The sequence below is a fragment of the Piliocolobus tephrosceles genome, chromosome 3 (assembly GCF_002776525.5).
Source record: "Piliocolobus tephrosceles isolate RC106 chromosome 3, ASM277652v3, whole genome shotgun sequence".
NCBI classification, from domain to species: Eukaryota; Metazoa; Chordata; class Mammalia; order Primates; family Cercopithecidae; genus Piliocolobus; species Piliocolobus tephrosceles.
In genome coordinates, this window is record NC_045436.1 from 132,291,220 (window position 1) to 132,419,943 (window position 128,724).

The 128,724-nt window shown below is 39.4% G+C and overlaps 1 protein-coding gene and 2 long non-coding RNA genes across 5 annotated transcripts in view; 1 reads left to right on the top strand and 2 right to left on the bottom strand.

The window, feature by feature from the left end:
* LOC111526499 overlaps nucleotides 1-10,864 on the bottom strand; it is a 149,885-nt gene extending 139,021 nt beyond the window's left edge. The window contains exon 1 of one of the 2 annotated variants that reach the window (XR_002726378.1): nucleotides 10,688-10,864. This is a non-coding gene — a long non-coding RNA (uncharacterized LOC111526499). Of the gene's footprint in view, nucleotides 1-8,237; nucleotides 8,444-10,687 lie in introns of those variants that run through there. The other variant, XR_002726379.1, reaches the window with a different exon arrangement.
* A 16,747-nt stretch (nucleotides 10,865-27,611) lies between these two features.
* Nucleotides 27,612-109,588, bottom strand: CEP135 (centrosomal protein 135). Of its 2 annotated transcripts, none has more exons than XM_023192188.2 (26): nucleotides 109,358-109,588; nucleotides 106,160-106,318; nucleotides 105,119-105,309; nucleotides 104,033-104,200; nucleotides 101,063-101,204; nucleotides 98,613-98,697; nucleotides 94,825-94,953; nucleotides 93,355-93,570; nucleotides 90,085-90,150; nucleotides 87,804-87,942; nucleotides 84,150-84,373; nucleotides 79,982-80,134; nucleotides 78,835-78,987; nucleotides 74,871-74,948; nucleotides 68,305-68,456; nucleotides 60,983-61,098; nucleotides 60,755-60,909; nucleotides 52,189-52,244; nucleotides 50,989-51,157; nucleotides 49,436-49,546; nucleotides 48,962-49,147; nucleotides 43,111-43,320; nucleotides 41,429-41,631; nucleotides 40,161-40,265; nucleotides 36,471-36,584; nucleotides 27,612-29,622 (listed from the first exon to the last, which is right to left on the bottom strand). In XM_023192188.2, the coding sequence occupies exons 2-25, from the start codon at nucleotides 106,270-106,272 to the stop codon at nucleotides 36,482-36,484; spliced, it is 3,423 nt and encodes a 1,140-aa protein (XP_023047956.1). In that variant the 5' UTR covers nucleotides 106,273-106,318; nucleotides 109,358-109,588; the 3' UTR covers nucleotides 27,612-29,622; nucleotides 36,471-36,481. The 2 variants fall into 2 exon arrangements, with proteins under 2 accessions (XP_023047956.1, XP_023047955.1); XM_023192187.2 differs by having other exon boundaries at nucleotides 101,063-101,222.
* A 653-nt stretch (nucleotides 109,589-110,241) lies between these two features.
* Nucleotides 110,242-120,900, top strand: LOC111526469. The gene is made up of 3 exons (XR_002726373.2): nucleotides 110,242-110,531; nucleotides 111,174-111,241; nucleotides 118,526-120,900. It is a non-coding gene; the product is annotated as an uncharacterized LOC111526469 (long non-coding RNA).
* The last annotated feature ends 7,824 nt before the right edge of the window (nucleotides 120,901-128,724 follow it).

The window sequence follows — 128,724 nt, forward strand, 5'->3', positions numbered from 1 at the left end:
CTCTAGCAACTCCACAGTACCTGGCATCAACAGCTGGAGTAGGGAGGCGAGAAGGAAACAGGACACGCACCACTCCTCCACATTCAGTACGACTCCCAACATCCTAACTGACTGCCCCGGTAACCCAAAGGAACAAAATCTGATACTGCTAGAAAGGGGATATGTCATTAAACACGGCAGCCCATGAAATCAGCCAGCAAATTCTGAAAAAGCACACTTCATAATGTATTTGTTCGGCAACTATGCAAGAATGCCGTATTTTCTTTTTTTCAAGTTAGAAGTTACAGGCCAGGTGCAGTGTGGCTCACGCCTGTAATCCCAGCACTTTGGGAGGCCGAGGCAGATGGATCACTTGAGGCCAAGAGTTCGAGACCAGCCTGGCCAACATGGCAAAATTCCTTCTCTACTAAAAATACAAAAATTAGCCAGGTGTGGTGGCGCATGCCTGTAATCCCAGCTACTCAAGAAGCTGAGGCATGAGAATCGCTTGAACCTGGGAGGCGGAGGTTGCAGTAAGCTGAGATCATGCCACTGTACTCAAGCCTGGGCGACAGAGTGAGACCCTGTCTCAAAAAAGAAAAAAAAGAAAGCACAACAAAATACTTTGGGCTGAGACCTACCACTGTCACATTCAAGCAATCTGTACTTCTCCAACTCCTGTTCTTGTCATACTATGCCCATGGCACCCAATACATGGTATATGTTCAGTACAGGTTTGTTGACATGAGAGAAAATGGGTTTATCATGCATGGCTGAGTGGGATGTGGATGGACATGGAAATTTTCTTTTCTTTTTTTGAGACAAGGTATCATTCTGTCACCCAGGCTGGAGTTCAGTGGCACAATCTCGGCTCACTGTAGCCTCAGCCTTCCAGAGTAGCTGGGACCACACATGCACACCACCATGCCCAGCCAATTTGTGTGGGGGGGGGGGGGGGGGGGGGGGGGAGTGTTTGTTTTTTGTTTGTTGGTTTGTTTGTTTGTCTGTTTTATAGAGGCGGGGTTTGGTCTTGTTGCCCAGGCTGGTCTCAAACTCCCAGGCTCCAGTGATCTACCCACCTCAGCCTCCTGAGTAGCTGGGACTACAGACAGGCACCCCCAAGCCTCACTGGAAATCTTCATTAAACTTCAAAACAAAGGACACAGTTACTTATTTTGCCTGCTTGAAGGTAACCATTCAGAGATTGCTGTCTTGCTTTATTTGTCTATATCCAAGATCAACCGGGGTTGTTTGTAACAGACAAAAAAAAAAAAGAAAAATGATAATCTGTAAATATTTTTATAAACCAACATTCCTCCAACCTTCACAATGCACAGTGGCCCTTCTAAATAGACAAATTAATAAAGGTTAATATCTAGTATGGATTATGAAATTAATTGAAGTGTCAGAGGTTCCCTGACAAAATTGTTGTTCACTAGTTGTCACTTGGCCACTGATAACAAATTAAGTGACTTGGGACTCTGCATGGGCCAAAAAGAAAGTCTAGAGCAGAAGCTGCATAAAGTAAACATCTTTAAGATGCTAATCACTACAGTCACATCTGAGCTGCCTATGTTGATTAGGAAATAAAAATCTCAACTAAAAATAGCAGACAAAAAATTTTGATCATGAAGTTCTCCTCCTTTTTATCTTGCTAGTTAAAGACCATTATGCTCACAAAACTGACAGGAAGCCTACATTCTGAGGTCATGGCTTTTGCACCAGCCAACCCTGGCTATTCTTTCCAGATTGGAATGTCAGGAGCATCTGTGGTTAAGAAACAAGTCACTCACGGTTCATACACTTTCTTCAGAACACAGACAAACAACCTCCCTTCATCTCAGCTCTCCTCCTTTCAGAAATGATTCAGCCTGAAAGCATTGCTGCTTTGTCCATCAAGGCTATCTCAAAACTATCTGAGGCCAGGTGCGGTGGCTCACACCTGTAATCCCAGCACTCTGGGAGGCCAAGGAGGGGGATGGCTTGAGCCCAAGAGTTCGAGATCAGCCTGGCCAACATAATGAAACCCCATCTCTACTGAAAATACAAAAATTAGCCAGGCGTGTAATCCCAGGTACTCAGGAGGGTGAGGCAGAAGAACTGCTTGAACCCGAGAGGTGGAGGCTGCAGTGAGCCGAGATGGTGCCACTGCACCCCGGCACTGTGGCTCATGCCTGTAATCCTAGCACTTTGGGAGGCTCAGGTGGGTGGATCACTTGATGTCAGGAGTTCAAGACCAGCTTGGCAAACATGGTGAAACCCCATCTCTATTAAAAATACAAAAAATGAGCCGGGTGTGGTGGCGCACACCTGTAATCCCACCTACTTGGGAGGCTGAGGCAGGAGAATCACTTGAACCTAGGGGACAGAGGTTGCAGTGAGCTGAGACTGTGCGACTGCATTCTAGCCAGAGTGACAGAGTGAGACTCCATCTCAAAAAAAAAAAAAAAAAAAAAAACCCTATCTGAAATGCTCTTGGTAATAAGGAGTACATATGAAAGTGCTGACTTAAATAAGCACCATATCTTATTTACCCCTGTCACAACTGTTAATGTCTAATATTTTAATGCAGGACCTCTGACCAACAGAGGAAGGTAAAACTAAGCCTAAACATCAACATTATAAATAAACAAAGCTCTCCATGCTGTGTATGTGTATACACACACAACTGGCACAGTGAATATACACATACACACACACAACTAGTAAACACCTAACAGGCAATGGCTTAGGCACGTATCTTGCAACATACAATTGCCATGCACTAAATGGTCCTCTTGTGGTTGAGAGTTCCATTCTTCCTGAGCCCCCAACCTATTAGCAGGGAGAGACTACAGGCAATGAAAAGAATTCAGCTCAGTTACTTCACTTCTGAGCCTTAGCCTTCTCATCAGTAAAATGAGGGTGGGACTAGACCAGCACTGCCCAACAGAAACAGAATGCAAGCCACAAATGTCAGCCAAATATGTGATTTTAAATTTCTCAGTAGATAATATTTTAAAAGTAAAAAATGGTAAAATTAATTTTAACAATATTTTATTCAATCCAACATAGTCAAAACTATTACTTCAACATGGGATCAACATTAAAAAACTATTAATGCCATAGTTTGCATTCTCTTTTCACACCAAATGTTTCAAATCCAGTACATTTTTTTTTAAAAAAAAGAAAATAGAGACGAGGCTTTACGTTGTTGCCCAGGCTGGTCTCCAATTCCTGGGCTCAAGGGATCCACCTGCCTCAGCCTCCTAAAGTGCTGGGATTACAGGCATGAGCTACCGGGCCCAGCACTATTTTTTATTTTATTTATTTTATTTTATTTTATTTATTTTATTTTATTATTTTATTTTATTTTGGAGACAGGCTCACTGTAGCCTCAACCTTCTAATCTCAAGCAATCCTCCCACCTCAGCCCCAGGTAACTGGGACCACAGACATGCATCGCCATACCCAGTTAACTTCAGTTTTTCAGGGGGAGGGTTTTTTGTTTCTCTTTTTTTTTTGATAGAGACAGGGTTTTGCCATGTTGCCCAGCTGGTCTGGAATTCCTGGCCTTGGCCTCCCAAAGGCTGGGATTACAGGTGTGAGCCATAGCGCTGGCCCTAGCATGTATTTAAATTGACAGCACATCTCCATTCAGACTAGCCACATGGGACCAGCAGGACTGCATAGGGCAGCACAGGCCTAGGTGATCTCTGATATCTCTCTTAACACTAGAAGTCATTTTAATAAAAGGAATGGCAGATTTTCAGATCAAGGTCTACTTAGAAGAAGTATAAAGCATTTTCTTAAAATTTCTAGTCTGTTCATCCTCATTCAAAATGTGTTTTACTTTTTTAAAACTTTTTAAATTCAGTGGAATTGGATGTGTAAACAACTAAGTGGTCCGATCTACTGCTTTTAGCGTGACTGTTCTCACTGCCACAGTCACTGTACTACAAACCTCCAGGGAGATTAAGAATACTCAGAACATAAGTATGAGACAGCTCAAAAATCATAACTTGAAAAGACAACTGTTCAGATGAAAGTTCAACAGAAATGGCAAAGAAAAATATTTGATAACCGTGTTATCTTCTATCTATTAAGATAATGCTATAAAAATAATACAAATGTGCACATGCTTTTGGAATTGTTTCTCTAATTACTCAACATCTATGAGAAAGATTCAGGCTGCTGCTCCCACACTGTCTTGCTTATTAATGCCTTTGTGATCAATGATCTGCCTTCACCAGATGGCTGGCCTGGGTTAAGTAAGAGTACAATTTGCGCTCACAGAACAAAGCAAAGCTAACTGGCCTTCCCAAGAATTGAACCTGTGACCCTGACCTCATTAACTGTCTAGAAGACAGTTAACCCATCACAAACTTGCATGGCCAGCTGCATCATAAATAAAGCCAGGAAAGACCACTGCCTCTGTCACAATGACACTCTGGTGGAGAAAAAGTCATTCTAAATGTACTAAAAACTTTTCAAAATGAAGAAAAATCCTGACTGCAATCATTTAGGGCAGCCTGGAATTCAGCAGTGTCTTAATAGCCCTGCTGATCTGTCACAATCTTCCCTGAGAACATTAGCTGTGGCCCCCACCTGAGACCATAAATGGTATTGGAAATGGGGTTTGGCGTAATGATGCTTCCTCTTTCAAAAATGGTGATCTTGGCACTATGGTCTCTCCTTTTAATTTCTCCCAAGTGAGGAAACAGCCCTTTGTTAACAAAGGGTTAACAATTATATACTAGAATTTTCACAGATTATTCCTTGAATCCGGCTTATCCTAGATTTAAATAATAATCAAGTTTTCAGGTAACCTGTTTCCCCCTCCCTGTCTCCTTATCTTCCTTCTCCCCAGGTGAGTGGGGTGAGGCCAGTGGGCCTCCAGATAAGGTCGTTCTTACCTTCTCTGGTAATAACTTTTTAGCAAGTTGTCCTTCCTTTTTTGAATTCCTCTTAGCAGTTGCTACCTGCTCTTGAACACCATTCTAACAACCGTTTCTAGTGGACTAAGTATTTACTTCTGATTGAAATATTTTTTAAAGTGTTTCAGGGATGCAGTTTCTGTCTTTTCCTCACTTCATATTGAATACAGTACCAGTTTCAAAAGCAAGTTTTTTGACATTTCTTCTTAATCCCCAAAGTACGCCACTTGAAAAACACTAAAAACACCTGAAAGACCTGGTGAAGACGTTAAAATCTGACTGAAATATTTATGTTTCCATTTTTGACATTTTAAATGGTATCACTTTTTCACATATAAAAGCTTTTACATATGGTTGTTCTATTTGGCTTCTTAAATATGTCTGATAACATGTGACTATAAGGCTGATAACATGTGACTATAAAAACATCTCTTCAGGGTTGTTACTCAGTTTTTCTTTTCCACAAAGTTACTTAAAATGTATTTTTTTACTTTAGAGAAGAGTTTATAATCTGGTACTTCTCATATATATGTGAAAATCATACATCTAGGTAAACCTAAAATATGCATATGCACCTGCCTTAAAGCCACCAGAACAAATTAATATCTTCACATCAGGATAAAAAGGAGTCCCTGAGTGGCAGCTCATGCTTGCAATCCCAGCACTTTGGGAGGCTGAGGCAAGGCAGGTGGATCACTTGAACCCAAGAGTTCATGACCAGCCTAGGAAACAGAGAGAGAACACATCTCTATAAAAAATAATAACCAGATGTGGTGGCATGTGACTGTGGTCCCAGCTATTCATGAGGCTGAGCTAGGAGGATCACTTGAGCCCAGGAGGTAGAGGCTGCAGTGAGCCATGGTTACGTTACTGCACTCCAGTCTGGGTGACAGAGCAAGACCCTAATAAATAAATAAATAAAAACACAAATGAATAAAAGAATAAACAGGACACAAAATGTAAAGGTAGCCAAGTTTTGTATCTGCCTGAACATACAAATGACAATGACCATTCAATCGGTGGGCCATGTCCTGATGCTCACAAAAACTGTGACAATCCACTAAGGGTCAAGTGGTAGACAGAATTAATAAAATAAGCATAAAACACAGGCTTGCTGCAACTGTACACAATATCATTAGCTGCAAAGTAATATTTTGAGGGCCAGCCTAAGGATGAAATCTGATGTTCAAAAATAAATGCAACTATGTCTATATTTGTTTACATCACATCTTAATAAAAAATGACTGATGAACAGAAATATATGGCTATTCAAACCACATAAACCATGAAACTGCTGTTCTTTGTCTAACATATCATCATGATCTACACAAATTCAGATTTTTAAATTGTCAGCTTTGAAAACACTAACCTTAATTCAACAAATAAACTGTCTAAATAAATGGTTAAAAGTTTAAAGCCCCATGCACATAGGAGTATCCCAAGCTATAATGCAAGAGCAGTGACATATTTATACATTTTTAGGCACCTGGTAATCATGTCATTTATGAGTTACACTCCTACATATAATAGCAATAATGCAAACCAGACACCATAAGAGTTTTGATCTAGAATATATAAATACAAAAAAAAAGTGAAATTTGCCTTTATTATATAAAAGCATCTATTTGTACATTCTAAGTATTATTTATAAAATATATTTCCTTAAAAACACCTTAATTCTTCTTGACAATATGTTTCAAAGAGGGAAGTCCTAGAAATATCAAAATATTAAAATTAAAATACTGCTAGAAATATACATAGGAAACGTTTAAAGAACTGAAAAACCAAAAAAAAAAAAAAATGGTAATAGGATAGTTGGTGGTGGTTTCTTAAAGTACTTTACAAAGGAAATACTTTTACTGCCTTGTGATTTTAAGACCAATCAATACACTATAAAGTACTCTTTTGTAGCTCGTAAGGCTTCATTTTGTGCCTTAACAAAAGCTGACATTCATTCGTAATGAAGTCTTTTTATAGTTACACAGCTATTTCATGTCTCTAAGGAAGATATATTAAACCTTTGAGTGCTCAATAAAAATGACCAATTAATTGACTCTATCACAAAAACCTGAGAAGCTATTACAAAATATTTACATCAAAGACCAGCTAAAGCCAGAAAGAATTACATTATACTTCCTTAACTTCCCCAAGTTGAAAACTGACTTGAAATGAGTCATTTCACAGGAAACTATAAAAGATGTACCACAATGTAAATTCTCAATATCGACATTCAAATTTATGTTAAGGAAGGAATGAAACATCTTCAGAAATCACTATGAGGGAACATCAGAAAGCTGTGGGGGTTAAGAGGGCAGACAGGCTTTAGGATCATAGAGCACTCAGTTTGAATCTTTGCTTCATCCCTCTCTAAATTTAGGACCTTGGGCAAGTTAATAAAAAGCTCTCTGAGTCTTAATTTCAATTATCAAATGTAAACACAAGGCCTACTTACAGGGCTGTTGTGAGAACTAAATTAGATAACATATATAAATAGACTGCTTAGCACACAGTAACGTGACCATGATAAATACTCAATACATGATCGTAATTCCCAAGAAATTTTAAGAACCTATTTTTAAGTGTAATTTAGTATTCAAATTCCAACTGATATTGTAAACCATTCGAAGAAAAAAATATAAAGATTCAACAACAGAGTTTTCTTAAATGCACTTAACCTGATTATCCTTCATAAGTGCTTTTCAAAGTGTAGTTCCTGACCCATTAATGGGATGTGAAATCATTTAGCGATCTCCATCAGCACTTTTTACGTAAAATAGAATAAAAAATACAAGAATGCACTGCACATTCAAAGTCTAAGCATTACTTCATGAATTTTTAAATTACAGATATTTACAACGTATCGTATACTGGGTGGCAAAGTAAAATGCATCTCTTACTGTGCAAAAATAAAAGTTTAGGCTGGGCACAGTGGTTCACACCTATAATCTTAGTATTTTGGGAGACCAAGGCAGGAGGATCGCTTGAGACCAGCCTGGGCAATACAGTGAGAACTCATCTCTTAAAAAAGAAAAACAAAAACAAAAAAAGTTTAAAAGCCATTGCTTTACATTAAAATAATGAAAATAAAAATTAGCTGACACTGAGTGCTTAGTTTGTACTAAACATTGTGCTATGCCCACATTATTTTATTTGATCCTCACAAAAATGTTCCAAGTAGGATTACTTCTCCCATTTTACAGAGGAGGAAACTGAGGCTTAGATTAAATCACTTGTCAAGGATGCAGAGCTAGTAGCTAGTAAAGTCAATGCTCAAATTCAATCACCTATCTCGAGAACTTGTGTATTTAACCACTCCCGTAAGTACTAGGTTGTAAAATATACCTTTTCTTTAGGTAAAAGTTATCCAAAAGGTAGACTTTCTCATGAGGTCTAATTCCAGTGTGATTTTCTGGGGGTACGGTGTATCCTGGAGAAGGTTGTATGATTCATGGGAGAAAGCTCTGGGCGTGAGATCCAGCTTCTGTCCCTGGCATTGTTGCTTTAGTGGCAAGGAGCTGGCAAGTCATTTAATCTCGCCATGTCTGGATTTCCTCACCTACAAAACGGGAATGATAATATCTGCCCTGCCTCCCCACAGGCCATTGTGAGAAACTATATGCACATACAACAAGTGAAATGTTCTATTGTGCTACTCAGTTACCGGAGATGATTAAAAACGATGAAGAAAACCACCCAAGAGGCCCCATTCTTGGAAGAAACACACATCAACTATGACTGAAAAAGGAAGGTCACCAAGCTTTCATAAACTATATGTGGAAAACCTCTGCACAGTTCTCGGCACACAGTAGGCCTTCAGTAAATGTTCATTGAATAAAAAGAAATAAACAAATTCCATCTGTACACGTTTTATCCACTTGTATTTTTTTCACCTATTCATTCTTTCTTTCCACGACTACACGCTGAACACCTACTGTGTGCCATATCAGAAATATGGACCACAAAAAAAGACTAAAAGATTGTCTCTTGCCCTGGAGAATTTCAAATTAATGTCAACTAATTGGTCTGAAATTAGGTAAGAGAAAAACTGTAAAACACAGCTTCCTCATCTAGCGATAATAATAACTTCCATTTATTATAGTGCTTTGTAGTTTCTGAAGAACTATGAACTATTATGAAGAGCTAGCTTTTGTTTCTCACACCAATTGCCTATTGTCAAGTTGGTGTTAGCTTCCTCCTCCAAATTCAGTGGTCAGTAAGTACTGCTCAGTCTTTAGAGTGAAAGTTTCTCAATGTGTTAGAGATGACTGTAAAATTAAGCTTTTGAATAAAATGCATTTTAAATAATCAACAGTGGAAAGGGCGATCCAGTAGCACGATTTTTTCCCTGCCCACTTCTGAGTTGAAGTGATCTGTAATGCAACCATATTATATTTTTCAAAATGTTTCTTTTTCAAAGCTGCCTTTGAAATTTTTTTCATATAGGCAATTTTCTCTTGAATATACTGAACAAGGATTCCCTTTTCCCAAAGGATAAACGAGATAGTAGTGAAGGACTCTTTTCTTTGTTGACTTTTTAAAAATTACTCAAAATTGACTGTTTTATTCAGATTCCTGAGTCACAAACAATGCCAAAGAACTGTAAACCATTTTTTATATAATTCCACTATTACTATAGGTGATTTTAAAAGGAAACATTGATTTAACTCACCACTTAATGAATCAAAAATTTGCCACAGGATATTTACTAAGAATTTTTTTCTAAAACTGCCTTATCCTTTGTATTCTAACCACTCCCTGGCAGCCGCCACCACTTACCACCCCCAATACACACACATACACACACACACACACACACACACACACACACTCCCTCCCTCACCTACACCAGATCAGTTTCCCAGCCATTATTCCTAAAACCGTATTAAAATTTCACAACACATGGTCGTACTTACTAGGTTTTCTTCCCCATCCCCCTCCACTGAATCTATGTCTTGAAATATATTTCCTCTCTTAAAATTCAGAATTCAGAAAATGATTACGATGTCTCTAACTCAAGAACACATATTATAAAATTCAAAATCGGCTTCTGTTACTGACAATCATGGAAAAAAAAAAGCCATACCCCACCCACCGTATCCGTAGGGTTAGGAGGTCCAATCTCGCCACTACAGAGCTCTGCAAGAAAGGACGGTTATAGTGCCAGGAAAACCATCGCAACAAGCCCTGGGCGAAGATAAGGAAAACACATTTTACACCACGGGCAGCGCGCAGTCTCCTGGCCCCGGCTCTTGGTAAACAGGGGAAACCTTTGTCTTGCCTCAGCCATCAAACTGGCGGCTCATCAGAATTGGGGCAACAAGAGTTTGTGCGAAACGGTCTGGCAGAGGTTAAACAAAGCAATGCAGCTCTGGGGGCGGTGGGGAGAGGGCTAAGCCCGGACAGCGTCCGCGATCCCGGACGGCGAGGTCTGGCTCTGGCCCCCGCCGCGGTCGGGACCGAGCCAGGGACCCGGGGACAGGATGCCGAGGCGCGGTAAGGGGAGAAGGCAGGCGAGGTCCCATGTTCTCCGCAAGTTCCCGGGGCGCAGCCTGGCGGCAGGTTCCAAAGCGCGCAAGCCGCGCGCAGGTTCCTCGGGGAGGGTCTGCACCTCCCACGCTGGGACGCCGCCCTGAAGTCCACCGCCCGCCGCGCCGAGCCCACGCCCCCGGGGCCAGGTCCCCTGGAGTCCCGGGGCGCCGCGGGGGCCCGGCCCAGAGGGGCGCGAGTGGAGGGGAAAAGCCCGCCCCTGTCCCCATTGTCTGGCTCCGGCCGCGGGCCGAGCAGGCGCTCACCTGAGGTCCCTGCCTGGCGCTCCGGCTGGCAGAGCGGCTGGCCAGCGACCGGCGGTCCCGGGCGGGCGGCGGACTCGGCGGCACTGCGCGCGGCAGCCTCCGCATCAGCAGCCGCCGCGGCAGCAGCACCAGCAGCGCACCCGCCTCTCAGTCGGCCGTGGCCTCCATTGCTCTCCCCACTGCCGCCACCGCGCGGCACTGCGCGCCCGGCCCCGCGCGGCGTGGTCACATGCTCCGCCGGCGCCTCGGGCGCTCGGACCCGCGCCGCCGCCCCGCCCGGCTTATCCCAAGGACCGCTGAGCGGGAGGCGCCGGCTTCCTTCTCGCGCCCTCCGGGAGTGGCGCGCACCGGATGGCTCCCCTCCCTAGGGGTGCCCAGAAACTCGGAGCGGGCCCGAAGGAGGGGCGTGGGGTTGACCAGTGCCCCCCGGCTTCTGCAAAGCCTGACTCGAGGGAGGGCTGAACGCGTGGGGTCTGAGGTTACAGTGGTGGGTTCACAGCGAGGCTCATCCTGCGTGGGGCAAGAACATTGGACCATCAGTCACCACCCCGCGGGATGCGAATTCGGCCCCTGTTACCCGTAGTAGCCACACTAATAGGAGATACCAGGAGCCCAGGGGAAGTTTCACCCTGCAGAGTCCCAACCATAATAAATGGCACTGGGACTCCTGAGAGTTGAGTAAGTTGGAAAATGCCACCTAGAAATAGAAAGGCTAGAAATTGCATTGCCGAGTCGCTGTACATCTGAACGGCGTGACATTGACATTGGGCATTATTGTCCCCAGCCATAATGAAATTAAATATTGATTATTTATGCTTTAAGCAAAATAATTACTTATCTTCTCCTTTTGTGGGCTAACGAAGAAAACACCAATACTTTTCCTTCATACTTTTTGCTATCACTATGCCAATGTAACTACTGGAAATCAGTTTCTGGAGATCTCTTTAGTTTACTATGTATGCAAGGATGCTAAAAATAATTGAGTATCATTATTAAACAGGAAATTTTAAAGCAAAACGACTAAAGATGCAAAATACGAAATATAGCCCTAAAATATACCCAGTATTGAGCCAGATGTCCCAAATGCCAAAAACAGCACTAGTTATTTCTTTTTTCTTTTCTTTTTTGAAATGGAGTTTCTCTCTTATTGCGCAGGCTGGAGTGCAATGGCACGATCTCCGCTCACTGCAACTTCCGACTCTCGGGTTCAAGCGATTTTCTTGCCACAGCCTCCTGAGTAGCTGGGATTACAGGCGCCCGCCACCACACCCAGCTAATTTTTGTATTTTTAGTAGAGACGGGGTTTCACCTTGTTGGCCAAGCACTAGTAATTTTACTGCATGACTTAAAGGAGCAACGTTCAGACTGGGAGAATCTAGGGCATGTTACCTTATCCCACTGGCTTATTCTAGATAAACATTTAAATTAAATATCAGTATAATATATGAAGTTGTATTTTGGTGAATATAGCTATTTAGTTCAGTGCATACATATCCTAAACTATGTCTGCTTTATTCCCAATTAGAATAATGTAGAGTTTTAGAAAGGGTTGAACAGATTTCTTTTGATTTGATTCTAGTAGCGATAGAAGTTCCCAGAAGCTGGCCGGGCGCGGTGGCTCATACCTGTAATCCCAGCACTTTGGGAGGCCAAGGCGGGCGGATCACCTGAGGTCGGGAGTTCAAGACCAGCCTGGCCAACCTGGCGAAACCCTGTCTCTACTGAAAATACAAAACTTAGCTGGGTATAGTGGCGCATCCCTGTAATGCCAGTTACTCAGGAATCTGAGGCAGGAGAATCGCTTGAACCCAGGCCACAGAGGTTGTAGTGAACTGAGATCGTGCCACTGCACACCAGCCTGGACAAGAGAGAAACTCCATCTCACAATAAAAAGAAGAAGAAAAAAAAGAAGTTCCCAGAAGCCAAAAATCAAATCTACGCAGAACATATAGCTGGGATCATGTTCTTGATATATATTATGGTCTTGCTATCTACATGGAAACACACACAAATGTCCATATAAAAATTCAAATGTTCATAAGTCAAATGTAGGTCTACTATCTTTTCATTTTGTAGGACAAGACACCCCAATTCATATACACCCAAAAAATATTGCCGGAGTTCTGGAGAAATGATGCTCATATTAGAGCATTCTAACAACTAGACTTAGTGTCTCATGGGCCTCAGAAATTGGAATCAATCAGGCACCACTTTTGACAGGTGCTCTTTTCCCTCACTTTTCAAATACATTGGTTCATAGCAACTATATCCAGGGCTATAACAAGATTAGGTGGCACCCTAACTGCAAGTATCAGTCCACTTTTTTGATAGTTAACTGCCCACCAGTGGAAACATTTTTCAGAGGCCATAACACACACACAAACACACACACACACACACACAAAGATGCAAAACATCTAGAATTTTTTTTTAACACTTAACCATTTAACTGCTGTGTGACGCGTTATAGAAAATACGTCGGAAATAAATTTCATAGTTAGACCAGTAGTTTCAGCTCTAGGGATCCTTGCACTGTAGGAGACATTTGGCAGTGTCTTGGACACATTTTTGGTGGTCTACACTGGGGATGGCAGGTGCTACTACTGGGCTTCTACTGGGTAGAAGCCAGAGATGCTGCTAAGAATCTTACAATGCCCAGAACAGCCCCCACAACCAAGAATTATCCAGCCCCAGTTGACAATAGTGCTAAGGTTAAGAAACGCTGAGCTAGACCAAGGACTTCAAAAGCCTCTCCTTTCTGTAATCCACCATGTCTGTGTATCATCCCTTTCCATGACTTTCTGTCCCTCAGCATGAGTCCACTGGATAATTCAATTAACTTCAGATATTTCCTCAAATTAGTAAAATGGAAATAACAGTTCAATTTCACATATATTTTAAATTATCATTATTATTGTGTCTGAAAATTAAGTAATGGAAAAATATAATATGCAAATACTAACAGAAGAAAACATGGAGACAACTGCAAATCTTTATGCAAAATAATCAATTTGGACCCCAATCTCACTATATAAAAAATTAACTCAAATGGATCATAGATCTAAAGGTAAGAGCTAAAACTATAAAACTCCTAGAAGAAAACAAAGGCATAAATCATGTCCTTAAGTTAGACAATGGTTTCTAAGATGTGACATCAAAAACACAAGCAATGCAAGAGAAAAATAAACAATATCAAAATTTATAACTTTTTTTTTTTTTTTTTTTTTGAGACGGAGTCTTGCTTTGCCACCCAGGCTGGAGTGCAGTGGCCGGTTCTCAGCTCACTGCAAGCTCCGCCTCCCGGGTTCACGCCATTCTCCTGTCTCAGCCTCCCGAGTAGCTGGGACTACAGGCGCCCTCCTCGTCGCCCGGCTAGTTTTTTGTATTTTCTATTAGAGACGGGGTTTCACCGTATTAGCCAGGATGGTCTCGATCTCCTGACCTCGTGATCCGCCCGTCTCCGCCTCCCAAAGTGCTGGGATTACAGGCTTGAGCCACCGCGCCTGGCCTCCAAAATTTATAACTTTTATGTTGCACATGGTATCATCGAGTGAAACTATGATGCTTAGAAATGGGCAATACATTTACAAATCATATATTGTATCTAACAAGGGACTTGTATACAGAATACATAAAGAACTCATAACACTCAATAATAAGAACGCAAATAACCCAATATTATGATGGTCAAAGGATTTCAATGGACATTGCTCCAGTGAAAATACATAAATGACCAATAAACAAATGAAAAGATGCTTAACATCATTAACCGTCGGGGAACTGCAAATCCAAATCACGATGAAACACCACTTCACACCTAGGGTGGTCATAATAAAAAAGACAAATAACCACAAGTGTCCGTGAGGACATAGAGCAACAGGAAACTTCATATATTCTGATGGTAGAATAACCAATGACCCAGCAATTCTACTCCTAGATACATACCCAAGAGAAATGAAAACATATCCACACAAAAATGTATACGTGAGTGTTTATAACAGCATTATTTAGAATGGCCAAAAAGTGGAAACAACTCAAATGTCCATGAACTGATGACTGTATTAAACAAAATGTGGATATCCATGCAGTGGAATATTATTTGGCAATAGAAAGGAAAGAAGTACTGACTGATAGATACACACTACATGCATGAACCTTGCATGCAACATGGGTGAACCTTGAAAACATTATGCTAAGTGAAAGAAACCAGACTCTAAAGACCACATGTGATATGACTTCATTTGCATCAGTGTCCAGACAGTCGAATTTATAGAGATAGTAGTAGATTATGGTTGTGGGGAGGAGGAGTTGGGGTAAATGGAGAGTGACTGTTAATGGGTATGGTGGGTATGGGATTTCTTTTCTTTTCTTTTCTTTTTTTTTTTTTTTTTTTTTTTTTTTTTTTGAGACACAGTCTTGCTCTGTCATCCAGGCTGGAGTGAAGTGGTGTGATCTTGGCTCATTAAAACCTCTGCCTCCTGGGCTCAAGTGATGCTCCCGCCTCCGCCTCCAAGTAGCTGGGACTATAGGCACATGCCATCACACCCAGCTAATTTTTTTATTTTTCTGTAGACATGGGGTTTCTCTGTGTTGTCCAAGCTTGTCTTGAAATCCTGGGCTCAAGTGATCCACCTGCCTCAGCCTCCCAAAGTGCTGGGACTACAGGCATGAGCCACTGTGCCCTGCCAGTGTGGGATTTCTTTTGGTGATGATGAAAATGTTCTAAAATTGCAATAACAGCTGCACAATTCTGTAAATATACTAAAAGTCATCAAATCATGTAATTTAAGTGGGTGAATTTTATGGCATGTAACTTATATCTCAATAAAGTTGTTACAAAATAGAAGACAGCATAAGTTGCAATATTAGTGTCTGATAAAAGAGATTTCAGGGTAAAAAGTGTAAGTGCTAAAAGTTGCAAGCCAATAAAAAATATATAGCAGTCCTAAAATGTATGTATCTAACAACAGAGCTTTTAAATTACTGGCAGAGTGAAAAATGAGTGAATAAAAATAAAATTCTTGCTTTAATTAAAATTCCTTAAACAGTGAACAGTAAAATTAAATTCTTGTTTTAATTAAAATTCCTTAAATAGTAAAAAAAGTTAATAAAATTATTGCTTTAATAAACTACAGATAGTTCCCAACTTAGGATGATTGACTTATGTTGTTTCAACTTTATGATGCTATGAAACCATTCTGTTTTTCACTTTCACTACAGTATTCAATAAACTTCATGAGATAGCCAACACTTTATTATAAAATGGATTTGTGTTAGATGATCTTGTCCAACTAATGTGAGTGTTCTGAGGACATTTAAGGTAGGCTACACTAAGTTATAATGTTTAGTAGGCTAGAGGTATTAAATGCATTTTCAACTTAGGGATATTTTCTTTTTTTTTTTTCTTTTTTTTATAGTTTTAATATTTTTTTTTATTATACTTTAAGTTCTAGGGTACATGTGCATAACGTGCAGGTTTGTTACATATGTATACATGTGCCATGTTGGTGTGCTGCACCCATCAACTCGTCAGCACCCATCAATTCATCATTTATATCAGGTATAACTCCCCAATGCAATCCCTCCCCCCTCCCCCCTCCCCATGATAGGCCCCAGTGTGTGATGTTCCCCTTCCCGAGTCCAAGTGAGCTCATTGTTCAGTTCCCACCTATGAGTGAGAACATGCGGTGTTTGGTTTTCTCTTCTTGTGATAGTTTGCTAAGAATGATGGTTTCCAGCTGCATCCATGTCCCTACAAAGGATGCAAACTCATCCTTTTTTATGGCTGCATAGTATTCCATGGTGTATATGTGCCACATTTTCTTAATCCAGTCTGTCACTGATGGACATTTGGGTTGATTCCAAGTCTTTGCTATTGTGAATAGTGCCGCAATAAACATACGTGTGCATGTGTCTTTGTAGTAGCATAATTTATAATCCTTTGGGTATATACCCAGTAGTGGGATGTCTGGGTCATATGGTACATCTAGTTCTAGATCCTTGAGGAATTGCCATACTGTTTTCCATAATGGTTGAACTAGTTTACAATCCCACCAACAGTGTAAAAGTGTTCCTATTTCTCCACATCCTCTCCAACACCTGTTGTTTCCTGATTTAAAAAAAAAAAAAAATCAGGGATATTTTCAACTTACAATGGGTGTATCAGGACATAATCCCATCATAAGTCAAAGAACATACTATATTTAAGGCAAAAGCTGAAATAAAAGGAAAAGGAAACAACTCTACTCTCACAGTGAGAGATATTTTTTCTTGGAATTAACTTATCAAGTAGACAAAGATAATTATACAGAGAATTCACAAACTTGATATCTTTTAGCTCTTTAGTCCCAGCTGCTCCAGACACTGAGCAGGGAGGATCCCATGAGCCCAGAAGTTTGAGGCTACAGTGAACTCTAATCACACTTCAGCCTGGGCAACCAAGCTGGACCCTGTCTCAAAAAACAACAACAACAACAACAAAAAGATAAGAAGTGCATACCCAACAAATGAAAAATATGCATTTTGCACAAAAATTTTTGGAATGATCACAAAAGTTAAGCAAGTGTTAAGCCAAAACATAACAAATTTCAAAAAGCAAAATCCATACAGGCCACATTCCTTAATCAAAATTCAGTAAGTTAGAAAGTTGCGACAAAATCCTATCTACTTAAAAACTTTAAAACTTCCTTTTAAATAGATAACTTTTTTTATTAAAAATAGGGTGAACATACTTTCCAATTCACCCAGGACAGCCTCAGTTAACACTTATTTTCCTTACATAACACATATACTGTCATGCACTGCAAAATGGTATTTTAGCGAATGAAGAACTGTATATACAACAGTGGTCCCATAAGATTACAATACTGTATTTTTACTGTGCCTTTTCTATGTTTAGATACACAAATACCATTATATTATAATTGCCTACAGTATTCTGTACAGTAATATGCTGTACAGGTTTGTAACTTAGGAGCAATAGGCTATAACGTACCTACCCTAGGTGTGTAGTAGGCACCACCTAGGTTTGTGTAAGTACACTCCATGATGTTCACACGTGATGAAATCTCCTAATGGCAAATTTCTCAGAACAACAAATTTCCTGTAGTTAAGTGATGCATAATTTTATTTTGCTCTCCAAAGTGTCCCAATTTGGATGATAAGTTACATGGTGACCCCAATAAAGAATAATCCAGAACTGAAGTTGGAATCTACTTAGAAAGTAATGCCCAAAGGTAATGACCAAAAAAATCCTGTGGGGGTACAGTCCAAGAGGTTCTCAGAGGAAATTTTGCAGCCTTTAATGCATTAATTAGAAAATAATGGAGATTAAAAACAAACTGAACATATAACTCAAGAATGTGAACAAAAGAAAAAGAAAGCAGAAGGAAGGAAGGAATGAAAGCAGGAGTTAATGAAATAGGAAACAAATCAAACAGTAGATTTTACAGCAAAATTAAAAGTTGATTCTTAGGAAAACAAAACAAAACAAAAAACATAGCCAGGTGCAGTGGCTCAGGCCTGTAATCCCAACACTTTGGGAGATTGAGGCAGGAGGATTGCTTGAGCCCAGGAGTTTGAGGCCTGGGCTCTATGGGCAACATAGAGAGACCCTGTCTCTACCAAAATTTTTTTTTAAAAAAACAGGTGTGGTGGCACATACCTGTAGTCCCAGCTACTCGGGAGGCTGAGGTGGGAGGATCACTTGAGTCCCGAAGTTCAAGGCTGCAGGAGCCATAACCACGCCACTGCACTCCGGTCTGGGCAACAGCAAGACCAAAAAAGGAAGAAGAGGGAAAGGGGGAGGAAGGGAGGGAGGGAAAGAGAAAGAAAAAGAGAAAGGAAGGAAGGAGGGAGGGAAGGAGGAAGGAAAAGAAAGAAAGAAAAGAAAGAAGATTGACTTATTTCTGATCTATCAGTCAAGAGATACAAGAAATAAACATCTCACAAGAAAAAGATAACTAAAGTATGGATGACCTTTTAAAATGTACATTAGAAAATTTTCCAGAAAAAATTTAATTACCAAGCTGACTTAAGGAGGGGGAGAAAATCTAATTTGTAGAAGAAATCGAAAAGGTGGTCAGATAGTTTCCTCTAAAAAAGACACCCACCCAGGTGATTTTATGAGTCAGTCCCATGTAATGCAAAGAATTCCAGAACATGGGAAGAGAGAGATTTTACCATTTGTTCTTGGAAGCTAGGCTACTATGACATCAAAGCCAGACCATGCTGCTTGCACTCAACAGGAAACTGTAGGTCAGCCCCACTTCTGAGCATAGATTTTTAAATCTCAGTAAAGTACTAGAAAATAAAAACCAGTGGTGCATTAAAAATAATATTATAGTTCAGGCAATGGATAGTGGTGATAGTTGTACAACATTGTGAATGTAGTCAATGCCACAGAATAGTACACTTAAAAATTGTTAAAATGGTAAATTTCATGTATATTTTACCAAAATAAAAAATGTAACATTTTTGGGGGAAATTTTTCTACTAATCCTTGTTTCTGCATATCTTTTGAGCAAAGGCTCTGGCAGTTTTTCCTAGACTGTCTTTTCCAGAATATTTGTATAGCAAACAGTTTTAGGAGAAAGAGATAATGTCATCCCCAAACAGGGAGATTTGTTTGCTGTTTCCTCCCAGGGTAAAGTTGGGGCAGGTTTGCCTGCAGCCCCTTGTAGAAAGAAGGCTGAGGTTTCCTGAGTTCCAGTTCTTTAGCCTGTGATGTATACTCACTACATGGGCAGCATCCATCTAGGCTGACTTGCATTGTCCCTGTGGGATTTGGTGACATGAGGAACTGGTGCAAAACTCATGCTACCCACTGTGCAGTAGCAAGGAACTTTGTCTCTGACCCAGAAATCTTGGGTCTTCTGCTAGCATTCAGAAAACTGTGGCAGGCTACCTTGCTAGTTTGCAAGCAGGGTAGAATCTCAGATAGTTCTTTACCATTTTGGCAACACGGATAGGCTGCTGACAGAGTACTTGCTACTGAGAAGAGAAAGGATAAGGTCAGAGGATGTGGGAAGATTGCACAGGATCTGGTGGTGAGTGCTATTACCCAAGTGTTGGGTGAGGGGGAAGAAATAGGAATTCCCGACTGTCCTACCTGTTAATGAATGTTTAGAGAATGAGCAATGAGAGGAAGCATTGAAACAAGCTGCCTCATGGTGCTCTCCTCCTCAGACAGGGTAAGGAGGGGATTTTATCATGACAATGGGCAGCAAGCCCTGTGGCTCCAGTCAAAAGACAATATGGCTGCGTCAAGGGGTTTCCAAAGTGGAAATAAATGGTGCCAACAGTAAGAATATGAAATTTTGGGTTTGTTTGGTTGAGTCTGCACCGTTAACCATTGCCAGCCACTTGAAATTAAAAGTAAACACAGGCTGGACATGGTGGCTCACAACTGTAATCCAAACACTTTGGCAAGCAGAGGTGAGTGGACCCCTTGAGCCCAGGAGTTCGAGACCATCCTGGGCAACATGGCAAAACCCTATCTCTACAAAACACACACACACACACACACACACACACACACACAAATTAGCCAGGCATTGTAGCACGTACCTGTAGTCCCAAGTACTTGGGAACCTGGGATGGGAAGATCACTTGAACCTGGGAGGTTGGGGTTGTAATGAGCCAAGATCGTACCACTCACTGCATTCCAGCCTGGGGGACAGTGTAAGACCTTGTCTCAAAAAAAAAAGTAAACAAAAAACTTTGCTTACCAGGGAGGAGCTACCTTCTCCCACTGCACCAGAAAATCTCTCCCTCCTCTTTCCTGAGGTTAGGAAAGTCCTGCTACTTTAAGGAACCAAATGATTGGGTCTAGGTCTCCCTCTCCCCAGAGAGGACATACACACTGTATGAATATACTGAGGTACTTCAAGGAGGGGAGAGACTCCCGTTTCTCTGGCTTTTCTGGATTCAGGCAACCAAATCGCCATCCTACCGGGTCCAGTGGTACTCAGATTTAACTCATGGGACGTGGGTAGGGTTTGAGGTGAGGTAAGGGAGCTAACGTGACCTTATGGGGAGGACCTCTCGAATTCATTCATTCTACTTTTGTTGCTTGTACATCTGAACATATAATAGGAATTGATGTGTTCTATATTTATACTTCACATCCCATAAGTGCCCAAGAGGGTTATCCCAAGCAGGGAAGAGATAAAGCAGAGATGTGCTGCTGAGACAAACTCCCTGACATTTGTCGCCAGCACGTGATCATGAGTGCCTCTACCCTCTGATTTAAAAGTTTTTACCGTATAGTTGATGTCCTGTTGGTTGGTAAGTCAGAAGCCTCAGTCTCAGGCCAGGCACAGCTCACACCTGTAATCCCAGCACTTTGGGAGCCTGAGGCGGGAGAATCACTTGAGGCCAGGAGCTTGAGACCAGCCTGGGTAACATAACGAGATCTCATCTCAATAAAAAAAATAAAAAAATGTGCCAGGCATGGTGGTATGAGCCTGTAGTCTTAGCTACTCAGGAGGCTGAGGCGGGAGGATTGCTTAAGCCCAGGAGTACGAGGCTGCACTGAGCTATGATTGGGCTCCAGAGTGGGCAACAGAGTGAGACCCTCTTTTGTTTTTTGACAGAGTCTTGCTCTTTTGCCCAGGCTGGAGTGCAATGGTACAATCTCAGCTCACTTGCAACCTCCACCTCCTAGGTTCAAGCAATTCTTGTGCCTCAGTCTCCCCAACAACTGGGACCACAGGCGCACACCACCATGCCTGGCTAATTTTTGCATTTTTAGTAGAGACAGGGTTTCATCATTTTGGTCAGGCTGGTCTTGAACTCTTGACCTCAAGTGATCTGCCCACCCTGGCCTCCCAAAGTGCTGGGATTACAGGTGTGAGCCACTGTGCCCAGCTAAGACCCTGTCTCTTAACAAATAAAATAAAATAAAATAAGCTGTCTCAGTGCCCCTGGCTGGGGTGTTGCCATACCTACACCAGTAGAGGTGGCTGGTAAACCCCAACAACATTCAGAAGGTTGCTTGCCTAGTCAAGTTTCCTGGGATAATGTAGGCAGATTCATGATGCTTCTGACACCCAGGGAACAGTATTGGGGAGACCCTTATCTCTGGACCCCCAACATCAAAAAGGAGGCTCATCTCTCTATTGGATGTTTTTGGAGACAGTATGCGTCTCACTTGGGCATTCTATTTGGTCCTTTATATCAGCTAACACACAAATCAGCATTTTTTGAGCAGGGCACAAACCAGTAGCAATGAATGCTCTCTTTGTCCCCTAGATCCTACATTGCAGTCTGGCGACAAATCATATGGTCTGCCTGAGGCGAGAAACTGCAGTGGCAGGCAATCTGACCTGCTGCCGTATCTGTCATCCCTGTCCACGTGCTATGAAAACAAACTCATGTGGGTGTGGCTGCTCTTGAACCATTTTGCAGTACCTATTGCTGTTAATGGCAGCCCCCAAACATGGACTCCACCTTGTGCACGTACAGACACACAGACTAGCACAGTGTTTTTTCAGTCTGATGGATACAAATTCATATGCATCTCCTCTCTGCGGAGCAGCTTTGGGTGGTGCCATGTGTGACTATCAAGGCTGCAACTACTCAGTGACATAGTCCATGTGTCTTTGTCTTTTTTTTTTTTTTTTTTTGAGATGGAGTTTCATTCTTGTCATCCAAGCTGGAGTGCAGTGGTATAATCTCGGCTCACTGCAACCTCTGCCTCCTGGTTCAAGCAATTCTCCTGCCTCAGACTCCGAGTAGCTGAAACGACAGGTGTGCACCATCATTCCTGGCTAATATTTGTATTTTTAGTAGAGTCGGGGTTTCACCACATTGGTCAGGCTGGTCTCGAATCCCTGACCTCAGGTGATCCACCCACCTTGGCTTCCCAAAGTGCTGGGATTACAGGTGTGAGCCACCGCGCCCAGAAAGTCCATGGGTCTTAACCGGTCCATGATCCACAAAACCCAAACTGGAGTGACTGGTGACCTTTTGGGTTATATGTTTGTACGTGGGGGATACAGAGCCATGGACTCTCTCAACTGTGGACGAGTGCTGCTTTCTAGTTCATCTATTGTCTGCTTGTCAATGGCATCCGAGATTGTCAGGTCAGCCTAAACTGCATGCGTTATGATGGGTAACATATTGGCTTTAGACTACATTCTGGATGAATAAAATAACAGTCTCTGCTCTCGCAATGGTGGGTGTTCACAGTTGGCTATGTCTAGGCTCCTGGGAGGCATGAATGAAGCTAGTCTTGCTAGCTGGCCTCTTCTTGCTGCTTGGAATCCTATTGATATTCACCTTGATTAAATGCTGTATGAGACTGATTGAACAGGTTGGGTTCTAGCCTGTTGTTTGGATTAAGCAGGTGTTGAAGTCTTATCCTTGATGCTGGAGGTGCAGCTGGGTGGGAGGTGATTGGTTCATGGGGGCAAAGTTCTCATGAATGGTCTAGCACTATTTACCCCTTGGTTCTGTATAGTGAGTGAGTTCTCATGAGGTCTGGCTGTTTAAAAGTGTGTATCCCCTCTCTGCTCTCTCTCAGTCCTGCTCCTGCCACGTAAGAGGCCTGCTCTCGCTTTGCCTTCCACCATGAGTACAAGCTCCCTGAAACCTCCTCAGAAGCAGATGCCAGTGCCATGCTTCCTGCATCTGGCAGAACTGTGGCCAACCAAACCTCTTTTGTTTATAAATTACCCCATCTCAGGTATTTCTTTATAGCAGTGCGAGAACAGACTAATACAATGGTGGTACAATTCACTTAGCTGTTTAGTGTGACTTTGGGTTGTTTAAGTGGAGATATTGAATAGGTAATGATATGGTTTTGCTGTGTCCCCCACCCAAATCTCATCTCGAATTGTAATCCCCATGTATGGAGGGAGGGACCTGGTGGAGGTGATTGGTTCATGGGGGCAGATTTCCCCCATGCTGTTCTCATGATAGTGAGTTCTCACAAGCTGATGGTTTCAGAGTGTGTGGTACTGCCCTCTTTGTGCTCATGCTCTCGCTCTCTGTCTCTGCTGCCACCATGTGAGATGTACCTTGCTTCCCCTTCACCTTCCGCCATGATTGTAAGTTTCCTGAGGCCTTCCCAGCCATGTGGAACTGTGAATCAATTAAATCTCCTTTCTTTATAAACTTTCCCGTCTCAGGTAGTATCTTTAGAGCAATGTGAGAAAGAACTAATGCAAATACTTAGATATATGTGTCTAGAATTCAGAAAAAAAGGCAGAAACCAAAGAGATAAATTCTGAAGTTAACAAGATAGTAAGTAGAGATGAACTAAGACCCTAGGATACTCCTACATTTAAAAGTTGAGAAGATATTTCACAACCATGTGAATAAACCTAACACTACTGAACTGTAGACTTAAAAATGGGTAAAATGATACTCTGTATGGTATTCACCACAAAAAAAAAAAAAAAAACCTCATCAAATGAAAAAAAAAAGTCAGGAAATGTTAGTGAATATAATAAAAGAAACTGAAAAACCAGTAAGAAGAATCAGGATGGTTTGGTATTGGGGAGGCAAAATGAAGAATATGGTTTGTTTTGTTTTGTTTTTTTGAGATGGAATCTTGCTCTGTCTTGCCCAGGCTGGAGTGCAGTGGCGGCATCTCGGCTCACTGCGGCCTCTGCCTCCCGGGTTCAAGCAATTCTTCTGTCTTAGCCTCCCGAATAGCTGGGACTACAAGCGTGTGCCACCGCACCCAGCTAATTTGTATTTTTAGTAGAGATGGGGTTTCACCATGTTGGCCAGGCTGGTCTCAAACTCCTGAACTCAAGTGATCCACCTGCCTCGGACTCCCAAAGTGCTGAGATTACAGGTGTGAGCCACCGCATCTGGTCATTATTTCTGTTTTTGTTTTTTTCAGACAGGGTTTTGCTCTTGGCGTGCAGGCTGGAGTGCAATGGTGCGATCTCGGCTCACTGCAACCTCCACCTCCCGGGTTCAAGCAATTCTCCTGCCTCAGCCTCCCGAGTAGCTGGGATTACAGACACCTGCCACCACACCTGCCTACTTTTTGTATTCTTAGTAGAGATGGGGTTTCACTACGTTGGCTAGGCTGGTCTAGAATGTCTGACTTCAGGTGATCCACCTGCCTTGGCCTCCCAAAGTGTTGGTATTACAGGTGTGAGCCACCATGCCTGGCTAAAGAAAATTTTTTTTAAAAAATGGAAAAATCAGTGTGTCAAATGCTGCTGAGAAATGGAGTAAATAGAAGACTGATGATGATCCATCGGATTTGACAACATGGGGTTGGTGTCTTGATAAGAACTGTTTCACTGGAGTAATGGGAATGTAAGCATGATTGTAGTAGTTCAAGAAAGAAAGGTGGGTGTTAAGGGGGAGACGACATGAGTTAGATTAACTCTTTTCTGGGAATTTTTGCTATAAAGGGTACAAAAATGGAATGGTAGGGCCTGGGAAGGTTTTAAAATGGGAGATTAAAAATGGGAGGTATATATGCAAGTGAGAACAAGCCAATAGAGCAAAAATGACTCAGGAATGTGTGTGGTTTTTTTTTTTTTTTTTTTTTTTTTTTTTTTTTTTTTTAAATTTGAGACAATATCTCACTCTGTGTTCAGGCTAAAGTGCAGTGGAACAATCGCGGCTCACTGCAGCCTCAACTTCCTAGGCTCAAGTGGTCCTCCCACGTCAGCCTCCCAAATAGCTGGGACTACAGGAACACGCCACCATGCCCAGCCAATTTTCAAAAAATTTTCTGGATTAGGTCTCCCTATATTGCCCTGGTCTCGAGCTCCTGAGCTCAAGTGATCCTCCTGCCTCAGCCTCCCAAAGTGCTGGAATTATAGGCTGAGCCACCATACCTGGCAGAAGTCTTTTTAGTAGAAGAGATGGCTACTGATCACAGCTAGACAGAATGGCTAAAGGGTAGAGATGGTTCATGTCTTAATAAGAAGAAAGAAAATTAGATGGATAGAGAACGCATTGATAGATTTGGAGAGTGAGAAAGTTGTTTTCTATTGTTTCCATTTTCTCATAGTAAAAAGAGAAACAAAGTGAGAGAAGAATAGAAGATCTGAATAAAGAGGAGAATACTTGTTGGGGAGAGGTTAAGTGTGAATTGACCAGGACAATGTATAAGGATTGCCACACAGTGCTGTGGGTCTTTGATTTTCTGGGCCATAAATTTAAAGTAAAAAGAGTCAGTGAGTATAGACGCAAGCAGCTGGAGTAACTGGAGATAAACAGTATTTTTCAGATCAGAAGGACAAGAATTTAGGGGATGTGCAAGGACAATGATGTCTATGCTAAAGTAGAAAGTGAGGGTGATGGGCCAGGAGTGGTGGTTCATGCTTGTAATCCCAGCACTTCGGGAGGCTGAGGCGGGTGGATCATGAGGTCAAGAAATTGAGACCATCCTGGCCAACATGGTGAAACCCCATCTCTACTAAAAATACAAAAATTAGCTGGTTGTGGTGGTGGGCACCCGTAGTCCCAGCTCCTCGGGAGGCTGAGGCAGGAGAATGGCTTGAACTCAGGAGGTGGAGGTTGCAGTGAGCCAAGATCATGCCACTGAACTCCAGCCTGGCAACAGAGCGAGACCCCATCTCTAAATAAATAAATAGACAAACATTAAAAAAGAAAGTGAGGGTGATGACATTATAGATAAGGGACAGATGATAGAATCAATTGTCTGAAGAACCTAGTGGAGTCAAAGAATTGTTGGTATAGGCATAATCAAAACAGTAACCTAGAAAGAGGGGTGAGTAAGATGCTAGAAACTGAGACTTTGGAGGTGATGACAAGATCTAAAGCAGTGTTCTTCAAAACCACATGTTAAGTACCATTAGTGGGTCATGAAATCAATTTGATGGATCAGTCTCTTAAATTATTAACCCTGCTGAACATTACAGTCTTCTAGAGGACCTTAAAAACACACACACAAACAAACAAAACCACCATCCTGTCATTCTCAGTCACATGGAAGGTGGAGGACATTGTTAATTAAGTGAAATAGTGAGAAACAGAAAGTTAGACACTGCATGTTCTCACTCATATGTATAAGCTAAAAAAAAAGTAAAAAGTAGAATAGAGGATAGTAGAGGCTAGGAAGTGTAGGGGGAAGGGAGCGATAGGGAGAGTTTGCTGAAGGATACAAAATTATAGCTAGATAGGAGGAAGAAGTTCTTAGTATTCTCTACCACTGCAGGGTGACTATAGTTAATGTATGGCTTCAAATGTCTAGGAAGAGGATATTGAATGTTCTCAACACAAAATGATGTTTTAAGGTGATGGATATGCTAATTACAATGATCAGATCACAATACATTTTATGTATTGAAACATCACTATGTACCTCATAAATATGTACTTTGTATGTCAATTTTTTAAGTTAAAAATTTTTTAAAAGACCGCACTTCAATTGCAGATTTTCTGATGTATTTGGTCTGATGTAGGGGTTCAGATATCAGTTTTTTGTTAAAATTCTCCAGATAACTACAATGTGCAGGTATGGTCAATAACCATTGGCCCAAGATGATAATGACATAAAAAGGCTGATGACAGAACTAATGGTAGAAAGATAGTAAGCCACTTGCTAAAATCTTCTAAGAATTAGGGAGAGAAGTATGAGATCACTTGTATGATGAATTACAATAAGGTAGGGTAACAGGTGTCATAGTCTAATGGGAGTCAATGTGCTCAACAAAGAGTATTTGCAAGTGAGAAGACAGTATATTCATACACACACACGTTGAACCATTTTGTGGACGGATAACGAAAATAAACTTTGACTTCATTTCTTATTATCTTGAACTAAATGGAAATAAAAGTCAGTTAAGAAAGGTGCCTGGCACCTACGTTCAGGGATTTGCCCATGATAAAGTTTGATTTGAATAAATTTTATTTAATTTTAGAATTAAGAATATCGCTAATATAAAATTATAAAAACCTTATTTGTAAGAAAGAGAAAATAAATTGACTAGAAAGTTTATTGGCAAATCTAGGTCAAGCTCCATAATTTAAAATTATTTAAAACAAAATTAAAAACATCTATAAAAAGTCAGAACATTCAGTATTTTAAGATAAAACTGTTTTTCAAAAAAATATCATGGTTATGAAAACAACAATTTGGCAGACTATACATTTTTAAATTATAGAAAACATTAAAAATAAAATATCTAACAAAAATGTCTTGCTGTTGTTTTTGGGGAAAAGGTGGGGACAAATATTTTTTATTTTATTTACATATATTTATTAAAAGATTTCCATATGGTATTGCAAACAGTCCCACGTCTCTTGTATTTTGCTATAATATATGAATTCACACAAAGGAGATGGGATACATAAAATTACAAAGGCGGTAGAAAAGCAAACCAGCCCACATCCTAATACACACTAAAAAGGTCATAATTCAGATATATACGGTATATTAGTTTTAGAAAAAGAGCACTGCCCACCCCCAGGTACACACACACACACACACACACACACACACACACACTCTTTATTAAACCACAAGAGGAAACAAAATATATCATAAGTAACAGATCTTTCACTTTCCTATGTTAGTTTTTATGTTTTTCAATCATAATGAAATATATTAAGAACATTTTCTTCACGATTCATTTTTGTATCTGACATTCTTTTTTGTACTTCTGTTGTTTCATTAACATAGGTATACACCCAAATTCTTTAAAATTACAACTTTGAAAATTAATTATAAAAAGCTATTTTCCACGTATATGCCACAGTTTGGCGTTAAAATGCCATTTTGGGGAACTGGTAAATTATAACACACAGGTTTAGAAGAAAAAGAGTGGTATCACTGAATGTATATTAGAATTTAACAAAATGTTTTACTGTATTCGCCCCATGTACTTTTTTTTTTTTTCTTTCTGAGACAGAATCTTACTCCGTCCCCTAGACTGGAGTGCAATGGTGCAATCTTGGCTCACTGCAACCTCCACCTCCCGGGTTCAAGCAATTCTCCTGCCTCAGTCTCCCAAGAAGCTGGGATCACAGGCGCCCGCCATAAAGCCTGGCTAATTTTTGTATTTTTAGTAGAGACGGGTTTCACCATGTTGCCCAGGCTGGTCTCAAACTCCTGACCTCAGGTAATCTACCCACCTTGGCCTCCCAAATTACAGGTGTGAGCCACCGCACCCGGCCTACCCATATACTTTTATACTTTGAAACCTTAGATTAATACACTGAGGAATTTTATTTCCTAGAAAAATGCCCCAAATTTCCGTTCTATTGTTTTACACAAAACTCTGTATATAGCTTTTAGTTTGCTCTTGATAGAATCTGTGTTACACAGAGAGTCCATGTGATGATAGTTAAAATAATATTTTACATAATGTATCAATGTTTCTTTCTCATCATAGTTCTTCTAGATGGCAATAACACATTATATATGGTAATCATTATTTTACCAAGACCTCTGCTATTATAAGAAGACCGGACCTGAATATATTCCCCTTGACAACAGACAGTAAATCTATGAAATAATTGTAAGAAAAAGTTAAGCATGACAGCATAGCATCAAAGTTGATCATTCTTTGTGAATACATTAAGATATGGGCTAAACATAGGCATGAAAACTAAAAACAAGTACTGTAAGAATATTTACATACATATATCATGGGTTATCAAGAAACAGATTATTAAAGAATAATGTGAATACATTATATTAATTCACAGTATAAACATACTTTTAGTAATTTAATTCATGAATAATAAAAACATAGATATAACATTAGGCACTATTAATATATATTCTTGTTCTGTCATATATATGAAAATATACATATAGATATAGTTCTTTTAAACCAAACTTTAACATATTCACTGATTTAAATAAAAGTTGACAGAGGTAGAATTTGTGTCCATGTTCATGATTTTCAGCAACAAATACTTCAAATATTTCATTACTGTTCTGTTCTTCTAAAAATCCACATAGGAACTCATTGAAAACCATTATTCTGAAAGGCAGGAAATTGAAAAGTGGGTTAAGAGAAAAATGATGAAGTTATTCAACATATTCATAAAAAACTGAAATTCAGTAATGTTTTAAATGAAATTATAGAATCTAATAAAACTCTGTGACCCAAATCCAGTTATATTTAAGAAGTACTGTTCTACTTCTTAAAATTCAAGTACTGTTTTATTCATTGTACTTTATTTAATTTATTTATTTAGAGACAGGGTCTTGCTGTGTTGCCCAGGCTGGAGTGCAGTGGCATGATCATAGCTCACTGCAGTCTTGATCTTCCATGCTCAAGTGATCCTTCTGCCTCAGCCTCCAGAGTAGCAGGAACAACAGGTGCACATCACCATACTTGGCTTCTTTTTTTGGTATTTAGTAGAGACAAGGTCTTACTATGTTGTTTAGGCTAGTCTCAAACTCCTGAGCTCAAGTGATCTGCTCACTTTGGCCTACCAAAATGCTGGGATTACAGGTGTGAGCTACCCTGCCTGGCTTATACTTTTGTTTAAAAAAGTGATTTCTGTTTCTTTATTTATATGTCTCTGTATTTTATGTTTCCTCCGTGAGTCTGTGTGATACTGCATTATAATAAGAAATACAAACTGGGTGCAGTGGCTCATGCCTGTAATCCCAGCACTTTGGGAGGCTGAGGCAGGAGGATCGCTTGAACCCAGGAGTTCAGGACAAGTCTGGACAACATAGTGAGACCCAATATCTATTAAAACAAATACAAAAATTAGCTGGGTGTGGTGGCACACACCTGTAGTCCCAGCTACTCAGGAGGCCAAGGTGGGAAACTGCTCGAGCCCAGGAGTTCAAGGCTACAGTGATCTCTGATGGCACACTGCACCACTTCAGTCTGGGCAACAGAGCGAGACCGTGAGACCTTGTCTCTTAAAACAAAACAAAAAAAAACACACAGAAATATGGTCATATGTTCCATAATGATATTTTGGTCAATGACAGACTTCATAAAAGACTGTGGTCCCAAAAGATTATAACAGAACTGAAAATTTCCTATTGCTTAGTATTTAGTATGTTATGCTTTTAATCATTATTTTAGAGTGTACTCTTACTCATTAAAAAATAAAAGTGAACTATAAAACAGCCTCAGGCAGGTCCTTCAGGTAGTATTCCAGGAGAAGGCACTGTTATCACAGGGGAGGGCAGCTCTGGAAACATTATTTTCCTTGAACACCTTTCAGTGGGGCGCCATGTACAGGAAGGAGACAGTGATACTGATGATCCTGACTCTATGCGGGCCCAAGATAATGTGTGTGTTTGTGTCATTGCTTTTAGCAAAAATCGTTAAAAAGTAAAACAAAAGATTAATTTCATAAATAGAAAAAAGCTTATATAATAAGAAAATAAAGAAAAAACATTTCTGTACAGCTATGAAATCTGTGTTTTAAGCTAAGTGTCACTATAAAAGGGTCAAAAAGTTAAAAAAAATTAAAAAGTTTATAAAGGAAAAAAGTTATAGTAAGCTAAGTTTAATTTATTATTGGAGAAAATTAAAACAATAAATTTAGTATAGCTAAGTATACAGTGTTTATAAAGTCTATAACAGTAAACAGGAATGTCCCAGGCCTTCACATTCACTCACCACTCACTCACTGACTGACCCAGAGCAACTTCCAGTCCTGCAAGCTCCATCTGTGGTAAGTCCCCTATATAGGTATACCATTGGTTATCTTTTAAACTGTATTTTTACTGTACGTTTTCTGTGTTTAGATGCACACATACCACCATGTTACAACTGCCTACAGTATTCAGTACAGTAACATGCTGTACAGATTTATCGCCTAGGAGCAAGAGGCTATACGATATAGCCTGGGTATGCAGTTGGCTATATACCGTCTAGGTTTGTGTAAGTACATACATTCTATGACATTTGCACAATGAAAACACCTAAAACAAATTTCTCAGAACATATCCCTTGTTGTTAAGCAATGCATGACTGTATATATTGGGTCTCTGCCCCTGGTTCTTGGTCCACAGTTCCTTGTAATCTCCACAGTGATAACTGTGTCTTTTGCAAGCAAATGAGATGACTGGTGGCTAGGGGCCCCTAGACAGCTTCAGGACAGGAGCTGATCACCACAAAGCCCAAAGCATGATTAGAGAATTGGGCCACTGACCCCACACCTCAACCTCCAAAAAGAGGAGAAGGGCTGAAGGTTGAGTTTATCACCAATGGCTAATGATTTAATCAATCATGCCTACTTAGTGATACTTGCATAAAACCTCCAAAAACTGGGTTCAGGAACCTTTCAGATAGCTAAACACTTGGTGATGCTTAGAGGGTGGTGCTCTATGAGAAGGCACAGAAGCTTTGCGCTGCTTTCCTAATAATTTGCCCTATGCATCCCTTCCATTTGCCTGTTAATCTGTATCCTTTGTAATAGCCTTTTCAATAAGCAGGTAAATGTAAAATGTTTCCCTGAGTTCTGTGAGCTGCTCTAGCAAATTAATAGAAGGTGATGAGGGGGTTGTGGAAACCTCATCAGTCAGAAGCACAGATCACAACCTGGGACTTGCGATTGGCATCTGAAGTCAAGGGGAAGGGATTTGTGGGACTGAGCTCTTAATCTGTGGGATCTGACACTATCTCCAGGCAGATAATGTCAGAATTGAGTTAAATGCTGAAACTGAGATCAGTTGGTGTCTGCTGGAGAATACGGTGTCTGAAGTGGTGTGCTGAGTGGTGTACGAGAATCGGAAAAACACTTTTGTTGGTTTTTCCTACTCAAATAGCATGCATTAGATATGATAGTCAAAAAAGAAAGAATAAAAGTTGGATTATATATTTTAACTATTAGAGAGACACTAATCTGAGATGGCATTTTATAGTTGAGCAATTCATTTTTTTTTTCCTTGAGCAATTCATTTCTGAGTGCTTGGGGAAATCTCTTAAAATTAGTTTTGGTGACAATATTTAGAAAATATGAGTGGAAATGGATTAGTAAATAACAATCTCAATATACCTCAAAAATTAATTGCAAATTATTACAAAGTTATAAATTATGAGTTTGTTAATGGTTATAAGTTTTCTAATCCGCATGTACTAGAATCATTGAAATTTTTAAAAATGGAAAATAACAAGTGTTGCTGATGATGTGGAGAACAGGAACCCTCATGCATTGTTGGTGGAAATATAAAAGGGTGCAGCATGTGGAAAACAGTTCGGCAGTCCCTCAAAAAGTTTTAACAGAATTGCCATCTGACCCAGCAATTCTAGTCTTAGGCATATACCAAAAGATTTGAAAACAAGGACTAAAACAGATACTTATACACCAATGCTCACAGCAGCATTATGCACAATAACCATATGGTAGAAACAACCCCAGGTGTCTTTAACTGATGGAAGGATTTTTAAAATGTGGTATATCTGACATACGGATGAACCTGGAAAATATTAATTCTAAGTGAAATAAGCCAGATACAAAAGAACAAATGTATGATTTCACTTATATGAAAATGTAAAATAGGCAAATTCATAGAGACCAGAAAAGTAGATTTGAAGTTACTAGGAGCTGGGAAGGTGAGGTCAGGGGATTGGAGAGTGATTGTTTAATGGGTACAGAATTTCTGTTTGGGGAGATAAAAAAAGTCTTAGAATTAGATAGTGGTGATGGGTGTGGTGCCTGTAGTCCCAGCTACTCCCGAGGCTGAGGCAGGAGGATTACTTGACCCCAGAAGTTTGAGGTTTCAGTGAGCTATGATCATGCCACATTCTTCCAGTGGCAGAGTGAGACCCTGGCTCAAAAAACAAAACAAAAATGCAATGTCTAATTCATCACGGTTATAGGGATTGCAGGAATCTACGTTCCACATCAGTAGTTCTTAAAGTGCAGTCTGGGGATCCCTGAGAGTCCCCAATACTCTTTCAGGGACTCTACAAAGTCAAGCTTATTTTCAAAAAACCAAGGAATTATTTGCCTTTCACTTTTATTTTCTTATAGGTCTACAGTTGAGTTTTTCCAGAGCTACATGATGTGAAGAGACAGAAGTACATATTTTAGATTTGTGGGCCATGGGGTCTGTCAAAACTACTCAACTCAGCCACTGCAGTAAAGCAGTCTTAGACAATCTGTTAACAAATGGGTGTGGTTGTGCTCCAATAAAGCTTAATTTACACAAATAGGCAGTGGTATGGATTTGGCTTGCAGATCCTAGTTTACCAACCAACCCCTGATCTAAACTGCAGCTGTGAATCAAACATGAGAAAATGTCTGTGTCACACTCTTACAAGGCTTTGTAACAAGAAGGTGAACCACCATCTGATCACATGAAAATAACACAGCAATTCAAGAAGGACACAGTGACTACAGTGAACACTGAGAAGTGGTCCTCAAAGTGAAAGAGAAAAATAAATGCCTTAATCAAACACAAAAGCAAAAGCAGAGCAATCAGGAATCATTTAAACGTAGGCTCTACAAACATGAGGGCATCAGTATGTTAAAGAACAGCACATAACTAATGTTCACAATGAGGATTCTGAGTCAGAGGAAATGTTTAATTATCTTCTATATATTTCTATTAAAAGAGGCAAAGAAATGTATCAGTTTAAACAAGACTGGCGTAACTATTTCTGTCAATGAGTATGCATTTTCACAGTCACTACCTGTCAAAGCCTAGGTCTGACTCACGTTTCTTTCCCATTCATTCCCATCTCTAGTGAATCAGCACATCCCTTTGATCCTTCCTCAGTCAAATGCATCCTAGCACTTTACAACTACTTTGGAAAACAGTTTTGCCATATCTACTAGAGCTTGAACATACATATATCCAGTGATCCATCCATTTCACTTCTAAGTATAATCATAGCACTATCTGTAATAGCCCAAACTGGAAACTACCAAATGATTATCAAGAGGAGGAGGAGTAATTGGATTGTAGTAAGTTTCCATAATGGCATTCCATACACAGCAACAAGACTGAACAATCTACAAGTACACACAACAATACGTACTGCTGAGAAAAAGAGGCCAGGAACATGATTTCATTTATAAAATGTCTAAAAGTAAGCAAAGAGAAATCTACACTTTTAATAGGACAGTTACTTTTAGACCAGGGCTTATGACTGACGCCCAAGAGAGGTTTGTTTTGTTTTATTTCGTTTTTTTTGAGATGGGGTTTTGCTTTGTTGTCCAGGCTGGATTGGAACTGGGCTCAGGCAGTCTTCCGACCTCAGTCTCCTGTGCCAGGCTTTATATTTTATTTTTTTGAATGGAGTCTCACTTTGTCACCCAAGCTGGAGTGCAGTGGCGCGATCTGGGCTCACTGCCACCTCTGCCTCCTAGGTTCAAGCAATTTTCCTGCCTCAGCATCCCGAGGAGCTGGGACTACAGGCGTGTGCCACCATGCCCAGCTAATTTTTCTATTTTTAGGAGAGACAGGGTTTCACCATGTTGGCCAGGCTGGTCTTGAACTCCTGACCTCAAGTGATCCACCCACCTCAGCCTCCCAAAGTGCTGGGATTACAGAGGTGTGAGCCACCGTGCCTGGCCTGTTGTTTTTTCGATTTTCATGCAGGTTACCTGGATGTGTTCAATTTGTTCACTGAAAAACTTCATTGAACTATGTATCTATGATATGGTACCTTTCTGTATATATATCATAGTTTACTTTAAAAATTCAGTCCTAGTTTTCAATATTATTATACTAATCCTGAACTATTATACTGCTTATTTCATACCACTTACTGGACTCTCTACCTCTAGTTCCTATCCTTTCCAATATGGTTGAAAGACAGGTGTGAAATTAATCTACCAGAAACAGTTCTTTCATCTTGACCCTTCCCTTGTACCCATCCTATACATAGAGGACGGACCTTCATGGTTTCCCTTGACTTACAGAATAAAGTCTACAATCTCTAATTTAGCTTCACATTCAATATAATACTCTATATATTCTACTCTAACTTCCAAACCTTTCTTCCTCATTATTCCCCCACAGCCTGCCCTTCCTGCCAGGTTGGGACTACTGTGCCATGTGTACTCCTGTTTCTATGCTTTGTCTACATTTTTACTACCTATTATTTGTAGCTTGAATTTAGCCCTTCATCAAAGAATACCCTGTGATAGCTCATATTGTCATTTAACGTTATGCTGTAGATGTCTTCTCTTTTTAAATTCGGGTATAATTTACATATGATAAAATGCATGGGCCAGCCTGTAGTCCCAGCTACTCAAGAGGCTGAGGTGCGAGGACTGCTTGAGCCTGGGAGTTTGAGGCCAGCCCAGGCAAGATACTGAGAACCCTGTCTTTTTTCTTTTTTCTTTTTCTTTTTTGGAGATAGCGGCTTGCTTTGTCATGCAGACTGGACTGTAATGGTGCAAGCATAGTTCACCGCAGCCTCAGCCTTCTGAGTTCAAGCCATCCTCCTGCCTCAGTATCCTCTCCCAGCCCCCCAGCAGCTGGTAGCTGGCGTGTGTCATGCCAGGCGTGTGTCACCATGCCTGGCTAAGTTTCATATTTTTAGTAGAGATGGGGATCTCACTAGGTTACCCAGGCTTGTCTCAAACTCCTAGCCTCAGGTGATCCTCCAGCCTCAGCCTCCCCAAAGTGCTGGGATAACAGGTGTGGACCACTGTGTCTGGCCGAGACCCTATCTCTTCAAAAAAAAAGCACACACTGTAAATGGTCAGTTTTATGAATTTTTACAATTGTATATACCCACATAACTACTATGACCTAGATACAGAACTTTTCCATTACTCCAGGAAGTTCCCCTGGATGCCTTCCCAGGAAATCTCCCCTCTCCCGATGAAGAAAACAACTTGCTGAATTTTCACAACCACAGATTAGTTTTGCCTGTCCTTGGTGTTACATACATACCTTTCTGATAATTACGCATTTATACGTTCAGGAGAATGTGAAGGAGACCTCAGAGTGGAACTAAGGGGTGGTGTAGGAAGACCATGTCGACGCATCTCTTGGATTGCTCGTTCTCTATTAGTAAAGATCAAACAAGAGAGAGATATATGCAAGCACCAGGAAAAATAAAAAAGTAGTATACAAATATAATAGTTATTAGCAAATTTGTAATAAATTATTTAATTAGTATTACTATTAAATTTAAATCCTATGTTTTTATACAATTTTTAAGTAGTGGATAAAAGATTTCAATTAAAAAATTAAGTATTATATGTATAGTGAGGAGCATTTTGCTTCTAAGGTATTATTTTAAAGACAGCCTGCTATTCTGACATGGTTACAACATAATGGCTTTGAACAATCTCTTATAGTACATATTCTTTAAATTGAAATCTTTTATCCACTACTTAAAAATCATACAAAGACATAGGATTTAAATTTAATAGTAATACTAATATACTAGTTACACTAATTATATATATACTAATATACTATATACTATACCATATACTATAACACTAATATACTAATTACATATAATATATAAGATAATATATAATACATATGTAAATACATTATAAAATATATAATACAATATAAAATATATAATATACTATATATTTTATAATATATTATATAATTGCTTTGCACAATCTCATAGTACATATTTTAATTGAAATCTTTTATCTACTTATATATTATATGAGATATATTTTATATATTTATGTATTATATAATATATATTAGTATATTATATATGTTATGTATTATATGTATCATATATTATATATAATATAGATTAGTATATTATATTATATATTAATTATAATACATATTATATATAGTGAAAATAAATAGGATACCAACTGAACACACAGACACACACAAACACCAGATGACGAGATGTTAAACTCAAAAAGGCTAATGGTGACTATGGAGGGCAGAACTTACAGATAAATTTTCTTCTTTATACTTAAAAAATTATAACAAACCTGTTTAATGTGTTCTTAAAAATTAAATGCTTACATGCTAGGCCCTTCTGTGGGATTTGGTTCTGGTAACCACCCTTGGCTTTCATGACACTACATTTCCTGGTTCTCTGTCTACCTAGATGATCTTTCCTCAGCTGTGTTACTGGATCCTTTTCTCCTGCCTATACTTTGATGTTCCCCATAACTAGGTTTACTCGTTCTTCTCTTGTTTTTTTTTTTTTGTGACAGGCATTTGCTCTGTTGCCCAGACTCAAGCACAGTGGCACAATTATACCTCAAACTCCTAGGCTCAAGTGATCCTCCCACCTCATCCTCCTGAGGAGTTGGGACTACAGGTGCACACCTTCATGCCCAGCTAATTTAAAAAATGTTTATAGAGATAGGGGTCACACTATGTTGCCCAGGCTGGGCTTGAACTCCTGGCCTCAAGCGATCCTCCTGCCTCAGCCTCCTGAGGAGCTGGGACTATAGGTGCGCACCTTCATGTCCAGCTAATTTTTAAAATGTTTTTAGAGATATGGGTCACACTATGTTGCTTAGGCTGGTCTTGAACTCCTGGCCTCAAGTGATCCTCCTGCCTCAGCCTCCCAAAGTGCTGGGATTACAGGCATGAACCACCATGCCAGGCCTACCATATCATCTTGCACATATAGCTAGCCCTCTCCCATCTTCCTGCCTCAAAATTCCCAAAAGTCAGATTGGAAAGAATCTATTTTCTCTATTATGCTTGCCTTCCCTGTGTCTGGGTCTGTCCCCACCAAGAATGGGGATTATGTTGCCATCTCCTTTGTGGGCTATTTATAGTCTCTGGACTAGACTCTTTCTGCCTTGAGCTCTTCAGTGTCTGAGATTTCTAATTAGTTCGGTGCTTCTCAAGATGTCTTCATTACTACTCTCCCAAAGGAACTTTTCTAGACTTTTTCCTCCCCAGATTATCCCTCCACCCCATGAAATTTTAATACACTGCTTATGTCCTGTGGCCCTTTGGAGGCACATAAACCATTCTACTAACTTATACTACCTAAAATTTTTTTTGCTACCTCTATCCCCTACCCCCAAGAAACAATTTCTTCACTTGGAGGACGGGAGGTAATATTGCACCCATGAGAATGTATGATATAGGTGGATAGTAAAGAGCACGAAAGACATGGTCATGAGGCTCAAGGTTTCATTGAGGCCTAGAGGCAAAGAAAAAGGGGAGGAACTGTGGGGAGGTCTATAATCCTGGGCGATAGTGAGCTTGGTTTAGGACTTCTGATTTGCAGAGAATTTAAGTTATCACTAAGAAATGGAAATCATTATATATGTACAGTTTAGTACATTCAGAAACTAGATCTTCTAAATTACAAGAAATTATCAATCCTGCTTTCATGTCTCTGCTGCTACCTAAGGCTTAATTTTTTGTTGGTTTGTTTGTTTTTTGAGACAGGGTCTCACTGTTACCCAAGCTGGAGGGCAGTGGCACGATGACAGCTCATTGCAGCCTCAACCTCCTGAGCTCAATCAATCCTCCCACTTCAGCTTCCTGAGTAGCTGGGACTACAGGCACCCATCATCATGCCCCAGCTAATTTTCAAAAATTTTTTTGTAGAGACGGTGTTTTGCCATGTTGCTCACGCTGATTTCAAATTCGTGGGCTCAAGTAAATCCACCTGCCTTGGCCTCCCGAAGTGCTGGGATTGCACAAGTCCTTTATGAAATCATAAATATTGATTTCATAGCACATTGTCTCCATACTTCAAATAGCAAATCACCATAAAGTTCTGATGTAAATAGGTAAGAATAACTCAAAAACTGATCTAACAAGCAATTTGGCCACTATTTGAGAATGAAATCTCAGGAATGCAGACGTCTATGGTGTTAACATAGTAGGAAAGAGTAATGGAAGAAAAGTAACTTGGCAATTGATTTGCAAGTTAGACTTTGATTTAAAGCAGGTCTCTTTCCAGGTTTGTAACACTTGGGAATTAAATTTTTCAACATAAAGCAAATGAACCAAAATATGAGTGAATATGAAAATTACTAAGCTGTAGGGAATACATTGGAGAGGTTAAGGGTACAGGTTTTAGAATTAAAACCTGTTTGGTTTTACTTTTGGTCCTACCATTTACTATTTATATGATCTCAGTTTCCTTTATGTAGGCATAATAATAGATTGTTGGTGGGATTAATCAGACACTTATATAGTGTCTGGCCCACATCTGTTAACTGCTGTTACTATCTTCAATATCATTATCTTTATTATGATTTGTATGTGGAACATCCTACTTGAACCATACATTTCGGAGCTCTTGTAGGGATTGTTGTTCCTTCTCTACTCTCTTTGAAATAACTGTGGGCTCTAATTTTGCCCTACAGAATGCTATAGGAAATATTTATACAACACTTGCTATTTTACCTTATTTTTCAGATTAAACAATTTTATTCAATAAATATTTATAAAGCATCCGCTATGTAATACTTGCTATTTTAGTTACCGTAGAGCTGTTATCATCCCCAGTACTTGTTGCCTTTTTTAAAAGGAAGAATTGCCAAAGAAATGTACTTTATGTATTAGCTTTTTAAAAAGTTTGCTATTTGTAAGCCATATTAAATACTTTCTGAAGTACAATAGAGAACACATAAAAACACTGTCAAATGTTTAAAAAATTTGTCTTACCGTTCATATCTTTCAGTTGAGATCTGCCTTTTCAGGGCATCATAATCTGTTTGTAACTGTGCCACTTTAGATCGAAGCATGGTGTTTTCCCGGCTTTGACTAGTTCTTAAAAACAAATTTAAAAATCCAGAAATAAATGTTCTGTTTTGTAAAGTCAAGTGCTGTGGTTTTTTAAATTAATAAAGAGAAGATCAAGACCTTTCAACAAGAATTCTCTAAACTTGTAGGGCTTTTATCACATTTTCTTTTTCATTCATTTATTTAGGAAACATTTACTGAACATCTATTACATACTAAGCACTAAAGCAATGATAGGAATGCAAATTTGAATGGGACATAAACTGTAATATCAAGATGTAAAGTGTCGTCATTGGCTCTTTCTTGACGCTTGCCTTGGAAAGAGAAATATTAGTATTTTTAATACCTTTCAAAAGCTCATTCTTCCATGCCTACTCTACTCTGGGTTTCCTTCCCTCTGCCTACAAATATGTCTAAATCCTTCTATTGTAAAAGTATGACATCATCAATCTCTCCCAAAGTAATCAATACACGTAATGTGGGTCAAATCTCATAGCCTTTTTAGAGTCCTTTTTCCTAATCTACAGCATAAAACACAGCCACCTCTTCTTCTCTTCTTCTCCTGAGAACGCTCTCTCTTCACCGACTCCTCTGTCCATTCCTCAAATGTAGGTACTTTCCTAACGTTTTCTCTTCTCATTACTCTGCCACAGTACCACTTCTGTAGTGAAGATATACAGGTCTGCACCTCCCAACACGATGTTTCTCCCGAGCAAGTCTCCTAAATTTCCAAAAGCAGCAGACATATAAGCCAAATATTTTGGTTTTGTACACCCTTCATATGCTTTTTGTTTGTTTGTTTGAGACAGAGTCTCGCTCTGTCGCCCAGGCTGGAGTGCAGTGGTGCAATCTCGGCTCACTGCAACCTCTACCTCCTGGGTTCAAGTGATTCTCGCACCTCAGCCTCCTGAGTAGCTGGGACTACAGGTGTGCACCACCACACCTGGCTAATTTTTTTTTTTTTGTATTTTTAGTAGAGATGGGGTTTCACCATGTTGCCTGGGCTGGTCTCAAACTCCTGAGTACAGGCAATCCACCCGCCTTGGCCTCCCAAAGTGCTGGGATTACAGGTGTGAGCCACTGCACTTGGCCTATCCTTCATACTCTCATCCTTTCCTCCACTTCAAAAAAATTAAAAAATTATCCTTCGCAAGCAATTGTCTTTGCATAAATTGACTTAAGACACTTACAATTTGCTTTCAGAAAGGGTTAACTTCTCCTTAAGTAGCTGGATTTCTGTATCCTTCTCATGGGAGGTTAAGTGAGAATGAAATTCTTTATCTCTGTTTGTAGCCAACAATGATTCGAGGTTTTTAACTGTATGTCTCTCATTTGACAGTTGTTTTTTCAATAGGTCTGATTCTGACTTTACATTTTCTAATTCCACTACAACCTACATGAAAAACAAAGTAAGATTACTTCAGTACAATTTAAACTTACTCTGAAAAAATTATGTATATGACAATATAGCTCTGTGGAACTAGTCATCCATCACTTGTTTCATTTTGGGTATTGGTTAAAGATTATGAACCATTTCTTTAAGTATAAGAAAGACACTTTATTTTCAAAATAATCTTTGTTATTTTTACTATGGGCTTATTTGGCTATAGGATCTACTCCAATCCTCAGTTTTCAGTCATGGTACCTTGTCAAGAGAGGGTCATTAAGATAAAATCATAAGGGCAATGAGATCCTTCTGGTTGAATATGCTTACTCTGACTACATAATCAAGTCAGTATTGTAGCTTCTCAGTACTTGAAAATAAGGATACTACTAGATGAGTGAAAATTGAAAACAACCATGTTTGAAAACAAACACTAGGTTATTTAAAGTAATGCCTCTGTTTGGGAATGGCAAATTCTAGCTAAATAGACTTGTTTAATTAAGATTTAAACACCTTGAGATTTTTATCGGGAAAAATATTCTATTTTGGAAGCACTGAACCGTTCAATCCTTCATTCAAGTCTTACTTTTTTTTTTTTTTTTTTTTGAGACAGGGTCTCACTCTGTTGCCCAAACTGGAGTGCAGTGGCACAATCTCTGCTTACGGCAGCCTCAACATCCTGGGCTCAGGTGAACCTTCCCTGCCTCAGCCTCCCAAGTAGCTGGGACTACAGGCACATGCCACATGCCTGACTAATTCTTTGTATTTTTTGTAGAGACGGGATTTTGCCATGCTACCCAGACTGGTTTCAAACTCCAGAGCTCAAGCAATCTGCCTGACTTGGCTTCCCAAAGTGTTGGGATTACAGGTATAAGCCATCGTACCTGGCCTCAAGTCTTACTTTTAAACAGAGAAAGAATGTAGTAGGATATGCTCCTAATTTATAATCAGAAAATTCATAATTTCCTAAATAGCCATCTATTCCAAAACAGCACCCACTTTCATCACTACGTTTGCCTGAGAAATCTTGCAAAGAATCAAGCAGTCAAATCTGGTTGTCAAAATCCTGTAGTCAAAAGTAACTACTGTAGGCCGGGCACAGTGGCTCACACCTATAATCCCAGAACTTTGGGAGGCCGAGGCCGGCAGATCACCCGAGGTTGGGAGTTTGAGACCAGCCTGGCCAACATAGTGAAACCCATCTCTACTAAAAATACAAAAATTAGCCAGGTGTGTCAATGCCTGTAATCCCTGCTACTCGGGATGCTGAGGCAGAAGGATTGGTTGAACCCAGGAGGCGGAGGTTGTGGTGAGTCGAGATCGTGCCACTGTACTCCACCCTGAACGACAGAGCAAAACTCCATCTCAAAAAAAAAAGTAACTACTCTAAAAGGAAACAAATATCTGCATGGTGTGGTGAATGCTAAAGTAAAACAATTAGAGTAGGGCTCAATAAAACAATTTGCCAAGACAATTTCTCTTTCTTACCCTCTCAAACTCAAGGTTTTTGGAATTCAATTGCTGGGTCATAATATCTTTGCCTGAATCAAGTTTAATGCAAAGTTCTCTAAGAGATGACAAGTCATTTAATACTGTTGCTTTCTCATCTTCTTGATGTCTCAGCTCTTCTTCTAATCGAGACATGGCTTTTGCCATTGATGAGATCTGAGATTCATAAGCATGATGGGCATTTATGTGCTGAAAAAATAAAAAGAAACAAGTAAAAAGTTAAAATAACCCAAACATTTTAAGAACCTGAATGTGTACAGCCAACAATCTCACTTTAGAAAAATATGACAGTCAATTTTTGCTTATTTTAAAATACTCTCAGGAAGCTGCCTACTATTTAAAGATGACCTATTTAATGCTTAACAAAAGGAATTGTGTATAATTATTAATCATGGTAACTGTGTACCTCATGTGTATATTTATATATTTGGAAGATGTAAAAAAGAAAGTTATTGAGTCACGGGGTTGTGGATATGAGGAATTTTTGAAATTGCATTAAATTTTTCCTTTATAAATTATTTTTGTTATAATAATGCCATTTCAAGAAAAAGTAACATATATACATATCACTCCTCAACTGTCTTCAGTTAAATTCTAAATTCCAAAAATGAGGTTTATTTCAAAACTAAATACCTGAAGAAATTTAAATTTAACTTAAATAATAGTAAATAACTTTTTAATATTTTAATAATTGAAATAATGAAAAAAGTTTCAAATACTGATACATTTTTTTAGGAAGAATCCACATTTGAAATTTCTCACAATTTGAATTATGAATAATAAATACAAACTGATATAAACTCTACTTCTGGGTTTTGGGAAGAATTCTGCATTTGAAAAATAAAATTATTGCAACAGGCTATTAAAATGGCTGGGTACAGTGGCTCACGTCTGCAACCCCAACACTCTGGGAGGTTGAGGTGGGAGGATCACTTGAACCCAGGAATCTGAAACCAGCCCAGGCAACATAGTGAGAACCTGTCTACAAAAAAATACAAAAATTAGCTGTGTGGTGGCACATGCCTACAGTCCTTGCTATGTGGGAGTCTGAGGCAGGAGATCACCTGAGCCCAGGAGTTCAAGGCTGCAGTGAGCTATGGTCAAGCCATTCCACTCCAGCCTGGCCGATGGTGCAAGACTCTGTCTCTTAAAAAAAAACTCCACGAATCTACATTGAAAATCTAATATTGTGCTGTGAAGATTCAATCAACTTCAACAATTGCAGAAAAGTATTTAGATTTTTTAGTGCATTACTAAAAGCTAACCTAAACAAATATAATACTTCAGTATTGTATTGTGAAATTGGCTTATACTTTAATAAAAGCTAATTTCATATACCACATAAGAACACGAACAATAATAAAGAACAAAATAATTGAAGATTATTTGAGAATAGTTGCTGAAAAACTCTTCTGAAGGTTGAAAGGCATTCCTTTAACTAGTTATTATACTCTTCTTAACAGAAAAACTTTTAGAGACAGTGTATTAGTTCCCTAGGGCTGCTGTAACAAACTACCACAAATGAGGTGTTTAAAAAAAAAAAACAGAAATTTATCCTTTCACAGTTCTGGAGGCTGGAAGTCCAAAATGTGGGTGTTGGCAGGGCTGGCTCCTTCCAGAGCTTCTGTGGGGGAATCTGTCCCATGCCTCTCTCCTAGCATCTGGTGGATGCTGCCAGTGCCTGGTGTTCACTGACTTGTAGACATACCACTCCAATCTCTGCCTCAATCTTCATACAGCCTTCTCTGTACATACTGTATCTAAATTTCCCTCACCTTTGAAGGACACCCATCATTCTCTGGGTTAAGACCTGCCTTAATCCAGCACAACCTCATCTTAATTTGTTCATATTTGCAAAAACCCAGTTTCCAAATAAGGTCATGTTGACAGATACTGGGGGTTAGGAGTTCAACGTATCTTTCTGGTGGACACAATTCTCCTACCCTCTGGTCCCCCAAAATTCATGTCCTTTCCATATACAAAATACATTCACTCCATCCCAACATTCTAGTATCAACTCTAAACCCAAAATCTCATCTAAGCACCATTTGAATCACATATGGGTGAGACTCTGAATATGGACCACATTGGGACAAAATTCTCCTCCATGTACAGACCTATGACGCTGGAAAACAAGTAAACTGCTTCCAAAATAAAATGGCAGGATAGGCACACAATAGACAGTCCCACTGTAAAAGGGAGAAAATAAAAGGAATAAAGGAGTTACTAGTCCAAAGTAAGTCTGCAACCAAGCAGGCCGAATCCATTAGATTTCAAAACCTAGTAATAATCATTTGTGCCTTGTTTATCTGGTGCTCTGTTCTCTGAGCCAGCCAGGGTGGCCCCACCCTGTGTCCCACAGGGGCAGTGGCCTTGCCCTCTGAAACCAAGGAGACAGACAGTAGCTCCATCATCTGGACCTGTGATGTCTGGGCTTGTGGTGGTAGCCACAGCCCCACCAGCCTCTGAGCTGCCCTTGGTGGCCTTGCTGGTCTCTGAGCTACCCTTAGAGTCATTCTGTCCTTTTTTTGAAGGTGAACTTGCAGCCAACTAGCTGTTGGTCTGTTTTCTGCTAGTAGGATCCCAGAAGACCAATAGCCTTCCTTCATTTCATCCCATTTCTGCTCCTTTCAGTCAAAGCTGGCAGTGATTCTGCTGAGATGACTGATTGGATTCATGAGTCACATATCTAATCTCTTCACCAAGAGGTTTTCTAGTCACACTCTACAACATGCTGTCTGGATAGGCTAAGAATTTTCCAAAATCATCAAGTTCTGGTTTCTTTCCTTTTTGTTTTTTTGAGACAGGGTCTCACTTTGTCACCCAGGCTGGAGTGCAGTGCCACGATCTCGGCTCACTGCAGCCTTGACCTCCTGGGCTCAGCCCCTCAAGTAGCTGGGACTACAGTCACGTGCCACCACGTTCAGTTAATTTTTTTGTATTTTTTGTAGAGACGGGGTTCTGCCATGTTGTCCAGGCTGGTCTCGAACTCCTGAGTGTAGTTTTTTGGTGAATACAGGTGAATTGCTTGAGCGATCTGCCTGCCCTGACCTTCTAAAGTACTAGGATTACAGGTGTCAGCTACCACGCCCGGCTTCATGTCTTGGTTTCTTTTTTGCTTTTTAGTTCCTTCCTCCATTTCTCTCTTTCCTCTCACATTTTACTACAAGTAACAAGGAGAAACCAGGCTGTCTCTTCCGCACTTTGCTTGGAAATCTTCTCAGCTAAATATCCGAGTTCATCCCTTACAAATTCTACTTTTCTCCCAACAGCAGACCATAACTTAGCCAAGTTCTCTGTCACTTTATAACGAGTAACATCTTAACTCTGTCTGAGACATCACCAGAGGAAACATTCATATTTCTGGCAAAATCCATCCATGACAACATATGTATTCTGTAAATAACAGAAGTTTTCTTTACAGCTCTCACTTCTTCTGAGTCTTCATCACAATTGCCTTTAATGTCCGTATTTCTACCAATGATCTCTTCAAGGCAATCTGGGCTTTTTCTGTCAAGCACTTCAAAACTCTTTCAGTCTCTACTCATTACCCAGTTCTAAAGCCACTTTAATATTTTCAGGTGTTTGTTGCAGCAGCAACCCACTTTCTGGTGCCATAATCTGTATTAGTTTCCTAGGGCAGCTGTAACAAACTGCCACAAATTGTGTGGCCTAAAAAAATAGAAATTATTCTCTCATAATTCTGGAAGCTAGAAGTCCAAAATTCAGGTGTTGGCAGGTATGGTTCCTTCTGGAGATTCTGAGGCAGAATCTGTTCTTTGCCTCTCTCCTAGTTTCTGATGGCTACTGGCAGTCCTTGACATTCCTTGACTTTTACACATATCACTCTAATCTTTGCCTCCATCTTCATGTGGTGTTCTCTCCTGTGTCCAAATATCCATTGTCCTATCCACTATGACCTCATTTTAACTTGATTCCATCTGCAAAGACACTTTTTCCAAATAAGAGACTAGGGGTTGGTACCTCAATATATCTTTTTAGAGACTATAATTCTATCTGCTACAGATAGTCAATACTTTCTCCTGAAAGATAAAAATTATAAGACTACACAAAACAAAAATGATAATAATGGCCAACTATTGTATATCAATCTAACCCTGGGTCCCTATATTTTAACTGAACTCACATTTTTTATTATGAGATTTTTATAGACTGTCTTTATGACAAAATCTTATTTAAATCTACATGCAAAAAAATAATGGTGGGCTCTTACCTTATATCATTTGTAAAAAATAACTCAAAATGGATCAAAGACCTGAGTATATGAGCTAAAAGTATAAAACTCTTATTAGAAAACATAGCGGAAAAGATTTATGACACTGGAGTTAGCAATGATTTCTTGGATATGACATCACAAGTATAGGCATCAAAAGAAAAAAAATAAATTGGACTTCATTTAAATTGAAAACTTCTGTACATCAAAAACTATTGAAAAGGCAACCCACACAATGGGAGAAAGTATTTGCAAACCACATATACACTAAGGTATTAATCTCCAGAATATATAAAGAACTTCTACAACAATTTAAAACAATCTGATTATAAAAAATGAACAAAGGATTTGAATAAGCATTTCTCCAAAGAAGATACACAAATCGTTAGTAAACAAATGAAAAGATGCTCAACATCACTAACCATTACGGAAATGCAAACCAGAAGCACAAGATACCGCTCCACTCCCATTACGATGGCTCTTATAAAACAAAAAATTAAAAAATTACAAGTATTGGTGAGGATGTGGAGCAACTGGAACTCTCATGCATTGCTGGTAGAAATGTAAAATGGTGTAGCACCTATGGAAAAACCACATGGCTATTCTTCAAAAAAATTAAATACAGAATTATCATATGATTCAGTAATTCCACTTCTGGGTATATACCCAAAAGAACTGAAAGCAAGCACCTGAACAGATATATTTGTATACCCATGCTCACAGCAGCATTATTCACAACAGCCAAAAGGTGGAACCAAATCAAATGTCTATTGGCAGATGAATGGCTAAACAAAAATGTGGTATATACATACAATGAAATGTTACTCAGCCTTAAAAAAGGATGAAATTCTGACACATGCTACACAATACGGATGAACCCTGAGGTAAAGTAAACCATAAGGCTAAGTGAAATCAGTCACAAAAGGACAAATATTGTGTGATTCCACTATATGAGGTACCTAGAGTAATCAAATTCACAGAGACAGAAAGCAGGGTGACAAATAATGGTGACAGTTACACAACATTGTGAATGTACTAATGCCATAGAACTGTCTACTTAAAAATGGTTAAAATGGGAAATTTGATGTATGTATCTTTTACTACAAAAAAAAGTAATGGGGCTTGTATGAAAATTAAGAGAATGACAGAAATTTACCACTGAACTTGATTTTATCAATGTTTACGACCTCAGGTCAATAAAGTATCTTTGAGGCCGGGGTGTGGTGGCTCATGCCTGTAATCCCAGCACTTTGGGAGGCTGAGGGGGGGGGGGGGTGGATCATTCAAGGTCAGGAGTTCGAGACCAGCCTGGCCAACATGGTGAAACCCTGTCTCTACTAAAAATACAAAAAATTGGCCAGGCGTGGTGGCGCGTGCCTGTAATCCCAGCTACTCAGGAGGCTGAGACAGAAGAATCGCTTGAACCCAGGAGGTGGAGGTTGCAGTGAGCCGAGATCGTGCCATTGCACTCCAGCCTGGGTGCGAGTGGGACTCTGTCTCAAAAAATAAATAAATAAATAAAAATAAAAATAAAGTATCTTTGAATGTTTTCTGTTTCACTAAATAACATCTTTACAAAACAAATAAATGTATTACCTCTTGAATTTCTTTTTCTAATAGCTCCACTCTTTCTCGAAGATGTCTCCTCTCAGTGTCAATAGAAAGAAGTTCCAGTCGAACTGAGCTGCTTTCTCCCTCCGCTTGGTGGGCTTTGACCTCCCAGTCTTCAGCACGGTTATGAAGCATCTGAAATCTATCTAACAAATCTTGATTTTCTTTTTCCTGGTTTAATCATAATAAAATTGTTTCTAAATTAGTAACTGTCACTTACTGGAACACCCATGTCATAAACACATACACACACAGAGCATTCTGTTCTAATTTAGGAAGCATTAGTTATCTGTGCAGGTACCACACTAAAATCTATGGGAAAAATAGAAAAAGGCAGTAGGCAGGATCTCTACTTTAAAATGTTCAATATCTAATTGTAGAGGCAGAATAAACCAACATGAAAAAGTTAAAAAAAGAAAAACCCTCAGTCTTAAATCCAACCTAAATAGCATTTTTCACCTTGGCAGCCATTAAGCTCTCCCATCGTGACACCTCTGTTATGTATTTATGAACTCTGCTCTTCATTTCTTCTTTTTCTTGCACTGCTGCTTCCAATTCCAATGAGATTTCCTACAAATAAAAAAATTAAAGACAATCTAAAATGAACACAACACCAAATAAATTTTATTTATATTCAAATAATTCCTTTGGAATTGGAGAATAAGATAGAGTAGGACAAAAGGAAAACTGTTCCTAAGTGTTATTTTCACATATTTTTCCTGGCAGATCTCATCTTTTTAAAATTTTTCAGACAGAGTCTCATTCTGTCACTCAGGCTGGAGTGCAATGGCGTGATTACAGCTCACTGCAGCCTTGACCTTCTGGGCTCAAGCAATCCTTCCACTTCAGCCCTCCGAGTAGCTGAGACCACAGGCAAATGTCACCATGCCAGATAATTTTTTAAAAATTTTCTGAGATGAGATCTCACTATGATGTCCAGCCTGGTCTCAAACTCCTGGGCTCAAACAATCCTCCTACTTTGGTCTCTGAAAGTGCTGGGATTATAGGCGTGAGCTACCACGCCTGGTCTGATCTTGAATTTTTAACCAAACTTTATCACACATTTCCCATAATAGTTCTGATCATGTATCTGGTATTTACACTAAGGGCTAGCTATGATCAGGGGCTGACATTAAAAAAAATCATATTTCATCAATATGCTTTATGCTGAATAATACTGAAAACAATTTTTTAAAAACATAGAATATTTAAAACAGGAAAATCACTGGTTTTCTCAGTATAATCTGTTAGGAAACAAGCACAAACAGAACCAATACCTTTCAGTATTTGCCATTCTAAAACACTCACTCATTTAACTACATTTCAGAGCAGACAGAAGTAAGCACAACTAATTAAAACCTATCCTGAGTCTTTAAAACACAGAAACTTTGCTCTGGGAGTGATGCTGATGTCCTCACCCAGTAGGGTGACAATGATTTCTGACATACAGAATTTCATACTCTCACCTTAGGTTTCCTTGCAACAAAGACCAAAATGGTGAGAAGATCAGTTGCACCCATTAGACACCCTGTGATATATAGCAGCATTCTAAGCAACTTTATTTTTTTAGACAGAGTCTCACTCTGTTGCTCAGGCTGGAGTGCAGTGGCGCGATCTCGGGTCACTGCAACCTCCACCTCCAGGTTCAGGTGATTCTCCTGCCTCAGCCTTCCGAGCAGCTGGGATTACAGGTGCATACCACCACGCCTGGCTAATTTTTGTATTTTTAGTAGAGATGGGGTTTCACCATGTTGGCCAGGCTGGTCTCAAACTCCTGATCTCAAGTGATCCACCCACCTCAGCCTCCAAAAGTGCTAAGATTACAGGTGTGAGCCACTGCGCCCAGCCTAAGCTACATTTTTTCATACCCTGATAAACACCATTGTCCTTAATGAATTATTTATGTCACTTATTTTTATGTCATTAAATTTTAGAAAAAAAAATTAGAGCTTTAATATTTAGCAAACAATGGATAGTATAAAACTATCAAAATTTATGCATTGTGTTCATACTTGGTTTTCTCTTGCCATCGTAGCCAGGTCATCTTGCAATCTTCTGTTTTCCTTAAAAGCAATTTCTCTAGATCTTCCTACTTCATCGAGTTCTTTGTGAGCTGCATCAACCTGGCGCCGGAGGCTGTTTATCTCACGATCTCGATTAACTAATGTTTCTTTTAGCTGGCTGTTAAATGAGTGATGTGAAAATAATAAAGAAAACTTTTAAAAACTGTAGTTCATTTAAAAGAAAACTTATAGTCTAAGTATACTTAGAATACATATATACTGTGATTGTAAGAAATTATAACTGCTGCATTAAGATACCTATTAATTAGGTAGAACAGACATTTTAGAGCTCTACCAATAATTACATGCACATGAAGTAAAAAAAATAAAGGTATTAATTTATTTTTACCAACAGTCAAGTAAACACAGAAAACTTTCAAGTGTTAAGAGTTGAATAGCTTGAGCCCAAGAGTTCGAGACCAGCCTGGGCAATATAGGGAGACCCCGTTTCTACAAAAAAAGTTTTTTAAATTAGCTGAGCATGGGGGCACATGCCTGTAGTCTCAACTACTCAGAAGGCTGAGGTGGGAGGATCACCTGAGCCTGGGGAGGCCGAGGTTGCCGTGAGTGGAGATCATGCCACTACACTCCAGTCTGGGCAACAGAGTGAGACCTTGTCTCAAAAACAAACAAAAAGTAAAGCACAGATTGAATTGGCAAATATTTATTAAATGTCTATATCCCCACTATTATATAAAATATTAAGGGTATGTAAAATAAATATAATAAGCAACTTTTTTCTTGAAGTGGCTTACAATCTGTCTGGAGAGACTAGACATTAAACGTAAAATTTTGTGACAGCGCTCAAGATAGGTTTAGATGGAGAATAAATTCAAGATTGGCTACTAAGTAATTTAAGTTTTAATGATTAGGCTCCAAGTGGCATAATTACAGCAAAAATAAGGAACAAGTAGGTATATAGAAGAACAGTTAATAAGACATAAGTGTTTATATGTGGATGACAGAAAAGGAGAGGTTAAAGAGGATAACACATTTTCAAGCTGGAGACTGAGAAAATGATGCTACAATTGACAAAAATGGGGAAACTGAAAGGGAAATTCTTCTATTGCTACATTGCTACTGAATAGATAAAGCTGTATTCACTTAAAATCTCCTAAAAAGCTGGATGTAATTTCATTAATGACTTACTTCACAGCTGATTCACACTCTGAGATCATTAGCTTCATTTGAGCAACAGTTTTCTCCTATAGAAATTACAAAAATGTGTAAGATTTTAAACCAAAATGTCTTTAGCTAAATTTATATAACTTGTCATATTCACATAGTTCAAATACGCAGCTCAATTATATAAAGTATGCCTGAAACAAAGCTCCAAGTGAACATATCTCCGTGTCCCAATCGTACTTCACATACTGGCGTGTTTTGACCTACCCTTGAATAGTTTTCTTGAGTTTGCTTTAATGAGATCTGATAAAATCACATTCTAGAAATAGATAAAATTACATTTTGAAGATTAACATTATTTGAAAAAAATGATATTTAAACATTAGAAAACATGGTCCTGGGTCTTAGAAACTTCTACCTGGCCAATAATAATTGCATATTTGGGAAACTTCTGGTTCTAAGATGGTGGTGTAGTCACAAGCTGACTTCATTCCTCACAAAGAAAACCAAAAATAAATATACAATGTTAACATTATCATCAGCACTATCCCAGGACTCAAATACAAGGACAAGTCAGTTCCTGGGCCACAGAGACATAAAAAACCTCTGAGCACACAGTGACAGAATCAAATTTGCACATCTGTGATGTCCCTTCCCTCAATCTGCCTGGCACCAAGTACATGGAAAATCTCCTCTAATTCATGGTTTCTACACTGGAAAAAGTGAGATTGAGGTGGACAACCAGCTTTTCTACTATCTTGCATAATTTGGCAGGAGACCTGTTCCATGCCTCAACACACAGGAAACATCATGGACACCTGAAGGGAGACCTGTCCCTGAAGACACCCAGAGACAAAGCGGGGAGGTAGGACTACCTCCTCATCCCTGGAAACTCTTCTCTGTTACTCGGCCAAAGACAGCAAATCAGAGTGGTAGTTCAGTAACACCATGCTATAGGAGGTACATTCCACAGGTCCCCTGGGCACAAACCCTCAGCCAGCCCTTCGACACTGCTGGGACATCCCCTTTGGCAGGATGTCTGAGCATTCACTAAAGCCATCCCAGATAGGCAGGAGTCTGAGCATTCACTAAAGCCAAGGCAAACTTGGGCTTTAGCCACCATCTAGTGACAAAAAGGAGGCAGCAACCTATGAAAGAAAGTATAAGAAATTCAATAAAGTTTGAAGAATCTCTAAGCAAACATAACCAATGAAAACCAAAACAAGCCAGGCTGGGTGTGGTGGTTCAGGCCTGTAATCCCAGTACTTTGGGAGGCGGAGGCAGGTGGATCACCTGAGATCAGGAGTTTGAGACCAGCCTGGCCAACATGGTGAAATGCCATCTCTACTGAAAATACAAAAATTAGCCGGGTGTGGTGTTGCATGCCTGTAATTCCAGCTACTTGGGAGGCTGAGGCAGGAGAATCGCTTGAACTTGAGAGACAGAGTTACAGTGAGTTGAGATCATGCCACTGCACTCCAGTCTAGCTGACAGAGCAAGACTCTGTCTCAAAAAACACAAACAAAAACAACAACAAAAAAACAAGCCAGACAGAGAAGACTGGAGTAAATAACTAATCCTTTGAAGACACAGACATACGTCCACAAGAAACAACAGCAAACAGGGAACCATGAACTCTTCAAATGGACAAAGCAAGGAACCAGTGATTGATACTGACAAAACAATGACACCTGAGCTCTCTGGCCAAAAATTAAAAATTGAGGTATCAAGGAAATTCATTTATCTCTAGGGTAACACAGAAAATTCAGAAATTTATCAGAAAAAAAATTTTAATATATATTTTTTTGAGACAGGTCTCATTCTGTTGACCAGGCTGGAGTGTTTGGAGTGCAGTGGTGTAATCACGGCTCACTGCAGACTCAACCACCTAGGCTCAAGGGATCCTCCTGCCTCAGCCTCCCATGTAGTTGGAACCACAGGTGCACACCACTATACTTGGCTCATATCAGAGAAATTTAACCAAGAGATTGAAATAATAAAAAATGGCAAACAAAACTTAGAATTGAGAAATACATTTCCTGAAGAGAAAAATTCACTGGAGGATCTCAACAGGAGAATGGATCAAGCAAAGGCAAGAATCAGTGAGCTTGAAGACAAGCTATTTGAAATTATGCAGTGAAAGGAGAACAACAACAACAAAAGAATAAAAAGGAACAAAAATTGCCTACAAGACATAGAAAAATACAAAACCAAAGGATTACTGGTGTTCAAGAGGGAGTTTAGCAAGATCAAGGGGTAGAAAGCTTACTCAAAGAAATAACAGAACACTTTCCAAAACTTGAGAAAGACAAATTTCCTGGTGTAGGAAGGTCAGAGAACACGAAAGAGATTCAACCCAAAAAAGACTGCCCCAAACATATAATAAACTCTCCAAGGTCAAGGACAAAGATAGGATCCTACAAGCAGGAAGAGAAAAGCAAATAATACATAAAGGAACTCCAATTCATCTAGAAACAGACTTCTCAAAAGAAACCATACAGGCCAAGAGGAAGTAAACTATCATTTTCAAAGTGCTAAAAGAAAAAAACTGCTATACAAGAATATGTTATCCAGCAAAAGTGCCCTTCAATAAAGTCCTTCCCAGATAAACACAGGCTAAGAGAATTCACCATGAACAGGCACATCTTAAAAGAAATGCTAAGGGAGTTCTTCAATTTGAAAGAAAAAAACTAATGTGCAAAAAGAAAACATTTAAAGGTATAAAACCCACTGGCAAAATTAAATACAGAGACAATCCCAGAATACTCTAATACTGTAGTTGTGGTATACAATCCACTTATAATTCTAGTCTGAAGCCTAAAAAACTAATCTATCAAAAAAATAGCTACAGCAAGCTGTTAAGAGACAGGCAATACACAAATCTGTAAATTAAGACAACCATAGGTCAAAATGCGAGGGAGATAAAGTGTAGAATTTTTTTTAGTTATTTCTTTGTGGGTTTTTTGTTTTGTGTTTTTGTTCGTTGTTTGTTTTTTAGAGACTGGGTCTTGTTCTGTCACCCAGACTTGAAGTGCAACGGTGTGATCATAGATCACTACAGTCTTAAACTCCTGGGCTCAAGTGATCCTCCTGCCTCAGGCTCCTGAATATCTGGGACTACAGGTACCACCATGCCCAGCTAATTTTTTTATTTTGGTAGAGATGGGGTCTCATTATGTTGCCCAGGTTAGTGTTAAACTTGTGGCCTCAAGCAATCTTCCCATCTTGGTCTCCCAAAGTGTCGGGATTAAGGTGTGAGCCAACATGCCTGGCCTTCTTTGTTTTAATTGTGTGTGTGTAATCTAAGATAAGTTGTCAGTTCTTTAAAATAACTTGTTATAAGATATGTTTTGTAAGCTTCATGGTAACCACAGTGTAAAAAGCTATAAAAAGCAATTAATTAAAACATACTACCAGAGAAAATCACTTAACCACAAAGGATGACAATAAGTGAAGAAAGAGAAGAGTTATAAAACTCTTGTTGATCATGTTGACATAAAATCAACAAAGAAACATTAGAGTTAATCTGTACACTAGACAAATATGCCCAACTGACATTTGCAGAACATTTCACCCAACTGCTACAGAATAAATTCTTTTTATCAGCACATGGAACGTTCTACAGAATAGACCATAGCTCATGTCACAAAACAAGTTTCAACAAATTCAAGAAAGTAGAAAGCATATCAAGTATCTTTTCTGAACAAAACGGAATAAAACTAGAAATCAATAAGAGAAACACTGGAAACTACACAAACACATCAAAATTAAACAACAGTTGCTCTCGAATGACCAATGGGTCAATGAAGAAATGAAAAAGGAAATTAAAAAATTATTGAAACAAATAAAAAGGGAAATATAATGTACCAAAATCTATGAAATACCGCAAAAACGAGCTAAGAGGGAAGTTTATAGCAATAAATGTCTGTATCAAAAAAGTTGGGGCTGAGCATGGTGGCTCATGCCTGTAATCCCAGCACTTGGGGAGACTTAGCCAGAGGACTGCTTGAGCCTAGGAGTTGGAGACCAGCCTCGGAAACATGGTAAGACACCATCTCTACAAAAAAATTAAAAATTAGCTGGGCATGGTGGCACACATCTGTAGCACAAGCTAATTGGGAGGCTGAGGTAGGAGGATTGCTTGTGTCTGAAAGGTCAAGGCTGCACTGAGCCATGAACTTGCTACTGCACTCGCCTGGGCAATAGTGAGACCCTGTCTCAAAAAAAAAACCCAACAAAAAAAACCAAGACTTCAAATAAACAACCTAGTGATGATGTACCTCAACTGGAAAGACTTCAAATAAACAAACTAGTGATGATATACATCAACCAGAAACTAGAAAGGAACTAGAAAAGCAGGAACAAACCAAACAAACTAGTGGTGATATACGTCAACCAGAAACTAGAAAGGAACTAGAAAAGCAGGAACAAACCAAACTCCAAATTAGTAGAAGGTCAGAAAGAATAAAGATCAGAGCAAAAATGAAGGAAATTGAGATGCAAATATAAAAGATCTGCTGGGCACGGTGGCTCACGCCTGTAATCCCGGCACTTTGGGAGGCCGAGGTGGACGGATCAGGAGGTCAGGAGATTGAGACCATCCTGGCTAACATGGTGAAACTCCATCTCTACTAAAAATACAAAAAGAAATTAGACAGACGTGGTGGTGAAATATAGTGAAACCCTGTCTTTACAAGAAATAACTTAAGGCTGGGCACGGTGGCTCAAGCCTGTAATCCCAGCACTTTGGGAGGCCGAGACGGGCGGATCACGAGGTCAAGAGATCGAGACCATCCTGGCTAACACGGTGAAACCCCGTCTCTACTAAAAATGCAAAAAAAAATTAGCCGGGCATGGCGGCGAGCACTTGTAGTCCCAGTTACTCGGGAGGCTGAGGCAGGAGAACGGCATGAACCCGGGAGGTGGAGAGTGCAGTGAGCCGAGATTGCGCCACTGCACTCCAGCCCGGGTGACAGAGCGAGACTCCATCTCAGAAAAAAAGAAAAAGAAAATACAAAAGATCAATGAAATGAAAAGTTGGTTTTTTAAAAAGATAAACAAAAATCAACAAACCTTTAAGGCTGACTAAGAAAAAAAGAGACAAGACCCAATAAATAAAATCAGAAACAAAAAAGGGGACATAACTGTGACCATAGAAATACAAGGAATCATGAAAGACAATTATAATCACATGCGAACAAACTGGAAAACCTAGAAGAAATGGATAAATTCCTGGACACTTACAAGCTACCAAGTTTGAACCATGAAGAAACAGAAAACTTCAACAAACCAATAACAAGTAATAAGATAGAAGCTGTAATAAGAAGTCTTCCACAAAAGAAAAGTCCAGGACCTAATGGCTTTACTGCTGAACTCTACCGAACATCTAAAGAAGAACTAATACCAACTCCTGCTCAAACTCTTCAAGAAAATTGAAGAGGGTGGAATACTTCCAAATTCATTCTACAAGGCCAGCATTATCCTGATACCAAAACCAGACAAAGACACAACAAAAAAAGAAAACTACAGGCCAATATCACTGATGCACATAGGTGCAAAAATCCTCAACAAAATACTAGCAAACTAAATTCAACAATACTTTTTAAATAAATCAAAAAGATCATTCACCATGATCAAGTGGGATTCATCCCAAGGATGCAGGGATGGTTCAACATGTACAATCAATAAATGTGATACACTAACAGAAGAACAGAAGCCATATAAATCATTTCAACAGATGCTGAAAAAGCATTCAATAAGTTGCAACATCCCTTTATTGTAAAAACCCTCAACAAAGGGTACAAAAAAAAAATACCTCAAAATAACAAAGGCCATATATGACAAACCCTAGAGTCAACATAAATTAAACGGGGAAAACTTGAAAGCCTCTCCTATAAGATCTGGAACAAGCCAAGGATGCCCACTTCCACATTTTTATTCAACATGATCCTAGAAATCCTGGCCAGGGCAAATAGTCAAGAGAAAGAAATAAAGGGCATCCAAATTGAAAAGAAGAAGTCAAATTAGCCTTGTATGTGGACTACATGATCTTGTATTTAGAAAAACCTTAACACTCCACTAAAAAACTATTGGAACTGATAAGAAAATTTAGTAAAGTTGCACAACACAAAATCAAGATTACAAAAATCAACAGCATTTTTATACTCCAACAGCAATCTGAAAAAGAAATCAAGAAAACAATTCCATTTACAATAGCTGCAAAGAATAGAAAACACCTAGAAATCAATTTAACCAAATATATGAAAGAGCTATACAAGGAAAACTACAAAACACTGATGAAAGAAATAGAAGAGGCCATAAAAAAATGGAAGGATATTCCATACTCACGGATTGACAGAATTAATGTTGTTAAAATGATAATAACACCCAAAGCAATTTACAGATTCAATGTAATCCCTATTAGAACACAATCAATATTCCTCACAGATACAGAAAAAAAAAAAATCCTCAAATAAATTGGAACCACGAAAGACCCCAAATAGCCAAAGCAATCCTGAGCAAAAAAATAAAGCTGGCGATCACACTAACTGACTTCAAAATATACTATATAGCTATCCAATCAGCATGGTACTGGCATAAAAACAAGACACACAGACCAACAGAACATAATAGGGGACCCAAATATAAATCCACACATTTAAAGCCAACTCATTTTCAACAAGATGCCAAGAACATACAATGGGGAAAGGGCAGTCTTTTCAATAAGTGGTGCTGGGAAAACTGGATAACCACATACAGAATAATGAAACAGGACCCCTATCTCTCACCACATACAACACTCAAATCAAAGTGGATTAAAGACTCGAATCTATGACCTGGAACCATGGAACTACTAGAAGAAAATGTTGGGGAAATGCTCTAGGACATTGGTGTGGACAAATACTGTTTGTGTAAGACTTTAAAAGCACAGGCAACAAAAGTAAAAATAGACAAATGGGATTACATTAAGCCAAAAAGCTTCTGCATAGCAATGGAAACAATTAACAAAGTGAAGAGACAACCTACAGAATGGGAGAAAATATCTGCAAACTATCCATCTGACAAGGGATTAATAACCAGAATATACAAGGAGCTCAAACGACTCCACAGCAAAAAAACCCAAATAATCCAATTTTAAAATGGGCAAAGATTTTCATAGATAGTTCTCAAAAGAAAATATACAGATGGCCAAAAAGCATGTGAAAAAATGCTCAACATGACTAATTATCAGAGAAATGCAAATTAAAACCACAATGAGATATCATCTCACCCCAGTTAGAATGCCTTTTATCAAAAAGATGGGGAATAACAGATGCTGGCAAGGATGTGGAGAAACAGGAACTCTTGCACACTGTTGGTGGGAATGTAAATTAGTACAGCCACTATGGAAAACAGTGTACGAAGGTTCCTCAAAAAACTAAAAATAGAACTACCATATGATCCTGCAATTCCATTACTGAGTAAATACCTGAAAGAGAGGAAATCAATATATTGAAGAAATATCTGCCCCCAGTATATATACACAGGAAATACTATTCAGCCATGAAAATGAATGAAATGCTGTCATTTGCAGCAACATGGAAGGACCTGGAGGTCATGATGTTAAGTGAACCATGTCAAGCACAGAAACACAAATATTGTTTGTTCTCGCCCATATGTGGGTGATAAAAAGTGGATCTCATGAAGGCAGAGAGTAGACTGGTGGTTACCAAAGACCAGTAAAAGGATGAGGGAGGAGGCGTGAAGAGAGGTTGATTAAGGGGCACAAATATACACTTAGAAGTAAGAACTGGTGTTCGAGAGATATCAGTAGGGTGACTCTAGTTAACACTAATCCAGCGCACATTTCAAAACAGCTAAAAGAGTATAATTCACACATTCCTAGCATAAAGAAAAAAATAAAGTGATAAATATCCCAATTACCCTGACTTGATTATATGAATGTCTCAAATTATCACATGTAACCCAAAAATATATACATCTCATATGTACCAATAAAAGTATATAAACTATTTATTTATTTATTCATTCATTCATTCATTCATTTAGAGGCAGAGTCTTGCTCTGTCACCCAGGCTGGAGTGCAGTGGCATGATCTCAGCTCAGTGCAATCTCCGCCCTTGGGCTCAAGTGATCCTCCCACCTCAGCTTCCTGAGCAACTGGGACCACAGGTGCACACTATCACGCCTAGCTATTTTTTTTTTTATTTTTGGGAAAGATGGGGTCTCACCATGTGGCCCAGGCTTGTCTTGAACTCCTGAGTTCAAGCAATCCTCCCGCCTCAGCCTCCCAAAGTGCTGAGATTGCAGGTGTGAGCCACTATATCCTGCCAAAAGTAAATAAACCTTTAAAAAAAGAAATGCATACATGAAAATACAATAATCTTTTTGGGCTAGGGGTAGTGGCCCATGCCTGTAATTCCAATTGCTGAGGTGGGAGGATTCCTTGAGTCCAAGAGGTAGAGGCTGCAGTGAGCTGTGATCATGCCACTGCACTCCAGCCTGGGCAACAGAGTGAGATCCCATCTCAAAAACAAAAAAAAATCTGTTCTGTTTGGATGCTGGAAAATTATATTAAATGATCACATACTTTATTAGCTAGGTTTTCTTGCAAATTTGCAATCTTTTCTGTCTTCTCATCTACAGTCTCCTGGAGAAAGTCTTTTTCTTTATCAATAACACCAATGGTCTTTTTCATTACATGAGCCTCCTCATCCTGTGAAGTCATCTTAAGGTTTAATTCATCTACAAATGAAAAGAAATGTTTGTTAGATAAAGTATATCAGGATTAGCAGAAACAAAATTTTAAAACATTTACCTATTTTTTCCTCCAGTATTTTAATTTGTGCTTGTGCTGATTCAAGTTCACCTCTTTTAATGGAAAGTCGGTGCTGATAGTCATCAACTGACCGCTGTAGCTGCTCATTTACTATCCTGAAGAATCAACAGACAAAACAAATGGTATTCTTTCTCTCTCATAGAAATACTTTTAAAAAATGAGATTTCTTAAAAATATTTTGATGTCTTAAAGTTTTTGTTATTTTTTATTTTAAAGCTCTTCCAGTATAATCTATGGCATTATATATTATTTCTAGCTGTGCACTACTCTCTAAAATGGTTCCATCTTCCTAAAAATAATATAATATAAAAATCAAATTAATTGTGTGTTCTTTTCTAGAAGCTTCTTGGTAGTTTTAAAGCTCTTCTTAGTTTCCTAATGTTAACCCCTTTTCCTTTAAATCTTTTTCTAATAGTGGAGGCAAAGGAAAAATCCTGTTCTTACAGTATGACCTGGCATTTCAAAGCACTATCCATAAATTCTAACCATCCCAACCAGTGAGTTCTTTTTTTTTTTGTTTGAGACAGAGTCTCCCTCTGACACACAGGCTGGAGTGCAGTGGTAAGATCTCAGCTCACTGCAACCTCCGCCTCCTGGGGTCAGGTGATCCTCCTACCTCAGCATCCCTAGAGGCTGGGACTACAGACGTGGACCACCAGACCTATCTAATTTTTCTATTTTTAGTAGAGATGGGGTTTTACCATGTTGCCCAAGCTGGTCTCAAACTCCTAAGCTCAAGCAATCCATCTGCCTCGGTCTCCCAAAGTGCTGGGATTACAGGCATAAGCCACCATTCCCAGCCCTGACCTGTAAGCTTTTAATATTGCTTCTTATTCTGACTTTTTGGCCAGGTAGTCAAATGGAGTCACAGAAAGCAGGGAAAGTAGGCATTTCCCGCAGTACAATGGGGATTTAAGATTAAAGACTTTGTTCAGGGAGCAAAAGAAAGGATGCACAGAGGCCTACATGGTTAACAATAAAGATGGTTTCAGAGAAATCTGTTACTGATCAGTAGGATTATTTTTCAGAAGTACTGTTCCTGGAAGGTTTAACAGTAAAAAATCGCTTTCATGTCATGCAGTCTTCAGAACACTTTTAGCCCTGATATGGGACTTCACAATCCTGCCTTGCTGAAAAGACATGGCTCTCATCTCAGAGTATTTATCAGGAATTTCCATGGATTCCTTTTAGGTTTCCTTTGAGGAATAAGACATGGAAAAAGATACTGAGGAGAGCTTAGCTTAGAATCGCCTAAAGGAAAGGAGGTTTGAATTCCAAAACCACTAATAAGATGGGACATCTTTATAGAAATGAAGAAGTTTTACTTGGCAGTATTGAGGCATTCTGAAAGACAAAACACATGACCCTGACTGTTCTAATAGCAAGTGAATGATGATCAAGAGGTAGGGAGGAGAGTCAAGTTGGGACTGATTTATTTAGACTTGCAAAACTAAACCAAACCAAATTAGAAAGACACTAGGTTCAAGCAATCTTCCTAAAATTATGTGTGAGGTTCAGGTTCAGGTGACTGCACTGTATTCAAGCTATTCCTAAAAGCTAGAACTGCTGTTCCATGGGATATAACAACAGAGAGTGGTAATTTGTACATATTAGCTCATTTATTCCTAGAACAGTACCATAATTAGGACGGTTCCATAATTAGAAGTATTATCCCAATTTAATACAAACAACGAAAAACTTGTCCAAGGTCACTCCAAGCAAGTAATGGCAAAGAAAAGATGCAAATTAAGGCTACTCTAACACTATAACGATGTTCTTCTACTACATCATAATGCCTTATTTGCAGAATATAGGAAGGCCAACATCCTCTATGTGAAAGAGAAAATGCCTGCCAGGAAGCTAGATGGAGTCCTTTCAAAAACAGAATGGCCCGCAGAATCCCTAATGAAGGACACTGAGCAGTTGGCAGTGCTTGAAATTCCAGGTAGAAATGTAAAGACTGCTTTATATCTAACTTCATAAAGCGGGTTGACTTCCTAATGAAAGTGGGGTTGACAAAGGCAGGATCACATCTTGATATACATACATATAAAGGAAGCCCTTGGGTGAGTCCTAAAAATAGCTTTGTTTTTTTATATTCTAGTGTAGAAAGAAAAGAAGACGAGACTTGATACCAGACCTTGAATTTAACTTTTCTGACCAAAGTTTTGCTAAGATAAAGGTTCTCTCAATGAAACAGTTGAAGTGTAAAAGTCACAGGAAAGAAGAGTTGAGTGACTGCCGTTATTAGTTGTTCATAATGGTGTTTGGAAAGGAAATTTTGAGAATCAAGTTAGGAAAAATGAACCAGTTTCTTAGCTTCGAAAATGCTATAAACGTAGCAAAGGGAAGTAACAACTTTTCACCAGAGAGTGAAGCAATAAAAATGAACTTAAGTTCTGGCTCTTCACTTAGCAGATGTGACTGGGTAGAGGTCCATCTCTTTGAGCTTCAAATTCCTCAGTTATATTATATTACATGGAGCTATGCATGATCTCATTTTAGGGGACAAAAGTAATTATTTCCATCATGATGTAGTAAATTTTAAACAAAGACAGCATCTTAAAGGATCCTCTGTTCCTAAGAAGTGTTCAAGTTCTAAAATGGAGCTAAAGCACCATCTAAGGTAGGTTTGGAATTTTAACGACCTATTAGAAAAAAAAAAAAGAGAGAGAGAGAGAGACTGATGTGGTACCCATGTTTTTATTTTAGATTTCTCCCAGTAGTCTATGGTTATAGCCTACCACTAAGAAAGATGAGTAAGTATCATCTCTTGATCAGTCAGAGAGGGAAAAGAAATTAGGCATGGATTTTCTTTTAGATTTCTTCATGGGGATGATGGTTGTAACTGGTGGCCCTAGATCCCTTGACCCTTTAAATTCTAGATCCACAAACTCAGCTGTCCTCACTCAGGGCTCTGGTTCCTCTTTCTTTCCTGGTAGAAAAAAAAAATGTTAGGAATGCCCAGAAGACAGTTCTTAAGAATCCCAGGTAACTTATGAGTCTTCTTTCCCTTATCTAAAATGGTTCTCTTGAGCCCAGGAGTTCAAGAACAGCCTGGGCAACATTGTGAGATCCTGTCTCCACAGAAATTTTTAAAACTTAGCTGAGTGTAGTGGTGCATGCCTACAGTCCCAGCTACTCAGGAGGCTGAGATGGGAGGATTGCTTGAGCCAGGAGGTCAAGGTTTCAGTGAACCATGATTGTGCCACTACACTCCAGCCTGACAGAGTGAGACCCTGTCTCAAAATAAGTAAAATAAAATAAAATGGTTACAAATTACCTTAACAAATAAATACTTCTCATGGCAGACTAGTTACATTTGGTTTTCTGAATACAGCTAAAGAAATCCTAGTAAAACAACTAATATATATGGGCTAGAGTTTATGGGTCATTTCCAAGAAAATCTGTTACAGCATCTATTTGATCCTAGATAAGACTATACCCTCTGGTTTTGAACAAATGTAGATAAAGACTAAGGTGAACTAAGAACAGTCTGACAGTATTTTCAGCTGTAGGATTCTCATTGTGTAGAGCCACATAGCTGGCAGTTGTGAGGCTTAAGGATGTTTACTAGGGGGTTGACTGAGAAAAGTGAGTTGTCTAACTGGGCTGGAAACAATTTTTCCTTGAGCAGGGGTTGACAAACTACAGCCGGATGCCAATTTCTGCAAGGCCTGAGTGGTATTAATGATTTTTACATGTTTAAATGACTAAAAAAAATTTTCAACAGAAAATTATTATTTAGCGACATATGAAAATTATATGAAATCCAAATTTCAGTGTCCATAATAAAGTATCAGAATACAACCATACTTTGTTTTATATATTGTCTAGGGCTACTTTCAAGCTACAAGGGCAGTGTTAAGCAGGTGTGACATAAACTATATAGCCCACACAGTCTAACAGGGTGTCCAAGCGAGATAATAACAGTCACGGGTTCTTAGGTTCTGTTTCTGGTTGGGCCAGTAAAGTCTCTTCCTCATCCCTGTTTCGCTTATCACTAGAGAGAGACTAAAAACCATGGCTTCAGGCTGCTGAAAGCCTAAAACAAAACAAAAGAGACAACAACAAAATACGGTGGGTTGGATAAGCTTGGTCTAAAATACTGACTCTTGTCTATTTACAAAAAAAAAAAAAAAAGACTGTTGACCTCAGCTCTAAAGACTGGCTAACATGCTCCGGGAGACAATCCTTCCTGGGTAGACAAAAGTTCCTTTACAGCATTCTGTAGCTTTGATCTAGGGTATAAAATGCCAGATCTCATTAAATGCTGCAATTAAAGGGAGATGACAGTAATTTAACTTTAAAATGTGGCTAAAAAGTGAGATTTTATATTATGTGCTCTGAAAATAGACAAAGAAACTAGACAAAAGATTCTCTATTTGGACAATTAAACTATGCTTAGGCCAGACGTGGTGGCTCATGCCTGTAATCCCAGCACTTTGGGAGGCTGAGGCGGGTGCATCACCTGAGGTCAGATGTTTGAGACCAGCCTGGCCAACATGGTGAAACCCTGTCTCTACTAAAAATACAAAGATTAGCCAGGCATGGTGGCAGGCACCTGTAATCCCAGCTACTCAGAAGGCTGAGGCAGAATTGCTTGAACCCGGGAGGTGGAGGTTGCAGTGAGCCAAGATCGTGCCACTGCGCTCCAGCCTGGGTGACAGACCAAGACTTTGTCTCAAAAAAAAAAAAAAAAAAAAAAGATGATGCTTGATATAGAAAAGCCTGTTTGTTGGTAATAAAATTTGGTGGAAAAGGCCTGACACAGGAAGGTAAAAAGAAGATGGGTATCTCAGGGGGATGGAAAGGAACATATGCCTTATTTATCTGAGATAGTCTCACTCTGTCACCCAGGCTGGAATACAGTGCATGAGCACAGCTCATTGTAGCCTTGAACTCCTAGGTTCAAGCAATCCTCCTACCTCAGCCTCTCGGGTAGCTGGGAATATAGGCACATGCTACTATACCTGGCTGACTTTTGTATTTTTTGCAGAGATAAGGTTTTACCACATTGCCCAGGCTGCTCTTGAATTCCTGGGCTCAAGTGATCCTCCCACCCTGGCCTCCCAAGTGTTGAAACTATAATCCCAAAGTGTTGAAATTATAGGCATGAGCCACCATGCCTGGCCCTGACTCTCAGCTTCTACAATGTCTTCATGTCAAGGAAAAGAGAACATAATGTGATCAAAGGGGTAGCAAGAGCTCTATTAATCATATTGAAAGTGGCAAAAGGTTTGGATAATGTGGTTTTACTTCCCAAGAGTGCTGGGTATGATGGTTTGTATTTGGTTTTGCTTTGGACTTGGATTCAATCGTTTCAACTCACGGTTCTACCAATACTCACTGATATGGAGAATACGATTGATACACTTTCCTGAGAGACAAGATAAGTTATATTTTTCTATTACAGCAACACAGTTATGAAATAATGTCATATCCCCAGGTTATACAAGGCAACCTGGTAGAAAGGTAGACAAAAATTCTCACTATGGCCCAGGGACTGAATTACTCCTCGGTGAGGGAAGAGGCAGATTGAGCTCATAAGAGAAAAGGATATTAGTATTAGTACAAGAAGTAAAACTCCAAAGGAGCTATAGGCTAGGTTATCCAAGAGAGGGCACTGAGAGCTCTGCCTTCTAAGACTGGAAAAAGCCTCCTGTGAGGAAAAGAGGTGTTTCGGCTATAACCTCAAGGAAAAACAAAATGGATGAAATGCTAGATCCAGTCAGCTGGACACAAAAGTGAAAAGTAAAATTCTGGATGACAAGAATATACCATGTTATCTGTACTTCGGAACTGAATCCAGACATGAGCCAGAAGACATACTGGTCCATTCAGCTCTCCTCTTACAGAAAAAAGCAAAGAAAAAAGCAGTATCTACTTTAGTTCTTCCTGAGGTCTAACCTATCAAAACTATCGTCAGAGAAGCAAAAGAGCAAAACTGGAGATGCTCTTTATGAGTCACTAATATAGTATTCCTTAATTAACTAGACAAACCCAGTTCTTGGTCTTATTTCATTAAGTCATTAGATAATCAGAGAACTCTTATGAACTACAGTCTCAGACTTTTCCTAATTCTTTTGATTCTCATATTTGCTCTGTTTACTATATACTTCTGTGATTCCTAGTTTTTTGTATATTGGATCTATGTCTTTTTTCTCATCATTTATTTTTGTTCTTTAGAGTTCTGGGTGACTTTCATGGGTTTGTTTTTTCTATTTCACCAACTCAGTTTTCTGCAATATCCAATGCCATTCACTAACTTTTCAGTTTTAATTTGTTAAATCTTTTTTTAAAAGTGTCATTACTATATCCTTTCTGATCTCAAGTTGTCACTGTTTCATGACTGTTTCACAGATGTAATGTCTTGCTGACATGTGAAAATCTTTTCCTGATTCTGACTGCAAATGTAATTTAGAGAGAGGTGTTTCCTCAGATTCTTCAGAGTGGTCCCCTTTTTCTGACCTTCAGTATCTTTTTAGTTATTGCAGCTACTCTGACAAGAAAAAAAGCTTTGTTTGCCTTTTGTTTCCTTGAGTCTTCTGTATTCTAAATTAATTAATGACTAACAAACAACCCAATATGCTAAGGTAAATGTTCTACTTATTGTATTTCTCAGCCCCATGTTAGTCATCTAAACCTTTTGATTTTATGTAAAAAGTGTTTCTTAAATTTAGTCTCTGTTCTTTGAGTTCATTACCACTGCTTCAGTCCAGACCCTCCTTTTTTTGCCATCAATCTCTAAGACTTGAAATCCATGTTCCCATATTTCCACCAAAGTTAGCTTTCTAAAAGGAATATTATTCTTATGTCTTACCTTCCTACTTAAAAATTTCTGTTTCTAAGTCAGAAAAGGCTAAAAATAGGAGATAAATTCTCTGACTTTACATTTCACTGAAACAGGCAAGAAAGAGAAAGAAAATGGCATAGGTAGTAAACAATTCTGTAATTTCCAGTGATCTTACACTATGGAATACAAATGATCTTAAGTATTTAATAGGATTTCAAAAGGAAGGAGGTTGAAAAACTTTGCCTGCGATCATAATAATCTGTGAAATTTCTTTTAAAAAACACAGACACCCAAAACCTACCCGAGTAGATTCTCACTGAATTAGAACCTCCCAAAATCAGCCCCTTAAATTCATACTTTTCAAAAGTTCCCAGGTGAGTCTGCTGCAAAGCCAACTTCTAAAACTACTGCTCAAAGTCCCAGTCCAAAATGCTATGGTTATAAACCTTACATAACCACAAACGCGTTCCCAGAAATGAAATTAGAAAATTTTGAATAAACTTACCTAAGTGAGTTCACCTCTGTTTTCTGATGAGATGAGTCACCAGCCACATGGCTAAATTTTTGAGCTTGGACTTTTAATTTGTTCTCTAACGACTCTATTGTTTCTTTCATTATTAACACTTTAGACTTTAATTCATATTTTTCGCTTTCAAGCTATAATTTAAATTAAAAAAATAGGTATACATCTTAATATGTTAATTATATTTTTCTTAGGCACTCTTTAATAATATTTCTGGAAGAAAACTAAGAACAGATTTTTTTTTTTTTTTTTAATTTTAGAAGTCATGTGTACACTTTAGGTTCTAGGAGTCAGAATGGGTGTAAACTTTCTCTTTCCTCACTATCATTAAAGATACAAACAAAATATAAAAAGCATGAAGAGAAAAGAATGTATCTGTAACAGCAATGAAACAGGAAGGGAAACCACTGGCAGTGTGAAAATTTTGGGGAATTTCTAAAACACAATAAGTAAATAGGACTGAATTGAGGGGAAAAAAACACAGCATGAAACATTGTAACCCAAACACAAAGTGGGCAAGATTTATGTGAAGAAACAGCATAAATATCCTGAAGAGCACAGAACATAACCTGACATAATGTAAAGGCACATAGTGTTTCTTGATGGGAGCACAATATTGTAAATATAATAAAATGTCCTCAAATAATAGTAAATTCAATGTAATTCCAATACTAATTCTAACACATCCTTTTTAAAAACAGAGATGGCTTAGATTTGATTCTAAATTTATTTACCAAAAAAAAAAAAAACAAAAAGAAAAAACCGGAAAAATTTTTGGAAAAAATACAAGTATACTTGCTTTTTGAGATATCAAAACAAACTATAAAGTTACTATATGGGAGGCTGAGGTGGGGGATCACGAGGTCAGGAGATGGAGGCCATCCTGGATAGCATGGTGAAACCCCAACTCTACGAAAAAATACAAAAAATTAGCTGGGCATGGTGGCACATGCCTGTAGTCCTAGCTACTCGGGAGGCCGAGGCAGGAGAATCGCTTGAACCCGGGTGGCAGAGGTTGCAATGAGCCGAGATTGCGCCACTGCACTCCTGCCTGGGTGACAGAGCGAGACTCTTTCTCCAAAAAAAAAAAAAAAAAGTTATTATAATTAGAACAGTGACAATTTCACATACAAATGCACAAGCAAATTTATGAAAGTGAAAACAGTAAAAAAAAAATGTACAGATGTAAATTTAGAAAAGATAGCATTTTTGGGAAGTAGGAAAAGGATAAACTTCAAAAATAAGAGTAGTGGGCTGGGCATGGTGGCTCACACCTTTAATCCTAGTACTTTGGGAGGCCAATGCAAGAGGATCACTTGAGGCCAGGAAGACTGCTTGAGGCCAGGAGCTCGAGACTAGCCAGGGAAACATAGTGAGATCCTGTCTCTACAATAACATTTTTTTAAAAATTAGCCGGGCATGATGGTATACCTGTAGTCCTAGCTACTAGGGAGGCTGAGGCGGGAGGATCACTTGAGCCCAGGAGTTGGAGGAGGCAGTGAGCTGTGATCATACAACAGCACTCCAGCCTGGGCAACAGAGCAAGACTCTGTCTCTTTAAAATAAATAAGTGTGGGGACAAATACTCATTGGAAAACAAACTTAGCTGGATTTCTTCTTTATTTTACATACAAAAATAAATTCAAGATGGGAAAATGATCTATATTTAAATTTTAAAATCAGTAAATATTAGTAATAAATGTAAGTCTTCCAGTTAAAACTGTGTACTGATCACACATATTTTATCTCACCTCCCTCTAATACCACTGCTAAAATGACAGTAAAGGAATAAGAATACACAGCTCTAGAAGCGAGGTTTTTAGAAGAAAAAAACTGAAACTGATGTTTGTATATTCAAAACATATTTAAAGGCATAAGTCAGAGACATTGGAGCTCTTGACAAAAATTAGCAATAGGGTCAAAGAAAACCGGTAACACAAAGCAAAGCAAACCAAAACAAAGTCAATTACTAACTAAAGGAAAAAAATTTACAAGAAAAAAGGCAGTTTTGCCAGCCTTATGATCAGTCCCCACTACACCATTAGGCACAAAAGCAGCCACAGACAATATACAAATAAATAAGCAAAACCGTGCTGTAAAAAGAGACTTGAGGCTGCATTTGCCCTGGGGATCATATTTTGCTGAGCTCCATCATATCCAGTACATATCTAGAAAGGGAATTGCTGGCTCATAGGGTATGCCTTTGCTAGATAATACCAATTTTTTTGGAACAGATATGAAGTTTGCACTCCCAGGAGCTACACACATTTGCTAATACATGTTACAACTTGTTAATTTCTAATGCCTTGATGTAAAATGATTTTACTGTTTTAATTTACATTTCTCCCATTATTGAGGTAGAATTATCTTTTATGTTTATTAGCCATTTGTTTTTCTTCCTCCGTGAAGAGTTTATTCATTCACATCTTCTGTTGAGACTTTTTCAGGGGAGGGGGATTAAAAGTGTAACAAATTGTTCTATCAGTGGCTTGTCTTTTCGATTTATAGTTAAGTAGAGAAACAAAGATGTTTTTGTCAATGTGGTCCCACTTATCAGTGTTTTCCTTTAAGGAATAAACTTATTCGTGTTTGTGTCTTGTTTAGGGGCACACATGCTGGCACCAGACACCTGCTAGCTGTGTGATCTTAGGCAAGGTTCCCCTCTGCCTCAGTTTCCTTATTTGTGAAATGAGGACAATATTAGCATTTACTTTATATGACTGTTGTGAAAATTAAAATAATTGGGTATAAAATGTTGAGAAAAGTATCTGAAACATAGTGAATGCTATATAAATGATTGATATTATTATTTCTCCAAGGTCAAAAAGATCTTTTCCTGTACTTCTTTTAAAAATGTAGTAATATCTTGAACATTCAAGGCTGCAAGTAACCTTTAACTGATTTTTGGGTATGGCATATTTGAGTTAGGATTCAATTTTTTCCTTCTAAAATATGAATAGCCAATAGTCTGAGAATCAGTGAATAATCATTCCTTTTCCCATTGATCTGAGTTACTTCACAGATCAAATTCTTAAATTTGTGGGTTTGCTCTCCACTGGGTTTGATCAGTTTCTCTCAATCCCTGTTGTTTTATTATTTCTTCTTCTTCTTCTTTTTTTTTTTTTTTTTTGAGACGCAGTCTCGCTGTGTAGGCTGGAGTGCTGTGTCACCATCTTGGCTCACTGCAAGCTCTGCCTCCCAGGTTCACGCCATTCTCCTGCCTCAGCCTCCTGAGTAGCTGGGACTACAGGCGCCCGCCATCATGCCTGGCTAATTTCTGTATTATTTTTAGTAGAGACGGGGTTTCACCCTGTTAGCCAGAATGGTCTTGATCTCCTGACCTTGTGATCCACCAGCCTCAGCCTCCCAAAGTGCTGGGATTTCAGGCGTTAGCCACCGTGCCCGGCCTTTTTTTTTTTTTTTTTTTTTTTTCCTCCTGAGACACGGTCTTGCTCTGTCACCCAGGCTGAAGTGCAGTGGCATGATCTCAGCTCACTGCAACTTCTGCCTCCTGGGTTCAAGTGATTCTCCTGCCTCTGCCTCCCAAGTAGCTGGGACTACAGGCGTGTGCCATCTCACCGGGCTAATTTTCATATTTTTAGTAGAGATGGAGTTTCACCATGTTGGCCAGGCTGATCTTGAACTCCTAACCTCAAGTGATCCTCCCGCCTCAGGCTCCCAAAGAGCTAGGATTACAAGTGTGAGCCATTGTGCCCAGCCTATTATATATTACTATGACTCTAAAGGCTTCACATCTGGGAGGGCAAGTCTAGCACCATGTTCTTCTTTAAAATTTCTGTGATTCTTGGCTTTTTGCTTCCAAGTAAATTTTAAGATCTATTGTCAATTCTTCCCCCTCACCCCCCACACAATCTTACTGGGATTTCAAGTAGAGCTACCTCAACTCTATAGATCAAGTTGGGGAAAATTTATGTTATTTTTATAACCTTTTTTATAAACCTGATATAATCCTCCACTTAGGTTTTCTTCAATGACTTTCAGTATGGTTGCATAATGTTTCCTATAAAGATTCTGTAAATTTATCCATAGATAAATTGTATTATTCATGACTACTAAAATTGTATGCATTTTCCTTTTATTTATCTTGCTTGGGATGTACATGCTTTTGGAATTCATTTTGAATCAGAGGGTTCCTGTGTTTTCATATCTAGAAAATCATCAATCATTATCTCTTCAAATACTGTCTCTCCTACATTCTATTATATCCTCCTTGAGTTCTAACTAAATATTAGTCTGAATATTAGATCATCTCAGGCTATTCTCCAACATTTTAACTTTTAAAATATTTTCTTATTTGTTTCTTTCCAATGACTTCTAGTAATTTCTTCAGATACATTTTCCAGTAATTAATATTACTGTTTTTAGCTTCTGGTCAAGCTGGAGTGATAGGGACCAGATTTACTCTTCTGCCTGAAATAACTAAAAAGTTGGATGAGATATATGAAACAATGGTTTTCAGAGCACTAGGCATCAGGTAATGATGACCAGTGACCCCTGAGAGACAGGAAACAAATGTGATGATCTTTACATTTGCTCCAGCTTATTGCCTGAAAAATTTCCAGACTGTGACACAGGGAAAGGAACCAACATGGAACCCAGTGGTCTGCCCAAAGTTCAGAAGACAGGCATGAGTGTCAAAGAAGGCCAAAGCAGCTAAAGTTTGCAGGACAGGTATTAGAGGAGAGGTGCAAAGAGTGAGAGCTACACAGATCTATAAAGGGTACACTTTAAGTTTTCGGCTGAGTAGAGCTCAGCATAGAGAAGACTACCCAAGGCCAGGGAAAGAACCACGAACAAACTAGAGAGAACAATACTCAGAGCTCATGCAGGGCCAGGAAAAGTTCCTGTGCCCATCAGTCATTTGGAAACCTCATAATTCATAAGACAACAGGTAGTGTACTCAAAAGGGTTTTATCTCAGTAGTGAAACAAAATTATTCCAAGACTAAATGCTACTTTGATCCCACCTAACAAAGCTTAAAGGCAAGACTGAAAAAGATCAGGCTACTCCCATGTAATTTAACTGCATCCCAGAACAAACCTCAAGAGTATTTCACAGTAATACAAACTATCTAGCAACACACATCACAATGTCTGGCATCCAATCTAAAATTAAATTACCAGGCATACAAAGATACAGGAAAATATAAACCATGATGAGGTGACACTTCAACCAACTCAGATGACAGAATTAGAAGGCAAATAAATTAAGACAGTGAAGGCATAGTAATAGAAGCTAGCCAAAACAAAACACATCAAAGGTTGACAAACTATTGGGTACTATGCTCACTACCTGGGTGATGGGATCAACTGTACCCCAAATCTCAGCATCACACAGTATACCCATATAACAAACTGTACAGGTACCCCTGAATCTAAAATAAAAGTTGAAATTATAAAAACAAAAACATACCAAATTGTTAAAAATCCTATCTCTAGAGAGAGTAATAAGGGATGGAAGTGAATTTCTCTTTTTACTCTATGTTGGTATTATATAATTTTTTTTCTTATTTTGGAGACAGGGTCTTGCTCTGTCACCCAGACTGGAGTGCAGTGGTGTGATCACAGCTCACTGCAGCCTTGAACTCCTAGGTTCCAGTGATCCTCTTACTTGAGCCACTATGCCTGGCCTATATGATTTTTTTTATAACAGCAAAATAGCAATAATCATAGCTAATGCCTACTAAGAGCTTACAATATGCTGGGCATGCTTCTAAGTTCTTTATATGCATTAACTCATTTAATTTTCACAAAAACCCTAATGAGTAAGTACTAGCACTATTCTTATTTTACAAATAAAGAAATCAGGGAACAGAAAGGTCAAGCAACTTGCCTGCAGGTAATAGGAGGCAAAGATGGATCTGAACCCAAGTAATCAGCCTTTAGAGTACACACTCATAACTGCTGTTATACAGCTTTTCTATCTGAGAGTATACTATTGTGTGATTTTTTTTAAGGAGTTGTAGTCTTGCTCTGTCGCCCAGGCTGGAGTGCAGTGTCGTCATCATGGCTCACTACAGCCTCTAACTCTTGGGGTCCAGTGATCCTCCCACTTCAGCCACCCAAGTAGCTGGGACTACAGGTTGCACACCACCATGCCCAGCTATTGTATTGTTTAAAACTGTGTATTAGGCCGGGCGTGGTGGCTCATACTGTAATCCCAGCACTTTGGGAGGCCAAGATGGGCAGATCACAATGTCAGGTCAGGAGTTCGAGACCAGCCTGGCCAACATGGTGAAACCCCATCTCTACTAAAAATACAAAAAAAATTAGCCGGGCATGGTAGCACGCAACTGTAGTCCCAGCTACTCGGGAGACTGAGGCAGGAAAATTGCTTGAAGCCGGGAGGTGGAGGTTGCAGTGAGCTGGATTGCGCCACTGCACTCCAACTGGGGCAACAGAGAGAGACTCCATCTCAAAAAATAAATAAAAATTAAAATTAAATTTAAAAAATAGTGTATTAAAACTATAATTGACATAGTTATTCATATAACACAAGATACCCCCAAATCCAGTTTGATACATTACCTGATGATTAACACATGTCAAATGTTCAATAGTTTTCTCTAATTCTGATTTTCCAAAAAGACTCATTTCTTCAATATGCTGAAAAAGAATGTTAAAGAAAATGTTCATTTATATCAGATAACAAAACAAAATCACAACAGTAAGCAATGTCAGTCTACAGTTCTATTATATTGTATTTGTGCTTTCATAAAACACAGAAATATTTTAGAAAGAAAATCACCAGACATTTTAAAAAATGATGGTTTGTGGTTTAAAAAAGGTACAATAGGTTCTCATCCTTTACACTCTCTACCTCCATATGTGATTGTAGTGGAAGACACAGATTAGTAACTATTCATTTATAAAGATTTATATAGATTAATCCATAATAGCACAACTATAAAAGGACAAAACTAGCAGGTTAAATAAAAAGCTCAGGAGTATGCCCTCACAAGAGGTGATGTAAGAGAAACAAAATGCAAAGGAAGACAAGATAAGGAAGACACAGGAAACAGAACACTACAAGGCCATGCAAGAGATGCAAGTTTCAATAAGGGGCTGGTCAACAGTATAAACACAGGGACTATATTTCTGGTTACATTACTTTATCCAATTTACTGCTGCTAAGTCTAGGATAAGCAACATAACTTAATGTTCACTGAGAGTTTTTCTAGTACGGATTCATATTTTCATCCATGTTATTCATTAAAAAAGAAACAGACACATCTGATGTTCAGATTATATATTTGGTTGAGTCACTGTATTGTATGTATTTATTGAATCACTCAACTAGTATTGAATACATACTCTATACCAAGCACCAAGCAAGGTATCAGGAATATAGTAGTGAGTAAAGCAGATAAAGTCTCTGACATCATAGATACTGTAGCTTAGTAGAAAAGATAAAACCTAAATAAGAGCTCAAAATAAAATCCATGAATATTCTGCTAGGAAAAGGAACTTTATGCCAAAATATCAAAAGGGAATCTAGATTCTAGGGTTCATTTCCCGTTAAATGACATGATGTTTGACCTGGACTTAAAGGATAAATAGGAATTAGCTAGACAAGAAGAGCGGAAGATGTGACGGAATCTTTCAATAGTCTATGTAGAAGGCTGGTGGCAAGAAAAAGTCCATTAAGCATGGAGTCTTGTGAACAGGGGAGATGAGTTTAGCGGAAAAAGGCTAGACCTTGAGGTAGGCAAAGGCCAATCACTGAAGTTCCTCAAAAAGTTAATGGATTTTAAATAGGAAGTGATATGATCAGATTTATGTCTTTGAAAGATAACTCTGACTTCAGTGTGAAATATCAATTTAAAAGAGGAAAGACTAGTACAGGGGCCAATAATATAATAATGCAGGTGAGGGAGAACAATGAACAGAACAGGATGGTAGCAGAGGAACAGAAAGAAGTAAACAAATTCAAGAGAAAGTAACATGAGCTCAGAAACCAGATTCCTTGTAACTCATAGCTGGATGACCTTGGGCAAGTTATGTAAACTCACTGTAACTCAGAGACCTCATCTGTAAGCAGTACCTATTTAAAAAGGCTATTATTACAGGTCAGGCATGGTGGCTCATTCCTATAATTCCAGCACTTTGGGAGGCCAAGGTGGACCCCACGTGAGGTCAAGGGTTTGAGACCAGCTAGCCAATATGATGAAACCCTGTCTCTACTAAATCGCTTGAACCTGGGAGGCAGAGGTTGCAGTGAGCGAGACTCCCTCTCAAAAAAAAAAAAAAAAAAAAAAAAAAGACGATTGTGAAGATTTACTGAGACAACCCATGTAAAAAGCACTTAATAGAACAGGACCTCTCACATGGGAAGGGCTTAATACATGTTAAATATTTTTCAAGAGATAGCACTGATAGGACTTGGTGATAGAGAGATATGAGCTTTCAGGGAGATCTTAGTGATGGATGATGCTTGGATTCGACAACTGGTTAGATAGTGGAATAATGGGAAACACTGGAAAAGGTTTAAGGATTGAGATAAGTTACTTTTTTAAGTAAAAGATCTGTTGTAAACTCACAAAATCCTGCCTCCTACAACCCAGAAGGATTCTGGCAATATGAATGTTGCTTTTTCCAAGTTTTCAGTACTACTGTATTTAAAAAATCCTATTTTTACATTCTTTGGTGATTTCAAAAGATATGGAAAAGGGTAAGTCAGTAGCTTGCGCTAAAAGCTGCCATACTGCACAGAAGTTTCCCATTTGGCAATTTTAACACTTATTTTTATAAGAAAACACTTTCTGGAAGGCAGTATTCCAAAAGATTCCAATTAAAAGTATTTTTAAACTGTTATATTTAGGGTGAAACTTTAACTGAACATTGTGACATAAAGACTTGCTTATAATGCTTAAATGTTTTTATTTCTAATTTTAGGTGCTACTTTCAAAGCATTAATTCAATAATATTGATTGCAATTAAACTATGGACTCCATAATATTAGGATTTAGTACTTATGTGCCAATCATTGTTAAGTGCTTTATATGTATTAATAAACTTATATTTTTGGAGATTATAAAAGAAACTATAAAGTACTGACCCTAGATATGGCACCAAATGTACAAGCAACAAAGAAAAAAATAAATTGGACTTCATCCAAATTTAAAAATTTTGTTTTTCAAAGACATCACTGAGAAAGTGAAAAAATGACCCACGGAATGGGGGAAAGTATTTGCAAATCACATATCTAATAAGGGACTGTATTTAGAATATATAAAGAACTCTTACAACTCAATAAAAATGAGATAACCCAATTTAAAAATTGGCAAAGAATCTGAACAGGCATTTCTCTAAAAAACGATTAAAAATGGCCAATAAGAATATGAAAAGTTGCTCAACCTCATTAGCTCCAAGGCAATGCAAATCAAAGTCACAATGGAGACTACTTCACACCCACCAGAATGACTATAATACAAAAGGCAGATAGTAATGGTGACAGTGTGGAGAAATTAGAACTTTTATTCACTACTGGTGGATATAAAAACAGTTTGGCTTCAATAGTTAAAGACAGACTTACCATATGACCAGGAATATACCCAAGAGAAATGAAAATATATATCCAGACAAAAAGTTGTATACAAGTTCCTAGCAATACTATGGATGCATCTTGAAAACATTATGCTAATGAGAGAAGTAAGACATTTTAAAATCACATATCAAATGATCGAATTTATATGAAATATCCAGAGTAGGCAGATCCATAGAGACACAGGTGGCTGCCTGTGGCTAAGAGGGGATGGGAGAAATCGGGAGTGACGCTAATGTTCTTCAGAGTTTCTTTTTGTGGTGATGAAAATGCTCTAAAATTGACTGTGGTGATGGTTACACAAGTCTATGAATACACAGACAGTCCCTGGTTTACATTTTTGACTTTGCTGTGGGTTTATCAGGACGTAACCCCAGTATAAGTTGAGGAGCATGTGGACTTAACAATGGCTTAAGATTTTTCAGTGTAAGACTTTATAATGTGTTTACTGGGGTATTAAATGCATTTTTTCCAAGTTACATTTTTTACTTACGATGGGTTTATTGGAATGTAATCCCATTGTAAGTCAAAGAGCATCTATGCTAAAACGAATGAATTGGTATACTTTAAGTGGGTGAATTGTATAGTGTGTGAATATCTCCGTAAAGCTGTTACAAAAACAAACAAACAAAGATAATGTCTTCCCATATGAGAAACTTCCGATTAAGTTCAGGGATTGGTGAACTTTCTCTGTAAAAAACAGTAAATATGTTAGGTTTCGTGGGTCATACTACAAAAGAAGCTACAGATAATACAGAAACAAATGAGCAAGGTAATCCAATAACATTTTCTCAACAAGAAAATCTTCTTCTTAATCCATTCTTAGCTCACAGGCCATACATAAACAAAGTGGTCTGGATTTGGCCAATAGTAACTTCACAGGAAAATCCATACAAAGACCTCTTTTTCTCAACAAATTACTTTTCAAAAACGCATCAGTCTTCTTACCTCTAATTTTTCTCTTAAAGCTTCCTTTTCTGCCATAACTCTTCTTAAGTCAGATAACGCAAGTTCTTTTTCCTTTTCCATAAGACTAACAATATTATGGGGTGCTGTGGTTTGGGTGGATTCCTTTCTTAGGGCAGATAATTCTTCTTGAGCCTTAAAGAATGAAAAGATATAAATTAAAAAGGCACTTTGGTAAAAGATATAAATAAGAAATACTTTGGATATGTTTTCAGTTAAAAAAGGCATACTGAACACATGCTACCTTCACTCTCTTCCCAAATCCCAACAAAATGAGAGTAGAAGGATAATAGTAAGAATGAGAGTAGAAGGATAATGAGAGTAGAAGGATAATAGTAAGAATAATAAAACGAAAAAGACAAGGGGATTGAGGGAGGTACCAGCCACAAAATGTGGAAGCTAGACAGCAGACAAGCAGGAATTAACTAGGGAGACCCAAGAAAGCTGCTAGCGATGGGGAAAACCCACAAGTGGATCAATTTACACTGCAGAATCCCCCCCCAAAAAACTCAGTAAGTGACTCTTTCAACTTGACCTTTAACTTGTATGCCTCCTCCCCTTCTCAAAATAGCAGTAGGATTTCATGGGAGATGGGTATGTGAACAAATTTAGGTAACAGACACCACGCTTTGCTCAGACTTACCTTGCCCTCTAACGACTGAGGCTTTGTTAATGGGGCCAAGCTGAATAGCAATTCCCTCTTCCTAGAGTACAGTATTTAGAGACTAAGTCCTAAATAGCCAATATATCCAAATAGTGGGTGCTACCTACTGTTTGACAGACATTTCCCCACATGTCTGAATTCCAAGCATAAATTTGGCTCAGAGTCAGGCTGAGACCTGTTCCAGGTAGTTTTAGAAAAAGGACTATCTCTAACTGATCTGACACATTGATAGGCTAGAAAAGGGAAAGTAAATATGAAAATAAATTTTTCATATTTATCTATGAAAAAATAAGAGAAATCTGTGTTTTAGAAATAGAATGATAGTAGAAACTACTACTGCTAATTTTAATTATGAAGAAATATCACAGGTCCATATATTATAGTAATGTGAGGGATATATACGGGCTCCATTATAGTTAACTGGTTCTATACAATCTGTTGACTTAATTATAATAAATTTCTTACTTCTTTATATAAGACACTTAGTTTATCTCTTTCTGCTGTCAGTAATTTAACATTTGACTGTATATCCTCCATATATTTTTCAAATCTTTCCAGCATACGCTGAAGTTCATCTCTTTCTCTTGTGATCTGATGAATTTCTGAATTGTAATCACCCTGAAACATAATTAAAAAACAAGTTATCATGTTATAATCATCACCACATGGTTGTCACAAGAATATTGATGATGAGATTGACTGAAAGATGCTACCAGACAAAAAGAACACAAGTGCCTTTAATGTAATTAAGGAACACAGTTTTTGTTTTTTTTTTTTTTTGAGGCGGAGTCTGGCTCTATGGCCCAGGCTGGAGTGCAGTGGCCAGATCTCAGCTCACTGCAAGCTCCGCCTCCCGGATTTACGCCATTCTCCTGCTTCAGCCTCCCGAGTAGCTGGGACTACAGGCGCCCGCCACCTCGCCCGCTGGTTTTTTGTATTTTTTAGTAGAGACGGGGTTTCACCGGGTTAGCCAGGATGGTCTCAATCTCCTGACCTCGTGACGCCCGTCTCGGCCTCCCAAAGTGCTGGGATTACAGGCTTGAGCCACCGCGCCCGGCCCAGGAACACAGTTTTAAAAATCTATGATGAGAGCAGATGAGAGCACTGGCGGTATGGGGCAAATTTCCTGGCCTTCAAGTTCCCAGAAGAGACTTAGCTGCCAATGATGGTACTTGATCAGATCCCATGAGATGCTTCAACTTTTATTCTCCCAAAGTTGTTTATATTAGTGGTAAAGTGTAATCCCCAGACCAGAAGCATTAGCAGTATCTAAAAGCTTGTTAGATATTCAAATTTTGGAGTTTGAAGCCCAACCCAGACCTACTCAGTCAAGAAACTTCGGGGTAGGGCCAAGTAACTGTATTTTATCAAGCCCTCTAAGTGATTCTGATGCCTGGTAATTTTTTAGAGCCACTAGTTAGTTTATCTTCTCCAGAGAAGGGGCCAGCAGGGTATTTGTGTGCCTGCTCACCCAGTACAGGTAACTGTAACAGCCTAACACGTTCCTCAGTGTTGTTTTCTACGATTAAATCTAAGAACAATACGCCAGGCATACAAACCCCCAACTGTCTCAGCTTCAGACCTACAGGAGGTCTTTTTATACAGTCAAATGAATGCAAATATTTCTACCAGGCAGTATATATTAAGAATATTCACTGAATAAGCAACAACTACCAACATTTCTACAATTTAGTACAATTTAAAAGATGCCTACAATTCAGTACAATTCAAAAGATTCACTGTCTTCATCACTATGGTAGAAAATAAAGATGAGAGCACTCTGATTCTCCCCATGCACATGTAAATGAATTTGTTTTCCTATTAAAACAAATTCCTATTAAAAAAAAAAAAAGAAACATAATAAATGTAGACTTGGGATCTATGGTATCTTAATGTTACCAGTACTAAATGCAGAAGTGTCAAGAAGGGATAATTTGATAATATGATACACTGAAGAAAGTCCTGGCCTATATTATTCAACATCTGTTGTGCCAATACCACATACAATGTAGATTTGGTAAATGATTGATATTTGTGAGGTACCTCTCACCTGCACTTGGAAATAATCTCTTGGTTAAATAAACAAAACCAAGGCATGATGGATGGGATTAGTTATCTGAACACTTTAAAGGATAAGACGTTTTATAGTACAAAAGCAGATTAGTATTTTGGGACTTAACCAATGTAACTATAAAAGAAGCTATGTAACCTAACCATATCTAAATTTAAGAAGTCTGGGCCAGGTGTGGTGGTTCACATTTGTAATCCTAGCACTCTGGGAGGCCAAGGCAGGAGGACTGCTTGAGGCCAGGAGTTCATGACCAGCCCGGACAAAAGACCAAGACCCTGCCTCTGCAAAACATTAAAAAATTAGCCAGGCATAGTGGCGTACACTTGTAGTCCTAGCTACTTGGGAGGCTGAGGGAAGAGGATTACTTCAGCCCAGGAGTTCAAGGTTACAGTGAGCTATGATTGCACTACTGCACTCCAGCCTGAGGGACAGAGTGAGACTTTCTCTCAAAGAAAAACAAAATAATCTTCCAGAAAGAGGCAGTCTGTACAGAGTCTAGAAAAGGAGAGCTCAATAAATAAAGATTTGACAATCTATTTTTATTACTATTTAGGTGTCAGCTTAAATGTCACTTTCTCCAAGGAATTCTTTCAGATTCTTCAATCTAATTTGGATCTCCTCTATATACTCTTAAAGTATTTTGAACTTTTTCCGTACTTTCTTCATAAACACATTATAAATGAGGTTATAAGGTTATTTACACGACTGTGCGTTTAATGTGTATCTATCTGCACTACTAAAATTTAAGCTCTATGAGGGCCACAGTAGGAACCTGGTCTTTTTCATTATGTCTTCAGTGTCTAGTATGGTACCCAGTAAAACATGAGTTCCCTGAACATTTACTGACTGACTTTCCTAAGCAGAAACTCTCCTCTTCTTTAAATATATCTGGTGTACATATTTGTTAGTGTTAATGTATAATTGTGAATAATGCCCTTTCACTACTCCATTGTCCCCTAAACACACACATGCACACACATGCGCAATGCTGAAGGCTGTAAGGGCAGGAACTGTCGTCTTCATCTCTGTATTCTATGTCTCATTCAGAGCAGGCACTCAGTATTTATCTTCTGAAGTGACCCTAACTTTCTACCAGAACTCATTTGCTTTGAACCAGCAAACAATAAGGAAATAAACCATTCACCAGTAACTAGGTGTTATGCTGGGTCCTTATACAAATTATTTTCATGATCAATTAATGAGCTATTGTGTTGAATGGTGACCAGTTAATAATAATGTATTGTATACTTCAAAATTGCTAAAAGAATAGATTAACATTCTCACCACAAAAAAAGTAATAAGTTGGTGAGGAAACAGACATGTTAATTGGTTTGACTGAATCTTTCTATAATGTATACATAGATCAAAACATCCAACTATACTCTATAAATATACATATTATTTGTCAATTAAAAATAAAACCAACAAATTAGCTCATTTAATCTTCGCAAGAAATTATAGTCTCGTTGTGTTGACCAGACTGGTCTCGAACTCCTGGCCTCAAGTGATCCTCCCATCTTGGCTTCCCAAAGTGCTGGAATTACAGGTGTGAGCCACCCCACCTGGCCTTATTCTTATAATAGATAACATAGTATAGTGTTTATATTGACAACTGTAAATCAAAATTCAGCCATTAGCCTATGAGGTTAAAAAATGAAGTCTAATCAGAAGACAAAACTGTTTGACAATGGACACAGGATCTTCAGGAAAAACATGACAAAATTAGTAAATTTGGTCAAGTCTGAAATCAAATGTTTTGAGTTTTAATGAGTACTTCCCACTCCCAGACTTCCCCTAATTTTACCTAGTGTAAAGTCACATAAGCCTTCAAGACTCCTGAACTCCAAAGCTTAAAAGAAGAAAAATCTGAAAAACTCAAATGATACTCATAAAACACTAAAAATAATTAAGACCTAAAATAGAGACACATGATTTTAATCTCTCATGAATCATGGTCAACTTTAAATACATACAATGGGAGATGCAATTAGAAAATGACATAAAGTGAACATCTTTGGATCATCAGCTTACAAATATGGTTGTGGTGGATAAACAAAACAACTTGCCCAGCACTCACTTGCCATTTCTATCTATCTCCCATAGCATGGTTAATAGAGAAGATGCCTGGTCAGTAGAATGTGACAGACTTTCCTAACTGGTCCAAGGCTGGAAATGACATGAAACCATGTTGCCTGCCATGCATACAAAGCTACTCTGCCATGAAAGAGAAAATGCAGCTGATACAGAAAGTAAATTCTAAAAAGAGAGGGAATGTCCAACAATAGGAGTCCTGGAAGCCCAGGTGCCATTACACTTCTATAACTCAGCTATTCAACCTTCCCTCTAATTTCCAGTCATCTATATGTTATAGTTTGTTCTTAATTTTCCTAATTAATGCAGTGTTCCTATAGTACAGGCCATAAAAGAAAACAAATATCAAAATCAGGATTCTTTCAAAGCACGTATGAATAAAGTTACACTTAATATAATAATAAACCAAAACAATTTATTCATAAAGATACTTTTCTGGCCTCATCACTTACTCTTATAAAGGGACATTACCTTTTCTGGTGTTCTAAATACTGAATTTTTTTCACGTGCGCCATAATTTGTAGAGCAAGATCTTCGCTGTATTATATGTTGGAGTCTCTCTAGCTCTTTCTTATAATAATCTCGTTCTTCTTCTATACCTTTCAGAAATGTATCTAAACGAGAAGGTGACCTGTCTCGACGTTTTATTCCATGTTCTAGTCTCATCCTCTCAACTTCCAGAGTAAGTTCTCTTTCTGCAAATTAAAGTGGTTAACTCTTAAAATAATGTTGCATATGTAATGTTGATTAGTCAAGTAAATTATATTAATAACTTTTAGAAAGAAAGCTACTAGAAATCATGAACTGTTCTAAATAACACCTGTAAGTACCAAATCTATTGAACAGGTAAATATTGAGAGGAAAAAAGGAAAAAAAAAAAGCAAAAATTAGAAGTTTAAATAAAGTCCAATAGGTCCAAGTCCCCTGCTTTGGCTTATTATAAGATGGGTACTATTCAGTACTACAAAATAAAGCAATAAATTACCACATAGTACTTTCCCAGGACCTGAAAATGCACTAAAAGAAAATATATCTATAAACAACCATAACATGCACAAACTTAACATTAAGCTTGAATTTAATACAGTATACACATTTACAAAGAAAGCAAAATAACTCAAATAAATATAATTATTAGCTGTTACCATAGAAATTGCCTCTTCATGAGTCAAAAGTAACCAAATACTGGCAATTTCATATAGTTGAACCTAATTTAATTTATGTTCATTACAACTCTTGAGGCATGCAATGATTTTCCTGATGTATTCTGATTTACTCTCATCTCTTCTTTCATTCGTTCAACAGATATGTATTAAGCATTTACTGTATGCCCAGCACCAGCTAAGGATACAGTATAAAAAAACATAGCTAAGGCTGAACAATTATTCTAATTGTAGTAGGATAAAAGTTACAAAAGGATAGTGTGCAATGCAAACCAGAGGATGAATTGGCAAATTTGCCCCAAGAAGGAATGACCAGAGAGGTAAGAAGAAAGTAGGAGAGTGGGAAAGAATGGGCAACTGGGTTAAATGCAGTCAAATAAGCAAATGAATGAAAAGCAGCCACTGCATTTAGCACAACAGAGGTGAATGACTTAAAGAGCAGTTTTGTTGAAGGGGTGGCAGCAGAAGCCAACTGGAGTGGACTGAGGAGCTAAGGGGTAGTGGGTGATCAAGCAGAACAGCAAGTATGGATGACCTTTCAAGATGCTGATGCTATGAAGAGAAGAAATGAGTGGCTGCATAGGAATGGGTCAAAGTTTTTGTATTGGAATGGGTGAAGAGTAAGCATGTTTGAATGCCAATAGGAAAAAATAGTACAAAGATTAAAATTATGGAGAGGAGATCATTAATTTGCAAGGTTTTTAAAATTAGAGAAGTTAGGGCCCAGAGAATAGATGGAGCCACTGGTCCTTCATAAGAGGGACATTCTTGCATTGAACAGGAAGGAACAAGATGCACAAGTTTTTAATCCGAGGCCAGAAAACGGAGTGAATCCCTGCCATGGCTTCCCTTCCCTAGGAAAACTGGAGGTAGGATCATCCACTCAGGATGAAGGTGGGAAATGGGACTCACAGGTTTACTGACAGTGCAAAACATTTTAAATATCCCCCGTGGAGAATGGAAGATCAAAGTCTAAGAGAAACTGTAAGATTTCCATACAGAGCCGAGCAGCCTGCTGAGGTTCAGGACCATCTAATTTGCAGCGCTCTCAATGTGCCTGGTGCACACTCACAAACAGCTGACCATGTGTAAAAGTGTAGAAGGCAAATTGTTTGGCTCATCCATGGCTGGGTATCGGGCAGGGGGATGCACCCAAAACACAGGGAAACAAGAGAGTGTGAGACAGGTGAAAGATTACGCTGAAATGATAGGCCACACATAGCTATCAAAAGAAATATAAACTTTTTTTTTTTTATTTTTTTGAGATGGAGTTTCACTATTTTTCCCCAGGCTGGAGTACAATGGTGCCATCCTGGCTCACTGCAACCTCCGCCTCCAGGTTCAAGCAATTCTCTTGCCTCAGCCACCTGAGTAGCTGGGATTACAGGCACCCACCACCAGGCCCAGCTAATTTTTTTATTTTTAGTAGAGATGGGGTTTCTCCACGTGGGTCAGTCTGGTCTTGAACTCCTGACCTCAGGTGATCCGCCCGCCTCAGCCTCCCAAAGTGCTGAGATTACAGGCATGAGCCACCGCAGCCAGCCTATTTTAAATTTTTATACATGGTTCTAAGCACTTCAACATATTAACTCATTTAATTATCACAACAACCTTTCAGGGTAGGTGTCATCATTAGCCCCATAGATAGGGAAACTGAGACACAGAGAGCTTAAATAACATGCTCAAGGTACACAGCTAATAAGTAGAGAGGAGGTTAGATTATCCACATGGGCCTAGGATAGAGACTCTTCTTAATTCAGTACACTGGCTTCCTTTCACTTCCTAAGACACACAGAGTTTGATGGCACCAAGCTTCTGCACTTGCCATTTCCTCTGCATAGAAAACTAGACCCCAGATCTTCATATTGCTGGTGTCTTGTCATTGAGCACTTCAGTCTCTAGCACATCCTCCCACTCTAATTTAATATCTCTTATCAACTAAAATTAACTTCTTCACTTATCTGCTACTAGTTTGTTTCCCTAACAAGAAAAAAGGCTCTGCAAGAGCAGGGCCCTTATGTATTTTGTTTGCCACTATATATCCCAGCACTCAAAAACAGGGCCTGGCACACACCCACACAGCAGGTGATTCATAAACATTGGTCAAATTAATGAATGAATAAATTCTTTATTTTTTTTTGGAGATGGAGTCTCATTCTGTCACCCAGACTGGAGTGTAGTGGCATGATACAGTCTCACTGCAACCTCCGCTTCCCGGGTTAAAACAATTCTCTTGCCTCAGCCTCTTGAGTAGCTGGGATTACAGGCACGTGCCACCATGCCCAGTTAATTTTGTATTTTTAGTAGAGATGGGGTTTCACCATGTTAGCCAGGGTGATCTTGAACTCCTGACCTCAGGTGATCCACCTACCTCAGCCTCCCAAAGTGCTGGCATTACAGGTGTGAGCCACCGCACCCGGCCAAATGAATTCTTATATGTTCTTTATGCCAACACTACTAAAACTTGGTCACAGTTATGAGACAAGTATTATTAATCACATCCAACATTTAGTGCACATACAACTAGCAGCGAACATTTAGAACTGGTACCTGCAGAAAGTTAGCCTATTTCTATTTGTGTGTGTGTGTATGTGTATGTATTTTAAGATAATATAACTGCATTTCCTTGAAAAGATTCTGTACTTCAATTTTCCACTATTAAAATAGCCTTCCCTTTAGTCTTACTTAATTCTGTTATTAGTGTGTCTCAAACAAGGACACATTTCTATTGCAAAATATTCAAGCAGGGTTCCCTGTATAAACTAGTCAAACATAAAAATTCTAAGGTCCTTGGGGGAGAGATTTCTACTGTATCTACAGTACCTACTGTGGTTTCTGACTAATGGTAAGCACTCAACAAATATTTATTGAATGAAGGAATGAATGATTATCTACTAAGAAAAACAATACATCAAGAGGAAATCACAATCATTTTTTAAGCTATCAAAATTTGACATCTTACCTGTAACTACAAAACTTTCAACTTTTTTGCTAAGTCTTTGCTTTTCTTGTTCAAGCTGATGAACAACAGTTTCAAGATCTGATTTTACAAGGAGTTCATCACTCAGTCTCTCCTTTTCTTTATGGCATAAGTTCAATTCCTGCAAATTTTAATACTATAATTAAGATTTCTAACAACTTTATAAAATACTATCGCACTTAAAAGGAAAATAGATTTTTATAAGCATATTTATATAACAGCAATTTACATATATGTGTGTGTACATACACTTAATTAGTCAAATATAAGGTTTCAATTAAACTTAATTATCATTTGTAGCTGAAAGTACCATAAAACACATATCAACAATGTTTCTTTGTGGGTGGGAGAATTATTTTCTTCTACTTAGTTTAGCATATTGTCTTATTTTTTTCTAAATGAATATGTATTTATATAATTAAAAAATATAAAACTTTTTCATGTTTAAGAAAGCAGTAGTAAGATAAAGTCTTCTAAGACCACCACATACAGTGTATCTATAACTATACTGGTTATTCTCTCAGCCTCATATGCACAACAAGGATAACAAGACCAGGACACTAAGGATTCACTGGTGAGGATGAATCTATGGTTAAGTACTTTACATGGTATCCAGCATGTCCACCATGGTAAGTACTTAAAAAATGTTTTTATATAACAGCAATTTATCATTCTTATCTTAAAAATACATAGAATCTTGCATTACTGGAAAACATAAGAATGGTAAGAAAGTAACGACAGCAACATCTTACTGTCAGCCAACACTACTAAAACTTGGTCACAGTTCTGAGACAAGTATTATTAATCATATCCAACATTTAGTGCACATACAACTAGCAGTGAACAAATGGCAAAAATCCCTTGCTCTCACGCTTCCTTTTTAATTGACTTATGCCACCAGGACACTGCAGCTAGACTGTATAAAAAATATACATAATGAAAGAACTTGGAAATTAGTATTTACCTTTGTTTCCAATCTTAGAGAAAACTCTTCTAATTCAACAGGTTATTTTTAAAAATCCTCAATCATTTGGGTTACTACCCGGTTTCTACCTTATAAGCAAGACACTTTCTGCTAGTTCCAGACTATAGGACCAAATGCTTTTTCTGTATGCTATATTTAGGCTTCTGTTGGGATGATTACTTCCTTTGTTATTTGAAGACTATCAGAACAAGAAATGTGACCAGGAAAATGGTTTGTATTACCAAACAAAGCTATTAAAAGAGGACTGGGCTGGGTGCAGTGGCTCATGCCTGTAGTCCTAGCACTTTAGGAGACTGGGGCAGGAGAATCACTTGAGTTCGGGAGTTTGAGACCATCCTGGGCAACATAGCAAGACCTCATTTCTACTACAAAAAAAAAAAAAATGCTAGGCACGGTGGCACATGCCTGTAGTCTTAAACTACACAAAAGACTGAGGTGGGAGGATCACTTGAGCAAATGGGGTCAAGGCTACAGTGAGCTATGATCATGCCATTGCACTCCAGCCTAGGTGACAAGGAAAGACCCCGTCTCTAATAAATAAATAAATAAAAGAGGATGGGGTACCTTTTGTAATAATCAACAAATATTTTAAGTTAATCAACAAATATTTCAAGTAATTAACTTCTGGTTTTAATATTAGTCAACTCACAAATCATAAAGTAGTTAAAAGAAGGTAAAATTTCTAACAGCTACCTACTATACATAAGATTAAGGAATTATAAAAATATAAACTTGCATGTCCATGCAGTGGAATATTGCTCAGACATAAGAAGGAATGAAGTACTCATAAATGCTACCACATGCATGAACCTTGTAAACATTTTGCTTAGGAAAAGAATCCAGACACAAAATATATGATTCCCTTTATATGGAATGGCCAGAATAGACAAATCTACAGAAACAGAAAGTAGATCAGTGGTTGTCAGGAGCTGAGCAATAAAATAAAGCATACATATTTTCTTTTCCTTTCTTTTTTTTTTAAGACGGAGTTTCGCTCTTGTTGCCCAGGCTGGAGTGCAATGGCGCAACCTTGACTCACTGCAACTTCTGCCTCCCAGGTTCAAGCAATTCTCCTGCCTCAGCCTCCCAAGTAGCTGGGATTACAGGCATGCGCCACCACACCCAGCTAAGTTTTGCATTTTTAGTAGAGACAGGGTTCACCATGTTGATCAGGCTGGATGGCCTCAAACTCCTGACCTTGGGTGATCCACACATCTCAGCCTCCCATGAAAATTTTCTTACTGAAAATGCTGGCAATTCAATATGACGTCAACTTACCAGTTGAAGTTTTGCCATTGTTTCCTCAAGATCCTGCATTTCAGACAGCTTTCTTTTAATCTCTTTCTAGGAATAAAAAGCCTATTAGGTATATACTTAAAAGTCTAAGAATATTTATCACTAAGTCACATGCAAATAGATCAAGTAATTTTGCAAGTACTTCACATTCCCTCTTACCACTGAGATCTGAGGCTTCATCTCTATCAATTTCAATGAAGAGGCAAAATTGAGCTTCTCTTTAATCTTTTGGTATCCCGAATGTTTACAGGAGCCTACTTATAACATCTGAAGAAGGCAACTTGAACATCTTGTAGGATCTTCCTTGGGCCTTAAATTTGGGGGCAATCCTATGGTACTGACATTTCCTGATCTTCCTATCCTATTGGCTTTCTCCACACCTGCTTTTACCAACCTGGATCCTCTCTATAGAGAGCCAAATGCCAAGATCAAAATATTATGATCCAATAGGAATATTTTGTTGAGCCAACTTGTCATTTCTGAGCATTTGCAATGGGACATAGAAAGCTGTGTTTAGCATGCTGTGCGCACAAGGATAGAAGATGCAAAAGGTGGTGGAAAAAGACAGGGATGAGATACAGGAGTGTTGCAATGAAACTAAAACCACAAAAACAGAATTAAAACTGCACTCATTATATCCTTTTTCAAGATTGTGTTGGTGGCCTGGGGTCCTTTGAGATTCCATATGCATTTTAGAAAGAAGCTTTTTCTATTTTTGCAAAAAAAAAAAAAAAAAAAAAAAAAAAAAAAAACACCACTGGGATTTTGATAGGGATTGCACTGAATTTGAGTTGCATGGACACTTTAACAATACTGAGTCTTCCAATCCATGGACACAGAATGTCTTTCCATTTATTTGTGTCTTCTTTAACTTCTTTAGCAATGCTGTATAGTTTTTCAAGTGTAACGGTTTTTCATCTCATTGGTTAAGTTTATTTCCTTTTGATGCTATTGCAGATGGGATTACTTTCTTAATTTCCTTTTTGGATAGTTTATTCTTAGTGTATAGAAAAACATCTGATTTTTGTGGCTGATTTTCTACTCTGCAATTCTGCTGAATTAGTTTATTAGTTCTGGTTTTTGTGGAATGTTGAAGGCTTTCTACATGTAAAATTATGTTATCTGTAAACAGAGATAATTTTACTCTTTCTTTGCAATTTGTATATCTTTCCTTGCCTAACTGCTCTGGCTAGGACTTCCAGTACTATGTTGAGTAGCAGTGACAAGAGTGGGAATCCTTTCCTGTTCTTCATCTTAGAGGAAAAGCTTCCAGTTTTTTACCACTGAGTATGATTGTTTCCTGTGGGCCTTTCATACATGGTTTTTAACTGAGGTAATTTCCTTTTATTCCACTAATTAGTAGAGGTGGCACTGTATAAAATCAATTTGGTGATGTAGAGCAGTGGTCTTCAAACTGGATTATATTTACTCCTGGGATAAAATGAACACTTTCCAAGTATTATATAAAACTATGGTATGCACAAAGTTCTAAGGAATCAGCATCTGAATCCTTAATTTGCATATTCGGTGCTTCTTAAAAATGACCTACCTAATAACTTGTTTGTGGCCCGGCTACCATGTGAGTTCTGCATTCCTACCCTCCCTTTTATAGCTGCCTTTCTCTCAATGTTCAAAGAAGGGCATGTATCTCATTCATACCCCAATAGTGCACTGTCTCAAGATATAAAAAACTTTTGGAGTACCAGATCAAAAGATAATCTGAAATGTTGGGGCTGGCCAAAGGCTTTAAATAAGACACTATTTTCTCCTATTATCTCCCATTAAGAGATGTATTTCCAATACAATTTTACTTTTTTACTTCATAAATATTAACATTTGTGGTGTATTTGTCACTTTAACCCACTGATAATTAATAATTTTAACGATAACACTATTTCAGATGAAAATGTTAACACCTTGAACCTTAACAGTTACAGGAAATTTTTAAAAATAAAAAACTTTTGTTTTCCCATCAGATAGGCTGTCAGAAATTTTTTAAACAAAAAAAATTCATTCTTTTTAAATTTGTTCTTTTTATTGTACAGGCGTATGATAGTGTGATCACGAAAAGGTTTTCAAGCATAAAACTGGTTGAAATAGGATAAAATTTTGTGGAAATTTCAAGGAGAAAGGATCATTTAGATTTTACTAGCTATAATTAAAAGAATAATGAAATAGTTTTATCTTAAGACATTGTATTTAAAATAGATTGGAAATATCACCCTTTCCATTTAAACTTAAAAGATGAAAAACGTTATTATAATTACCAACTTAAAAATGTGCAAGGACATATATAGTTTTAAAAACACTTCTAAAGAATTCTTGGTGGCCAAGCATGGCTGCTCATGCCTGTAATCTGAGCACTTAGGGAGGCTGAGGCAGGAGGATTGCTTAACCCAGGAGTTTGAGACGAACCTGGGCAACATAGTGAGATCCCGTCTCTGCAAAAAATTAAAAAATTAGCTGGGCCTTGTGGCATGCACCTGCAGTCCCAGCTACTCAGGAGGCTGAGATGGGAGGATTGCTTGAGCCTGAGGAGGTTTAGGCTGCAGTGAGCTATGATTGTCCCACCACACTCCAGCCTGGGCAACAGAGCAAGACCATGTCTCAAAAACCACAAGCTGAGTGCAGTGGCTCATGCCTGTAATCCCAGAATTTTGGGAGGCAGAGGTGGATGGATCACCTGAGGCCAGGAGTTCAACCAGGCTGGCCCACATGGTGAAACCCCATCTCTACTAAAAGTACAAAAAAAAGTAGAAAAATTAGCTGGGCATGGCGAGCACTTGTAATTCCAGCTATTTGGAGGTTGAGACAGGAGAACTGCTTGAACCTGGGAGACAGAGGTTGCAGTGAGCCGAGATCACACCACTGTACTCCAGCCTGGGAGACAGAGATTCTGTCTCCAAAAAAAAAAAAAAAAAGGATTATTGAGCAAAAATGACACAGAGGGGAAACTTTGAAAGCTCTCTCACAATGCACAAAGGGGCAGAGATAAAAATCTTGAAGGAAAACAAGTCCTTGGAGATCCATCCTAAGAATAGGTGTGCTTCAGAGAGACATTCAAACAACTAAAACAAATATAATCATTTACAGGTGTAAACAACACTTCAGAAAACCCTGCATTACCAAAGCAAAAAAACAAAAACAGACACAAAACCAAAAACCTGAATGCAGATATCAAAAGGGCTCAAGCTCACTGTGTGCTAGGAGAATTAATGAACACTCTCACAACCCATGCACATCATTCATTACCTTTGCTTCCCCAAGTTCTTTATCAGCAGTCTCAAGCACTTCTTCTTTATGTCTTTCCAACTGCTGTGCTAACTGATCTATTTCAGTTAATTCTTGGCAAAGTTTTTCATTTTTGTTACTTAAATTAACAACTTCAGATGTCACCGTTTCCTTGGTTTCCATAAGCTCTCGTATACGCTTCTCCAGGTCTTTATTAGCTTGCTGAAGAAAGTCAACCTGAATTGGAGTTGTAATTTATGAGGTATATGAATTTGAAAATTATCCTAAACACTGACTTTCCAAATAATATTTCAAAAAACTGTATTTTAAAACGTATTGAAGATTAAAACTACAGCTATTCTATATTTGCAAATTTATATTGTTATTTACAAAACTGACCATGTGAAGTGTAATAAAAGTACATATCCATTGGCTTTGATTTTCAAGCATAGAAAGGACAAGAAATTTGTGTGAACTTTTTCTCAGTACAGAGTTCTATATGACAAGAATATCATGATGATAATAGACTGTGTTGTTCAATATAGTAGCCACTAGCAACCACATGTGGCTACTGAACATCTGAAATGTGGCTAGTGTAAACTGAGATGTGCTATAACTATAAAATATACACAGGATTTCAAAGATAATACAAAGAAAAAAATAGGTATGTAAAAACATTACTGGTTGAAATGACAATATTTTGGACATGTTGGGGTAAATACATTATTACAATTAATTTCACCTCTTTTTATTTTTTTAAATCGAGCTGCTACTGGAAAAATTTAAATTACATTTATGGCTCATATCATATTTGTATGGGACAGCACTCCTCTAGAGCTACTGTTGATATTTTTTACCTACTATATTCTGTTTGTAGCCCAAGCAGCTCTGTCATACCAAAATTTCTAAAGTTCATGTGTCATGCTATATGGAACTCTCCTGCTCTTTCAGCCTTAGGTCAAATGCATGGCAAAGGAATCCACTACATAAGTAGCTAAAAGCTAGATATTTAATTTTTACATACATTTTTAATTTTTTAGGTTATAAAAGATATACTCACGAATTTTTTTTTTAAAAAAAGAGAAAACCATAAAGGAGACTATCCCACCACACAAAGGTAAGCTTTGTTAGTATACTTTGGTACATTCTCTTTGTTTTCTCTTTCCAAGTCCATATATACATTTTCTTAAAAGCAAATTGACAATCATGTGCCCAGAGTTTATTCTCTTCCTTTAAATTGTTAATGTTATGGTGTATGTTAATTACTCCTCATTCTTTAGAATGAGACTCCTCAGTCTTTAGAAACATGATTTTTCAATAACTCCACCTTATTTCTGGATACTATGATTCTATCAAATTTTTCCCATTGCAAGTAATACCTCAGTGAACAACTCCCACCACTTTTACAAACCCATAGACCATTATAAACATATAGTGTTTATTATAAACACCATTATATACACTCAGTGAAATAATTATAAAAGCCATTACCTGAATATTTAAATGAGCAATAAGCTTTTCATTGGTTTTATTTCTAGACTCCAGAGAGAGGACATCAGGGGACCGACCACCATCCAAAGCAACTGACAGTCGTTCTATCTCTCGTTCTCTTAGCTCGATCTGAAGACACAAAGTCATGCTGTCATTTTAAAAAATCTGGTTTTCAGCCAAATGACTAACACTGAACAAACATTTATTTGGACATATTTTCTTACATCCCAATGTATACAAGAGATTAACATTTATATTTGTGTCATATATTATATGCATAAATGCAGAACAAAAATAAATTATATAGAAAATGTCAACAGACATACTGTCAATATATCTTTCATATGTATTTTTACTACAGATTCTTCCTTATTTAATTTTTGTGTTTTTTTCCCTCTTTTAAGATTTAACAATGTTTATATAAAAACAAACTTGTTAGCAGATTACACACATGCTCAAGTACTAGAATTGAATCAAAACTACTTCAGTCCCTGGTAGAATAAATAAATGAGTATAAAACACTAAGAAAAGTAAGTTGCTACTGAACCTCAATATTAGAAAGAATAGGAAACTGGGGTGAATTTAATTATCTGTTATTTATGTAAGAATTTGGAAAAGCTCACACTTTCAAGCTTTGGCTTTCTTTTTTTTCTCTTTTTGAGACGGAGTTTCACTCTGTCACCCAGTCTGGAGTGCAGTGGCATGATCTTGGGTCACTGCAACCTCTGCTTCCCGGGTTCGAGCGATTCTCCTGCCTCAGCCTCCTGAGTAGCTGGGACTATAGGCATGTGCCACCACGCCTAGCTAATTTTTGCATTTTTAGTAGAGATGGGGTTTTACCATGTTGGCCAGGCTGGTCTTGAACTCCTAACCTCAGGTGATCTGCCCAAATCACCTTCCTAAAGTTCTGGGATTATAGGCGTGAGCCACTGCTCCTGGCCCAAGCTTTGGTTTTCTTAAAATAAATAAATAACCAAGCACTCCAAACATACCAAAAAGTAACAACAACATGGAATGTCTGAGACAGCAGAAATAGCTTGGTATGACTGGATGTAATGTGCATGGGATCTAGTAGTTGGGGATGTCTGAAGAATTAGGATGAAACTAATTATGATTATCCTGGACTAAAGGATGAAATTGATAGGAATAAAAACAGAGGCAGGGAAACCTAATACAGGAATGCACAAGAAACAATTAATGACTAAAATAAAACAGTGGTAGAGGATAGAACAGAAGAAATAAGTTTAAGAAGCACTTAGCCAGTAGAAATGACAGAACTTGGTGAGTGGTATGTGAAGGCAAAAGAAAGAGATCTAGAAAGACTATAGAATGTGCAGTTGGGCAAACGTTGATGCTACCAACCAAAGTAGAGAATACAGGAGTTGAAACCAGAAGAGAACAAGTCCAGTACAAGGCATATGAGTACAAAAAGACTACATTCAAGTGGAAATGCCCAGTGTGAAGGTGGGTACATGGGTCTGGAGTTCAGCAGAGAAGTTTGAGCCAAAGAGATGAAGGAGTCATCAATACACAGGCAATATTTTAAACCAAGAGAGCGATGAGGACACTTGAGAAAAGATACAGAAGAGAAGAAGGGGTCAAAGACAGAATTCAGGAAAACAGTAATATTTCAGGGAGTGGACAGGTGAAACAAACCAAAAAAACCAATTATAATAGGCTTAAAAAAAAGGAAACTAGAAAAAAATGAAGTCATGGAAAAGTTTCAAAGACCAATTATCAATACTACCAACTACCACAGAGTAGGTCAAGAAAATAGACCCTTAAGTATCCTTTTGGCTCTAACAATTAATGTTACTGATGTAATTAACTAGACTAGTGAGTGCAGAAGACAGACTACAGTAGGTTAAGGAGTGAGCAGGAGGTGGAGAAGCAGAGACAGAAATGGAGCTATCAAGTAAGACAGTCTTTGGAGAAGTATGCATAGAGAGGGAGAAGGAATCCTCAAGAGGAAGAGGTAGTTAAAAGAGTTTTTTGGCTGGGCGCGGTGGCTCACCCCTGTAATCCCAGCACTTTGGGAGGCCGAGGTGGGAGGATCACGAGGTCAGGAGATCGATACCATTCTGGCTAACATGGTGAAACCCCGTCTCTACTAAAAAATAACAAAAAATTAGCCAGGCGCGATGGTGGGTGCCTGTAGTCCCAGCTACTCAGGAGGCTGAGGCAGGAGAATGGCATGAACCCAGGAGGCGGAGCTTGCAGTGAGCCGAGATCATGCCACTGCACTCCAGACTGGGCGACAGAGCGAGACTCCATTTCAAAAAAAAGAGTTTTTGAAAAGGGATGTTAGCTATGACAAAACAAGTATGTCTTCACAGGATTGTTATGAAGATTAAATTAATCGTTGTAAAGTGGTTATACAAGTACTTATTAAAGAAAAAAGAATAATTGATTAAAGCAAGGTTCTAAGGAAAAAAGAGGAAATGGGGTCAAGAGCACAGGCAACTCAGCCTTAAATAGGATGAACAATACCCTGCCCACTAAGTCTTAAGACAGCCTGAGTTCAAATATGGCTAATTTTAAAGGTAGAGATAGAAAGTTGAGACAAGGTGACTTTCTCAGAAGATGGAATTTTTCTTTTTTTCTTTTTTTTTTTTTAGATGGAGTTTTCGCTCTTGTTGCCCAGGCTGGAGTGCAATGGCATGATCTCGGCTCACCACAACCTCTGTCTCCCAGGTTCAAGCGATTCTCCTTCCTCAGCCTCCCGAGTAGTTGGGATTACAGGCATGCACCACCATGCCCAGCTAATTTTGTATTTTTAGTAGAGATGGGGTTTCTCCATGTTGGTCAGGCTGGCCGCCAACTCCCGACCTCAAGTGATCCACTCACCTCGGCCTCTCAAAGTGCTAGGATTACAGGCATGAGCCACCACACCTGGTCGATTTTCCTTAACTCCATTTTATCCAACTAATCTTCAAAACACTTTTAAAGATCTAGTCATACCAACACCTAAGTTACATCTATATTTGTGTGTGCAGATCACTCAAAAAAAAATGCAATCAATGCAGAAAATGAAAAACGTGTTACCCAATTTAACCTTCAGGACGCCAATTCAACCTTCAGGACGCATATTAAGAAAACAAGCCTGTAATTACCCAAATCAGAATTTAGCCAAGACATCAATAGAAATTATGAAAAGACAAAGCTCGCTATGGTTATAATACAACTGCATCTACTAATTCTCCTGATTCTTCAGAAAACTGTTGTATGAGGACTAGTGCTTGTAGAGAAAAAAAAAAAAAAAAATGGCAACACAAAAGAGTAACTTTCTAAGAGACTGATGCCCTGATCTTCCTGACAAAAGACAAAATCTATAAGAAGAGTAGAAAAATTGCAAAAGTACAATTGTAAAACATAGCACACTTCAATGAAAACAGTAATATGGTTATAAAATTATATTTGGGGAGATAAATGATTCAGCTAAAAGAAAAACCAAACAAAAACTACTATTCACCTCAATGAATAGTGAAGGGAATGGAGTAAAAAAGTGCTCTTCAATCCATCAATCCTCCCACCTCAGCCTCCCAAGTACCTGGGACCATAGGCACATGCCAGCACACTTGGCTAATTTTTAAATTTTTTTAAGAGATAGACTAAGTAAGTAAAGCCACCTAAGCTATTACAGCTATTAACTCTATTAACAAATCTGATGAAAAAGATAAAAGCTATATAAAAACTCAGTATCAGTAATTTCAAATATAACCCAATTCTATTTACAATCACAGCATACCTATCTCAATCCCTACTATGCAAGTAAATAAAAATCCTACCTGCTTGCTATAATCGCTCACCCCACTTTCCATCACTGCTAACTTTTCTTGTAGCTGGTGGACTTCCTGTTGAAGTTCTTGAATCCTGAAAAGCACTTTAAATTAATGCCAATATACTTTTGTTAGGAAAAACAAAATAAGAAACGAAGCTAGATGTGTTATTTCATAAATTCTATACTTTCAGCTTCTCAAAGAGGTAGGACGTACTGTGCCAAAGGGTCCCCAAATCAACATAAAACATAGTACATCATCATGGAGAGTTGGTTTGTAAGAATAGATTTAAAACTGAGTAGAAAATAATTTGTAACTCAGATACACTGTGCAAGAAACACCTCACTATTGCATTTTGATCCCCAGGAAAATTCTTTGAGGTACTGCTGTCAATTCTTAGGTTTAGAAAACTGAGGTTTACTCCAAAATTCACAGGCTTAGTAAGTGAAATAAGAAACTAAAATGTGTTTACTGCCCCTAACCCTGTATTGTCTAATACTACTTTGAAACTCTGGAGAGAAAGATCATATGTAACTACAGCAAAAAAACCTATTCCTTCTGGAACTTGTTAATTCTAACAGAATCAAGATTTTGTCCAAATTATCTGAATTGTTCAGGTACATTATGACATAATCTATTTTCATATTGGAAAGACAAAGCCTGAAGCCAGGTCTGCTTTTTTTTCTTTTTTGAGTCAGGGCCTTCCTTTGTTACCCAGGCTAGAATCCAGTGGCCTGATCACAGCTCACTGTAGCCTCAACCTCCACAGCTCCATCAATCCTCCCACCTCAGCCTCCCAAGTACCTGGGACCATAGGCACATGCCACCACACTTGGGTAATTTTTAAATTTTTTGTAGAGAGAGAGTTTTTCCACATTGCTGAAGCCGATCTTGAACTCCTGGGCTTAAGCAATCCTCCTGCCTCGGCCTACCAAAATGCTGGCATTACAGGCGTGAGCCACAGTGCTTTCAGCCCCAGGTCTGTTTTTAAAAGAGATTTTCCATGGGGTGGAGTAAATGAGGCTGGATACGGCTTGTACTTGATGTTAACTGGAACCAACATTTTCTACTAATCTAAGTTTAGGAGAAGAGTATGCATGCAGCTGCACTCATATAAATGCATGAATGACTCTGAATACAAACAAAATGTGCATATATAAATTAAACAGGACAATTAAAAGAGACGAATGTCACTTACGCAGCCCAAATAATTCCCTAAATAATACTAACACATTGTCTGAAAAGTCCTAGATTATAAAAACAAAACACTTCCCAGTTAAGGTCAAATAACTACATAAAAATACTGTGTGACAACTGAGTGAAGAGATCCTAATCAGTAGCTCAAAGGGTCTTGCTCTGTGTCCCAGGCTGGAGTGCAGTGGTTCAATCTCAGCTCATTGCAACCTCTGCCTCCTAGGTTCAAGTGATCTGCCTACTTCAGCCTCCTAAGTAGCTGGGACTACAGGTGCATGCCACTATGCTCAGCTAATTTTTAATTTTTTTTGTAGAGACAAGGTCTCACTATATTGCCCAGGCTGGTCTCGAATTCATGGGTTCAAGCAATCCTCCTGCCTCGGCCTCCCAAAGTGCTGGGATTAGCAGGTGTGAGCCACTGCACCTGGTCCCAGTGATCTCTTTTAGATTGATCAACTGAGATTAATAAAATCCCCCACAGTCTCTGCATAATCTACAAAATAAAAAGCTACCTGCATGAACTATTTCCATTAGTGTATTCTATACTTTGAAATGCTTCTCTAGCTATTATCATGGAGACTAGTGCTCATCCTTTGAGTCTCTTATACTTTTCTTAATGGTGTTTTGTGAATTTATAATTTGAGCCTCTTAGAATTTTCTTAATGATGTTTTGTGAATTTCTCGTCTCATCTCTAGTACTTGACTACAAACTTCTCAAAAGCAGAAACACCATCTTCTTCATCTTTTTTATCCTCAGAACACTTACACAGTGCCTTGCCCAGGAAACGTTTAATAACGTTTCAATCAAATGGAATTTATATATGATTCAAATGTAAGGAAATATAAACACAGAGCTAGAGAAAGCATTAAAAAAGGTATTTCAAATCCAGTTACAAATCTGTTTATATTTAACTGGCAGTTGACATAAATCTGAAGTAATAAAGATTCCTGCAAAAGATACCTCTTACTTGGAGATGACACAAAATGTCAAAGCAGCTCTACTTAAACAGGTTCTTGATGGCACTAAACTATTTTTAAACCAGTGTGAACAGAAACCTTAGATATACGATCTACTTGATCAAAGTTTCAAAACAAGTAAAAACATTTTATATCAATCTGAAAGTATTTACTGAGTGCCTGTGCAAAGTTCTGTGCTAGACACTGGAGCGACAACAGTTAACAAGACAAAAAGCCCTCCTATCAAGAAACTTAGAGCTAACTGAGTGCTCAATTAACTCAAGCCAAGAAAGAATTATTTAATGCACCTGTTATCAGCCACTTGTAGGAGGTCTGCAATGTAAGGGTCATCTGGTTGAGGAACCGGATATGAACTAACTTCAGAGGGAGGAACCGGTTCATCAATTTGCATACGCTGGCGCCTGAAAGCAATACTTCTTTTCTTGCCACCTAAAAAGAATGAGTGTCCTAAAAAATTAACAAGAAACAAAACCATGTCTTAGAACTAAATATTCCAGGTTAGCCTTTTGGTTATAAAGTGTGCTGCAGTTCATAATACATATTGATAAAATATTTTCTCCATCAATATGTAAATATCCACCCTGATCTTTAACTAAATAATGCATTCCTAAAAACCTCAACAAGACATGGTTATCAAACAAGTTTTATATGCCTGCATGCTTGGCATATATGCCAGGCTTAATATGTCTGTCCACTAGATGGGGATAAGACTCTGGCAAGTTTAAAAGCTGAATATGGCCGGGTACAGTGGCTCACGCCTGTAATCTCAACACTTTGGAAGGCCGAGGCTGGTGGATCACCTGAGGTTGGGAGTTTGAGACCAAGCCTGACCAACATGGTGAAACCCCCTCTCTACTAAAAATACAAAAAAATTAGCTGGGCGTGGTGGCGGGCACCTATAATCCCAGCTACTTGGGAGGCTGAGGCAGGAGAATCGCTTGAACCCGGGAGGCAGAGGTTGCGGTAAGCCGAGATCGTGCCACTGCACTCCAGCCTGGGCAACAAGAGTGAAACTCCATCTCAAAAAAAAAAAAAAAAAAAAAAAGCTGAATGTGCCTGTGGTGTTCACTGTATGAGCTCAAGAAATTATCACTAGCAGAAAACTGGCAGTGAGAACTAAAATACGCATGCTTATTAAGTAATATCAACATAGCAGATAACTGAAATCGTAAGTAGCAAACTTAGAATGAACGGAATGTCATCTGTAATATAAAGCCAAGCTATAACCTGAATTAGGAGGGAATGTTTTCTTAATCTTTACAAGTAGTAGGACTAAATTTTCTTACGGCTAGATATATCTTGTTTTGGTCAAAAATACACAGACAATGTATCTTTTTACGGATTTTGCCAAGATTAGAAGTATATTTGAAAAACTAGAAGATCCTCGTGAAGAACAAACATAATTCACAATTTTGTCTCATTAGAATTCTAACAAATTTTGTATACTCCTACAGAAGTAGGAGTATACAAAAGGAGTTTTAAGGATAAGAAAACTGGGCCAAGGGTATTAAAATGACCTGCTTGTTGACACACCTGAACAAAGCTAACCATTCCTTCTTTCTTTACCTCCTGGTTTTCCTCCTTGGTGGCTCCTCAGTTTATTTCAGAAACCATCTTCTTCCACCTGTCCCTTAAATATCAACTTCCCTAGCATCTGACTCTGGGTCTCCTCTCTTTCCAGTCTACATAATCTCAGTAGATAATTCTTACTACACCCATAGCTTCAATTACCATGAGACTCCAATGACTCTCAAATTTGCATCTCCACCAGGGCCCACACTTTTGAGAACAGATCTACATATCCCACTGTTTGCCAAAAATTTAGACATGCATGTTTTCTGGGTATAGCATATTCCACACATCCAAAAGTGGACTCCTGCTCTGCTTCCCACATTCTCTAACTTAAGAAATAGTATCACCCTCCACCTACCCATTCACTCGAAAGAGAAGTCTGAGAATTCCTCTGCTTCCCAAATCTACACTTAGTCACTATATTGATTACACATCTTGAATCTCTCTGGAGTCTATCCCATTCTTTCCTCAGGAAACCTGATTATCCTCTTTTTAGGCTTCATCTTCTAGTTACTTTCAAGGTTGACTCCCACTTTTCTCCATCTCTTCGGCCTTTGGCTCACAGTCCCCGTGTCCATCTATCTCATTTACTAAACTATCTCAGGGTCCACTGAGTCTTCCCCCACCCTGCCTTCACAGTTCTAATCTGTCCATTCTCAGGAGTTTCCTCTCTCCTCAACCTCAGGCACACAATAAAATGACTACACTTTGGCCTTTGTCATCACTCAGAACTCTGCTGGCTTCTAGTTCTTCAACTCCAAAATTCCATTCTGACTATAGCAAACAAATTACTTTTGGTACTCACCACGCTCTTTAATCTGTCTTGACCTAGTCCCATAAACCAGCAGCCACCTGTTACTCACTTAATTTCATAATCTTGATCCCATGGTTCAGCTATCTTAATGATTCTGTCACTAATATTGTAGATTCTTCCACCAACCCATACCTGCTGAACAATCACCAACTCTGGATGTGGCCCATCGTTTCGTTTTTTTGAGACGGTCTCACTCTATCACCCAAGCTGGAGTGCAGTGGTACACTCTCAGCTCACTGCAACCTCCGCCTCCCAGGCTCAAGCAATCCTCCCACTTCAGCCTCCCAAGTAGCTGGAACTATATAGGCTTGCGCCACCATGCCCAGCTAATTTTTGTATTTTTGGTAGAGATGGGGTTTCCCACACTGGTCTCAAACTGGGCTCAAATGATCTGCCCACTTCAGCTTCCCAAAGTGCTGGGATTACAGGGGTGAGCCACCGCACCTGGACCCATAATTTCTTTTTCTTGCTCTATAACTACTGAGCATAATGCTAAAAATAGTAAAATAAACTAAGAAAGTACATAATTTCCAAATTCTTTAATGAGTATGAATTACTTTTACAACTAAAATAATAATGATAATAATAATAGAAAAAAGAATTTAAAATATTGATTAGAGAAAGCTCTGGGCATTAAAGTTAGACTACTTGTATCTGAGTAACTAACACTACATACATTTCTAAGCACACATATAAATTACTACCCAGATCATTAGAAATAAATAAGAAGTTTATGGTCTATTCAATATATATTTTCAAACACTAAAGTCTAAGCATGAAAATACAATCCAAAGTCCTATTTTAGTCAATGACGTTAACATCGTTAAAAGATTAAATGTGTACAATTTGTCTTGAGAAGGAATCGATTTACCTGGAGTTTGTACTACAGCATGCAAATTCTTTTCTTGAAGTTGTTGAATTCTTTCATTCTTAGCTTTGCTCTCTTTCTCCAACAGTTTGAGTTTATGAACATATTGGTTATTTAGAAATTTCAGATCATCTGTTTCACGTGCACACTTCTTCAATGAAGTTTTCAACTCTTAAAATGAAAAAGATTCAGACTATTTTAAAGACCAAGAAATCCAATGAAGGTTTTCCATTTCACAAAATACAAAAAGTCGTATCAATTTAAAAGTCTCCACCTGCTTCTTACGCATGCTTTAGTAGAAACGTATTCCTTCTTCTACTATTATTAACAAAACTGCAAATAACTCACTAAGCACAAAAGGGAATCTTCATTTTGCAGCTATTGTATGAGCCTAATGTACATCATAGCTTTTGATCCAGTAAATTGGGTCTGAAGCTAAAGGATTACCAATTCATACCATGGATTAGATAAAGTTTTCTACTTAATATAAGAATAATTCATACTAAGATAACCATATAATTATCTTTTCCCTAGTACCTTTGAAATCATCCTATTCTACTTGACAGCTCAAAGACTGACTATAAAACAGTCAGCATGATGCATGGCTTTCACCTTATTTACTACTTTTATTTTCAGTAAGGGAAAAACAAAAGTTGTTTCAAGAACATTTCTTCATATCCAGCATTTAATATTCCCTATGGCAATTTTAATTCTAAAATTTTAATTTTAAAAATGTAATCCACATATAGTGATTACCATAGCTATATAATGCACATTTATTTTCCTTCTCAGGAACTCTTCAACATACCCTATAGTATTTCAGGGGCTATTAGCAGAAGGACTACCATATTTTCTTTTCTTTTTTGAAACAAGTTCTCACTATGTTGCCTAGGCTGGTCTCAAACTTCTGGACTCAAACAATCCTCCCACCTTAGACTCCTGAGTAGCTGGGATTACAGGCACACACCATCCAGCTGTAGGACTACTATATTTTCTAATCGATAGTTTTAAAATTAGACATTAGCCTTTCCTTCTAAAACAAAAAGGACAAAGACGTTGCATTTTAAAAATTATCAAATTTTCACTTACCTTTAACGTGTTGGTCCGAATGTTCTCTCAGTTTCATTAACTCTAGGTATAATTCATTATTTTCTCTACTCAATCTTGCATTTTCAAGTTTATAGGGTTCCAAAACAAAATCAAAATTGGCACTTTCTTTTTCAGCTTTCACAGCAGATAATTTTGATTGCCGAAGGCTCTCTGTTGTATGAACTAAGTCGCTAAAGAACAGAAAATTTAAATACCAGGAAATATTTCATTAACTTTCTAATAACTAAAAACATATTTCTAAAGAGGCTTAAAATACAGTCATGTACCACATAATGACATTTTGGTCAATGACAGACCACATATAGGAAGGAAAGTAGTTCTGTAAGATTTATAATGGGGGGAGCTGAAAAATTCCTATTGCCTCATGAGATCCTGGTCATTGTAACACTGTAGCACAACACAATACCTTTTCTATGTTTACATATGTTCAGATAGACAAATAGGCACCACTGTGTTACAACTGCCTATAGTATTCAGTACAGTAACATGCTGTCCAGGTTTGTGGCCTAAGAGCCATAGGATATAGACCATATAGCCCAGGTTTGTGGTAGGCTATACCATCTAGATTCATGTAAGCACACCCTATGATGTCGGTACAATGACAAAATCACCTAATGAATGACATGTTTCTCAGAACGTGTCACTGTCATGAAACTATCCATGACTATATTTGAAGACCAGTGAAGCAGACAAAGAACTTCAGGGGAAAAAAAAAAAAAAAAAAGGAACTTAAGGGAGAAGTGTCTCTCAATTATATCAGATACCCAAAAAAACAGTAATTCTGTTCACAGAGAAAACCCTCAGAAATGTTGACTTTGAACAGTACAGCATGAGCGGTGACCTTTACAGTTCTGCAATGTGTAAGGCCTGGATTGATGGCAGGGAAAAAACAGATGAGCTTCATGATTGAAAGACTTTCCGAAAAGCTACCCTTTTCTTTACCGAAGCATGAAGTTCAATCAGAAATGAGTTAAGTGGATTAGGGATCACACAGGTTTAAAACTGTATTTTTGTCTTTACCTGAAAAGTTTTTCTACCAAAGGTAAACACTCTACTGTCAGAGTCTGGCGGTATCCCAGCTGATCCAGTCTTTTCCTAATATTAATATACTTTCTTTCTACAGCTGTAGTCATCTTGTACTTCCAAAACAAGTTTTATTCACTTCCAAAAATTAAAGTCCTGAGAGAAAAGAATGAAACATTGTTATCTTCTTATAGCTATGATCGTTGTTTCACAATAAGAAGAAAAAATTATTTTAATATGAAGCAATTATTTTTTGTTTTTCTTCAGGTAGGTAGCCTTCTGGAAAATTCAGATTTAAAGCCAATGCTTATGATATTCCTGTTGCTGCATTAAAATAAATACTTCTTCATACAACTAAATGTAAAAGTTAAAATACTAAAGCTTCTAAGAGAAAACAAAGATTTTTCCTAAGCCTGAAGTAGGTAGAGACTTCTTAGAGAGGCCTCTTTTAAAAGCACTAAACATAAAAGATAAATTTGATAAACTGGACTTCATCAAAATTTAAAATGTCTCCTCATCAAAATACTCAAGAACAGAGAAGGCAAACCAAAGAGTGGGAGAAAATATTCACAATATCTGACAAAGGATTTGTATAGGGAATATAAAAGGAACGCTTACAGCACAATAGTAAGACAAACATCCCAATAAGAACATTAATTTGGGCTAAAACTAAAATTTAGTTGCGCTAAAGACTCAGACACCTCGCACAGGTGTCTGAATGGGAATAATGATGTGAAATGGTGCTCAACAGTAGTCGATATGGAAATACAAATTAAAACAACAAGGTACAATTTATCCCAAACTAGAATGACTAAAATTACAAGGACCGACAATAGCAAATGTCGACAAAGATCTGGAGCAACTAGAATCTTCACACACTGCTGACAGGAGTGTAAAATCACTTTGGAAAAAGTCTGGCAGTTTTTTATAAAGTTAAACATACTTCTAGACTATAACCCTGTGATTCTATTCCCAGGTATTTATAGAAATAAAAAATATCCACAAAAAGACTCTACAAGAACGTTCACAGGAGCTTTACTCATAGTAGCCCCAAATTGGAAACAACCTAAACCCCCATCAACAGCAGAAGGCATAAACTATGATACATTTATACAATGCAATATTAAGGGATAAAAGAAACTACTGATATACATCAACAGCATGGATGAATCTGAAAAACATTATTTGAGCAAAAGAAACCAGACATATACTGTATGACTCCATTTATATGAAGTTGATGAACAAGTAAAATTAAACTATGGGGTCAGAAATTAAAACAGATGTCTGGGGAGGTGAGGCAGCTGCAGATTGCCTGTTAGAGTTAAGAGACAACTTTTTAGGGTAATGAAAATATTTACATTGATTGGGATGGTGGTTACACAAGTGTACACATTTAGACAATGTACTTTTCAAATAGTACACTTAAGCTCTATGCATTTCACCATGTAGATTTCACTTCAATTTAAAAAAAAGACACACATAAGTACCTCTGTTTAAGTTATTATCTTTGTCTTTTTAAATATTTATAAATATATTCCTATCAATCTGCCCTAAAATACAGTTATCCAAAGATCATTTCTTTTTTTCAATTTTTATTTTTACCTTTTTTAGAGAGAGGGTCTTACTATGTTGCCCAGGCTGGTCTCCAACTCCTGAGCTCAAGGTATTCTCCCACCTCTACCTCCCAAAGTGCTAGGTTTACTGCTGTGAGCCAATACGCTCAGCCCAAAGATCATTTCTTTAGAAACTTTGCTCTTTTCTAACCTTTGCTAACTAACTGCAGTCATGGTACTCATATTTCTAAGCCAAATAAAAATTTTGTTTTACATCTGTTGTTCTTCACAATATATTAAAAATGCATTACATGCACGAGCATACATGTAAAAGCCGATCCTCACAACTACCCTGTGAGGGAGAAAGACCAATGGTAACATCCCTACTTAAACATGAGGAAAGGCTGCCTCAAGAAAGTAACTCTTCCAAAACCACGGGGCCACAAAGTAGGCGGGCAGTCATCAGAGACCAGGTCTCCTGAGTCCCGCATGCTTCCTCAACTTACCAAATCATTTCTAAATCAGTCACTCTCCTTGGTGACTCCTTTCTGTATATCTTTCTCTTTGCTCTTGTTAACTTTTCTTGAATCGCTTCCTAATGGATTTCCTAGGTTCCTTCCACAAGAGACACCTAAGTGATGCAGGATTTTTAGGGAAATTCTTGCAAACATCAGAAATACACCTGACAAATCCAGGTGTATTGCTAGCAGGGTGTAAACTTAAAGGGGTGCACCACTCAAAACATTTCCCCTCTTTGCTACCAACTCCAGTTACCCACAGATAATACCTCCTCACATCCTGCTTTGGAGGGGAGGGAAAGAGAATGAATACGAATCAATAAATCATGGGCAGGGCCTCAATACACAGGACAGATTAAAATCCTCCCAGACAGAAACATGTTAGGCCGTTCCCACCCATGAACTGTTGCCTTCCCCCGTAATCCCCATCCAAATATGGTGGCTATACTCTAAGTTTCTAGCAAAGCAACATAAAAGGTTCAGTTTGGGAGTCACCCATACATATATGTGTAGAAGTATCTGGGGGTTGGCGTCTGAAAACCAGTACATTTAATGCTGTATGTACGTGTGCACAGGGGTTAAAAAAAACAAAACAAAACCGCAAACAACAAAGAAACCCGTTAGCTGTGGTTATGTCGGAGTCTTTTCGTATTGAACTCAAAGTAGTAAAGGCTGGAAAGCAGTGGAGAGGCTTCAAAGGAGCTGGGTGAAGGTTAATTAAAGGCTGTCGTCCTACGCTTTGGGACAGTTTTGTTACAAAGAGCATGGATGACTGTGACAGTGAGACGGCATTTTAATGTTTAAATCGAACCATTGGTCAACAGCAAGCCTGTCTGCACGGCCTACACTGACGCTCCGTAACAAGCCGGCCCAAGCTCTCCTCCGGCCAATCTCCGGTTTGCAACTTTACCGTCGGGTGTTGACACGAAGGAGGTGTGGGGGCGGGGTGGGTGGGAAGAGTCCCCGCGCCCCTCCCCACCCGGTCCGACCCGGCCCAGCCTCACTTCCTCCCGCGGCCGCGCGGCCTCCCGGCAGCGCCCGAGCCCGGCCCCCGGGTACCGCCCAGAAGGCGAAGGCGCCACTACCGCCGCAGCTGGTCCCCTCGCTCCCACGGCCGGACTCACCGGCAGCTTCAGCCGCATTGCCTTCGGGCCTCGATTTCCCCCACTAGCTCCTTCCGCCCAGGCACGGGCTCCGGCGCTAGGGCAGTTTGAAAATGGCGCGGAGGGACGATCGGGGCCGACACGGAGGAGGCGCCGCGGTTACCCTGGTAACGGGAGCGGCGGACGGTGCGCGGCTCGCGGCGGGGACGCGCTTGGCGACGATGGCGGCGCCCCAGTGCCCGGAAACGCAACGGCCCGGACAGCGCGAGCCCACGGCGCCCCCTGGAGGTCGGCGCCCGCGGCCGTCAAATGCCAAACCTCAGCTAGTGCCTGAGCTGGCATCCTTTTCCTCCTGTCGGCGGGAGGTGTGGATCTCCTACTGTGTATGCGGCGAAAACGCCGCCCCAGTACCAGACCCTGCAGCGGAGTAGTCTTCACTTGCAAGGTGAACACGTGCTCACCGGTTGTCTCTGCAGCTTTTCCTGACAACCACCCGATGCAATTAATTGTTCCACAATAGTATCTCCCTGAGGCTCTGTGTAGATCCATGGAATTCATCCATCAAAATACAATCATTTGTTGACCTGTCTCTCCCTGCCGCCCCCAACTGTGAATTCCTTGAGTCAGAGACTATTTTACTCAGCAAAACATTTGTGAGTGGAATTAAATTGAAATAAACTGTTATAGTCCACTAACAGATGGAAAACACATAGTAAAATCCTAGAATTCCATTTCTCCCCTGAAAATTTCCCAGACGATCAGAGGGAGTTTCATTCTTTACTGTTTACTTTTCTCCCAAGTAGGCCTTCTGAGGCAGCAGAATAGGGAAGGAAGTCAGAAGACTGACCAGCTCACACATATGGAATGCATATCGTACATACACTTAAAATCATGGCAAACTCACGCAGGCGCACTAAGAGAAAAACAACAAGAAAAGGGATATGACAATTATAGGAAATCCCCTCCCTAGAGTTAAGGAAGAGTAGGAAGTGGGCATAAAAGAACAAAGGCTATTTTAATCCAGGGCTGACACCACTTGAGAATCAGCCCGTTCCTCTCTCTGGAACATTCTTTGCTTAATAAATTTTGTGGAGTGGTTATTTGTGAGTCTCATCCAATTCTTTGTTCACAACACCAAGAACCTGGAACTCCCAACTTCCAATCTGGTAACATATTTTGGTGAGCCAGCCAGGAGGTAAGCCCAAAAGAACTGGGACTTTTTATTTTTTTTCTTTTTTGCTTCAGCTCTTTCACTTTGGTTTAAAGCTGCCTTTTGCTGGCACGGATTGGACAGTTAAGAGCCAAAAAGGCACCGGCCACTTGAAGACTACCATTGTTGTGGGAAAGCAGAGGATCAGAGAGACCAATGGGTAGAGCAGGAAGACTTAATATTAAGGTGTGCACCGGCTCAGTGGATTTGCATCCAAAAAGCTGAGCCCTGAACAAAGACAGAGCTTGGCTTATATAGGCTAAACTACAGAAGCAGAACCAAGGCAGTAAATCATACAGTGACAGGTTTCGTAATCTATAGCATAACTGCTGACTTCACATAACTTGTGGCTTTGCTTAGCTCGTGGCCTTGCAGCTGTGTCAAAAGAAAAACAGGAACCTACAAATCTTGCTAAACACAGGCAAAAATAGTCATAATTAATGGTCTAAAGAAAGAGAAACAGTAAAGGAATTTGTTTTTCTTAACCATTGCTCGGGGGTGTTTGGAGCTCATTCCTGGCTTCTTAGACTAGGTCACCATGACTTTCCTATAGCCTTGCTTGTTACTATTCTTAGAATGAGTAAATGCAGTACAAAACTTATTTCTTTCTTTAAATTCCTGTGACAGGATAACCTGATTGGAGAATGGAACAGATAAGTCCCACCGGGTACAAGATCAGTCCCTGCAACAGTGAGGTGCATGTTTGTGCGGCTATAATTATTACATTATTTGCTGCTTGTTTTTTTTTGTTTTTTGTTTGTTTGTTTGTTTTGAGATGGAGTCTCACTCTGTCGCCCAGGCTGCAAACTTGGGCGCCCTCCCACTGCAAACTTTGCCTCCCGGGATCAAGCAATTCTCCTGCCTTAGCCTCCTGAGTAGCTGGGATTACAGGCGCCTGATTTGTTTTTTCTAAGACCAGCCCAGCGGGTGCAAAAGAACCAGCGGGTAGGCAAGTGTAGGAGCAAAACTGCAAGTTTATTTTGGTAACCTAAGGTGTGGGGGAGAAGTCTATCGGCCTCTGGCAAAGGAGGCCGGCAGAGTCCCCCGGTGGGGCTCTCGGACGGACTTCCCACAGTCCCGACATCCCGACAGGAGTGGGGCTGTGAGAAGGCCACGTGGCCCACTGGCCAAGAGTGGCTTTTCTAGGAGTGGGAGGGCAATAGGCGGGGCACGGGCGTGTGGGGGGGCGTTCCACAGGTGCGACCAGGTAAATCTTGGTCTCTTCAGATTGACATCACCTGGCGCATGCCCAGTTGATCTGCACCTTCCCTGGCGCCGGCTGCATTTTCGCGCGCGTGGGAATTGTTGGTGGTGAAGAAGAACCCGGAAGTGCACATCTTGCCTCCATTCGTCCAAACAGTCCAACCTTTTATTGATAATAGTGATAAAGGGGCGCCGTGGTCTGTCTGGCTACTTCCTGCTGTTAAGGGGCGTCGTTAAGGTCAGGGCCCATGGTTGGTATTTGGACGCACGGATGAAAAAAAAAAAAGGCACAGTATTAGTATAGGAATGAGGAATGGAAGCATTTGTTGGAATATGGGCAAAACCCAGAAGGAAGGTCCTGGCAAGGTTGGGGAGTATGAGATAGTTAAGAAAATTTAGTAAGTTTGAGGCGAGTGGGGGAAAGCCAAACTGATTTCCACTGATTGCTTTCGGTAGGGGCCTTTTTTAGCTGGGAATGAGGAATGAGTGCGCAAAGTAATTGTTGGCCAGGCAGCAATTAAGGAGTGGAGTTTTTGTGGAGTGGATGGCTTTCCCCTTACTCCTACTACAGAGATATTGGATGGAAGGTTAGGTCCAGAGAAGGATGGCAAAACAGAATAGGTAGCCTCGCTGTTGATTAAAAAATTAATTGTCTTACCCGCTACCAGGAGAGTTACCCGCGGCTTGGCGAGGGTGATGGGGGTCCCCGAGTCTTGGCACCTTCAGTTGTCATCGTCCAGATGTAGGAGCTGGAAGGAGCTCCCAGGATCCTGGGAAAGGGGGTCACGTGGAGGCGCGGCACCTGTTCTCAGGGTGGGGCAATCAGACTTCCAGTTTCCTCCCTGCTGGCAAGCAGGGCAGGGGGTTGCTGGTGGACGAGGGTTAGGACATTCACTGGCCTAATGTCCTGATGCCTTGCACTTATAGCAAGGCTGCGTTGGGACTCGGGGACCTTGCGGACACCTGTTGGCATAGTGTCCTGCCTTGCCACACTTATAGCAGGCTCCTTTCGTGGCCTTGGAGTCTGTGGGGTGTGTGCTCTCTGGTCTGGGGTTACGACTGGGCTGTAAAGCCACTGCTAGGAGCTGTGCCTTCTGTTCAAGGCGAGCCTGCCATCTCCTCTCTGGAGTTATAGACCTTAAGGGCTAATTTAACTAGGTCTTGTATTGGTGTCTGAGGACCATCCTCTACCTTTTGAAGTGTTTTACGAACGTCAGGAGCTGATTGAGAAATGAAATAAGACGCCAAAATGGTGGCCCCTGTGGGGGAGGCCGGATCTAACCGGGTATACTGGGTTAGAACCTCAGTCAGTTTAGGGTAGAGGTTAGGATAACCTGGAGGTCATGCCAAGTTAAGTCATAGGCCTGACAAAGGTATCTAAATTCTTTTATGTATATGGTAGGATTAGCTGAGAAATCACCTAAACGCTTCTCAATTTTGGAAAGATCGGCCAATGGAAAAGGGACATGTACTCTGACTACCCCCTCTGCCCCAGCCACCTCTCGCAAAGGTGCTAACACTGTAGGAGGGTGTGGGCAGAGATAGGGGACTCAAGACAGCCAGTTGGGGGCCCCGAAGGAGGCACGGGACCGAGGGGATTACTAGTAGATAAGGAGGAGGAAGGAGGAGTCTGGATGGGGGGAGGAGGAGGAGTCTGGGCAGGAAGGGAGGGGGTGGAGAGAAGGAGGAGTATAGGGATGAGAGCTCAAGGCCCAAAAGCCTTGTATGTAAATTTCGGACCACTTGCCTAGCCGCTGGCAGAAATTGCTGAGGTCAAAAAATTAAGCGCTTCCTCCTAAGGTCTTGTTCAAGCTGTAAGGTTTTTAAATTGGCTAGGAGGCACCCTAAGGGGGTGCTCTTTGGAAATCTGGACTGGGGGGGTTTCCCGTTTGTTTCCTCTTTACTTACACAATGGACACAATGGAAATGGAAGTGGATCTCTGCCTGGCTTCAAAGCATCCTTTGGAACCAGCAGAGACAGACTGGAGGCTCATGGAGCCAAAGTGGAGATTACCTTCAGGTGGACGTGTCCGTCCTGAACGGGTCTCCCGTGCCACTTGGTGGCTCAAAATGGACCTCGGACCTGCGCAGCATTTCTGGCCGAGGGAGGTAAAGAGGAGACAAAGGCACTTACCCCAGAGAGGCCATGAGAGTGAGGGAAGCGGGTCTCAGGTCCTGGTCCGTCTGCGGTGTGGGAGCAGGAGGAGGTTCCTCAACCCCTAGAGGCCTGAGGAGGGGTCTCCTCCCGGGTCTTCGGCACCAACTGATTTGTTTTTTTCTAAGACCAGCCGAGAGGGCACAAAAGAACCAGCGAGTAGGCAAGGGTAACAGCAAAACTGCACATTTATTTTTGGTCACCTAAGGTGTGGGGGAGAAGTCTGTCGGCCTCCGGCAAAGGAGGCCGGCAGAGTCCCCCGGTGGGGCTCTCGGACGGACTTCCCACAGTCCCGACATCCTGACAGGAGTGGGGCTGTGAGAAGGCCGCGTGGCTCACTGGCCAAGAGTGGCTTTTCTAGGAGTGGGAGGGCAATAGGCGGGGCATGGGCGTGTGGGGGGGCGTTCCACAGGTGCGACCAAGTAAATCTTGGTCTCTTCAGATTGACATCACCTGGTGCATGCCCAGTTGATCTGCACCTTCCTGGGCGCCGGCTGCATTTTTGCGCGCGCGGGAATTGTTGGTGATGAAGAAGAACCCGGAAGTGCACCATCTTGCCTCCGTTCGTCCAAACAGCGCCCACCACCACGCCCGGCTAATTTTTGTATTTTTAGTAGAGACAGGGTTTCACCATGTTGGCCAGGCTAGTCTCGAACTCCTGGCCTCAGGTGATCTGCCCACCTTGGCCTCCCAAAGTGCTGGTATTTACAGGTGTGAGCTACCATGCCCAGCCAGCCACCATGCCCGGCCTTGCTGTCTGTTTTAATTTTTTTTCTTCATTTGTGTTGGGATATCATGTTTAGACCAATTAGAGATATCCCCCAAACCCAAAGGGCCAGGGCAATAGGTAACTGTCTGTGGGGAGCCCAAGGGTTAGCATCAGCCCAAAGATGAGGGCCAACCACCTGGATAATGAGGGATCAGATCTAAATTGTTTTAGTTTCTAGATGTAAACTCATGAACCCATGAGACTCCCTTCTTCTTTTCCACAGAGTAGTCCTGGGAAGCACTCCCTCGGTCCTGTCTGACTCCCCTCTTGGCTGCATCTTCAATCGTTGCAATCAGTTTGACCCTGAAAACCTGTGAAAGAAATGCCTAATATTTTATTGTAACACCTTTTGGCCTCAATTTCAGCTAGGGAGTCAAGAGCAATGGCCAATGGAGTCTCAATTATGACACCATCCTCCAATTAGATCTATTTTGTAAGATACAAGGCAAATGGTCAGAAATACCATATGTGCAAGCCTTCATGGCCCTATACTAAAAGCCTACCATTTTCAAAGCCCCCAGAGGCAAATTACTCTGTCCTTACTGCTTATGCAGGAAACCTTTCCTCCCAGTCCATGAATGTTATGGGAATGGAGGGGAAGCCAAAAATGAGACACTTTGCTCCTCCTTTAACTTGTCAATTCGAGAAGCAAATTTTCCAATAGGAGTTTCTAGTAATATCAAGCTGCCCAGACCTCTTGTTGGGGGCAGATACCATGGTTCAAATAGGTGAATTACTACAATATAAACACTGCCCAGCAGGATTGATGACAGTTGGGGAAATGAACAGTGTCCTAGACCCCATTAACAAACAGATCAACCTACTAGCTTGGTATACTGGGAAACCAAAATGGCAAAGCCAGTCAAAATACAGCTTTAAAAGACTCCAGCTATTTTCCTAACCAAAAGTCATATCTAATCAAGCTGGAGGCCCATAATTCGGGAATTGCTAACTCATGAACTTTTAAAGCCTTGCAAATTCACCTTGTAATACTCCCATTTTATCCATCTTAAAAACTTCGGGGGAATATCAGCTAGTACAGGATCTCAGAATAATCAGTGAAGCTGTTATCCCTATCCATCCATTGGTGGCAGATCCATACACTGTCTTGGCTCAGGTGCCACAGGATGCACAATGGTTCTTGGTCCTAAAACTGAAAGATGCTTTCTTTTCCATTCCTCTGGCCCCAGAGTCTCAACATCTTTTCGCCTTTGAATGGCAAAATCCAGATACCAAAGAAAAACAGTACACTTGGACAGTGCTCCCTCAGGGTTTTTGGGATAGCACCCATTTCTTTGCTCAAACCCTGTAAAGGGATCAAAGAGATTTATTATTGGAAAATGGAAGCATACTTCAATATATAGATGACCTTGTGTGTAGCCCAACCCAGGAAGCATCTGACTAAAATACTGTAAAAGTCTTGAATTTCCTGGCAGACAGGGGATACAAAATGTCAAAGAAAAAAGTTGAAATCACCCTCCAACAAGTCCAATATAGGGGTTATATGCTAAACCCTTGGGCCCAGCAGATATCCCCAGAACAGCTATAAGTCATATGCAGTCTGGACCCCCTTATACCAAACAACAGCTCTGTTCCTTTTTAGGAATGGTGGGATTCTACAGGATATGGATATCAATTTTTGGGCTCATAGCAAAACCCCTTTATGAAGCAACAAGGGGGCCATAAAATGAGTTAGTAGAATGGATGGACTTCAGAAGTGAGGAAAGCCTTTGTCAAGTTAAAACAGGCCTTTGGTCAAGCCCCCATTCTTGGCATCCCAAACCTCACTAAGCTCTTTTCCTTGTATGTAGCAGAAAAGAAGGGCAGAAAAGAAGGGCACAGCTATGGGTGTGCTAACCCAAAAATTGGGTTCAGAACCAGACCAACTGCCTATTTTTCCAAGAAATTGGACATGTGACCTTTGGGTGGCCAAGCTGCCTGTAAGCAATAACAGTTACTGCTATTTTAGTGGAAGAAGACACTAAAATCACCCTAGGTCAACCACTGGAAGTTTTAACATCACATCAGGTGAAGTCAGTCTTGGAAATAAAAGGGTATAGTTGGATAATGAGGAAAAGGTTAACCAAGTACCAGGTTATACTCCTAGACAATCCAGAGGTAATTCTTAAAACCTGTAATGCTCTGAATCCAGCTCCATTGCTGCCCACAGGCCCAATAATTGGTCATTCATGTGAACAGGTCATCATATATACATACTTAAGCCGACCTGATTTAAAAGATTGGCCACTCCCAGACTCAGAGGCTGACTGGTTCACAGATGGCAGCAGTTTTGTGTCAAATGGGAAATGCCAGGCTGGATATACAATAGTAAATGACGACACCATCACTGAAGTCCAACTGCTGTCCCCAGGGCATGTCAGCACAAAAAGCTGAAACAATTGCTCTTATCTGCGTCTGGATATTGGGGAAAGGAAAAAAGCAGAATATCTATACAGACTCCAAATATGCATTTCTTGTGGTTAAGGCTCATGCTGCGATTTGGACAGAAAAAGGACTACTAACTAGGAATCACTCACCCATAGAGCATGGGCCTGGAATTCTCCAGTTGTTGGAGGCAATACATTTGCCAGAAGCCATGGCTATAATCCCTCGTAGAGGGTATCAAAAGGCCTTAGCTCCTATAGTACAAGGGAACAAAAGGTGGACAGGCAAGCAAAAGCAGCAGACCTCAAGGTGCAATCTCAGAAAATCTTAGCACTGCTTCCCTTCTGTGATTCCCCAGTATAACCTGAATACACATCACAGGAGGAACGGGTTATAAGGGAGCAAGGAGGACAGAAACAAGGACCTTGGTGGTATATGGGATCAAAAATACATATCCCTCAAACAGCCCAGTGGAAGGTTATTAGAAACCCTGCACAACTCTTTCCAGATGGGGAGAGATGCCACGCTGGCCATGGCAAACAGGGTCTTTATTGGGTCTAACTTAGCCTCAGTAGTTAAGCAGGTCTGTCAAGCCTGCTTACTGTGTGCATTTAACAACCCAGGAAACAAAATGCCTCTGCTAATGGAACCAGTCCAAAGAAGGGGAACTTACCCTGGGGAAGACTGGCATCTGGACTTAACCCATGAGCCTGCTTGCAGATGATACAAGTTTTTTGCTAATACTGATAGATACCTTTACAGGCTAGGTTGAAGCTTACCCTACTAGAACAGAAAAGGCTAATGAAATTGTAAAAGTCCTCTTAAAATAAATAATTCCACAGTTTGAGTTATCCCGAAGCCTCCAGAGTGATAACGGCCCATCCTTTGCCTCCCAGATAACTCAAGGGGTGGCTAAGGTGTTGAGAATTAAATACTATTTGCGTTCAGCATGGAGACCTCAATCCTCCAAGAAAGTAGAAAGTTTTCCTGGAGGTTTCTACTTTCCTGGAGGTTTCCTGGAGTTTGATAGTGCCCATCAAACTTTAAAATGGGCACTAGCTAAGCTATGCCAGGAAACGTCAGAAACTTTGGTCAGTTTACTACCCATACCCCTTTTTAGATTCCGTAACTCCCCAAGGGCAAAAGTAAAGATGAGCCAATAGGAAATGCTGTATGGGAGACCCTTCTTAAGTAATGATCTAATAACTAATCCAGAAACAGCTGGGCTAATAAAATACCTAATTAATCTGGGATAATTTCAACAAGCATTACAAAGGTTCTAGACTGAAAGGCTTCCCATACCAGGAAGTAACCAGCAACCCAAGATTAGGTCAAGAGATAGAATACTTAAAGAGGGGTCACCCACTCAACAGCTACAACCCAATGAAAGGGACCTTTTTCAGTTATAATAACCACACCCTCTGCAATTAATGTGTTAGGATTAAATAGTTGGATACATCTTTCCAGGCTTTCAAACCTGCAATACCTAAAGCTCCAGACCTAGAACATGAAGCTCCCATCAATCGCTACCCTGTGAACCTGTGGAGGATCCGAAGTACCTGTTTAAAGGGCATCCAAAAGATAAGTAAATTCCTACTGACTTTGCTGGTGTCTGTGTTGCATAGTTACTATGGGATAAGTAATCCTAGTTATTTATATATATTTGTCATTTAACTGCTTGCTTCCCCCACAAGGGAACCATTTTTTATGTCCATAATCCTATTTTCACCAATATTGGGGGTCCAACCTCAATACCAAGTGTTTAAACAGATTCAACGGTTAGTCGCACTAACTTAACTTCCTGTTACATTTGTACCTCAGGCTCACTATCAGCTGAAGTTTTACCATTACCACTAGAAGAGATAGTCAAGGTCAATGCAAGAGTCACTGTTGCTACCCAGTCAGAAGCTACATATCCCAGTCCAGCTGTGGAAAGCTTATTCCTAACAGTCTTATCTCAGATCATAAGAAACAACCCAAATTTAAATTTTACAAATGCCCCAAATCATGTAAGGGTTTTTCACAACCTGACTTCAGAGAGCCAATTCCCAATTTGTTTCACTTCCCACCGAACGAATGGGACCTTTCTGGGATCCCTAAACAATTGTTTATATGAGGTTGTCCTCAGTTGGACAAATCAAGAGAAACATTACAATTCCTCAGAAACAAAAATCAATTCATATTGCAAACTAGGAAAACAAAACCAATTCCTCCTCAAGTATCCTGATCCAAGGTGACCTCAATATACAAGTAATACCAATACTTCCAGTATTTCCACTGGTTGGACCACAGTGTTAATCAACAATTCATCTTTGCCTCCAGCTCAAGCTTTGGCTTGGGGGGGTCCAAAGATCATTCGTAAAATTCTACCCCAGCTTATCTTTCCACTCTAGGCTTAATGAACAACTTGCTGTGGCTGGAACACTTTTATGGGAACAACTCACTGGAACTTCCTCTAGTGGCTCAGACACACCTTTGGAACTAGCATCATGGGGATATGAAGTATCTTTGGACCCTGGGCAAGGGTTGTATTTCGTATGTGGAAATTCAGGGTACATGAGTCTTCCGAGTCAATGGAAAGGGACTTGCGGCATCGCTGCTTTACTTCCAAGACTGTTTTATGCAAATGCTAGTATATATAAGACACAGCCATGCATTTGTAAAAAGGGCAGCTCCAGTGGTATTACATCCTTCAGCAACTGCAATAACAGGACTTTTAGGAACCACACTTGGGCCCATTTCTCTTCAGTTGTCTTCACAACAAACAGGCTTTGGCAGAAATTACAGCAGCTATCCAAGAACAACGACATATAGATTCCCTGGCAGGCATTGTCTTACAAAACAGGAGGGGGCTAGATCTCCTCGCAGCTAATCGGAAGGGATTATGCGTTTTTCAAAAAGAAGAATGTTGTTTCTATATTAACTCCTCAGGCAAGATACTGGGACATCTGACTAAGGCAATTAATGTAACCAATTTAAGACCTGCACAAAACACCCTAAATTCTGTTTAAATAACTGCAAAAAGTTGGATAGCCCCTTTTATAGGACCCTTAACTGTAATTCTTCTGTTGTTCATTTTTGGCCCTTACACTGTAAATTTGCTAACCAGATTTATTTCTTCCTGTTTAGAGTCTATCAAGCTACAAATGGCTATATTGCCTGAAGCCCCAGACATCATCATACAAGAAATAAGTCCACACTTCATAATTTCCCCCTGGATAGAGCAGGGTGAGAGTTCTGTGGTCCCCCGTTAGGTAGGGTCAACAGTCCCACTCAGCCGGAAGCAGCTATAGAAGAAAGAACTTCAATCCTCAGCAAGCTATAGAGATTTATGGGGATCACATCTCTCAGAGGGAACTGAGGCAGGAGAATAGGGAAGGAAGTCAGAAAATCAACCAGCAGCCCGTTCTCAGCAAAACAAGCATAAGGCACCATCTGATAAGGAAGCTGAAGCAATGAACCAGTGCTTTCTGCAGTAAACAAATCTGGTATAAAATGAAACAGGAAAGTCACTGAAAGAAGAGCATGCGCATTAGGGGCAAAATGTGTCCTCAGGATAACCTTTTATTATAATAAGTTACTTAAAGCCCATACATATGGAGTGCATATCATACATACGCTTAAAATTATGGAATGGCAAGCACACACAGGCACACTGAGAGAGAAAAACAAGAAAACTGATATGTCAGTTATAGGCAACCTCCTCCCTAAAAGTTAAACAAGAGTAGTAAGGGGGTATAAAAGAACAAAGGCTGTGTTAACCCAGGGCTGATACCACTCGCAGATCAGCCTGTTCCTCTCTCTGGAACATTTTTTGCTGAATAAATCTTGTGGTGTCATTATTTATGTGTCTCCTCCAATTCTTTGTTTGCAACACGAAGAACCTGGAACTCCAACTTCCAATCTGGTAACACTTTCACTCTAAAAATGTGCTTATTCTTTGTATATCATGTAACTGCTCTATTGGTTGTACCCATGCATATATTAATGTTTCCACTTTTTATGCCTCCCCTGTTTTTCTCATGCCTTAATGAGTTGTTCTATGGAATTTCTAGGAGGCAATGAGTTGAGTTCTATAGATGACTTTTGTACATCTTGCACATGTACAATTTAACACTTTTTTTGTGAACAACAGATATCTTTTTTGAAAAGAGGTAGTCTTGCCAAGACAATCCTAAGCCAAAAGAACAAAGCTGGAGGCATCAAGCTACCTGACTTCAAACTATGCTACAAGGCCACAGTAACCAAAATAGCATGGTACTGGTACCAAAACAGAGATATAGACCAATGGAACAGAACAGAGCCCTCAGAAATAATACCACACATCTACAGCCATCTGATCTTTGACAAACCTGACAAAAACAAGAAATGGGGAAAGGATTCCCTATTTAATAAATGGTGCTGGAAAAATTGGCTAGCCATAAGCAGAAAGCTGAAACTGGATCCTTTCCTTACTCCTTATACGAAAATTAATTCAAGATGGATTAGAGACTTAAATGTTAGACCTAAAACCATAAAAACCCTAGAAGAAAACCTAGGTAATACCATTCAGGGCATAGGCATGGGCAAGGACTTCATGTCTAAAACACCAAAAGCAACGGCAACAAAAGCCAAAATTGACAAATGGGATCTAATTAAACTAAAGAGCTTCTGCACAGCAAAAGAAACTACCATCAGAGTGAACAGGCAACCTACAGAATGGGAGAAAATTTTTGCAATCTATTCATCTGACAAAGGGCTAATATCCAGAACCTACAAAGAACTCAAACAAATTTACAAGAAAAAAAAAAAACCCATCAAAAAGTGGGCAAAGGATATGAACAGACATTTCTCAAAAGAAGACATTTATGCAGCCAATAGACACATGAAAAAATGCTCATCATCACTCACCATCAGAGAAATGCAAATCAAAACCACAATGAGATACCATCTCACACCAGTTAGAATGGCAATCATTAAAAAGTCAGGAAACAACAGGTGCTGGAGAGGATGTGGAGAAATAGGAACGCTTTTACACTGTTGGTGGGACTCTAAACTAGTTCAACCATTGTGGAAAATAGTGTGGCGATTCCTCAAGGATCTAGAACTAGAAATACCATTTGACCCAGCCATCCCATTACGGGGGTTATACCCAAAGGATTATAAATCATGCTGCTATAAAGACATGCACATGTATGTTTATTGTGACACTATTCACAATAGCAAAGACTTGAAATCAACCCAAATGTCCATCTGTGACAGACTGGATTAAGAAAATGTGGCACTTATACACCATGGAATACTATGCAGCCATAAAAAAGGATGAGTTCGGGTCCTTTGTAGGGACATGGATGCAGCTAAAAAGGATGAGTTCGGGTCCTTTGTAGGGACATGGATGCAGCTGGAAACCATCATTCTCAGCAAACTATCGCAACAGAAAACAAAACACCGCATGTTCTCACTCATAGGTGGGAATTGAACAATGAGATCAGTTGGACACAGGAAGGGGAACATCACACACCAGGGCCTATTGTGGGGAGGGGGAGGGGGGAAGGATAGCATTAGGAGATATGCCTAATGTAAATGATGAGTTAATGGGTGCAACACACCAACATGGCACATGTATATGTATGTAACAAACCTGCACATTGTGCACATGTACCCTAGAACTTAAAGTATAATAAATAAATAAATAAGGAAAAGAGGTAGTCATAAATAGATTAATATCATAGCAAAATGGCTGTGCAACAGCCATCCAGTCAAGATTACTCTTTAGCTTCCCTTTGCCCCAAACACATACCAATTAGACAATGTAAAAATAAAACCCAAAAAAGAAATGCAAAAAGGTGAGTAGAACAAAAGTCATTAGTGAGCTTTGCTCCAAGTGACATGGAAGACCAGAGTCAGGGTCACTGCTGAACTTAAAGGCCTGAGGTCAGGGTCCCTGGATGTTTTAGGCAGTTCTCACATTGCTATAAAGAAATACCTGAGACTGGGTAATTTATAAAGAAAAGAGGTTTAATTGACTTATTAGCAAACTAAATTCAACAATACTTTTAAAAGATGATTATGACAAAATGGCATTTACCCCAGGGATGCAAGGATGGTTCAACATATGCAAATCAATGTGATACATCACATTAACAGAATGAAGGACAAAAACCATATGATTATTTCAACTGATGCTGAAAAAGCATTTGATTAAATTCAATCTCCTTTCATGATAACCCTCAAAGGGCCAGGCACAGTAGCTCACACCTGTAATCCCAGCACTTTGGGAGGCTGAGATGGGCAGATTGCTTGGGCCCAAGAGTTGGAGACCAGCCTGGACAACAAGGTGAAATCCCGTCTCTATAAAAAAATACAAAATTAGCCAGGCGTGGTGGTACACACCTGTAGTCCCAGCTCCTTAGGAAGCTGAGGTTGGAGGATTGCTTCAGCCTGGGAGGTCAAGGCTTCAGTGAGGAGATCACGCCACTGCATTCCAGCCTGGGCAATGAAGTAAGACCCTTTCTCAAAAAAGAATCTCAAAAAACCGGGTATAGAAGGAACTACCTCAATGTAATAAAAGCCACAGCTTGTATCATACTAAAAGAGAGAAAACCGAAAGCCTTTCCTGTAAGATCTAGAATGTGACAGGGATGCCAACTTTCACCACTGTTGTTCAACATAGTGCTGGAAGTCTTAGCTAGAGAATTTCAGAGAAGAGTACAAAACAAAGAACATTCAAATTGGAAATGAAGAGGTCAAATTATCCTTGTTTGCAGATAATATGATCTTATATTTGGAAAAACCTAAAGACTCCACCAAAACATTATTAGAACTGATAAATTCAGTAAAGTTGTGCAATAAAAATCAACTTATGAAAATCAGTAGCATTTCCATATGCCAACAGTGAACAATCTAAAAAAGAATTTTGAAAGTTATCCCACTTACAATAGCTACAAATAAAATTAGATACCTAGGAATTACCTTAACCAAAGAAGTGACAGATCTCTACAATTAAAGCTATAAAACATATTATGAAAGAAATTGAAAAGGACACACAAAAATGGAAAGATATTCCATGTTCATGAATTGGAAGAATAAATATTGTTAAAATGTCAATAATACTTAAAGTAATCTACAGATTCAATGCAATCCCTGTCAAAATATCAATAACATTCTGCACAGAAATTTTAAAAAATCCTAAAATTGATATGGAACCACAAAAGACCCAGAGTAGCCAAAGCTATCCTGAGCAAAAAGAACAAAACTGGAGGAATCACTTTACTTGATTTCGGATAATACTACAGAGGTATAGTAACCAAAATGGCATGGTCCTGGCATAAAAATAGACCAATGGAACAGAATAGAGAATGCAGAAACAAATCCATACATCCAGAGTGAACTCATTTTTGACAAAGGTGCCCATAACATGCTATTGGGGAAACGACAGTCTCTTCAGTAAATGGTGCTGGGAAAACTGGATATCCATATGCAGAATGAAACTAGACCACTATCTATCCTCATATACAAAAATCAAATCAAAATGGATTAAAGACATATCTAACTCCTCAAACTATGAAACTACTATAAGAAAACATTGGGGAAACTCTCCAGGACATTGAACTAGGCAAAGATTTCTTGAGAAATACTCCAAAAACACAGGCAACCAAAGCAAAAATGTAAAATAGGTTCACATCAAGTTAAAAAACTTCTGCATAGCAAAAGAAACAATTGACAAAGAGGCAACCGGCAGAATGGGAGAAAATATTTGCAAACTACCATCTGACAAGGGATTAATAACAGAAACTATAAGGAGCTCAAACAACTCTAAAGGAAAAAATATAATAATCCAATTTAAAAAATGAGCAAAAGATCTGAATAGACACTTCTCCAAAGATGACATATGAATGGCAGACAGGTATATGAAAAGGTGCTCAACATCACTGATCATCAGAGAAATGCAGATCAAAGCTACAATGAGATATCATCTCACTCCAATTAAAATGGTTTATATCCAAAAATGAGACAATAATAAATGCTGGAGAGGATATGGAGAAAAGGGACCCTTGTACACAATTGTCGGGAATGTTAAATCAGTACAACCACTATGGAGAAAAGTTTGGAGATGCCTCCAAAAACTAAAAATAGAGCGACCATATGATCTAGCAACCCCAGTGCCAGGTATATTCCTAAAAGAAAGGAAATCGGTGTATCAAAGAGATATCTGCACTCCTGTGCTTATTGCAGCACTATTCATAGTAGCCAAGATTTGAAAGTAACCTAAATGTTCATCAGCAGATGAATGGATAAAGAAAATGTGGTATATATACACAATGGACTACTATTCAGCCATAAAAAAGAATGAGAGTCTGTCATTTGCAACAACATGGATGGAACTGGAGGCCACTGTGTTAAGTCAGACAGAGAAAGACAAACTTTGTATGTTCTCACTTATTTGTGGGAGCTAAAACTTAAAACCACTGAACTCATGGAGACAGAGAGTAGAAAGATGGTTACCAGAAGCTGAAACAAATAGTGTGTTGTGGGGGGTGAAGTGAGGATGGTTAATGGATACTAAAAAAATAATTAGAATGAATAAGATCTAGTATTTGCTAGCATAACGTGGTGACTATAGTCAAAAATAATTTAACTGTACATTTTTTAAAAGTGAAAGGGTATAATTAGATTGTTTGTAACATAAAGGATAAATGCTTGAGGAGATGCATGCCTCATTTACCAGATGAGATTATTACATATTCTATGCCTGCATCAAAATCTCATGTACTCCACAAATACATACACCTACCATGTACCCATGAAAATAAAAACTTTCAAAAAGAACAGGTGAGTATGAATGAGAACTAATCAGAAAACTTTGAAATTAAAAATATAGTCATCAAAATTTTTAAAAATTAAATGGCATAAACTGTAGAAAACACACAGTTAAAAGAATTAGACATATTTACCTGGACCCCAGTGCAGACAAAACAATCAACTATATGAAAAAGTAATTAAGAAATATAAATAATAACTTGAGAGATTCCAAGAAGGCCCTAGAGGAATAGCAGCTATCGTAGGTTGAATGGCCTCCTAACGGTGTCTACACTCTCATCTGTGGAACTTGGGACTAGTATACTACATGGCAGGAGGGAGTTGGCAGATGTAATTACGATTAAAGGCCTTAAAATAGGGGGCATTGTCTTCAATTCTACATGTGGGCCCAATATACTCACACAAGGCCTTAAAAACAGTGACGTGGGCCGGGCGTGGTGGCTCAAGCCTGTAATCCCAGCACTTTTGGGAGGCTGAGGCGGGTGGATCACTTGAAGCTAGGAGTTGGAGACCAGCCTGGCCAATATGGCAAAACCCTGTCTCTACTAAAAATAAAAAAAATTACCTGGGCATGGTGTCACACACCTGTAATCCCAGCTACTCAGGAGGCTGAGGCCGGAGGATCACTTGAGCCCAGGAGGTGGAGGCTGCAGTGAGCTGAGATCATGCCACTGCACTCCAGCCTGGGCGACAGAGCAAGACTCCGTCTCCAAAAAAAAAAAAGAAAAGAAAAAAAAAAAAAAGCAGTGAAGTATAAGAAGGATTTCATGGAAAAAAAAAGGACATAACAAGCTGACTTACTGGCTCAAAAATGGAAGGGGCAGGCTGAGAGGAATGCAAGCATCCTAGAAGGGCTGAGAGAGAGCCTGTTCACAACTGTTAACTGAACCTTAGCCCTACAGCTGTAGGAAACGGAATTCCTTACACCAATCTGAATGAGTGGACCCTACCCCAGATTCTCTTATCTCTAGATAAGAGCCCAGGCACTTTGATTTAGGGAGCAGAACCCACCTAGAGAGTTCTGACCTGCAGAACTATGAGATAATACCTGTGAGTTGTTCTAAACTGCTAAGGTTGGGGTGATTTTTTTTTTTTTTGTAGCAACAGAAAAACAAATATAGCTGAGAAGTCAGGCTTGAAGAGATAACAGCTAAGAATTATACAGAACTGAATCAAGGCACAAATATTCAGATAAAAAGTTTGCATCATCTAACTAAGGAAAGCAGGTTAAACATACACAGTTATTGCAGCTCTCTCCCTCTTTCACTTCCCTAAAGTTACAATAAAGGGCTTATTTATTTATTTGACAGTCTTGCTCTGTCGCTCAGGCTGCAGTGCAGTGGCACAATCTTTGCAACCTGCCTGCTCCTGGGCTCAAGTGACTCCCCTGCCTCAGCCTCCGGAGTAGCTGGGACCACAGGCATGTGCCACCATGCCTGGCTCATATTCGTATTTTTTGTAGAGATGGTCTTTCACCATGTTGCCCAAGCTAGTCTCCAACTCCTGGGCTCCAGTGATTCTCCTGCCTCAGCCTCCGAAAGTGCTGGGGTTACAGGCATGAGACACCACACCCAGCCAATAAAGGAATTTTCAAGGTGCTTTTTAAAAACCATTAGGATGGAGCAAGATGGCCGAATAGGAACAGCTTCAGTCTCCATCTCCCAGCGCGAGCGACACAGAAGACCGGCGATTTCTGCATTTTCAACTGAGGTACTGGGGTCATCTCACTCGGGAGTGCCGGACAATCGGTGCTGGTCAGCTGCTGCAGCCCGACCAGCGAGAGCTGAAGCAGGGCGAGGCATCGCCTCACCTGGGAAGCGCGAGGGGGAAGGGATTCCGTTTTCCTAGCCAGGGGAACTGAGACACACAACACCTGGAAAATCGGGTAACTCCCACCCCAATACTGCGCTGTAACACCGGCACACCGGAGATTGTATCCCACACCTGGCCGGGAGGGTCCCACGCCCACGGAGCCTCTCTCCTTGCTAACACAGCAGTCTGCGGCAATCTAACCGCAAGGCAGCAACGAGGCTGGGGGAGGGGCGCCCGCCATCGCTGAGGCTTAAGTAGGTAACTAAAGCCGCTGGGAAGCTGGAACTGGGTGGAGCTCACAGCAGCTCAAGGAAACCTGCCTGTCTCTGTAGACTGCGCCTCTGGGGACAGGGCTCAGCTAAAGGAGTAGAAGCCTGTGAAACGCGAACGACTCTGTCTGACAGCTTTGAGGAGAGCAGTGGATCTCCCAACACGGAGGTTGAGATCTGAGAAGGGGCAGTCTGCCTGCTCAAGTGGGTCACTGACCCCTGAGTAGCCTAACTGGGAGACATCCCCCACTAGGGGCAGTCTGACACCCCACACCTCACAGGGTGGAGTACACCCCTGAGAGGAAGCTTCCAAAGCAAGAATCAGACAGGTGCACTCGCTGTTCAGCAATATTCTATCTTCTGCAACCTCTGCTGCTGATACCCAGGCAAACAGGGTCTGGAGTGGACCTCAAGCAATCTCCAACAGACCTATAGCTGAGGGTCCTGACAGTCAGAAGGAAACCTATCAAACAGGAAGGACACCTATATCAAAACCCCATCAGTACGTCACCATCATCAAAGACCAGTGACAGATAAAACCACAAAGATGGGGAAAAAGCAGGGCAGAAAAGCTGGAAATTCAAAAAATAAGAGCGCATCTCCTCCTGCAAAGGAGCACAGCCCATCGCCAGCAACGGATCAAAGCTGGTCAGAGAATGATTTTGATGAGATGAGAGAAGAAGGCTTCAGTCCATCAAACCTCTCAGAGCTAAAGGAGGAATTACGTACCCAGCGCAAAGAAACTAAAAATCTTGAAAAAAAAGTGGAAGAATTGACAGCTAGACT

Coding starts and splice junctions, on each gene's coding strand:
- CEP135 (XM_023192187.2), bottom strand. CDS start 106,272: ATGACTACAGCTGTAGAAAGAAAGTATATTAATATTAGGAAAAGACTG. Junction 60,910..60,982: donor AATACTGGAGGAAAAAATAG/GTAAATGTTTTA, acceptor TTTCATTTGTAG/ATGAATTAAACCTTAAGATG. Junction 52,245..60,754: donor AAGAAAACCTAGCTAATAAA/GTATGTGATCAT, acceptor TAATTTCTATAG/GAGAAAACTGTTGCTCAAAT.